Source organism: Falco rusticolus, chromosome 2, assembly GCF_015220075.1.
Source record: "Falco rusticolus isolate bFalRus1 chromosome 2, bFalRus1.pri, whole genome shotgun sequence".
In the NCBI taxonomy this organism is placed as follows: Eukaryota; Metazoa; Chordata; class Aves; order Falconiformes; family Falconidae; genus Falco; species Falco rusticolus.
This window is the reverse complement of record NC_051188.1, coordinates 106,806,571-106,950,749: the sequence shown is the minus strand read 5'-3', so window position 1 is coordinate 106,950,749 and position 144,179 is coordinate 106,806,571. Positions and strand designations below refer to the sequence as shown.

The 144,179-nt window shown below is 40.3% G+C and overlaps 1 protein-coding gene across 2 annotated transcripts; it reads left to right on the top strand.

Annotated features, from left to right (window-relative positions):
- Nucleotides 1-34,736: 34,736 nt before the first annotated feature.
- USP25 (ubiquitin specific peptidase 25) lies at nt 34,737-132,695 on the top strand. Of its 2 annotated transcripts, XM_037377837.1 has the most exons (26): nt 34,737-34,894; nt 56,469-56,546; nt 57,628-57,772; nt 67,111-67,234; nt 73,310-73,472; nt 89,215-89,301; nt 95,603-95,740; nt 96,637-96,713; nt 97,425-97,498; nt 98,957-99,105; nt 102,921-103,048; nt 103,814-103,909; nt 104,216-104,377; nt 106,167-106,375; nt 107,090-107,160; nt 110,705-110,933; nt 112,328-112,525; nt 113,965-114,104; nt 116,801-116,914; nt 118,779-118,874; nt 122,415-122,593; nt 123,407-123,485; nt 125,347-125,426; nt 129,855-129,978; nt 130,649-130,844; nt 131,293-132,695. In XM_037377837.1, exons 1-26 carry the CDS (start codon nt 34,850-34,852, stop codon nt 131,463-131,465), a joined length of 3,354 nt encoding a protein of 1,117 aa, XP_037233734.1. In that variant the 5' UTR covers nt 34,737-34,849; the 3' UTR covers nt 131,466-132,695. The 2 variants fall into 2 exon arrangements, with proteins under 2 accessions (XP_037233734.1, XP_037233735.1); XM_037377838.1 differs by lacking the exons at nt 116,801-116,914; nt 118,779-118,874.
- The last annotated feature ends 11,484 nt before the right edge of the window (nt 132,696-144,179 follow it).

Genomic DNA, 144,179 nt, shown 5'->3' with positions numbered 1-144,179 from the left:
GTCAAAGATAAAACCTTGAAGTTGCAAATACTATCGTCACATGATTTTCCTTCAGCTATATTCATAATATTTTACATTCTTTTATTTTTTTGTATTCTAGCAGATGGCATCTCTACGTGGATATGCAGAGACATGGAACTCTGGCAGTAACTTGTGCTCAGTCTCATTTGTTGTCATGAAAATTCTCATTAGGGTTAAATTCATCCAAAGAGAAAATAGAAACCTACCATAAATTACAGGAGCCTTCTCACATAAATTTTTAGTTGGCAGCAAAGTACACTACCATCCCCATGGCTGCTCACTGGGTTTTCAACTCACGAGTTTTCTGTCCCGCAAGCATTTCCAAAAAAACTCTTTCCTCCAGCAGGCCTCATCTCCCCGTTCAAAGGAGGAATAACAGCAATTCTTCATTGCCCCATCATTAGCTTAATACACTAAGCTCACACTCAGCTCAATACTTCGTAAGGAATGGAAGGTACACCTAACTTATGTGGCCAGAGAGGGGAAAAAAATCTCAAATGCTTTGAATAAATTACAGAGAATGTATCTTGAATTTTTTGAAGCCTAGTGAAGAATAATTGCGCTGTGCCTCTAAGAGACTTTGAGAGCTTTTCCCACGATTCTCTGAAGACTTGACCACTAAAAAGAAGGTAAATTAGATTACAGCATCAAGAGAAGCCTGCATTCGGTGCGTTGGGACTGCTTGTTACAGGGTGCCAAGAGGTTTCGACAGGAGCCGTGAATCCAGCATCATCACAGAAAGCATTAGAAGCACAGCAGACAGAGTCATCCAGAGACAGCAAAGCTGATTTCTGGTTTCTTTTTCAGTTTCTTAATAAGGTTTTCCCCAGTTGAAGGACGACCACTATCCCAGTGCCCCAGAAGCACAGAGGAAATCGACCCAGAAACCATTCCTTTATGCCCTGTTTTCACCCATTAGATTGCTCTCACCATCATCTCCTGGAATGACATCTTTCCTACAAACATTCCTAAGCTGAGTGTTAGGAAGGGAAAAACCAATTTTCAGCATGAAGGAGAACTGATTGTAGGACTCAGCTTCAGTGGTAGATTTGCTAATGATGACATCTGTGTTTTTCACCACTCCTATCGCAGTCCACTTTCTCCTCAAAACCAGGACAGGCTAGTGTTGCCATTCTTTACCTTAACTTTTGCAGATCCTTTGACTATTCGATCTAATATCCCAAGAGTTAACAAAACCTTATTTATCCCAATAGACCCATAAACTCAAAAAAATACATAAAGCACATAAAATTTCACACATACTAATGTAATTCTTAAAATGATGCGGTGCTTTGTATCAGAGAATTTGCAAAAATTATACAGTGATAAAAGTTAAGTAGTAACAGAATTCCTAAGTAACATGTATCACCTTTTTATTCAGATTGCCCCTTTGACCATGCTAAACAGTGCCTTTCCTTGATACTTGCAGCCTGTAATTATATCTATACACAAGTCATTTTTGGTCAGTCACATACATTTTAGTTGGTTTTAATCTTTCTTCATAAGGCAGTTCTAGGTCAGTTGCTCAGTGTAAGTGCAAAAATGGTTTGAACACATACTTCCATACTTTGTGTCGAGAGGACTTGCTTTCTGGGGTGCCCCATCCAGTAATTTATGTGCTTCTAAAGCAGAGCTGGATTACTCTAAACTACTGTAGGCAGAAGTGGGAGTAATATGGAAGATACTCACATGCCAGGTCTTACACTCTTGACTTGCAGCCCCTGCTGAGAGGACCTATAAAGGTTATTGTTACAGGAAATTTTATTTTATCTTGTAAGAGTGTCATGGTTTAACCCCAGCCAGAAGCTGAGTACCACTCCGCTGCTCGATCACTTTCCCCTGCCCCTGAGGGATGGGGAGGAGAATTGGAAAGGGATGTAAAACTCGAGGGTTGAGATACAAACAATTTAATCATTAAAATAAAATAGGAGGAAAAACCCAAAACAAAAATAATGATTAACAATAACAATAGCAATAACAACAACAATAATAATGATGATGAAAAGGAGGAAGAAGGGGAGAGGAATAAAATCCAAAGGGAAGGGAGAAAAAACAAGTGATGCACAGTACAGTTGCTTGCCACCTGCTGACTGATGCCCAGCCAGTCCCTGAGCAGTGATAGACAGGCCCTGGCCAACTGCCCCCAGTTTATATACCCAGCATGACATCCCACGGTATGGAATATCCCCTTGGCCAGTTCAGGTCACCTGTCCTGGCTGTGTCCCCTCCCAGTTCCCCGTGCCCCCCCAGCCCTGTCCCTGGCAGGGACTGAGAACCTGAGGAGTCCTTGACTCAGTATGAACATCACCCAGCACCAACCAACCCCATCCGTGTGCCATCAGCATTGCTCTCACACCACATCCAAAACACAGCCCTGCACCGGCTACTGAGAAGAAAATTAACTCTGTCCCAGCTGAAACCAGGACAAGGCAGAAGCAGCATGGGTTTTTTGCAAAGCAGACAAACAGAACTGTTTGGTCTGAACCATCAGACCACTGGTAACCATGCTGACCAGCTTCATGTTCATTTTTGGCTCTTGTTAGTCTGACTGTTCATAAACATTTATAATTTATTTTTTATATTGAGACTAGGGAAGAAAATGCTGCTTTTTTTTTTTTTTCCCCCGGTTGTTTTCATATTAAACTGCATTCCAGTCTTCATATACAACAGGTTCCTGACATAGTACAGTAGAAGTATTAACAAATAATGCAGTTTGGCCAAGACAAAGTATATACAATAAGAAAAAATTTCTTGCATCAGACTATTCTGGCAGATTATCAGATCATAATGTACATCAATCACTTGCAATATGTAAAGAAAATAAGTGCCTTATGAATGGCTTTCTGAAGATGCATCATCAATAGTTTGATTAGTCAATTATTTTGTAAAAGAAACAGGATCATAATGTTCTAAGATCATTTGCTGACAAATGAAATAAACCCAAAGTTCAGCCTCTGGCAACAAACAAGGAACTGTGGCCTCTCCCATCCCTCCATCTCCCTCCCTGCCCTGCCCCCACCCACCCCCACCCCCAGCTGGTGAAAATCAAACTTGTGCAGCAGGCAAGATAAATTTAATTGCCACCTTTTCTGCCTTCTTTTTCCCCCTTAGTTATAGGGATGCTGAAAACTTCAATGGTATGAGTCTTTGGGCAAAATAGAAATGCTTTGTCATAAAAAAAACCTTAAAGAAATGCATAGGTAAGGAATCTGGGCTTGTATAGTGTCACTGCAAAATGTCACCGGTCTTAAAGGTTATGAGATAGAAACTACAGAAGGTGAGGGGTTTACAAAGCAAATAATCTCAGATGATCCCTTATGCAGTCAGTGTACAGGGGGACTTTTAATCAGTTCAAAGGTGGCTCGGTATTTTTATATAAACAACTCATTTTCATTTCCAGCTAGCTGAGTGCTCCTGCTGCTGGCCACTGAAGGAATCTCAGCAAGGGCACAGATGCTGAGAACTGTGCTAAGGTAACTTCGAATGATTTAATGTCTGTAAGAGAAGTTAATTTATCATATAAGAATTAATTCAGAAAATAACTTCTTATTTCTGCTAATAAAATATCTTCTTGCTAGAAACCTAGTTTAGGTTTTTCATGCAGGCAGCAATTTTTATTAATCTCTACCATTTGACTGACACACATTTCAATTTTCAGATGATTTTTCTACAGTGCTGGAACAGTGTGTTAGATGAAAAATACATTCCAGAATGTGAGTGTAAAGTATGCATCCATTATACACAGCATCATGGCAGAATTAGACTGCACTTCGAGACAAGATATAATATCTGTCGCTCCTGTGAATTAGCCTTGATTAAATTAAATTCCCTACGGGGACAAAGGTTCAAAAGTTCCTGGTTTAATAAAACATATGGCGAAAATGTGGGAAATAGTCAAGTATGTGAGGCTTTAGTACTGTAAATGGATCTGTTTCCCAAGTATGCGCATTTTCTCTGCACACAGCTATTCTTTGTCAAAATACCTTTTTCTTAAATAACTCAGTGTTTGCACTGTTCACATAATATGTGTGAAATATCCCACAGTGGGTATAGGTATAGCTCTGTGTAGACTTTGAAAGAGGAACAGAAATTCCAAGAAAACATACTGCAAACTAGAAACTCTGGGTCTTTTATTAAAATTAAAATAGAAGAAAAAAACAACCACTCAACAACTATGTATTATTCATTTTGCTATTCAGTTCAAAATGCTATGACTGTACTCACATTTTCAGCCTTTAGAGAGTTCTTCTATTCTCTCTTAAATGTTTCATAGCTAATGTTTGGAAGAAAAGCTGATCAACTGGTAGCTTGGGAAGATGATGGGGGGCAGTTATCAGATTTCAGCCTATGGTTTTTGTATGAGCGTTTAATAGCATCGAACAAATAAAACCACCGTTGGTCATGGAATACATGAAAAACATGGAGGGTGACCTACTGCTCAGAGACAGTAATGGCAATTCTCATGCTGCAACAGTTGGATGCATACAGTGAAGGAGATGACAGAGGTCTGGGTTTTCCACCATCTTACCTGAAACTGTGGCCAATTGTAGTGCAGGTTGTTGCACCTTTCCTGATATTCCCATGCTGAAGATTCAAATTATTTGAAAATGCTTCATGGAAAAAAGTAATCTTTATACAATTATTTTGATAAAAGTGCTGCAAGCTATGCACCATTCTCATGGACTGCTATTTTGAACATGTTCATACGTCCGAATTGAAAGTAAAGTGGTTCAAGCAAAAAAAAAAAAAAAAAAGACCATTTATTTCTCATTCTTGCCAAGAGACAAAAATAAAACCCAGACAAAACAACAACAACGACAACAACAACAACAAAGAAACAAGATCCTTCCACAGGTTTGCATCAAGACGGAACACCACCACACACAAGAACTGAGTGGGTGATTTTATACACTTTTTTAGAGTACATTTTCACAATTCTTTTTCCTTTCCATGAGTATTACTGCAGCTTCAAAGGAAAAGATGAAAACAGCAGATGCATCTTCCACAGAAGAGTATAACTGATCACCATGTCCACCGTAAATACTGTCAGGATGCTGTCAGCACTAATAGGTCTTAATTGTCCTGATGAGCCTCACAGGGGACACCCACCCTGACTTCCCTTGCCCCGATTCTCTGACAGAGCTTCCCAGATGGACCTCAGGTTCTTGTCATCGTCTTGTTTCCAATTGCATCTTCAGCCTCATCCGTCCCATCCTCTGCTGTCCCTGGATGGACCTGGCCCTGGTTCATCCCCTCTTGTGTCTGGGGCTGCTGACAGACGCTGTTACCATCCCTTGGCTCTGCTGGCCCTGCTTACATGCTATGTGCTGCTGAGGCTGCACCTTGGTTGGTGAGGGCATTGCCTGTGCTGGAGTCACCCTTGGCTCCTGGCTCATCCTCCCCTGGCGAGCCACCCCACTGTCACTGTTCCCTGACCAACAGGACAAAAGTTTATTGAAATTGCAGCAAGATAAACCTGATAAGAATTAAGAAAACTTCCCAGCTGTAACCTGTTCTTAAGGTCCCTTTCCAGTCTTAATTTCCATGGACCTGTGAGATGCCTGCACAACCAACAATTGAAGTTAAATTCACTGGTTATAAAGGTAGGTTATTTTTTTTTTCTTCTGCATGGCTCCAGGGTGTATTTGCATGGTTCTTCACAATTACAGCTGACACCTCCTTTTCAAAACTCAGTACAATCACTGTTCTGTGACAGACTTGTGACTGATCTTATAATAAAATTTCAGTTAGGTGTCAACCTTGGCACCAGTGGTGGTTCCACTAACCCAGCAGCTTCCCTTTAGCTTTTTTTCATGCAGAAGGACAACTGGATCTGCAATCTGCTTTTGATGCAAGTAAATGCATCTTGAGATTTTTCTATCTGCCACTAAGGTATATTCTAACCATCTTCAGAAAAAGTAGACTAGACAAGCCCATATGGGATTCTTAAAATATCTGTAACATTCCAGAGTAACAGATTTTGCTATTTTGCAAAATACCACTGTAAGCTTTCCTGTACAATACATTTTGTATGAGACATGAATAAATTCTCTTGATTCTGAGATGCCCAGCTGGGGTGTCTCAGGCCACAGCTTGTGTGACACAGCACCGTGGCATCAACATGACGGCTGCCTCCGGACAAACATGTTAAATTAAAATAATTACGAGTGCAAACTGGAAAATAAATGAGTTAGCTTTGTATTTGCAATGGAAATCAACCAGGGTACAGGAGAGCTTTCACTTTGATGTTCTAACATATTTATGTAATAGCTGTTTTGATGTTTGCCTGAGACGTGCCTCCAGATTCTTCCAGTCATGTATTAGGAAGGTGAATGCAAAGTGTAACAGCTGCCTCTTTCTTCCTCCTCCCTCACTTGACTGTTAAGTCTTTCATCACGTATTAACACAAGGAACGTGACCCAAAAGATATATTACTTCAATTAAAGAAGTCAGGTACCGGCAATATGATGGAGTAGGAGATAAAGACTACAGGTACGGTCAGAGAAACTATTCTGGTTACAGTCAAGATGAATCAACATTTTATTGCCATGCCGTGTGCGCACACACCCACACCCACACCCCCAACATAGAGCTGCTTGTTCTCACCTTTATCAGCTGCCTCTGCCAGAGATCCCTGCCACTGGGTCTGGGTTTCATTCGTTTGTTTCATTTTGAATAGGTTAAGTTATGTAGGCTCTAAATCAGTTCTGAGAAACGAGCCAACTGGAAAACCCTCTTTATAAGAAAAAGGTTGCTTCAAGCTGGCTCAATCCAGAGGTTAGATATCAACCAGGCAAACAATTAAAGGAATAGTACTGAGAGGTGAAATCTCTACTGGGCTTGTGGTGTCGGTGGAGGAAGAGGACAGGGAGATAAAACATTGCCTGGATCTGCTGCCTGCAACTCAGCTCATGTCACCGTTCCATATGGTAAAATGCATTAGCTAAAACACAGAAATGAGAAGCAGATTACATTTATGGTACTCGTATTAGGTGTCTTACACTCAAATGACTGAAAAGACTGATTAAAACCATTTTAGGGCACTGTAAAAAAATGTGAGCTCTTCTATCAGTGTGGGGTTTATTTTCCCAGCCAGGAAGCTGAACCAGATTGTTGTTAAATGAAGATTTTAATGAAGTTGTTTTAGATGATGTTTATTCTCAGGAATTTGGTAGCTCCTGGTTTAGCCTCTCCACTGGATAGTGACGTGCTTTTACACTTGCCAAGAAAAGCCTTCTCATTTAAAAAAAACTGAAGAACTAATCCATCTGTAATTATTAGAGTTCTATGCTCTTCATCCTACTGCCTTCCACGTCTTGTCTGATCATTTTTTTTCTGTAGCATTCATAAATAATTGAAAATGTTGATGCTTTTCCTTAATGTATGACAAGTATCAAAAGGCTTAAGAGAATGGCAAAGAAGAAATAGCATAGTGCAATTTCTTATCCAGAGGAAAAATAAAAAATCTCAGTTCCTAAAGATGCAGCATGCCCCCTAGGGCAGATTTTTCATTATTACTCTCTTCTTCTTTGTCTGCCTCCCATTCTGTGTTTTTTGGTTCTTTGTAAACAGTACTCAGGCTAGATCATTCCTTCTTATTAGCAAGGCAACACTTGAATTCTCCAGCTCATTTTGTATTTTGGCATTTGCAGAAAGATAAAGTGCTGGAAGGGCTTCTTGCCAAATTTTTGCCACTAGACTGAAAGGAAGAAAGAGGTGAACTCCTAGTCTATTTTCCTGTCAAAGCAGAAAACTCACCCTGGTAAGGTATGACTTTGCACTTCACAAAAATGGGTGTGATCTTCGTAAGCTTCCCAAGAAGGACACTTCTTACTGTTGGCCTGCTACATACACATGTGTAAGCACAGATCTATGGGCTCACTTTCTGTTTCATCATGTGAATACCCTGCTATCGTCCATTAGTTTGGGTAATCTATTTTTTCCCCCCTCTGAAACAATACGTAAACATTTCTAGCTTGGCCTTTGAAGACAGTCTATCTACTAACTACTAAATGCTGTTGCTTCTTTACTTAGTTATGATCATACTGAACTAGATCCTTTCTTGTGACTGACTGTATGACTAAGGAGGAGTGAATCTGCATTAGTCCCAACAAGAGTTACCCTGTCTGGTAAGTTTTATCACACAATTCCAGGCACCATGCACTAAGAGGACAAGAGTTATGAGATTCGTACGCTCACCAAGCTCGCTGTAGTCTTAGATTAGCTGTGAAAATGTAATCTGGTCAGCCAAACTCTATGTATCTTTTTGAGAAGATCACACGCCTGGTTGGAAAAAGAAATGCTCACGAACGGGTCTTTTGCAAGGTGCTAATCCCAGGCCTACACTATGGTTTACCTTTCAGAAAAATAGCACTGTCAGAATGAGCATAGCCTCTAGCAGTTGCTACCATCTCAGGGAAGAAAAGGGTTCAGAAGCTATTGCAGAAGATTGGGCATACCTGCAAGCTGCCTGCAATACTGTAAAGTAGGGATGAAAACCTGAAGTCAGGTGGAGAGCAGTATATGTAGGTCAACTCGAGAAAAGGGACCTGGACTTTCTTTGCCAAGACTAAGAGTAAGGTTTTTAGAAGAAAGGGCCCTCTTCTAGGAACTAAACAGGCCTAGCATTATGAAAAGCATTTTTTCTTCTGGTCAGAAAGCTGAAAATTGACAGACAGTATAATTGTCCTGTGAGTAGACTGGCAACCTCACTCCACTGTCCTAAGAGAGAGATATTACTCTGGAGGCAATGGGGGGGGGGCGGGGGGTTGTTTGTTTGTTTTGTTTTCCCTGAACCAGCTGTGAGATCACTGTTGAATGCCATGTCCAATTCTCACATCAGTGCTTCAGAAAAGATGCTGAAAAATTTGGAAAGCGCCCTGAGAATGACTGTTGATCTGGAAAGGTCCAAGAACAAAAGAAAAATTGTATCAGTGGGCATATGCTGAGTTTGCACACAGAAAACTTCTACTGAATACAGATAAACGAAATCAAAGGTTTGTTTTGTTTGTCTTTACAGGAAGAAAAGCAGCTTACTCAGGTTTTCCCATACCAAGGAAAAATTCAGTTTTTTTCAGTATCTAACGTTACCTCAAATGGAAACTGCAGTTTTGTGAAAAAATAACTGGGGTCCAAAGACACAGAGCTGCGCTGCAGCGTGCGTGGCTTGGGGCAGCTCATGCCACTCACTGACCAGGTACAGCAGGACACCCAGCACTTGCCTCTGTGGCTGCAGCGCCACTGAAGCAGGACTCCTGCTCCTAACACGGTGCCAGCGTCACACCTGGGCACGAGTGCAGTGGGCGACCCTAGACTGCTCCAACCACAGCAAAACGGTTTCAGCTCTGTCTTTATTGCCCTCTTCCTCACCCTTCCTTGCCCAGCTTCGGGCTGTGCCTGCCCTGAGCTGCTGAGCTGGCACTGAGTGGCAGCACGGCAGAAGGGCCGGTGGCAGCGGCAGCCCCGTGCCAGGGTGGGAGGGCACGGACTGAACTGTCGCTCTTGTCTTGCCTTCGGGTTCTGGACACCGTCACCTGAAACAAACTGATTAATAGTCACGTTCGCCCTTACGATCTGTAAGGCTGGCTGTAAGTCTGTGAATCTTATTCGACTTATGAAAGCCTTAAATCTGTAGTAGGAAAGTGTTTCCTTCACCTCTGGAAGGGGTGAATTATCTTAATGGAATTAACTACAAACATGTTTGACATTTAAGTGGGTGACAGGTAGGTGGACGCTTCCCACATGCTTGGTGGAACGGGCAGTGACTCCTCTCTGTGTGCGAGCCTTCAGTTGTGCTGACCTGACTGGAAGCGTAAAGGTACCAACGCAACCAGCCGCTTAACGAAGCTACCTCCCCACCCCGCGCCAACCGGCGACACTTGGCAGCCCCGGATTCCCTCAGCGTTGCTTTCCTAAAAACGGCCTTTTCCTGGAGCGGCACCCGTGAGCAGCAGCGCCGGGCCCTGCCCCTGGCCGGCTCGGGGTGGCTGCGGCCGGGCGGGGCGCCGGGTCCCGCGGCAGTGCAGGCTCCCTCGGGAGGAAGGAGCAGCGGGAGAGCGGAGGGGACGCCCCTTCCCGCAGCCAAGCGTGGCGGGGCCGTTACCGCCCAGCGGCGACGAGCGGCAGCGCGGCGGCAGGGCGGCGGCCCGGCACCCAGCGGCGAACCGGCACCCCGCGGCGGCCCGCACAGCGCAGCGGCCCGTCGGGAACCAGCAGCCGCCGCCGCCCCGGCCCCGCCTCAGCTCGGCCGGCGGGGCCCGCAGCGCGCCCAGCAGGTGGCGCCGCCGCCGCGTGGGCTGTGGCCGGGCCGGGCGGGCGTGACGGGGGCGGGCGGGGCAGCGTTCGCGGCGGTACGTGACAGGAGCCGGCGCCGCCCGGCCCGCCCGCCCTCCCTGCCGGCTGTGCGGCGGGGTTGACGTGGCCGCCGTTCCGCTCCCGCGGCCGCCGGGAGGGCTGTGGTGGGCGGCGGGGTGGCGGCGGGCGGCGGCAGCCCCTCGGGCGGGTGCAGGGGTGCCGGCGTGCCCTGTCCTGCGGCCGTGCCCGCCGTGGGTTCAGGGCCGCGGCGTGGGAGGTGAAACCGGTCACGTCGCGATGTGCCCCTTGTGGGGAGGTACCGAGTGGGAAGCGAACGCCCCCTGCTCTGCCGCGTCTGCAGGGTGTAATTAAAAAAAGTGATGAAGTATAATTACCTACTTCAGAGCCTGTGTGTGACCATGGGGAGACCACACTGATTTTTGAAGGCTGCAGAGCTCAGCAAGAGTAGGCAGAGGAGAAATGGGCAATTCAGAATTCTTGCCAGCCCCAGCAACAAAAACAACTGCCCGCAGAGTAAAAGTGACAACAAAATAAATAGGCAAAAAACCCCGAAAGCCCCAGATTTAGCTGGTTTGCAGTTCCAGCAAAGGCCGAGGTTTGACCTGAACAAAAATGGCGGCAAACCTGGGCAGAAGGTGGCCTGAGGTGGGGACACAGCCCGGACAGTGTCCACGGTGCCAGGTGGCCGCAGCAGGAGCCAGGGCGGGCGGTGAGGGCAGTGGCTCGGCTGTCCCCGGCCTCTTCTGCAGGAGCCGTGCGGTTTGATCCCTGCGGTTTGATCCCTGCGGTTTGATCCCTGCTTTGCCTCCGGTGGGATCAACGCTGCCGGGGGTAAGGCATCCCTCCGGGTGGGCACCGCTGCAGCCCCACCTGGGAGAAACAGGGTTAGCTCCTTGGTACCGCTGTGGAAAGGATGAGGTCGAGGATGCTTTGATGGAAAAAATAAGCAGAGTTTTGAACTGCTGGTGAAGGAATTGGAATGAAAACTTGACCATAAGAAATAACAAGGAAAATGGACTTTCTGGCATCAGGGTGGTCAGCAGAGATGATGGAGCACTGTTCAGGCCAGATTATAATCTATTATCTATTGGATATCTAAACTATAGGAATTAAATTCACAAAAATAGAGATGGAGATTGTTGTGAGTTAAGCTTTAGTCAGCTGGTTATTGACCTATAATTATCTATTGTTTAATAATTATACAAAAGATTGACTTTTGAGGCAGTACTCTAGTAACGCCGTATACTCTTATGCTATGGTGCCATTGGAATACTGCCTCGGGGAGTTGCAAATCTAGATCTAGATCTAGAGATCTAGCTTGTGTAAATTCTTCACGTTAGCGTATTTAGCTGGATTACTTCCTTTCAACAAATCTCCTGAGGCTCAGATTTTAAATTGAGATACTGAGCAGTCCTGCTGAAGTTGAGGAATTTGAAAATTTGGTAAGGAGGTTAACTATTGAACCAGCATAAATGTGCAGCCTTTTTGGAGCATTTGCTCTTTTGAATGTGGGTGGAAAACACGTATACCTATTTTACCTTCTTTGGGTTTTCCCAGTGTATTCATAACTGCAGCATGACTGCTCAGCCTGCCAAAATGCATGAAGAAAATAGTAAAGCTGTTACTGTGAGACACGGTTCTCCTTCAACTTGAACTTGGGCATCTGTTGGGTTTAGCAGAGTCCTGCTCAATACAACTGAAGGTCTGAAAGGGACAAATACTAATAATTTATTATAAGTCCGTTATAGATTGTGAGAAAAGCAAGGTCTAAAAATGAAGGCAAGCCATGGTGCTTCTCTCAAGGATTTTATCACTCAGGCTGAGATAACAACAAAGCATTTTGAGTGTTAATTATGGACCATGTGATGACAGCAACAGGTGAGATGCGGTAATCGTGTAATCGCCATAGATGCTTAAATTTTCTAAGGTGTGTATTTGAAAGGTGAAGGGACATCCTGCAAAACCTATAAAGTGGTGAGAGAAAAAGCATGAAGAGGAACTCACCTGATGAGCAGTTAGAAGTGACTCCTGAGGCAGTGAAATACTGTTCTGCTTGTCTAGCATGGGCCATTTCATTTTAGCATCTAAAACGATTCAGGTGTCAGAACCAGTTTATGAAATCCTGATTAAACTACTAAACCAAAGCATTCACACTTTCTGTTGTTAGGAAGAATGTATGCCCATTTTTAGTGACAGGTAAAAATTATGATATTATTTTAATGGCTTATATACAATTCTGGCCCCTTACTGCTAACCCCAAATGTGAATTCAGAAGATAATTTTAAAGTTGGTTTTCCTATGATGAGGGAAGTCTTCTTAGATGTTAGAGGAAGCCTGACTAATTACAAAAGTGCTTTCAGGCTCTACTAGAAGATCAGAGATTATTCTTGATTTACATCTTAGTAAGAAATCCTTGATGGTGCAAAGAGTTCCTTTGATTATTAACATGACACAAATATTGAAACCTTTTACAGGTAAGGACATGTTGATGTGCAAGTGGCACAGAGATGGAAAAAATCATTACGCTTTTTTCTTTTTTTAGTGTTTCCATTTCATAGCGTCTCAGCAAATCAAATTGAGGGACTCCAGCATTCTTATTAAATTCACTGGCTGGGGCTGAGAAATATTGTTAAGTGCTTGCATTTGCTGCTTGAAATATGGCGAGAAACAAAGATGTGTAAGACACCAGTGAAGAGCAATTTTTGGCCTGGTACTTTCAAGCTCACTTTTTGTATACTATTACATGTCATTCCTAGTCCCTCTTCATGTTCTTATTCCCACTTGCAGAAGAGAGAGGTACATACAGTACAGGCACAGTGGAATGAGTAATGAAAGGAATGAAACTGAAATGTAAGGGGAGAATAATAATGACATTTTACTTAATGCTCTTCCTCTTGAGTGCTTCTTAACGCTGAAGTTCACAGTAATTGTAAGCTAGCTGCTGTTTCCTTCACTAGCTTAGAAATCACTAAACTGTAGCACTATTAGTTGTCAGCCAGAGGATGGAAAAAAAAAAAAAATCTGTTGCTGAGGCCCTGTGTATATGTTACGCACTGCGGGTGATGTTAGTAAGAGGTTAGTCACACCATACTCTCACATGATGTAATTAATACAGAGTAAATGGCTCTGAAATTTAACACCAGCCAGAGTGTAGTAATTGTGGAATTGTCCCAAATCTCAAAGAATGTGTGAGTGGATGGTGTTAATAGTCTGATGTAGTAGCAAGGTTTTAAACATAGATTATGAGGCATATGATTTGATTCCTCAGGAGGCAACTAATTTGACAGCAAGCACCTTGTAGTAGAAGCTGACTTTTGGGTAGAGCTGTGGAACTGTCCGGGTTTGGTTTCAGGGAGCATATGAAACATGTTGGATGCTGCAAGTATTCACATCTGACCTGTAGTACTCCGAGAGCATTTCCAGGCATCCTGATTCACCAGGATGTCTCTACTCCAGCTCTTACTTTAAAATTTTGGGGTTTAGTGTTTCAGGAACAAGTTCTACCTTGTTTATACCACTACCATGTCTACAACCTATAGCAAGATTTGTGTTCAGATGTCACAGACTCACTGTTTAGAAATCCCACATATCAAAAGTTTATGTTTCAGAGAAATGGCAGGTACTCAGCACTTGCGAAAATCATATCCAAAAACTTAATTGATCTTATGCAAGATATGTTAAAAGGCCTGTATTAGAGCAGAACAGTGAGTGGTAGTTGTGTGCTCAGTTGTATGCACAAGAAAAACTGCCATCATTCTGTTATACAGAATGAATCCCAGAAGATTCTTGAAAAGTTTTATGTTTCTTTTCCCGTTATTGATGATGTCTGATTTGGAAGGTTATCATTTTTTATAATATAATTTGTGTTCAGTAGCAGTGCCTCAATTCTCACCTTAGATTCTTAAGAGTACAGTTGTGCTTAATGCTATAGAAACACAACAGTGTGACAATTATTCTGTCAGAGGAAGTTCAGATTTAGTTGGGCTGGACAGCTGGGAAAAAAAATGTAAATATTCCACGACTTGCAAATGGTTCTGAGTTCTCTTAGAGTTTAAAAAAAAGTACCATCTGGTAGCTACACAATAAACTATTCTAACACTAGGAACAAATCGGAAATAATACGAAAAGATAAGAAGGCTGTATATATGCAAATACCATATGAGAAATTTCATAGCAATCCCTCTAAGAACTGTAATTCACAACTTGAAAGACTGAATATCTGATTTCCTTATAAGTGTATTTCAGATGCTTCTTAATTTGCAGCAATTGATACCTCCTAATTTGAGGGATGTTTTCAAGTCTGGACTAATACCCATTTTCTTTTTAAAATGAGAGAGAATGTGTAGGACCTGTCGCTGTGAAAATGCTTTACCATCTCAAAAACAGTTGTTAAAAATTATTTGGAAATAGTAAACTGGAGTTATCAGTACTTGAGCTATCTTTAATTTAGCCATTGAGGTATCAGAAGCGCCAATATGAGAGTTTGATGTGCAGTAATTGATTCTCAGCAGGTAAGCTGGTTAACACTCTGTTCCTTGCTTCCATGGATAGCCTTCTAATACAGACTTGTAATAGTTGACCAGCCAGCTTAAAATTAACTCGGCTATCTCTTTACAGTGCTGTACTAGCTACATTGTCTTTGTGTGATACCTGCTGGCCTAAAATAGTCTCTGAATCCTCTTTTTTTATTTCTCCCTCTTTCCAAAGTAATAGTAGTACATGCTCATTCATATAGCAAGACGTATTTTTCTTTTCGGAGGGTAGAATTTAATTTCTGTAATCCAAGTCCTGGTTGATTAAAACTTCAGTTCCCAAAAGTTAGACCCCTGCCTTCCTTTCAGCTGACTGGAAGAGACATTCAGATGTTTCATCCTTGAAATCACCATCTTGAGCCTCAACATTGAAGATATCTAAAAACAGCAGATGGATTTCTTACTGTACCATATGAAGTAGAATGAGTTAAGTATGGTGCCAAGGTAGATAACCTGTTTTAAGACATTTCTTTTATATCAAATAATCCTTAACATTATACTCAAGTAATAGTCATTCCTCAATTATCACTATCAAGGGTGTTACCATCTGCAGTATGTAGTGGTTCCTATTCCGTATGCTTAGAAAATAGGTCCAAAGACAGACATTCACAGGAAAAATATCCAGATTTTTATTGCTGTGCTGTCTGTGATGAATAATTCTGTAAGTTCTGGTTTACATTAACAGTATTGTGAAAACTGATGTCAAAGAGAGAGTAAATCATAACAGCTTCATTCAAAGGTTATTCCTGCAGTAGCTGAAAACTATAGCTTTATCAGATAAGATGTATTTAAACATCTACCTTAAGGAAAGTTAACATTTAGAGCAATGGTGTGTATGGAGGAGCAGGCTGCAGATCTGCGTAAGAAGTGAATGTACTACTTAGCTGTACTATTCAGGTAATATGATACCTCTTAGTGCTTGTCTCTGCTGTTTTTAAATCCTTCATACATAATTTTCCTTCTTTCTGTAGGAGTGATGAAAAAACTGCACATATGTATATTGTGTGTGTATCTAGAACAGCTTAGTAGAAAACTTAATCAAGAACTGAGATTTTAAGGAGTTTTCTGCTGTTGTTTGAATGTGATGAGATTTATAGTCATCCACTCTTGCAGAAGAGTCTTCCGAAGTATGAATGCAATTCTTGAAAAAGTCCTGTTTCCTGTCATGATTATCCCTGTAGGAAGGATGCCGTAATATATTTGTAGGTTTCTCTGAATTCAGAAAACACTTTACAGATACAGAATTGCAGTTATTTATAAAGACCTAGAATAATTTTATATGGGTCTGGGAGGGGAAGGCTAGATCTTAAATAGTTTTGTATATACAATGATCACTTTTCATTTCAGCAAAGTGGAAATAAGGAATTGTGTAAGCCTTCATTATACCTATTAACTGTATTTCTCAAGTAACAAAATTGAATTGCTGCCTAAGAAATTCTTGTGGCAATTTGAAATGTCCGTTGTACTCTGCAGTATTTTTTCTATAGATGCATTACTGTAGTGGAGAAATTACTTTTAAAAAATCATATTTACTGGGAAATTTGTATTTTATTCCTTCAGCAGGTTTGTTGAAGTACATAGGTCTGTATTCTGTTTGTGGAGGATGTTGGTTTAAACCTCTGAGCCGCTCCCCAGTCTTTGACCTGGCAGGTGTTGCCTGCGCTAACTATAACCCTGCAGTTGTGATCCTGGCGAGCAGCGTCCATCACCACAAGTCCTCGGAAATATGCTGCTAAGTCTCTTCCTAGAGCTGCGTGCCAGGTGGGCTCTGACAGGAGCCACACTTGGTGTTACCCGCGAGTACAGGACATGTGGGTGCTTGTGGGATCAGCACTGTGTAGCCAAGGGCAGTACGTAGCCTGGCGCAGGGAGAAGAGGTTCTCATGGAGAGGCTACCTTATGTTGTTTAACAACCCGGGTAGTAACCTTGCTTGCTTGTGGGTCTTTTGCACTCAGGGTGGGTCTTTGGTTTTCTAGGTTGTTAATGATAATGCTAATTATATAAGAAGATACTTAGCAGTTAGAATGCCAGGTTTCAGGTTTTTCAGTGGGTTGGTTTTTTGGGGGGGGGTTTGTTTGTTGTTTCCACCCCACCCCCCGCACCCCCCCACCCAGAAATACTGAATGGCTATGGTGTTATGTTGCTGAAAAAAACTCAGAGCACTTGGGCCAGAAATTATTAGTCGATTTCGCTGCTTTAAAGATGAAATTGAACAATCTGGGGATGAATTGCCCAGACTGAATTGTGTGAAGCCAGAATCTGCTATATTGCTTTTGTCCTGAAGGCAAATACTAGTGCCAGACAGTTCTAGGCGCCTGGTTTCAGTGTTGCAAACTAGACAGCTAATTTCTCACAGTTCCTACTGAAGAGCTCGGTGCTCTGGATTAAAAAAGACTACTGTTCCTGCAGAAGTCTCTCCCTTGTCACTCTGTAGCAGTATCTAGCTGGCTAGATAACATTTCTGGAGCATGGGTGATGTACACACTCTTCCTAAGAAACCTTGACATAACCCCACAATTTAAAAAACAAGGGGAATGCATTTATAAAAAAATTCAGAACTTTTGCATTTGATATATTATTCTACACTAAGCCATATGTTCAAACAGAAAGTTTACAATGTTAAATACTGTCTTTCTCAATTTTAACACCATGGTTACAGAGGAACCTGTCAACTGGTGTTCTCTGCCCTCTCCCTTTCTAATTTTGCAAATGCATTCATTTTGGGAGAGAGAGGGAACAGATGAGAAAATGGTGAAAGGGAGAAGATGCATCTGCAGTGTCTGACTGCTGGGAAATATATATAGCCCATTGATTTCTCTATATGCTGTATTTCAGCAACAAAATCATGTTTTTCAAGTGACTACTTTTTTGCTGTGTAAGTGTTACTTTTAAAAGTTGTTACATAGGCAGTGAAGTCCCAGCCTTACCGTTGCCCTTCAGTCACAGTTTGTACAGATGGCAGGATCAGATGTGGCTGATCTCAAATCTTGTCCTGCAGTGACTCTGAGTCGTAACAACACCACCAGCTTCAGAGGACAATGTATACGACTAGTAAGTGTCATTGGCTGACTTTGCCCATGAGACAGCTGAAGACATTATCAGCATGTCCTGTTCCATTCTTCCTTCTTTCATCTGTGTGGCCTTTCTCCACAGTGTTCAGTTATAACCTTGAATTTTGCCATAGTGTTTCAGAAAGCTGTAACATATGCTTTATGTTTCATATGTCTAGCTTCTTCTAATTGCTGTAGCTCCTTGTTACGCTGCCAAGAAAATAACATCATCAGCTGCTGGGATTATACAGAGTATTACAGCATAAAGACAACAGAAATACACTGTTATTTTCCCTTCCTTATATCCTGCCTTGTGACAGGAATCCCTCCCCCTTGTAAGTTCATTGGTTAGCAATAAACAAAGTGGCTTTCAACAACTCACTATAGCCTCTGTGGGGCATAATACAGTAGAGCCATGACAGTATTAAAAATTGGCTTACCATGATAGTTTGGATATTTTAGTAAACTTTATTTGACTTACAACCTCTCCTAAACAGAGATGATACCCTTTACTTGCATCCACATAGAACTGGGCATCTACAATCCAAATAGTAAAGAACAGGGTAAATAATTTTCCTTAAGTGTTTTGTTAAGATCAGCAGAGAAAAATGTTCACTGGAAGAGGTACAGTGTCACCGCACAAAAACTCCAGAAGTGACCAGAGGTTGTAGTTTACTCCACCTGGGGATTCTGGGTTGCTTGTATCTTTCATTCCTATTTACAGAAGTTTTTGTCACACAGTGTTTTTGGAAATAATGTTAAGGTATTTGGGGCTGAATTTCCAACACTGATATATCAGAAAACATTTTTTAAAACCTTAAAAATTTGTCTACTTTGCCCAAGGGAAATGCCTTGAGGAAAGGATAAGGACTTCACCTTTCCTATCTTCAGGTGACTAATTCTGGTAAACAAAATTAAGATTTAATTTCCAAGGACTCTCTCTGTAGTCAACAGAAAGAAAGGAGCTTGCAGGGGATTCCTGACGAGGAGTCTGGCTCAGATATTCTGCACTGACCTTCATAGGAGGCTTGTGAGGGAGACGAGAAAACTGCCTTGGATACCCTTGGCAGTATATGAGGGGGGGAATTGCATTGATGGTCCCAGTTTTTCAGTGCTGGAGGCTGGCTGCCAGGTCGAGGGCTCTCCTGACAGGGTGCCATGCACAGACGCAGAGGGAGGTACTAGTTTTCACCTGCTGCCATGCCCTGTCTCCTCCAGAACTGCTGCAGAAAATGTGGTCAGTTAGGACCATCTTGTGTGCCCAATAGCTGACTTGGGGGCCACCAGTTCAGTCACCTGTTCTTAGGGATATAAGTCCATCTGTTCTCTTCTTTTACAGGTTCTCTGTCACACCTGACTTTTGTTTTCCAAGAAGATTGTAGATGATGTAGCTGACATTCCGGGGCAAGCTCTCCCTGCTCATGCTTACACCAGACAAATTATATGACATTGTTTTGACTAATGCTTTGCTCCACTTCTGGTTCTCAGCTGTGGGTGATAACATTTGTATTCAGAAAGTACCAACTGTGCCTTTGCACTTGAAGAGTGATCTCGGGAACACGTGCAAGTACCGCAGGCCCTCTGACCTGCCACGTGCTGTCCTCACAGCTGTCTTGCAGGCTGACCATGAAGGAGCCTGGTCAGTTGTATCTACGAGATTGGAGTTGCTCAGGTGTTTGAACTTGTGGGTGCACCTTCACCCATATCTGGGATTGTCTTTCCAACTTCACAGTTTTGTGTGCACCTCAAATTGGACTTCAGAGAGGTCACCAACAGACTTCAAAGATAATGCAGGCACTGACTGATTTACTTTTAGCCACAGTCCTCTAGGTGGGTACTGACCTCCTGCATCTTTGTGCTGGACAGTCTGTGTTAAGTCCTGTAACTTGCTGTCCTCTCTTGCACTGCACTGCTATATCCTCTTATTTAGTTAGTATTAAATTTTACTCAAACAGAATGCTTTAAGTATCTGAATCTTGAAATTCATTGCCAGAGTCTTTAGTATTCATCCTTCTCATCCGACAAAATTGCTCAGCTCTCCTACAGCAATTAAGATACAAAAAACTTCCCTGAATCTTTGAATCTTGATGGATACAAAAGTCTGAAGGCTACTGGCTCTTCTGAGTATAATGGCTATGCTATTTTGTTTGCTGTTATCCGTGTTTCATTTCATTAACAGATACTATGTGGGGTTTTTATCATTTAGCCTGGCAGCCTAATATTTAAAGTAGGTAAGAATCCCATTTTACTCACAGAACATTTAATTTATTTGAGGCTATTTGAAATGGCTTGTTTAATGACTCTATCACAGCTTAGCTGATGACCTCATCCTCTTTCTGTGTAATTACAGTTCCATGTAACAAGGAGAGGGCCATATGTATCCAGGGGAAACTGAATCACTTAAGCAGAAAATAAAGTCTGTCAAAACGCTACATAAATGTTGTACATGCACCTTTTTTTAACCGAGCCTGGTAAGTTGAGTGATTTCCAGTGTATTCTGAAAGTTTAGTCCCTGGACCAAGTCAAAAAATGATCTGCCACTCCTCAAGGTAAAATACAGGTCAGAAGTCAAACTAGTCCTTTTGAGGAGCAGTGAATATGTTTAAATCAGTGATTGCTTTAGAGCTCCTTGGTTTGACTCATCTCATGAATTTACTTTATCAATTCAGAAATTTGCTGCATCAAGAACTTCACTGCCACCCTCTTCACAGAGATGGAACCTTATGCACTAAAGTACAGGCTGACATAAAAAAGGTTTGAAGTTTCAAGTCTGAAGTGCGAATCAGAGGTGTGCCTGTATCCAAGAGCAGCTCTTACAGTACATTTGGCTTAGCACATGCAAAAGACCTTCAGTATTTCTATTTTGTAATGACAGCTTTAAAAACCTCCTTTCATAGGGAAAAGATTTGAAGAAAGGGGAAGAAGTTTCTTCGCTTAGTGATTCCATTCAGTGTTCACTGCTCTGTGGCTCTCTAAACTGCTATGGATTTTAACATTTACTCGAGCATAGCTGGGCAGTTTTTTTCCCTGGCATTTTTCATTCAGATATAAATAACTACTAGAGCAATATTACCAAGAATATTTTTTAAAGAAATAGCCATTGAAGCCATAAAAGAAGTCTTGAACTAAGGCCTTCCAGAATGACTGTCATCATTTGTACGCTGCTATTCTGAGTGCACATGAGGCTGTCTAGGAACTGTAAACTTAGGGAAAGAAATAGGTATATGATGGATACAGGAGGCGGGATCATTAGCATAGCTTGTTCAGAGATTCTTTTTCTTCATGCTGCATTATTCCTGTCAAAATTTAAATGCTTTGAAAAATATGCTGTTGATGAAAATCTGTTCAAAGGAGAACTGATAAAGTATTAAAACAAAAGGTCCAAGAATGAATGTTTTGACCATTTTTAGGAAAAAAAAAAGTTAATTGTTTTATTTAAGTCAATTGAAAGAAATCTGAACTCTGTATGAAATGTATTGTAACTACAGAACAATAGAATTTATCAGATTGAAATGGGGGAAAAAATGGCAGCATGAAGTTTCCTGTGAAATGGAAAATCTGGTTTCTGGCCAGGTCTGTTTAGTGACCATTTCCTAAATCTGTAAACACTTTTCATTTGTAGAATCATGAATCATGTTTCTGTAAACACTTTTGATTGATGGTTTTAAAGAGAGAGAAAATTCTTGAATGTCAACTCAGAAATGCAAGTAGATTAAAATCTCCTGTGCCACCTGCTTGCTTTAGTGGGGATAGCTTGAACATTGCATGGAAGCCCTGTTCCACATGTTCCTCAGAAAGGTGCCTCACTACTGAAGCTAGTCGTGCCCTTTTCTGAAAGCTGATTGGAGATACTTTCCCAAGCTGTAAGTATTAATGATCTCAGACTAATTATGCTTTTGCAAAGCGTAAGACTTTTAATTACCAGGAGTGTAGGTTGCTGTTCATTTGCTGGCTGCTGACAACTTGTGAGCTCAAGTTGACCTCAGTATATTTTAAATTGGGTATTACCTTTGAAAGAAAAATAACATGTTGGAAGAACTGTTACCACATCTCATATGTCACCATGGAGTGACATGTCATAGGTCTCACTGGGACCTGGCCAGTGATGGTGGGAAGAAAGCTGGGAAATCGTATTATTATTAAAGAACACCTTCGTAAGTGGAAAAAGTGGTTGCAGAGGCAGATGCTATTAGTGTGAAAGAAGCAGAGCCCATTCGTTAGCTCTTCCTTCCATGTGGGAAATTAAAACGTGAAATAGGAAGGATTAGTTGCACTGTGCAACTAGTTGCTGTGCAATGAGCATTGCACTGTGCTTCGAATATGACAGCCACTGAACAGAACAACCACCTAATGGCCACATTTCTTTTTCCTCTGGGAATTTTGATCTGTTTGCTGTAGAAACAGGGTTTTTTTGTCCATGCATTTCCCATCACTTTGTAAACTGAAGAAGAAATCCAGTCTGCCAAATTGATTAGTTAGAATTCTCCTACATAGGAGACCGTGTGGGAGTGTGTAGACCTTAGAGTAGTGTTTGTCACCAAATGAACGTGTCTGTGCTAGTTCAAAATGCTCTCCAAGCTATGTCTGAAGTACTTCTCTGTTCAAATGAGTTACTCCTTCTTGTGGGTGGAATGAAGAATCTGGTCCTTCATCTTAATTTGTGTACAGTAGGTTCATGACAGAGTAACTTAGTCATATGAAGGAATGCAGATATCACCTCCATTCTACACCATGCAAAGCTGTTGTGAGCCAAGGAGTTGTAGAGCTAACAGACTAGTAAAACCAGGCCTGTGATGACTACCAAAACAATCGGGTTACAAATGCTGCACAGTCAAGTTAAAAATCTAATTTAGCTATTTGTATGGGTTCTTAATCATACATGCACAAGTTCACATCAAAGTTAGAATTAATTACATATCTTAACTCATCCTTCTAAATGAACAATGCTTTGCTGAATGTGGCTTTGGTTTTTTATAAATATGCTCCCCATTATATAGCAACTGAATATTCCTATCTTACCTTGGCTTTTGTGCATGGGAGAGGCACTCTGAAAGCTAAATATATCCAGTATTAATTAAACTGTGTATCTAGGAAGGACAGCAGGACAATTCTTTATGGTTTTATAACGAGATTTGTCCATACATGAAGAAACCTCAGCCATTCAACACTTTTGCTTCAATTTTATATCTAACTTTACATCTGTGAGACTGAGCAACGATTGCCTCCTATATTTTAAAACCTGGTATGTATGAAAAATGAGCTTTTGTGAAACTGAGTTTTACAAATACTCAGAAAATGGGTAGAAACAATGCACAGGGGGAAAGGAAATGGGGAACAAAACAGAGAAAATTATAAGGATTTTTGGCATCTAATGAAAAGGGGGAGAGTAATGCCTACGAGATATGAACACAAAAGTCTTACTGAAGCCTAAAAATTATGTGCAGTATGTTAGATGACAATTTTCCTTCTCTGTCACATCTCTTGCCCTGTTAATCCCCCTACATGTACCATTTTTGATGTGTTCTCTTTCTGTTTATCTTCCTTCCTAATACCTCATATGAGCTAGCAAACTTACCATCGCTTCCCTTGAAGCCCACAAAGCCGGGGTACCCATGTTTCCTGCCATAAGCAGTTCACAGAGAGTTACCATCAGTCTAGCTGCAGCAGTGTGGTACAGCCCTCTCTTGGCACGCACACTAGCTAGCAGCGTATCAGCACCGTGCTGTCCTAAGGCTGTGATGCTGCCGGCAGATCCTGGGCCTCTCTGTGCTGTGCAAACATGCCCAGGGTCTTTAATGATCTCAGCTGGTGGCTCTGGTGCAGAACCACAAAGCTCAGGGGCCTTCTTTTGCTCTTGGCTGTCTGCAGTAGGCATGGAAAGGTTTCATCACTACCTTGGATACAGCAGAAGGCCACCAAACGTGACGGTGTTGTAGACTGAATGTTCTGAACTCAATGAACCAGAATTTTCTCACTGAATTATTCTGCTTGGAAATGGGAGAAGTCACAGGTTTACTTCATCCATCACACAGGTACCCCGTTACGCGTAACATTTGTGTTTATTCCTTGAACAAAGCAGTATACCCACTCTTTCAGTCCAGGGACAAGGACAGAGACAGCCTGGCACATTGCACTGAGGTTGTTCAAGGCAGAACCTCTCCAGCTGTCCCGTCTGTCCTGTCCCTGCCGCAGCTGGCCTGGCAGGGTGGAGCACCTGCATATGTCTCAGTGCAAAGTTTGCAGTCTTTGCACGAAACAGCTTCCGTCAGCACTTTAATGAAAATTGCTGGACTTTGCATCTGAGGCATGTACACACAGCCCCAGCCAGCTGCTTTTGTGTGGGGATGTTTTCCCCTGGCAAACAAGCGGTGATGAATTGTGGAGGGCCTAGATGCAGAAGAAAGAAATAGTACATGAGTATCCAAAGACCTCAGACTTTTTTCTATGGCATTGCAGAAATAAATCCTTAGTCCCATTTAAATAACTACAACAGAACACTGTTACATTCTCCACCAAATGAAAGAATATGTGGTATGCAAGCATCAAAGATCACAAACAAATACTTTGCAAAACTGCCTGTAATTATGCAAAGTAAATTTTACGCAAGAAGTGGCGCCACCTAAATGGCAACATAACATATGCATACGCTCAGAAAAGAAAAGACAGTCTTTTCAAACAAACTGTTGCCACCATCCTGGAATACCTTGAGTCTTCAATGACAAGTTAATCTATCCTAATAAAATGAATTATTTACTGACTGTTGGGAGTGGTTCTCTTGTTTTTCACTAGTAACTGTATTCTTTCTACTCTTGTATGTTGAAACAGTAAAGCAACATTATAGGAGAAGGTAGAATTACCTCCTGTATGAATATCGTATGTAGCAACATGATGGTAGTTTTGCTGCAGCTTTCCTCATGGCAAGGTAAGAAATCCGAAGTTAGATGAGATGGGTGTTATCAAAGCTGGTTTATGGGTAGTGTTTGTAAATTTCTCACTTTAAACTCAGACCCAAGCAGTAAGTTTTGTACTAGCAACAACCCTGATACTTACGGTTTCCTTCCAATCACCCTTTTTTCTGTGTTTCCTGGCAAGTAGAACTGGTCTCGTGGCACTGGGCCGCTCCAGCTGTGGCAGCTACTATCTGTTGTCTGCTCCTGTGCCACAGTGCATGTTTTTCACACAGCCTCTCTGGGGAGCTGGACTGAAGTTACAGCACTGTCGTTGAGAGTGCAACAGCCTTGAAGAAGAGGAGGAGGACACAAGTTTATATGGGTAGCAGACCTTACCTAGTTGGTGCAATAAGCCAGCTTCTAACTGCCTGCATTTTGAAAGCTTCCAGAAAGTCCAGGAAAGGGGTATCTGATGTGTTGACGCTGCTGCAATAATAGCTGTGTCAGAACCAGAAGGTGTTGCAACTTCCTAAACAGTAATAATAGATGGGTTGATACCATCTACTTCCTTAGATTGTCTTTTCCTGCTTTGTCATAAGGGTGTCTGTCTGGCAGGGCTAGAAAAGGGAAGACACGTAAGTTTTGAAAGATTTGCAATTGTAAGCAGCTGAGAAGGAAATCAGTGCTAACTCTTGTCAGAGGCAGACTACTACCCTGCAGGCTCTGCTGTGCAGTGGAGCAGGCTGAGTGACGGGCTGTGGGTCCAAGTCCACTACAAGGAAGGGGGACTACTGAGTTTGAAAGATAAGAGTCACAGTTGGCCTTCAGTAATTCTCCTGGTCATCTGTGAAAGACCACATTGTGAAAGATGTGCCATGGGATGTGCCTGTCAACAGAGCCGCATCATTCATGCATCTAAGTTTAGGTGACTCTGCAAAGTGTTCTTCCTTGAAGAAGAAAATTTGAATGGACCAGAAGCAGCAGCATTGGTTCTGAGAAAACACGTGCCTTCATCTAGGACCTTTCCAGATGAGTCCTGAAATCCATGACGGCTCGTGCCAAAGTTGACTCTATGGTCCATACTACCTGGTATTTAAGTATGAACCCTAGAACCAAAGCTTTCCTTCCACTGAATTCCCCTAGTGAAGATCCAAACTCTTGTAATTGTGTGAATGGTTACACCCTTTGAATCACAGAACCTCACACAAATATGTTTGTGTATTACATTTATCCATGCATCTTTCCTGTGGAAACCGGAGTCCCCGGAATAGCAAACAGTTTGAATTCTCTTTTGTCATGTATCTGAAAGAAAACAAATGAACAAAGAACAGCAAAAAACCCCACACCGTAGAAGATGTGATTACCTGAACTTCTCACCTTATTACAGATACACATTTGGTGGGATGGGGAATTTTGTGTCTCTTGCCCTGTTTTTCTTCCTCCGTCACCATGTGCATGGAACTTGTATTTCCAGTACTGCATTGTGGCTTCTCTTTGACAGGCCATAAGGATGTATGTTTGCAAAGGCTCAGAGAGTGTTGCAGACACAGTGAAGTGTCCATCTCCCAGGCTGCGTGCTGCAGAACTTCCACGCCAGTCACCTACGCTGGTGTGGAGTATTGGTTGCCCTCACACTGTAGGTTTTTTGCCCCACAGTCCCTCCTTGCTGAGTATGACTTTCCAGAGTTAACATTTTGAGATTCCTTAGTACTGTTTGGCTGTACCATCTCCCAACCTTGGTTAACAAAAACAGAGCGAGCCCTCAGAATTAATAGCTTTGCCCCCGTTTTCTAGATGGACCACTAAACTAAATGTATGAGATTCACCCACCTGCAGTGCTGACCAGCTACTGTTAAAAAACCTTCTTGTCTGTCTCTGCCTTCATGCTTAGTTGTAATAGGTCTCCCATCCTGTTCATGTGATGAATTATTTAATTGTCTTCATTTTGTCCATTTTTATAACAAATACTTCCCTTAAGTTTTCGCCTTTGGTGTTTTACTTGCTTCATGGGTTCTCTGGAATATTATGTTGAGCTTGTTTTAAGTTGGAAAGCATACGCATGTGTAGCGTGCCTCGGTGAAACACACATGAACTGTTGCTCTGAGCGGCTCTCATTGTCAATCGGTACACAATGTTTCTGATGAGGCTGCTGCACCCAAGTTCCCAAGAGTGTTCTCCGATGTCACCACCTCAGTCTGCCTCCATTTTAAGTCATGGACTCTCCCTCCCCAAAATTAACTCTTGCTTTAACTGCGCAGCACGCAGTCCTAGCTAGTGTAGCGCTCCCCCCTTTCTGCATGTTGAGTTTCATGCCAGCAAAGCTTGCCCTGAGGATGGTTTTCCTTGGTAATATGTATGAAATGTGCAATAGTGCAACAAGTTGAATAAAATTTTACCACTGCAATACTAAAGATCATCAATTAAAGTCCCCACCGAGAAGAAAGTGCCACTGGAGATCATTTCTCAAACAGTATGACTAATGCAATTTATGACCCTATCTCATCTCATTGGGCTCCCGTTTATCTAATGTGTCACCCTTTAAGTCTTATGTTTCACCCCAGCTGTCCATGTTTTAACATTTAAAGGCTTTGCGTCTGCTGTGCCTGATACTGTAGTAGTGAAGGTCACAAAGCTGGCTTTACTATTAGGTGGGTTTCATTTTTATATACCAAACGTGATGAGGAAGAGTCATAGTGAAGTCTGTTGACAAGATCAGCTATAAATGTTGCACATATTAAATGACTGCTTTCAGTCGGTCATCTCAGCACAAGCAGGACTGGAAATCTCATTAGAATATATAAAATGACAGGTTTTGTGGTGCCAGCTGTACTCTTGGAGCCCAATATTGTACTTCATGTGAATACATACAAATTATAGTCACACATTTATTTGGAGGTTGTCCTACCGCCGTGACCAGAGTGCACAGACAGCAGCCACACACTACCCTCAGTGCTTCTCTGAGTGACTTAACAGCGATAAGGAGGTCTTAAAGTGCCATTCTGTATTGATTAAAAACTCTTTTTCTGATAGGTAACCTCCCCAGTATTAATTATTAAAATGTTAACTTTTTAATCACCCAAATGAACACTGTGCTCAGATAAAACAAGTAAAAAATGGCAGGTGAAATGGTTTGCAACTGTCAGTGTTCTTCTGTAAAATTTAGGTGAAGCAGGCTTGTTGGTTAAACCCATGACATGAAAAGAAAACAAATATTTTTTTGTTTCCTCAGATGCCTTCTGACTTACAGAACTGCTATTGTTGCAGTCAGTAAATGTGGTCAAACACCACGGGTCATTGAGATAATATGAAGAATACATTATTTTCTGCCAAAAAATATTTCAGAAAGAATTATTTTCTACATACAGGTAAAAAATACAAGATGGCATGAGCCTGACCATGCACATGTGTCAGTTATGTTTCACATCTACTTAAACTTTTACATATAATATCTTACAGCCAGTAATAAGATACAATACAAACTGGCACTTATTCAAGAAAATGAAGAACACGTGGTCCTGTAACTGGATATGAGAGACAGAATACCTCTCAGACAATATAAAATAAGCAGACATGCAGTTCATTTTGATGAAATTACTACACCTGCTATTCAGTAGTTTTGTGTGATCCAGACTGAGAATTATTAAGTTTAAGAAGCTTCTGGGCTGTGGGCATGAAGACTTCATGCTGTAAAAATCCTATAGGATCCTACTAAAATCCTAAAGGTTTGGTTTTTACTCTCAAAACAAAACAAAACAAAACAAAACAAAAGAAGGTGTAATCAAATTCTGCCGTGCAGGCCACGGTCATTTGTGAGGGACTGTCTGATCTTTCAGGCTGAATACAATAAACCTTGTGCTAATGCCCACCATGTTCTATGTGAATGAATGCTACCTGTCTACAGCTGGGTTGACTGAAAATGCAGATCTAAAAGCAAAAAAAGAATTAATGCAAACTCCCCCCTCCCCCCCCAATTTTTAGACAAACAAATTTTCATTGGTAGAGTTCCCTACATGCTGGGGAAGCTGTCTTTCTGTGTGTGTGCTTCCAGCCTGCAAGGCTGAGTGCCTGGAAATGTTCCCTAAAAGGGAAGCAGTGGTATTCCCCAGTTCATCTTCCCTGAAACCACTTGATAGCTATGCTTTGAGCATGCTGATGGGAATGAATCAACATGACACACAGCAGCCTTGGGTGCTTAAGTTTAAAAATACAGCCAGTGAGGGAGGCGGTAATGATGTTTGTTCCTTATTTAATCTCCTCGAGTTTAAAGTACTCGCCCAGGAGATGGAAGACTTGGTGCTGTGTCCTCCTACAACATCAAGGGTTTGGTGTTGACATTTCCCTCATTCCAGAGGAGCAGCAGATAATGAGGCTATAGACTATGATGGGAGAAGGAAGTGGTTAGACCTGAGCAAGAATCATTAAGCTTCAGTTGTGAAACATGAATCCTTATCTAAAGCAGTTTCCAACCTCTTTAAAAGTAGCTTTCCAAATCATGGTAGGGGTGGTATATTAGGCATGTGCCTCTCAGCAATCCAGCAAGTTGTAGATTGCTGGATGTTGCAGATCCCAGCTTGCAGCATCCCAGTCCCTTCCATACTTAGGCCAGGGAGTTTAAGTAACTAGCTGAGGGGTTTGGATACCACCTTAAAAATTGAGTACCTGAAACCTATGTGAAATAATGCACTTCAGTGGTCTGTGTCCTTTCATTTCCCTGTCTTCGAGGAGAAGATTATGGGTGACTTGACAGTCACAGAAAAATGACAAATAAAAATGTGAACATTGTACTAGTCCCATCAGCTTTGCCTTCTAGTTTTTTCTGTGGATTACAGGATCCTGATGGAGAGCGGCCTTGTTTACCCACATAGACCATCAGATATAAGTTCATTGGTTAACAAAGCAATTGTCTGTCATCGTTTAATTAAGGAAGAGCACTTGCATGTACATGATTGCACGTATGGGAAACTCACCCAGGAGGTATGATAGGCTGTCATCACGGTCAATGAGCATTTGCTTGAACAGAGAGCAAGAAATGACTGAGAAGATGAATGGAAGACAAGAACGTGAGTTTTCACTCTGCAGGAAGTTCTGCCATTTGAAAAAATATATTCGAAGTAAAAATGAAAAAAAAAAAAAAAATTATGCAGAACTGGTTTAATTACTTTGTAATCCAGAATAAATTGCTTAGTCCTTGAATGTCTGAGTCTTACACACTTGTGATGCTAAAAATTATAAATGCTTGAGCTGTTTATTCAAAATAAACACTGGAAATATTCACTAGGTGAAGTCTAAAACAGGGGGAGTGTCAATTATTGTTTTACTTGAAAAGAAATTCAGTGGAGATGGTGATTTGTTGTGAAACATGCACCTTCAAATTAGTTACATTTTCAATGACAGCAGTATTTTTGGGAAAAGTTCTGAAACTTTCTACTGCTTGGTAAATGGTGGGTAATGCCTATTGGAAGGACTAGTATTCATTGCTGTGCTCTAAATTACCTTCAGCCACATAAAAAACCCCAACCCTTATTGCCTCTCAGGTAAACATGTGTGAAATATATGATCAATGCACAAGTGTGGTCAAGAAAGTAAATAAAATGTGAAGACGGCTAAAGGTTAAATGTAAGGCGCTTGAACCAGGTTCTTGAAGGATCCATAATTTCTATAGAATTCAGCTGCAGTTACGTGGACTCAGTACTCTAAATCTCAAAATTTTTATTTTGAATGTAGCATCTGACTTTTAGAAGGTATATGAATAGATATCTACTGTCAGGAAGCAACGGGAAGGTGAAGGACCTTCAATTTAAGGTACATAAATGATGGAACATGAAATTGTATTTTGTACAGCAACAAAAAATACATTCACATCATTTTCGTTTTACTTTTAGATTTTCTGAAGGCTTTCAGGAAACAATTTCTCTCTTTCCTGAGCTACAACTTTGCTTAGTTTTTGTTTTGCTTCCCTTGGGGAATAACCAACATAAGATTTTGCAAGTGCAGGAGCAATGTTTGAAGGGTTACCGGTGACATAGAGAGTAATTGTCAAATTATGATTTAAAAGGTGTTGTGCTTAAAAGCTTCTTGAGAGGCAGTGGTGATTTTGTTTCAGGTGGCTGAACTACTTACTGCAAAGCAAAAAGGCCTAAGTGATAGAGCTCCAAAAGAGGTTTTATAAATGTGAATCCAGGGAAACTCTTCTCTAGGGTTAATTACAGAAGCTGTGCGTTTGTAGCATTTACAGCACTTTTTAAAGCATTGCTTTCTCATGGCCAATACAGCAGGTTACACATTTGCGAAAAGAAAACCAAGAAGTCCTGACTTGTAGTTCCTCAGCTGTAACAAATGCAGCCACAGTGTAATTAAAGCCCTAAATAAATGATGCACTTAATTAAAGACAAAAACAAGCCTATTGAAAACCAAGGGAAATAATGAGCTATTTCTTGTTGTACATGATCTTTGTATACAATAAAACATGTGCTGAAGTGTTTTGTGGTTGGCAGGCATTTGGTTTGCTCTTTACAAAAAGTGGGAAGACAAAGAAGCCTAGTGAGCAGGGGCATGGTTTGCATCCAACAGGCAGTCTTCCAATCAGAAAAGTGTGATCATTTTCTGATTTAAGAAACAGGTGAAATGAAGCTCACTGGGTACCATCACTGAGCTTGTGTCACTCTTTGGGCCTGCACAGCTGTTCATACAACCAGTCAGTGAACCATTTTGGGGAACTGATCTAGCAGAAGAAAACAACTGGTTTAGGGGGGAGGGGAGGCTGTGGTTGTATTTCAGGTGGATCTCTTCTCCAGCCCTGCTGTTGAGGAGACCATGCAAACAGGAGTAGCCTTACCAAGGGGAACAAGCAGCTGGAGGCAGAGGTTGTGCAACACATTTTCAAATGTTTAACAACCAAACCCTGTAATACTGTTAAAAGGTGAGAAGCAGCTAAGGGGAAATATGACAAACATCCGGAAAAAATATGTATAGCTACGCCTTATAATATTTAAGATACTAACGATACATTAAGGTACATTGCCCGACTTGTAACCAGCAACAGAAACAACAGGAAGGGATAAAAAAAGAGAAATACATTTCAGCTCTTGAGACTCAAGCAAATGTCACCATGCAGCCTCTGATCACTTCTCTTTCTGTGCACTAGTACCATCGATGAGACTAGCAAGAAAATGGTTGCAGCTCCGAAAGTGTGACAGCTAAATGATCATTGCACATCAGCAACAGCTCAGAAATTAAAGGACTGTGGGCTCTTTGTTAGGTAGCATGTCTCAGAAACGATATTTTATAGGTACTGCTCTGTAGATTACATGATATTATGTAAGTGGTTCTTTCTGTACTGTACCAGTGCAGGTGTGACAACTTTTGGACCTGGAGTTATCATACCGATTCCTCTGCTAGGTTTGCACAAATTCATCTGTCAATGGGATCTGAAAGCAGAAAAGGAAGGAAGGGTAAAACCAAGCAATCCGCTTTAACTTCTTCTGAAGTGATAGTTCCTTGACATATTAATGACACTAAAGAATACTAATATCATCAAGTCAAGATCTCTTTCTAAATCGTGGCCCCGATAAAACTGTTAGTATTTTCTGATGAGGTATGAATTCCAGTCTTGTGCTCAATGTACTTCATATAGAACTTGTGCTGCAAACTTAACATGAAACTCCGTTCTGTCTGGTTTCCAGCAACACCATATGTACGACAGAATCCTAATTTGCATGGCTATGGTTCAGATTATGTCAGTATTTCAATGATAAATCCCTGTCTCAGGAGTGGATTGCTCAGCCTTTTTTTATTTGAAGGAAAGTGAGGAAGGGAAGGAGCCCTCAAAAGTGACAATTGCGTTGGTAGGGGGGTTTAACAGAAGATAATACTTTGTCATCCCATCCTGATTTGAAGTAAGTTGGACAAAAAGTAAAATTTCTTTCCAGTGCTTTACTTTTGGCCACATTCTATCCATCAGGGAAGCTCTTCCACCGAGTCAACTGAAACAGGGAAAAGACTTGAAAAAATTATTGCAAGAGAAATGTATTTTTTTTTTCCAAAAAAATGCTACATTGAGGCAAATATTTTCAAATAATATAAACATTGAATAGCTTTGATGAAAATTATCTGAACACAAATAGTGCAGCCTATGTCAAAGACACAGTGTAGGAGCTGCAAAATTGCATGAGAAAAAGCATGGCTAGATATTGGAAGAGAAGGACACAGGGATTAGTCTGGCGCTTTGGTACAGCAGCACTACAGGAAACTTCTCTTGGAAAACCCCAAACTCCTGCTATCTTTCTACATGCAGTCATCAGTCTGAACAGAGATCATTTCTGCTCTTCTCCCTAGAAAAGTAATTCGCAAGCCGTTTCTGCTCTCATTGCATTACCTGCATAGTTCCTTGTCTTTTGCACCAGAAAATCTTTGGGAGCATTAATTTTAAAAATCGCCTTGTATATTGCAGCCTGAAATGCTGTTTCACGTTTGAACTGATACAATCTATTAGCAACAAAGCTGAGAAGAGCAAATACTGATCGAATCGCAACACCTCCCGCACAGAAGCGCCAGTGGAAGGGCAGCGTTTTGCGGGCTGCGCTCGCGTTTGACTCAAGTCCAAGCTGCAGGCGGCGGCGTCACGGCCTGAGAGCCTCCGCTGTAACCACTCAGCCCGTGCGGCGGGGCCGGGGGTACGGAATTACGAGCCGCCAGCGCTCCGGCGGGTGAGGCAGCCGAGCGGGCCGGGGCTCCCTGCGCTGCTGCCCGCTCCCGCGCCGGGTGCCCGGGGCGCCGCGAGCGGCCCCGCCCGCCTCAGCCCGCCCCCGGGCCCCGCCCCGCCCGCTGCCACCGCCGGCCGCGCTGCCGCCGCCCCGGGGCCCCGCCGCTCCCGCGCTTCTGCCCAAGCGCCTGCGGGACGGCCCGGCACCCCCGGGGCTCGCCCACGCTGGCCTTCCCCGCCCGGAGCACAGGCCGAAGCTGAGCCCTTCCCCTCCCTCTCCTGGCCTCCGCTCCGCGGCGCCCGGGCACGGTGCCCTTCCCCATACCGCGCACCCCGCGGTGCCACGCTTCAGTGCCGGCTGCCGGGACCCGAGACGTCCCCGCACTTTAATCAGCAGCGAAACAGTTAAAGGACGTTCCCGTTTAATGTGAACGCTGCACACCGTACCACCGCCTCCGAGCTCACCCCGCTAAAGCGAAGTAGGGAGGGAAGATGTGACACTTGAGGTGCCGTTTGGCGCTCAGCTTTGTCGCCGCTACGAGCGCCCCGCGCTGCAGCTGTCTGAGATTTCCTGCAAACCTCCCGCAGAGCGCCGGGTCCTTGAAGGCGAACGGCGCCGGTGCCGGCCGGGCCGGGCCGACCGCAGGGCGGGCCTCGCCGCCGAACGGCCCCTGCGGCCCCGGGGCCGCTCGCCTTCGTCAGGCCGCGGCTGCGGAACGGGGGCAACTCCGCCGTCCCTCGGGGCGCAGCGCTGTGGGGCTGCCCCGGCGAGGGGCGGAGTGAAGCCCGCAGCCGGCGGGAGGACGCGGGGCCCTTTCCCGGCGGAGCGGCCCGGGCTGCTCCCCCTGGGCACGAAGCCAGGCCGGTGCTGTCCCGCGGGGTGGGGAGCGCCGCCGCCAAGATGGAGGCGGCCGGTGTAAATACCGCGGAGAAGGGGCAGGGTGGCGGCCCCGCCGGCGGCGGGCGAGGGGGGCAGCCGCGGCGGCGGGGGACTCCGCCCGGGGCAGGTGCTCGGGGCGGCGCTGCCGGGCGGCGGTGGCGCGGGCCGAGGCGAGGGCGGGGCCGGCGGCGCGCTCGGCTCTCCGGGCTCGCTGGGCGGCGGCGGGGGCGGCCGCGCTGGGAGTGACAGCGGGGCCTGAGCGGATCCGCGCTGCCCCATGCCGGCCGCCCGCCTCGGCGGCCCGCCCGCCTGGCGGTGACTCGGGCTCCCCCTCCCGCCCCTCCTCCTCCGCCGCCTCCTGCTCCGCTCGCCCAGCCCGGGCCCGGCCCAGCTGCTGCCGCACGGCGCCGCCGCCGCCGCCCGCCGAGCCCGGGGCGCAGCCGGGAGTCGCGCGGGGGCCATGACGGTGGAGCAGAACGTGCTGCAGCCCGGCGGCGCCGCCAAGGTGAGACACCGGCCCGGGCCGCGCACTGCGCCGCGCCGCGGGGGCCCGCCCGCTGCGCCAGGGCCCGGCCTGGCAGCCGGCTGCGCGCCCCTCGCCGAGTCCCTGCCCGCCGGCCTCGCCCGGGCCTGGCCCCCACCCCCTCCCGGAGCCGCTCCTCTCCAGCGCGGCTCCGGCGGCCGCCCAAGCCCCCGCCCCGCCGGCAACTTCTCTCCCCCCCTGCGCGGGGGTCGCAGCCTCCCCGCTCCCTGCGGCCGCACGGGCCCGCGGGAAGCGTCCCCCGGCCGAGCGGGGGCCCCGGCCTTCCCTGTGCCGCGGCCTCCCCCAGCCCCTGCCGCTTCAGCGCCGGGCTGCGGCGGGGCGACCGCGGAGGCGCCGGGGAGCGCGGCCGGGCAGCGGGGGGCCGCCGTCAGCCCGGCCCCGCGTCAGCCCCCCTCCGGGCCGGCTCCCGGGGCCGGCGAGCGGGCGGCCGCGGGCTGGGAGGGCGGCGGGGCCGCGGGCGGGCCTGTTGCACTTGCGGAGCGGCAGGACGGGGGGCGGCGGCCGGTGAGGGGCTGCCGAGCCCCGGCGGGGCTTGACGGGCTGGGAGGGGGGATGCTGCACATGCACGGCGTGACCCTGCATCGCGCCTGCTAAAGGTGAACGCTATTTCCAGCGTGTGACACAGGCGCGCCGTGACGCTCTTGCTGGAGTAAGAAGGTGCTGGGTTTGGGGACTGCTGTTAACGTGCCTCGGGAATGGGGTTAAACGAGTGGCAGTGCTTGGGGATCTTCTGCTGTGCACTAGGAGCTGCTGGAAAATGTTTCCTTATAAAAAAAAAAAAAAAAAAGCCTTCTAAAGCTCTTCTTTCCACTGAACTGGCCAGTGAAAAAGAAAACTAAAATTTAAATTTCAGTGCTTTTTAAATTACTTTTAAAAAAGTAACTGTTGCTCTTTAATGCAGCTGTTCTGGTTAGTGATGTGACTCCCAGGCTCCCCTGTGTGTGATGTGCCTTCCCTGATTATTATTATTATTTTTTTTAATGGCATGTGATGCTTTTATAAGAGAATAAAGGTATATGTGGTTTGGCATAGGCATTGTGGAAGTTAAATGGCTCCAGTCATAAGGGTGGACAGTGGGAATGCAATGATAGTGTAATTGGTTAAAGTGGTACAACTTACTTCAGGGAGCTCATTTGGAGGGAGAGGCGTGTCTCGCCAAAGGCTGCTATCATAGTTGGAAGTACTTAGCACTGATTTTGGCCGCTTAAGCAGGAAGGCAAGGGCTGGACAGACTGATTTTGTTTCTTCGTTCCTCAGTTGGTAGTGTTGTCAGTTGGAGCATGCTAGCAGGCTAACGTAGCAGAATTTTGCTGCCAAGTCCCGTGCTACGTGTGTCTTCTGCGCTTGACAACTTCATTTGTTGCTGCTGTGAACCTGACAAATTTTGTGAGCAAGGTTAACTTTTACAAAACCTGTTGTTGATGGTTTAATTAAATAATCCCTTAATTGTCGCATCAGATAATTTATTATGTAATACCTGTTACACACTGGTCGGAGCTGCTGGTTTGCGCTTTCTGTCAGTAACCCTGAAGGTTACAGTTTTCAGCTAAACTACTGCTTGCAGGTCAGTAGTTCAGGACTACTTTAGTTGCAAATCAAGGATAAGCTTTAAGGGTGGCTGGAGACTGTGGTATATCACCTGGTAATCTGCGCTGCAGTAAAAAATGAAAGTACCAGTAATTCTGAAGTTGTAATCAGCATCTGTGGATGATGGTTCCTTGTGTAAGTATCTAGAGAAACTCTAAAATAGCAAGCTTTTTTCATGGCAGGGATTTTCATTTTTACTTCTGTTGAATCATCTGATTAGTACATTATTTGAAACTCCTTGTTACCTATCTTATCCCTAGCCACATGCTGGGGTGGGTGGAGAAAGGGCAATCTTGAAAATATTTTGCAAAAAAATACTATTTGACTCCAAAGTGAGTATCTAATTTTAGTGACACTAATGAATAGCTAATTGGATGGCGAACTTTAACATCGTTCAGTTTGTTTGCGTGTAAGAAGAAAAATTGTGAAGGTATAGTGCGCTGATTAATGGTTGAAAGGTGGAGAGGTTACCATACCACTAACTCACTGTCTTCCCTCAAAAGAAGAAAATCCCATGCTCCACAAATAAGGAGAGTTTGTTCTGGAGACCTCAAAGTTTGTCATGATTGTTTTTTGTTAGTGTGAAGAAACCACATACAAGCAGAAATATATTGGGTTTCCAAGAGATGCCTGAGTCATCAGCATACCTTATTCAGAGCTGTGGTTCCCAACATTGTTCATCAGATGTTTTCTTACAGTCATACAGGAAGTATGTGTCAAACTTCAGCAGTACTTGAAGATGTAAGTTTGTATTAATAAATGCTCTTGGCTACAAACAGTTCATTTCCCACTGAAGCTATCTTTAGTTTATTGTGTAGTTAAATCGTCTGGATCGGGTCGAAAGAAATTTTTTCTTTCATGTTTACTGGCCATCTTGACTCCTAGTTAAAGCTTATATTTCCTGGAGCAAATAATCACGTCACAGCTCTCTTGTGCTTCTCTAATGTTGTTAGGTGTCTGTGGGTTATCTGTAATGTTCGTATTTATAGATGACAGCATGTGAATAAAGGTAAATGGCCAGGCAAGTTAAAAAAAAAAGTAGCTTTTCATTTTGTCTTGTCTGTGTTTCTGTCCAGTAGAAGCCTTTTTGGCTGGCTTCTTGCTGCTGAAGAGCTAAGGCATGTGTGTTGCAGTATCCCCTGTACTCCAAGCAGTCCTGCACCACTGCCACGGGGGCAGCTTGTGTTGGTGCACATGAATCTTCCTCCCAGAGGAAGATGGTCCCAGGCTGCCCCTGGTGCTGTGCAGACCCTTCCCTCGGCCACTGTCCTTTACACAGCGGGTTCAGCAACAGGGGCTGGGGTGAATGGTGGTTTTTCTAGTAATTGGAAGAAATAATCTGGAGAGGTCATACGTGTTTCAGTGGTGTCTCATCTGTAAGTGGTAGTTACTGTGTGGTCATCTCAAAACAGCAGCATGAAGAAGCTGTTTTAAAGGGTGATGCTTAGCTGGCCTCTCAGCAATGTGTATTATCAAGTTCTGCTGCTTCTGGAGAGAGACTGAGTGTTGGTTGATACATGATGGACTTAAAGTGTTTTATCTGTCCTTTGGTTTCCCACACCCACTGTTATTTCAGACCTGTGATTCAGATTCAGGAGCATATTGGCAGTCTAATCAGAGGAGTAGTAGAATAAAGTTAGGTGTGTCAGTACAGTTAGTACTTTGTGTTTGGGTTTTTTTGTTTGTTTGGGTTTTTTTTGTTTAAGAAGCACAAACATTTAAGGATATTTACCACTTGAAACAATGCATGGCTTAAAGCAAGGTCTAATACTTCTTACTTCCTTTACCTTGCTCTTGTTTGGGGTAGTAAGGAGGACATTGTGCTAGCTTGTGCGTGCTTCTGCTCTGATCATCCCATGTGTTTGATGTACTTACTGAAAAATCTAGATAATATGGTACTGACTGCTTATCTTTCCTGAAAGCAACGGCCACTGATTTCTTAGTACTGTGGTACTTCTTCATATGGAAGATGGCAGTCATACGTCTCCAACAATTGAAATAGGGATGTTGATGCAGCCCTGAATGGCAGGAGGTGATCACAAAGAGCATCTACCGAGGAACTGGTGTGCAAGAAAGGTATTGTGGGAGTTGTGCTTATTTTTTATTTTTATTTTTTCTTCATCTCGGTAGGTGGCAACCTTCTGAGGATACAGCCTTTAAAATCTTTGTGTTCTAATCAGTTGAGTTCAGGGTTGCCTGCCTGCCTGACTCTCCAGTGGATCTGAGAGGCTCTGGCTCCTGCTCTCATCATGTGACCAGAGCTGCTCTGGCCTGTGACCAACACGCAGGTGTCCTCTCCTGAGAAATGCACCCCAGGTCATGTAATGAGGATGGGTTACATATCTGCCCGTGAACGGGCTGGGCTGCCTGTGTTTGGACTGTGTAGCAGGCAGGCCCCTTGAATATGCTTGAATATGGGGGGTTATGCCTGCTACTACTGCTGGTCTTGAAGGCTTTATTACCTCTTTTGGCCAATAACCAGACTGATTTACTGGATACGTTTGCACCATCTACTAAGTAATTTGCAGAAATTATTTGAAGTGCTATGGAGTTATGCTTTTAGATATACACACACCTCGTTATGTATTAAAAAAAAAGTTCTTATTACTTGTAGTTACACCTTCTACATAGATTCCTGTTTCGGGTTTTCTGAAAGCTAAAGCAAGGTGTGAAAAGGTCAGTGTTTCAAAGTAATTTGGAAAGCCCTTGTCAGACTGGTATGCTGAATGCTTTCTGGTTTTGTGGATGTTCTGATGGATTTTGGTGGGAGGATGTGTGGGTGTGGTTAGGTTTGGTTGGGTATTTTTGTGGTAGCTATGCAATCCTGCTGAATCTTGGAATTTTTTTCTTGGTATAGTGTAATATCAATCTGTACCTTTCTGTAAACCTTCAATAGCATTTTTGCTTGTTGCATTGTAGAAAACCTTTCACAAAAGTTCAGTAATAATTTTGATTGTTGTAGCAGGAGCTTACAACTATAGTACTATTGTTAGCCTCTGTCTGAAATAATCGCTTTAAATATCTTCTGGTTTATACCTTGAAAGAAAAATACTGTTTCAGAATATGATAATGTAAGATGTATACATTTCCTGTTAACCTTTTATACTATTATTTTAAAATATCTTTATTGCTCCCTAAATATATATATATATTTTTAGGATAACCCTGTATCTACAGCTACTAGGAGCAGCAGCTACAAAAGATGATGGAACTCATCAGCTTCTATGAAAAGGTCAAAAAGCTGATTACCCATGTCTCAAAACAGAAAAATATTTCACATTTTTAAGTGTTTTGTAAAGATAAGTGGGAGGATAATTGAACAGTTGCTTTTCTTGCACTTTTACGCCTGAAAGAAAGGATATGTTAAAGCAGGAAGTTGCATCTCTTTAATCCTGTGAATTCTGTTGGTGTTCATGGCCTTCTTTAACTGAAGAGAAATAAAAGATGTATTTTCTGTTCTGGTTTTGGCTACATCTTCTCTTCTTCCTGGCTGAAGAACCCACCCAAGTGTTGACAGTGATTATTCAATCTGCGAGAAGCTGGCACTGTAACTTCAGTGACGTGCATGCTTGGGTTGAGGGATGTCCTGGGATGCTGGGGACTGGTGCAGTGGCAGGGTTGTTAAATCTACCCATGCGCCAGCTGAGTTGGGGGCTGCCTTTTCAGGCTGGTCTGAGATCTTTGCAGAACTGGCTGGGAGGTGTCTAACCTTCGCACGTCACCTGTGCCAGGAATTATTTGGGGTGCTGCATCAGTCACCCCGTTACAGCCATTGCTGCTGGTGCCAGTGGAGGAGGCGGTTATTGAGGCACCCAGGGGTGCTTCTAGGGTTCCTGTATGTTTTATTGCTCTTAGCTTTCTGTAATCAAGATGCTGATTTGGAATTCCCAGCTGGTCGTATGGCAAAAGTTAAGAGTCAAATGTGACAGTCCTGATACTCCTTAGCTTAAAATGTAAACAAAAAGATTAAGAGCTGTGTCTTCACTTATATATTTTCCTTTAGGAATAAATTCCTTTAAAAGCCCAACTTTTGGTTTTGTTAAAATCCTTGAAGTGAATTTAAAGAGAATATTAAAACCTTTTAAAATTTGGAGGGGTGTGTGTTGCCAGGACCTGGACCTAGACAGGAAAGTCTTTTCTACTTTCATTGAGTTGAAAAGCCGCATGTCTGGGAGCAGCTTCTCTGGGAAACAAAAGTATTGTGAGCACTTTTGCTTTCCAGTTCTTTTGTGATAACCAGTCTGATTATGTAAAGGCAGGGAAGGTTGCACCAAGTCATAGTGAAGGTTTGTGTGTGTGTTGGGTTTTTTTTGTGTTTGGATTTTTGTTTGGTTTTAGATAGATGTGTTAAAACTTTCCCATCAAAACCCAGTGACTGAATTACTGATGTGTTGATCTTTGGTCAGTGGGTAATTTGAGAGAATTCAGCTTCTCACCAGGGGGCTGTTGACTCCTGCTTGGGGTATCAGTGTAGCATCACAATGCAAATAGCGAGCCAGAGATTAGGTTAAGTAATGCGGGAGAAGCTGTTGTGACAACATATTCCAAAATTATTTTCTGAATTCAAGGTAGATGTCGGTCTTTTTTTTGGTTCGTTTGTTTTTTCCCTGTTAGTAAAAGACCGTCTCTGTTAGCTGATGATTACACCTCATCAGTTGAGGTGCTGTTAAGAAGCCAACCTACCAACCATAGGAGATACTTAACTGTAGTGAATAGTAGTTCAGTTTCACTAATTCAGTGAAACTAACATAACTCGCATGTGACTTCTGCCAGAGAGCTAAGTGTACAATAGGTGGGGTGGTAACTCCTTCCATTCACTTTGGAACTGTGGTGCGCATAAAGTTCTAGTTAACGGGTGCTCAAGTATAATTAACAGGGAAAAGCTAGTACTGTAAATATCAAGTTAGTTGTATGTAAAGTGTGTAAAATTGAAACTTTTCTGATAAATTCGTTTTCTCCCCCTTTTTCTTTCTTTCAAATAATAAATATAGTGATAAAGTAATCTAAAGTTGTGAGACTGAGGTAAAGATGAGGCGGTGAGATGCTTTACTGCTGAGCAGGATACAGGGACATGCTTTGTATGATGCTACAGGCTTTGGGCCAAGTAAAACGAAATACTTTTTCCTGTTTCCTGCATCACATTGGCAAATGGCATCTCTTGCTGTTTTTTTGCAAACGCTTGTAACTCTTAATTTGGCAATAAAGTGTTCTGAACAGCACATGTCTTATTTTTTAATGTTACCTTACATTAATGCTGTGCTGAATATAAATGTTGTCATAAATTGTGTTGTACCAACACACCTCAAGTAAACTTTTAGGTAGAATGGAGAGCAACTGTACTGTGTGCCATAGTTGAGGACAATCACTATTTAAAATGTTGCTTTTTTTCAACATTAAACTTTGCGTGCTTTCATTGTATTGCAGGCTTTAGATCTCTTTATCATTAGATTTCTTTAGGACTTCAGAACTTTCAAAAGACTAACTAAGGGCTCTATAGACCACTAATAGAAAACTTTCATGAAACTTCTTTTTGAGTGATCCTGTTCATACCACCTTTCTGCTCTATGATACCCTCCCAGTTTTCAGAAGTGAGTAAAGGGAATTTGAGTCTGTCTCTTTGCTGCATGGGTTACAGCTCCCTGCCTGGATATTTGGGGTGAATACACTGGTCTGTGATCTGGAGCGGCTGTGGTGTTGTGCTCCCTTCTGCTGATAGCTGCAGGGCTGTATCTTCTGGCAGAAGGGTGGTTTTAACCTACTGGACAACGTAGTAGTTTTCCTGGTGAACATGGTGCAAAATGTGTGGTTTTAGGCTTTAACATGAATAAGATGTTAAGCAACCTTTTGAGTCAATGTTGAGACTCCTGTGATGTTGAAGAAAGAATTGGGTCCTGAGATGGTATAAAGGACGGATTGGCACACTGTCATGAGTGGGGGACGCTGACAACTTCAGTCATGTGTGGCAGGCTTTGTGAGTTCTTGTCCACTTACTTATGGACTTGTTTTCCATGTATTTAGTAACATTAATGATAATCATTTGAAAATCAATGAAAGTATTCAATCTATATAGATGTAGACTCTTGCAGCTTAAGGCAGCACTGGTTTTTTTACAGTTAGGTTTTTGTAGTTTTCATTCTTTTTAATATGTTGTTGGCTACGTACTTTTGCTTATCTTCGCCATAATGGATGAAGTTCAGGAGCACGTTGAAAGCCATCAGCATGAAAGTTTTCCTGAAACCTGATGTTACCTGATGATGGGACTTTAACAGAAATAGCACTGTTGTGAGAGGTGGCAACACTAAGTGTCCACACTTTTAATGTAGCTCTCTGGAGTAAGGATGTTAGAGAGGTGGAATCCAAATAACATGTGATGTGGAACAGCTTGAAGGGTGGAGTGCAACTAGGTTAGCTTTGGAAACATTGCCTGACACAGATTTGTGTATGTAAAACATATACATATATATATATATTTTTAAAGCGCAACAGAAATATTGATATTTCTAAACTCTAATAATTTCTAAACTCTAATAGTTTTTATTCTGATATGCACAGCTGTGACTTGATGCTTTTGTTTATAGTAGGTCTCTGAATTATTTTAACTGGTCGATTCTTGCTGAAAAAAACAATGCCCTGCACAGCACTTCCTCTAAAATGATTCTATTATCAACTACCTGGCAACTGTCAAGCTTATCAAAGTTTAGGCATTGAGTAAATGCAGACACTGCTTAAATATCCTTGACTAAAGCTTTTTTAGCCATCAGGTGAAAACATATTTTTAAGCTTTACAATAAGCACACGTAGACAGAATAATGTATTTGATAGAAGCTTTTCAGAGGGGCATTAGCGTTTTGAAGGCATGATCCATAGCTGTTTAAATTTTATTGACCCTGGTATCTTATCGTGGTCTAGGCAGAATTTATGGAAATTAATGCACGTGATATAGTGACATTATATACACCTCTGTGGCTCCTTCCTACAAACTGACAATTCATTGTTTCCCTCATGTTGTACCCCATAATCCAGAGGGCTCCCTTTAATTAGAACAAGGTGTTCACCTGACATTAGGGTCTGAGATGTAAAAATTTTGGTTTGTGAATTGTGTAGCTGTATTTAATGCTATCTGTTACTTTTGATGAACAGTAAATACTGGGCTTGAGTTTGTGCGTGGTTTCTGTGATAGCTGTTCTTCTCACAGCTGTACGACTTCAAGAAAAGTCAGGTACCTGTGCTGAAAATTTCTGTTCTTATTCTCAAACCACAAATTTGTTTTTCTGAATTTCAATAAAATTCAATTAAAAATCCCCACATTTTGACAAGTTGAGTTCAGCTGTGTTTTTACTAGGATTAAGCCGGACAAAAAGAAGTGTTACGTGGAAGTTGAAAATAGTATTCATTTACATTCAGGTGTATGCTTTGAGTGCTTTAAAGTAAGCATCTGGAAAAGGCTGGGTATGCACAGGCACGTGGCGTTCTTCATCATCTCTGGAAGAGGAGGAGGTGGTGAGAATAGACTCCTACTCCACTTCCCTTTTCTGTTTGGTTTCATTTCATTCCTCTGAAAATGTGCTGCTTTGAAGAAGGAATTTCTCCTCTACTCTCTTTTTTAACGCTTTCAAAAGTGCATAGGTGTAACTGGCCTGGTTAAAGGACCGAATATTGTATATTTCATTGTATCCCCAAAATCTTGTGTTATGACTGAGAAAGCATTTTATATTTTTGCAGATTTTAACCTTTGCTTTGTTTTGGTACAAAATCATAGGAAAATACATAAGAGAAAGTTGGTGGTTTTTTTTTAAGCTTGTAAATATGATTTTTTTTAATTTTTTTTAAGCTAAGTAGCTTTTGGACAGCCTACAATTTTTCCTGTTCTTGGTATTACCTACTTTCCCGTTTGTCAGCTTCTTTTCTTGAAATTTTGCATGTGTGTCTCATGTAACTTCTCACCTGTTTGATGACCGTGCTCTTTGAATTTAGACTTGCCCACTACTGTTTTCTTTTCTTACATTAGAACCTTTTAATTATTGGTGGTAGTAATTGGCAAGCTTTTTTAATTCAGGCATCTAAGCTTATAACTTTTTTTTTTTTAATAGGGTACTAGAATTAAGTCTTCTCTTTCTCTCTGTATTCCATTACTTGTTGGGAAATTAAACAATAACCAACATCTTACTGGCAACTTCTAAAAGTTCCTTCTAGTCTTGCATGTTTTTTGTGGGACTTAGTGCTAAAAGCCACAGAGCATTTCTTGTGACAGCCCTGGCTGGACTGTAATTGTCCCTTCACTTGAAGCAGACTTGGCTGCTTTTTTGGGTACAGTCAGCTGGTCTGTTGGGTAGCCTCTGGATTTATAGACAGATTGCCCCATCATCGTCAGTTCCAGCTCTTGGTAACTTGGCGTGTTACCTTGAAGCTTTTTCTGGGCCTGATTTAAAGGCAACTGGTAAATGTGCCACCTGCTGCCTAGTGCTGAGAGGGGATGTGTGTGGTGTACAGGCTCTGCTGTGCTGTTGTGGACCAGGGAAGGAGTTTGCATCAGCCTGCTATCCCCAGCAAAAATGCTGAAGACTGTTGCTTCATGACCTTACTGAGTAGAAAAGGGGTGAAGATTTTGTTGCTGGGAGTTTATTACCTCTGTTGTTGTTTGGGGAATGTGTTGGCATAACACTGTGGCTAGGAAGGCAGCGCAGAATTCAAAATTTTTATGTTTCACATCATTTTTCAGAAATGTGAACTCCTCAGAGGAGTGTTTCATACCACTTTTATGCAAGTCAGCATGTGAAGTTTCAGCTAGGTATGCAGTGATGAAGGATGGCAGAAAGTCACTACGGTATGATAGTGCCACGCTGCTGCCAAGAGTAGGGGAGACTGACAGGGCTAAGTTACAACAAACAGCAGTTGCAAACCAAAGTTGTAAGATTTTGAGACCATGTTGTCATATATTAGAATATAACATGTTCAGCTTTCTGTGGGGGCTGAGGCAAATGTGCGTTTCAATAGAAGATAATTCAAAGTTCATTAAAAAACAAAACCAAAACAAATATTCTCAAGATTAGCTTTTTTTCTTTCTCCTTGAAAGAATACATTGCTAAATTTGCTATTTCTTTGATTTTGAGGTAGTAAAATTACATGCTGATCCTCAGTGCAAATCTCAACACATCTTTAAATACTACAGTGTCTCCATTGTGTTTGAAGTTCATCTTGATTCTAATGTCATCTGCATCCATTGAGGTTACTACCTAATGAAAAGGAAAGCTGCTTGCTGACCTTCACAGGCTGACAGTCTGTGGTGTTGCAGTGGCCTTTCTGCAGGGATGCAGCACGTGCCCGTGCCTTCCTGGCGCTTGACCCAGGGAAGGCTGTCTCACCTCACCGGAGAAGCTGGAACTGCTGTCAGAAACCCATCACCTTGCGGGCAGCCTGTTAAATACTGTCCTGGATTTTAGGTGACTTAGTTATCTGTAGTCTAGTTGTTCTGTGGAGTTTATTTGTTTTATTGCCCCCCCCCCCCCCCCCCCAAGCTAACAATGTGTGTCTCTTCACAGGAGTTTGGTTTTTTTTTTTTTTTTCTTTTTTAAATTATTAGTGGCAGGCAGGATAAGCTATTAAATATTTTTACTGAGTGCTGCAAATAAGGGTGCATGACTTTTCTGATGGAATTTAATTTTGTAATGCACCTCAGGTTAGAATTTGGGGTGATCAGTTGAGGCTGCAGGATGAGCTCACTCCTGGAAGACATCCCTGCAGTAGAGTGGAGGTACTCTCATCCACTCTTCTTCTCCAGCTCCCTGTGTTGTCTCTCCTAACTTCTTCTGGCCCTGGGAGGGGGGCAGCAGCAGGCAGCATGATCGGGAGCTGCACACTGCCTGCTCAAGCTGCTAGGGAGCCTGGGGCTGCTGCTGAGGGTGGTGGGGAGCCCTGGGGTTGGGCCCAGCTGCTGAAGGTGGCCAGGGAGGGCGGGTGTCTCTGGGTCTGAGCACACTCTGTGATCACAAAGCCCACTTTTTAGGAATTCAGGTTAGTAATTTTTTTTTTAATTGGACTAGGGGGAAAAGTCTTTATTGAAAGGCGTTCTGTTAATTTTTTTTCTTCCTATTCAAAATAGACAGCTGAGCTCTCTGCCCAAATGCGTCCTTGCTATTGAATAATAACATGGAATCTTCATAATACAGATTTATCTTAAAAATTGCAGTTTGACTTTTGTTTAGGATTTCTGGGCTATAGTAGTCTGAATTTTGTGTGGAAAAATTGTTTGTGAAACCTCCCCTGGTATTGCTTACCTAGGACACGTAGTGGAGTTGTTTGAGGTGAGGTGGGATCTTTGATACTTGTGCCATTAACAGTTGCAGTAAATTCAATCTTTCTAGGTGTGAACACCCAAACCAGGGAGCTGAGTGCAGCACACAGGGCTTCAGCCCATGCAGGAGTAGCCCTGAGCATGTGTGTTCCTTTGCAGGACTGCTGAGACATACCAGGAGCATCAGATCCCTGTTGTATGAATTTTCTATCGATTTCTTTTTGGAGTAAGTTTTCTGCAGTAGTGCCCAAGTAGGAGAAGGATTGCGAGAGTCTTCCCCCCCGGCCCCGTTTATCTCGCTAGATAAAAACAGGGTTAAAATAAAGGCAGAGAAACAACTCATTCTCATAAGGCTGCTGCTCCACAACAGTTTAATCTGGTGGAAATAGGCACAGCCTTGGTCTTGCCCTCTCCCCCCTGTGGCTCTCACAAAGTCAGCAGGAAATTAATTAAAAGCGAAGAGTGGCTTTATGATAGTTTATTGAGAGCCTGGGCTGGCTTGCTGGAGATTCAGGCAAGAGGTGGTGCTGGCTCAAAGGCAGGAGTGGCTCGTGGCCAGAGCGGGTGGCATCTGGCAACACCAGCCTAGGCTGGCCCATACTGGCAGGAGCTACTGCCTGGGAAGGGCAGCTGACTTGTCAGGAGCAGCTTGTGGTCTGACAGCCCCTTCAAATGTTATTGTTCGCAAGTATTTGCAGGGACTGGGATCCCACAGATCTGAGGACTCTTGCAGCTTTCTTGCAGCTTCCAGAGTTGGTTCTATTTTTTCCTGGAGTGTTCCTCATTATCCAGCAGGGTGAGGAAGGCGAAGGGGCTAGCTTGATGTTGTTTTCTTGGGAACTCTTACATACTGTGCAGAGCAGGGTGAGACTGGCATGATGGCTATTTGGGGGGAAAAAAAAAAACAATATCAAAAGAGCTAAACACTTGAATGGGCTGGTAGGACTGCCCTCTCAAGTTGAGATGTAGGTTTTAGCCTTTCAGTGACAGATAATAAATGGGTGATGAAAGGACTGTTGAAGAGCCTGAAAAGTGAGCTGGAATAGCTTGTGTTTGGCATGATGGATTAAACAGTGATTGGGATGTAAAGGAAAATATCTCAAAGTGGGAAGTTAAAATGTGGATCTTCACAGCGTTGTTTTAGACGTTGGAAAGACAAGATTTTTATGAATTATTTGACAGACATTCAAAAAGACATTTTTAATAGCTGCTACAGTAAAATTATGATGGCCTGGGCAATAGTCTTTCCTGCGAGGAGAAAGCTTGTGTCTTGGTGATACTGCCAGGGCAGACACTGTAAAGTGTAATGTTTAGGCATGTCTATGAACAGAAGAAAAAAATTAAGAAGGGAGCTTTTACAACAGAAAGTAGCCAGGAGTGATTGCGAAGTGTGTATGTGTATATATATGTGTGTGTATGTATGCATATGTTTATATACACAGCGAGTTAGCTGTATATCTGTTGTCCTCCAGCTGCCGCCTCCTTTCTGTCTGTGTAGTGTCACCTGTCATTGAGCCCACTGGTTTTAATGTGCTGTGGCTTGTACATGCTGTTCGCAGCTTTCTTGGTGCTGGAGTCTGAACATGTTGAGGTGGGACTGGGATGTGAACTGAGGCTGCAGCATGCCGCTGGTACGTGGTGCTGCCCAGCTGTTTTCCACGGGTGGGTTCTTGGAGGAATCCTTCAGAATTTGTACATAGTTTACAGGGAAGCTGTACTGGTGCTTTGAAAGACCCCCCTACTGCTACCAATAACGCTAATCGCCCATCAGGTTTGGATTGGAGCAGAGATATTTTTGTTAATTATTGTCACAGTTAATGGAGTGTGTAAGAATCAAAAGCGATTTTTGTAAAGCAAGTTTTCCTGTGGCCATTCCAGTGAATACAACCTGAAGTTGCAGCTAGTTAAATGAAACTAAAAATCTCATTGATTTGTATGGTAGTTAATTTTTAGAGCTGCTGTCATTAATATTGGGAAGCTCACTATTGTGCTGAGCATGGTGGTGGTTTAAAACATACAGATGTCAAAACTCAGTAACTTTACGTTTCTGACACCTTTTGTGTTTTCAGTAAGTAGTAAGGCTGTTATCGTCTCTTGATTATCAACCTTTCAGTGAAGCATGTTTAGGAGTAATCAGAGCTAGAAGTGTGAAGCTTAGCAATTCTTCACTTGAGCAACAGTGTTCATAAATCAGCTCATAACCTAATTTTAAGATAGAACTTCAATCATGTTTTTGTTGGTTGTTCGTTCTTTGGTTTGGAGGACTGATTTTCAACAATGTTACTTTGATGGAAATGACAAAAGTTTTTGAGCCAGTTAATACTACTGTTGTCATAGATCACACCATTTATTATTGTGGTCTTGTAAGTTACTTTAAACGGCTTTGCTGTCCTCCTAGTGCTTGCTCTTGCTTTGTCTTTATAGTGGCTGCTCCTGTTGCCTTCAGCCACTGTTTTCTTCGTTGTTGTTATTTTATTTTGGTTTGGGTTTTTTCAGTCGAGAAAAATGGAATGTCTTCATAATATAACCGGAACATGTTTAGTTGTAATCCAGGCAATAGACCTGCAGCGCAATTGAGTTGGAGTCCAGGGCTGAGTTTCAGTACTTCTGTGGCCTGAGGGGAAATGAGACAAAATCCACTAAATGCGTGCAAGGAAGTGTGTTTCTGTTGCTTTCAGAATGCTCTCCATGTTACTGTATCTACGTACTCGGTGGTGCCTCTTCCAGCTGCATTATTACTCGAATTCTTTAGCACCCCAGAATTTGCCTAGGAAGTTCCATATATAATGAAGTGATGCTTCCCTCTTGCTTTACTCTTCTCCCTCCTGAGCTGTGTAAGAAATCTGGTTTTAGGTTCTCATTCCTTCCCTGTGCTGTCCGTGTAAATGTGGAAGAAAGGGTGTGAGGCCACATTTCCTGCCTGTGAGTGGAAGGGTTTGGAAAGTTCCTGACTTTCTCCCTGTGAACTGACAGGGTTTACTGCTCATTGCAAGAGTATTCCCCACGTAGGTGATGATTTGGATCACATTTAACTTCTGTGATTTTGCAAGTGTGTGTAACTATCTGAGGTGGGTTTGCCTTATATTTACTGTCAGTAAATACAAACCAAACTCCTCAAGCCTCTCTAAAATCTCATTTGGAAAAGATTAAATATTTGCTTGAATTAAAATAAATTTGTGTTAGATGTTAAGAGTAAATGAGAGTTCATTTTTTTTTTGGGGGGGGCAGGCGGGGGGCTGCATATGTAAGGCTCGGAATAGCGACTGTTTACATGAATGCATGCTCTTGTGTTGTGTAGAAACCTTAATATCAAATCTTGACGTTCCTTGAAAAGTCACTTGTTAAAGCATTTTCAGTTGAAGCAGTACAGCTTTGTTACTGCCCATGGAAGCCATAGAAATATGGTGAAAGTGTTCTGAGTGTTGTCTTATAAAGAATAGAGGTTATATAGCACAATGACTAAGACGAATCCTTCCTTTACTTTTTCGGGGGGGACGGGGACGACACGACGGGACGGGGACTGTATGCATATAAGTAATGCACTCAAGCCTCTTCCCCATTAAACTTTTGTTTGGTCCAGGCTGTTGCTGGCTGAAAGTTACTGCCCTACAGTGTGCCCTTTTGCCTCCTTGAAGTAAGTGTGCTTTCAGTCCAGTTGCAGGTGGGTAATTACCTACCTTGCACAAGCTGCTGCTGTAATTGGCAGGTGTTGGCAGGCTGTGCAGAGCAGTCCCAGACTGAGAGTCTGCGGTCTCTGTGCATGTCCTTTGCTCCCCACAGGTGATTTTGTCCAAGCCAAAGCTGAGATACATTTTCCATTTAGGTGCGTATAAAAATATATATTTACCTACTTTCTTAGAGGGTACAGTGTCATGTAAGAGGTTTTTCTTTTTGTGACCAAATGAAAGGAAACCAACCCAGTTAGTAGATACCAGGCAAGGGAACTGAATTAATTGTGCTTTAGGAGGTACTGTAACAATGAATGCCTTCAACCAGTGCAGAGATTTAACTTGGTCTTTGCATTAGCAAAATACTGCTTCTATATACATATGCCTACTTTTAAATTTACCTATTTAGATATGTATGTTCATTTTGCACACACGCACACAGAAAAACCTTGAGGACAGAGGTGGTGAGAGCAAAGACATGCAGCGAAGCCTTCTGGAGCTGACTGTGTGTTTCCTCTGTTTCAGCTTAGCATCTTCATGGAAGGAGTCAATATTTATTTGCCTATTTGGAACTTGACCAACAGTTTATTTAGAAGGTGGTTAATGTATCTGCATTGCTGGAAGCCATAATACTTAGCAGTGTATGTGGGCCTTTTAACTGTTCCTGGGAGATATGATTAATGTGGCAGAAAATGACATTCACAGTAGTAATTGAGGGTCTTTAGTATGCTTGTCTTTTGTATGTTAACTATTCTTCATTTGTTTGTTTGTAGCAGAAACTTAAATCCTTTTTATAGAGGATTACATTCTTCTAATCTCTGTGTTCTCATTACAGCAACATCATATGAGGAAACTAGCTTATTAGTTGTCTGCAGACAGTCTGCAGCTCAGGTTACAGTAGACTTGTCTTTAATATAAAATATTTTGTACAGTGTCATTTGGGTTTTCCTCCAACAAATAGCTCTTCTAAATCGGTGTTCCACTGGAAAGCAAAGTAAGCATTTTTTGTGTGAAGGGACTGAGTCAGGATGCTGTTCTTGGCGTTTGCATTTTTCCCTTTCTTTTTGTCTCTAGTACAAGTGTTCAACCCTTGAGAAGGAAGGGATTTCTGTAGTTAGTTTTCATTATGTCCTATTTAAATGAACTGTGTAGTGAGGCAGTAGGCCCTGATTTCTTCTGGTAGTGGTTGGACCATCTTGTTTATTACTAAACATGAGACTTTTTCTGTGCTTGGAAACTGAAGAGGGTTGTTCTGTCTTCTAAGTTTGAAAATGCTTGTGTTACAAATAAAAATATTTGGATGTTTGCATGAATAAAGCCAAAGCTTACATATAATTCTTCAGAAGCTGCAGAGATGAGAAAATAAACAGATCAAAAGGTGGCTAACTTTTTTTCCCAAATTTATCTGCAGTATGATTCAGAATTAGTCAAATTGAGATTTACCTTTTTTCTGTAATTTAGCTTTTTGCTGTGATTTTTGATAAGTTGTCAGAGTTTACAGTACTGTTGTGGAACTAATTTGCGTGCAGTATCTCCCTAAGCAGATAATAGTACAGATCCTTTTCTGCTTCACTAGCTGGCACAGCTACTGAATATGCTATTGTGTGAGGTTATAAACCAGATAATCTTAATTGGGCATTTCCTGAGAGGAGGGGAGGAATGGCTGAAAAAGGAAAGAATTGGAAATAAGGGCATGTATTCCTAATACACAAATTTGGCATCCATCCAGGAAAATGGGAGAATTTCCTGTTAGTTAACATCTTCCAAGAGCTAAAAGCCTGGAGATACATATTGCATACCTCGGAGAGCCAGAGGGAAGGGGGAAGGCTGGGAATAGGTCATGCATGAAAGCCCCAGGGAACTGATTACTGCTTGGTGTGGTGGGACTGAGGGGTGTGAGCAGCTGGATCTCAGGGCGGCTATAGCATCAGTGAGCCATCCCCTTTGTCAGGCCAGGGATTTGGGTTACCCTCTAGCACTTGCACCGGCAGGGTCTGGTGTCATAGGCAGAGTCCTGGAGCTGGTTTAGAACTGAGTCAAATGCAGATCAAGCTACGTGGAGTGTGTGTGTGTGTATGTCGTGTATATGTGTGCACATATATTGTAACGCATTTGGTGCTGCACTGTAGATATATGTGGAGTCCTGACTACTAAACTGGAGAATCTGTGCTATAGATAAACTATGGAATCACTCGTAAGTTTGAGGAAAGGATGGCGAACAGAAGTGGGTATAAGCGAATAGGATCCAAAAGAATTTCAGTAGTTGCACCTGGTTCTGTTGGAATGATCTTTTTGGATCTGCGTTTGAAGAGGGAGGTTGCTTATTAAATTGAATTAATGGACAGTGAGTTATAATTCAGAATTTGAGCCTCTCCTAATGCAAGGTTGGAAAAAGAGGGAATCGGGGAAGAGTTGTATTGAAAAAAGATGGCAACTTTTTTCTGTAGTTGTGTTCTGAATCTTCCCTCACTGACCTGACACATTAGTATAGATGCTTCAGACAATTGTAAATACTTGTATGCCACCACCTTTGGGTTTTGGATTTGCTTTAGTGTAGGGTGAGCTCTTTCGGGTATTTTTGTATTTTTGGTAAGCCTTTGAGTGAATCAAGATCATAATTGTTGAGAGTATCTACATTAGTGTTTGGGGATACTTGAGGTTCTATATGCTACAGTCACTTCAGCTCAAGTTAGCATGAGCTCTGGGAAAAGTAAAGCTTCTAGGGTAGATGTAATCAGAAGGAGCATTAATAGGAGTAAGGAGAGTGGCTCACTTTGTATGTAGAAGTCCTAAGTATTATATTAAATATTAGTTACAGTACAGAAGGGACTTAACTATTTAACAGTTGCATTAGAAATTGATGTCTGAACTTCGGTCATGGGTAACAGTGAAATATTTTTTTTTAAATCATCTATTGTACTAGAGGAGTGTAATTCAAAACAAATAAACTTTACCCATTTTGACTTCTGCAGTCTAGTACAGATGCACTAAATTAGTTACATCAAGAACTAAGTAGTATTAGCTCTCTGAATTTAGGTATGATTGTATTTCACAAACTTTGTAAGTGAAAAGAAAAACAGAAAAGAAAATTGGATCTCACACCCTTGATTAATGAATGAAGTTTGATAGTAGTTGCCTGCACTGTCATTTGTAATGAAAAGAAATATAATTACCTGTGTTAATACAGTTTCATGGGTGGTAACATATCAATATAACAGTAAAGGAGAATAATGGCAAAGTTAAACATGCAGTTGCAGGAAAGGTCTGTGTGCAGTAGAGATTGTCAGCTATATTAGATTTGAGAGGATGAGGGGAACATGGTGAATGTGTGGAAGAGAAGGCCACCAGTCAAATGGTGCCTTAAGAAGTTTTTAGCCGCCTTACGCAGTTTTATAATTGTTTCTGAAGTCCTGTTAGTCTGTTGGCAGGTATTAAGAGAACATATCGATCAGGTGGAAACAACTTAAATTACACTGGTTTTGTTGCTTTGTTTTTATGTTTTGTCCTTCCCCTTCTAGGAAGGAAATTTTATCGTCATTCTTTAACTTATGTGTGATTTGAAGCTCAGTTAGAGTTTAATGGCAGCTTGTCCATGTTTACCTGAAGAGCCAGTAATGTCTAAGCCAAGTGTTTGTGACCCCAGAGCAGTTCAGGTCCCCTTAAAGGTATTTGGGACAACTGCTAATTTTCCTCTTAATTTTTGTCAGTTGTAACTAGGATGCTTATATAGTCTCTGTGTTGTTCAATTAACTACCAGTTAGAAATTTTGGAGCTGAGTGCCTTAAATCTACTTTTTTTTTTTAAGGCCAAGAGTTTAGGTACGTAAATTGTTGCTTGATGAGAAAGCAGCATCCCTGGGCCTGGTTCTGATCTGCTAAATGTCTATGTCCTTGGGAAGGGGACCTCAAACCACAGCTTTGCACTGCAATACTGAAATCTGTGTATAAACTACAGATGGCTAGGTTTATAAGTCACAGCTGTGCTCATAAGTTAACAGCCAATATTTTGAACTGCGAAGAGATTCTTTGTTGGTAAACTGTGTCTCTTCTGTCTTTTCCAAATCTCTGTGAACAATGAATATCCTCCAGTCAGCCTTTCCAAGTGTTGTATATATTGTGGAAGATACATAAAACCATTATAACTTGTTGTTATAATAATTGATAGTGAAACTATTTTCTGCTTTATAAACTGTCGCATTAGTAGCAAATACAAAAAGAAATCCCTTTTGCTGCCATGCACTGCCCTTGAATTGCTCCTGCTGATTTTAATGCTGTTGTAATTACTTTTCCCAAATATTCTGTTTCTATTCTTTGCTTCTTGCCAGACCCAGGGGCAGAAAAGCAACTTTACAGGGGAAACAAGTCCTGCCTTTGTACAGTGCTATGAAATGCACAGAGTAAACAAATGAGGGGGTGAGGGATGGGGATAGAGTGGGAGTTTGTCCTCCTGCTTCACTTCACTTTTCTTGTGCCAATAGCAGGGTTTTTAAAAAGAAAAGGAAGAAAAAAAAAAGGCAAATTGGATTGTTAGAAGCGTCCCTTAGGATCATAAATGAAGAAAAGATTGTGTATGTAATTCATAAACATCCTGAACTATACGCCTTCTATTTCAACTTATTAGGGCATGAAGTAGTGCCTGCCAGGTTAATTTCACACTGGGGAATTCAGCATTCATGCAGTTCTTAATTTCCTCCTCTATACAAAGCTGTGATAAGGAGAGAATAAGGGTATTGGAATATTTGATTCCAAATAATTAATTTTAAAAAGAAGTGTTTTAGAAGTAGCTGCAAGACAATTGTAGTTATTTATTCTTTTTAATTGAATTTGGAGCATAACAGGAGAATATTTATTTGTCACTGATAGGAAATACGCTTTTTGTCTAACAAACAAAATGCTGTACTTTACAAAATACTCTTTTATAGATGAAATTATTGTTTTGAGTTCAGGATGTGGTGGGCAGACAATAAAAAAGAAACCACTTGCAAATACCGCCAAGCTTTTCTCCTTTTCCCATCTGCCAAAAGAAAAGTGATATTTGTTAGTATGGAACAATGGTCAGCCCTCTGTTTTCATTGTCTTAATGGTTAAGATGATTTAATGTTTAACTGGAGTTCAAGGATTGTTCTAGCCTAGTGCCTGCTTTTTGCTTCTGTGATGTGCTGTCTGAGCATGAGCGGAGGGAATGTTGGATCTAAACAGGAGTGGGACCAGGCTTTTGTTAAAAAAAAAAAAAAAAAAAAAGCCTCAAAAATCTTATGAAGTGATTTAAGAGACCTAGAACCTTTTATTCTCCTTTAACTCCATCTGTTACTTTAAACTCAGTCATGGGTGCTGACTGGTGGTGTGATTTGGGACAGTTGGATTCAACTGGTGTTGGAAGGCAGTTAAGGTGGATTCCTAAGGTTTTGGTTTATTCTTGAGAAACTGTATTTCATGTGGACATTTTTATAAGACTTCTCTTAAAATACTGAAATGATCAGTAGAGATGAATTTATTTGGTTTTGGGTTGGTATGGCTGGGAATTATGTATGTTAGGGAAATAATGGGGTGAGAATAATTGAGAGCTGAAGACATTGGTTTTGGTGGGAGTTCAGTCAGCTATTCCCCCTACTGCCTTTGAAGACCAAGCTATGGAATTTTATTTGTTCAGGAGGGTCAATTGGAGCTTCATATAGGTTGCTTAAACCCATCTTGCATAAGCTCACCCATTGTCAATTTTTTTCTTTTTTTTTTTTTTAAAAAAAAAAAAAAAAAAAAAACACAAACCAAAAAAACCCCAAACCACCAGACTGTTACATTTGGGAATTAAAAGTGCCCAAGTTGCAGAAACTAAGAGAAGCTTGAATAATGAAGGTTCTACCCCTTTGTGGTGCATAAAGCTTATATATGGGGATACTTTTAATGTTTGCAGAAAAGCATATTCTTGTAAGTAATTGGTTTTGCTGTTATTTGGCTCCTACCTTATTTTGATGATCTGTTTTTGTTTTTAGCACCAGCAAACATTTTTAAATCAGCTGAGGGAGATCACTGGTATCAATGACATCCAGGTACTACAACAAGCACTGAAGGTAAGATGGATGTCTGACTTATAGCAGAACATATATATCTTAACTGCCTCTGAAAGCCATAAACCCCACCCCTTCTTACTCTTGTTTTCCCTTCCTTCCCAGCTTGAATACTTTTTAGATTTATTTCAGGGGAAAAAAGGTAATAATGATGGCTTGTTCACTTTAGAACGAATCTTGATCGCTTCTGCTACAGACATAAAAATTAATCTGCTGTTCAAAAATGAAAAGATAGGAATGGTTTGACTTGCCTTTAACCTTTGGCTAAAGTGTTTTGAAATACCGTGGTGCTACTGCAACTGGTCAACTCCTGATGGGTTAAGTATTGTTTCTTGTCAAGATGTAGTTGAGTTTTCTATTATGCACAGGTCCTGTTCAGTATGTAGAATGAAGAACTTGAATTTGCCACTCTTTGCTAATTTGCTATTGCTTCACTGTATTTTCAACCATTGTAAATTCTTTCATAGCACAGAAGAGTTCTTTGATGCAAGTAAAGAATGGCAGGTCTCGCTGTGTTCTGTTTCCACAAATACATATATATGCGCATATATATATATATAAAAATTAAAAAAAAGAAGAAGCCTTGTTTCCCTCAGGCAGAGCTTTTTAGCCATTTATACATAGTAAATGAGGATTTAGTGAATTTAAATCATATATACATATAGCTGTTTCTTCAGATTCAGCATAAATCACAACTGCCCCTCAAAAGCCAGTATTTCTTGCTTTAAAAATGAAATGGTAGATTTTCAGAAGAATTTAGCTTCTGTTAAGTCTGTGAGTGTGTGTTGGTTATGCTTGTTGAGGGATTGACTTGCACTACAAGACCTTTAATTTTTTTTCTGAAATAAATGGATTTCTACCAAAGTAAATTTTTACAATATATTTTATCTTTCTGTTGGTTAAAAATGGTGAAGTATACAGAATATGTAAAATTTGGAAACTTTCTTTTCTAATCATATTTCACCTGAAAATACAATGTGTCATTGATCTTGTAAGTTGCTTGTAACGTTGACCTTTGTTGTTAGGAAAAATTATAAAAGGGTGAGGGGACTTTCTCACTTTTTTGTTTTGTTGACGCTTAAAGGACAGCAATGGTAATCTGGAGTTGGCTGTGGCCTTCCTCACCGCAAAGAATGCCAAGGTTCCCCAGGTAGAGGAGGCAACTTACTATCAAACAGCCCTTCCTGGAAATGACAGATACATCAGCGTGGGCAGCCAGGCAGACACCAGTAGGTATTTTTTCTTTTTTTAAGTTTAATTTCAAGGCAAGGAAGCTAAAAACTTGCCTGTGAGATGACTGTTAATCTGCTGATGATTCTTACTTAACAATTTTTAGATAGATATGTATTCTTTCTTTCCTTATTTCAGTATAATTTTTATTTGAGATACCCTTAAGTATTACCTTTACATGTGTGTATGGTATTGATCAGAGGATGAGTAACTGGGTTTTCAGTCTTTGGTGTTCGGTTGTGTGTGGTTTTTTTTGGGTTTTTTTTTCTGTTTCCCTCCCCCATTATAGGATTTATTTTGGGGCCATGCAGTAAATAATTAAAGACAAAAGCTGGGTACGCTTCTGTCAAAATAATTGGAGAACAATCTGTGAATGTCTCTTAACACACTAAAGCTTAATATGCTTAGAAGTAGCTTCTCCCTGAAAGGGATGACTTTCCTAAACGGAGAAATGAGAGGTTAGGTGTGCATTTTATAGCAAAAGATAGGTTTATTGTATGTGAAATTAATATTAAAATTTAATTAATTTTAATCAGTTTTATTTAGTTGATACCAGAGGTCTCTCAACGTTGCAGGTTTTATTCCTTTACTTAAGTGCATAGTTATTTTTAGGGGGGGGGGGGAAGTGTGTTAAATGTGTTAAACATGTTAAATGTCTTCTGCAAATGAGTATGGGAAATAACATGAAAGAAAAAGTCAAAGGAAGTTTTGTGGTGGGATTTCTGTAAAATCTGAAGTTTCTTGATACTGTATTTACATTTCAACATTCTAAATATAGATGTGGAATATTTTAATATTCACTGATCCTTTGACTACATATGTAGTACATATATGTAGCTTTTGTTAAATGAGTAGAATTAGCTTCACCCACAGCAGGATTTTCTTTTTCCCCTTCATTTCACTGATCCTAGGGTGGCTATGGTGGCACCATTATAAAGCAGTTTAGTTACATCTCCTTGTGAGTTGTACAATTGTCTGTCTCTGGCACCTTGACATAAACATCTCTTTTAACCTTTTTTTTTTTTTATAAATTAAAGATGAGTTTATTCTCAATATCTCACATTCTGAAAACTGCATTTTAATCCTTGGTATTACTAGCAACTCCATATAAAGTGCCCTGAGTGTATTATAAGTAGTTGCATTATCCTCTGAATAAGGTGTAGGAGTGGTTTGGGTTTTTTTTATTGTGTTTTTTTTTGGTTTTTTTCTTCTTTTCCCTCCTTTGAAAAGAAAACACGCACAAAACTCCACATGTATTTAGTTTTCGAAGTCAGAAAATTGACATTGTTGAAATTAGTCTGTTTCCTCAAACTTACCACTGTTGTTGTAGCCTCCAGTACTGAATATCTACTATGACAGTGGAATAGTAAGCTGGATTCTCTTGCAGTCTGTGTTTAATTAGATTTATTAGCAATCCCATTAATAGAAGTGTTTAGTTTTGGTGTCACTTACTCTGCTATGCAACCTTATTGAAGATAGGAGGTGGCAACGGATATGAGAAGGAAGAGTCAAGCCTGCAGAGTCTACATTACCTGTGGCTGATGGTCAGACTGAAAAGAGTGAGTCTTGGTTGCCTGTTTCCAAGCTGAAATTCAGGATTCTCTTCTCTTTTCTGGAAGGCTGAAGACAGACCCAGATTCTTTACAGTTATATAGTACTACAAGTCAGTAATCGAGAAGTGCCAGCTGCTGTGCAGAAAGCAGATGCTTTTTTTTTGTTGTTACGTCTTTAAAGTCTGGTCCGATCCTCATTGGTGACAAAGATGAGAGGCCTTTGCTCTTTTAGTTGTACTGAAAACATGTCATGAGATAAAGGCATCCTGGCCAACTTTTCTTCACATTGGAGGACTTAAGGGGCGAGAACTAAACACCTAAAGCAGAAAAGTCTAAACCAGTCTGATCATAGAGGCTGCCCCGCTCTGCCCCTGAGAGGTAGTGAAAGCTTCTTGCATAAACCTACAGTTCTTTCTGTTGTGATCTGCTTGCCTGTAATAATTTTGGTTATGAATTTAAAAAACGCAGTACACCTAAAATGCACAAGTTTCAGGGCCCAGTGTTAGTACATACTGCCATGTAAGGGAGAATCGTGAAAGACAGTGGGTGGGTTGAGAGAAGAGAATGCAAGGGTGGACATAGACGGAAAACATTCAGCAATGATAGCTCCAACCATCAACGCTCCCTTCTGCAAAGAACACTACTAGTGGTTCTCAGTAAATGTACTGTGTTGCTGACAGTATCTTGCCTTTCAAATTTGACTGCCTTTTGCTATCTCATCTAGGTATAATTACATGAAGATAATTATAAGTCACCCTTTACTGTTCCTTACTGCTTAACTACCTCTGTGCATTTGGAATTTACGTTGTTGTAAGTCACTGAGCTTCATGGTCCCACCAAGTTAAGTCATCCAGACTGGGAGTGAGAGACAGAGATAAATACCAGAACTGTCTTTTATGCCAGAGAAAACCTCCAGCCACTTAGAAAGGCTTTTGAATGTATGCCTTCCACAAAGGCATTCTGCAAGCTTGACTGATTAAGTTTCTTTGAAACAGTTACTTAGTTAAGAGGTAAAAATGTATATGTGTAACTTAACAGTCTGTGATTAGCCTGGATTGTGCAGTGGCTCTTCCAAATGACAGTGGTCATTCAGCTGTTTAAGAGTTGCATCCTGTATGTTAGGAGTGATTATTCTCTTATTAGCAAATGCAGCATTTCAGCAGCTTCAAAATATTGATAAGTTTGCATAAAATTTACTCCATCTTTAAAAGCAAAGGTTGACTTGCACAATCAGTGTTATTCATGATGTTTGCCTTTTTTGCCTTCAAAATGGCATGTGCGAGCACCTGCAAGCATAACTTTTTCACATCAAGTGATGCATGCTTTATCTGATCCCTTTGCAGAGGTGGTGTTACTCTTAGGACTATGGGTTTTTGGGTTGTGATGGTTTTTTTTTTCCTTCCTGCAATCTGTTAGTGGGCAAAAAGTACTTAAGGATTAGGGTTGCAATGTACAAATGAACACATTTTAATCGAAGATCACTGCATATGTTCTGCTTAGTAGCATAAGTCCTAGGCAGTGCACTTAAAGCAAAATGATAGTTCAGCAATGCTTTTCAATATTTTAACTTTCTTGATTTCACTAGAAACCTTCTCTCTTTTTTTTTTTTTTTTTTTCCTTCTCTTTTGAAGTAATTCAGTGTGTGTTCTTCTGTGGTTGCACAACAGAACTGTTTCATTGATAAGCATATATCCATTTCCATCTTATTATTTATGAAACTTGCAGAACCGGGTTAAAGGAAGCAGCAGCATGAAGATTTATTTTAGAACTTGTATTGTCTTCAAGTGAAATAGCTGTCAAGACAAGTTCTCCCCTTCCTTTCTTTTGAAAACTCAAAACTCTTTTCACAAATACTGAAGTATTAGTCTTCAGAATTGCACATTCCAAAGCCGAAACAAAAGATTTCAAGCCCTTTCATAAGGACATGGTACAATGTAACTAGAAAATGCCACATACACCAGCTTGAAGGTTGTAGACTTCATTGTTTCTGGGGACCTGCCTTTTTATATATTCCTGTCCCCAGAGTTTGAGCCTTTGCATAAGTTTCAGAACTCATTCAGTCAACTCTTCCCAATAGGGTAGACTTAACCACACCTAAATCCTCCCGAAGTGATGTTTATATAACATTTCTTAAAAACCATTCTTTTCTAGAGACTGAAAAGTTTATAGAGTGATTTATTATGGTGCTTCACTGTCCTTACTTTTAAACTCCTAATGTCTTGCCTAAATCCCTCATGCTTCAGGTTAAGTCCTTTATTCTTTGGGCTGTCCCCTGTGGAGATGGTAGTACACTTCATTCCTTTTATCTCAGATGTAAGTGTTGTATGTTCAAAGACAGTGTATCATAATGGCCCCTCAGACTTTTATCAGATCTAAACTCAACGGCTGAAATTCTTTCCAAGTCTTTGGATGTACATCCTGTACCTATTGTCAGTGTTTTTCTCTTCTGAACCTTCTCTAGTAGTTCTGCCTTTTTTGTAAACTGTGGCACTGAAAACAATAAGCAAGACTTCAGCTGAGTTCTTAAGAAAAAATGGGTGAATCTCTATAAATGTCCCTGTAGTACTTTGGCAGTATACCTTAGTGTAACACTTCAAATTTTCTTCAGTGCTGTGGTGATGTGAATTGCAGGTTGAATGTGAATTAGCTGTAGCTCCTAAACCCTTCTTTCCACAAGTCCTAGTCAGTCCTCATTCTATGCATTTTATTGTTTCTGTGAGTAAAACTTGACACTAGTTTCTTCTGTCACCTTACCTAACTCAGGTATCACTATGTGTCTTCATGACATTTCCTTCTATTTCAGGGATTATTTGTGTCATCTCCATCCAGGTTCCTGGGAGTGTCTCCAGCTTGGTGTGGTGGAGTCCCTGCTTCAAAATGTCAGGACTTTTGTACCTTGAGGTCCTCCTTTCGTGTTACATATTCACTTGTTTATTTGTTCCATGACTATGTCTCTCCTTGCCATCCCTGTCAGTGTGAGAATCATTAATTTAAGGTATTACCATCCTAGAACAGTGTAAATGCAGCTGAGATGAAGAAGTTCCTGTAAGATCGTGGTGGCCAACGTTTGCTAGCTCTTTCATCAGTAGAGCTGTTTGGGTTGGCTAACTAGTTGCTGAGTAGCTGTGTATTCTTTCCTCATCCAGTTACAATGAAATTTGGCATATACAGCCATGTAAATTCCCTTAAATCTTCATGTGGGATTCTCAGGCAATCATGATGTTTAACATCACAGAATAGATGGTAGAATACATGATTTTGCATAGCTCTGATTGTAATAAACAAAGCTAATGTAGTCTCAATTTTTTGTTTTTTTTTCTTTTCTTTTTATATTGTTGGTGTGTTGAAATTGGAGCCTTGCTGCTGGATTTCCATACTTGGTACCTGTCCATTGAACCCATCAGACCTGCCCTTTCGTTTTCCTCTCCCTGTGCCAGCAGTTGCATTATTGTGGTTGTTCATTGCCTGTCCCTGGGTTCAATTGCTACTTCAGATCTGTCCCTTATGCTGAGTTTCCCCAGTTGCTTAAATTTGAAGTTCCTATTCTTTGTCTCCTCCTGGTATAAGTAACAAGTTAATAATACAGTAATTGTTTTAATGACCCAGGCCATTACCAAGTAAGAACCGTTTATTTCAATGATGATAGAAACTTCCTAAGTAAACAGATTCATAAGGTTTTTTTACAAAAGACAGAAGGTACGCGGGGATAGATAGACATAGTGTGTGCATTTACTATATATACACTAGTATATTTGTCACAAATTTCAATATACAGCTTAAAATTGATTTGTAGTATTATAAATGGTGTCAGACTCTCTGGATCTTAGGTTCCAGAAGCACACATTATTATATAATAATGTTGTAAACAGAAACTAAATTTCTTAGGAAAACAGTTGATTAGTTCTGGATGTTAATTTTACTTGAATAAACATCATGAATACAGTAAGCCAGACTGTTTTGATGAGCAGTTTCTTCATTCATAAAGAATTTTTTCAGAAGCAAACTTTTTTATTTAGTAGTCATGTCTTAATTAAGAACGTTTGCATTTTCTAAGGCTATGGGATATACAGTAAGAAGTACTTTTGTGAGTATGAGCCAGTGAGAACTAAAGTGTTCTGTGGCCTAAATCAGAGGATTATTACAAAATCGACATGTGTAAATGTAAGTTGGGTAACTATAAATTTGGAGAAGTAGCATTATTCTTACTAACTTTTATCAAATACGTCCTTCAGCCTATCACATGAAACTCGTGTGTGTCTGATAAATACTTCGAATGAAAGTCAGCTTTTTTCTTTTTGCTTCAAACTCAGACCTCGAAATCGGTTGATCAGATAGGAAACTTCAGTAGATGAGTTTCTTGAATGAATTCCACCACTAATTGCTGTAAAATAAAATCATAGGTTTGCATTTAACACTATAACATTGAAGTGAAATATGTATTTTAAAACTAGGTTAATGTTGAATTTATTATGATTGTGCGAGAAGACAAAGTGATCATACATGTGCTTGAAAATTGGATATCTTTTCACTAAAAAAAAAATAAATCCCCATGTAAGAATTCACAAAAGATGAAGCTATTTTAAAGTAAAATAAAAAAAAAACCTGCATGAATTTCATGTAGTATATGTAAATTTGTGTAATCTGTAACCAACTGACAGGAGTGGAAACTATGGAGGCAAGCTGTTTTTTTGTTTTTAAAGAGGAGGTTAGACTCAGACTGTTCCCCTTCTGTTATGACTTCTATTAAGATCTCTTCATAATGCTGTGATTCAGGATTCAAGTCATAGGTGAACTGTTGCAACTTAATGAGTTACGTATCAGCTGATTTGCTGAAAAAGACCTTGGACCTGCTCCAAGTACAGCAAACATGAGATGGAATAAATTAGCTTAAACCTCCGGAATATTTTTGTTTTGTTTGCTACAAACTAAAAGCTTGCATGGAGTAGGCTACCATGGATTAGGTGATATTTAGAAACTTATTTTTCTGACATAAGTTATGCTAGGTAAACCCTCTGTGACATAATTTGATTGCACCACTCTCATGTGGTGGTAGTATCTGGCAGCAGGTCTTCACTGTATTGTCTTTTTTTCATGCAAATTAGGAAAAACATATATGCAAAAACATTTCAAAAGAGAATCCTTTATTGTCTGCTCCAAAACTCTTGCATGCCAAAGGAAACTGTTGTGTTGCTCTGCTTTCCGAGAGAAGTGGAACCAAAAATTTGGGGTTTTAATATTAAAGTGGTGTAATGACTGGTAATGTGGATGGTAATAAACATCTGAACACATAGTGTGGTGGTATAGATGAATAAAGAACAAGGGGCTAGGGAGGTGCAATGAAGTTGAATAATTTAATGAAAGTGTGAGTTGGAGTTGACCTTGATAGATTTATTTTTTTATTATTTTTTTTTTATTAACAGTAGGAGCTTTTGTTGACCACATAATATTCACCTAAGTTATGAGTTATTTTCTGAAGAACGGTTCCCGTATAAAGGAGCTTACCTCTTAATCTAACATTCTTCATTGCTGTATAAGAATTTCATCACTCTGACCTGGCTAGAGACTGGCTAAAGGAACAGTCTCCTTTTTGAGTGATCAGAGTAATCCCATACTTCTCCATCAGCCTGCGTGGCTGCTGGTTTGAGGCTTACTCCATCTTCAGTTGTGACCACTACGACTACTTACTGAAAAAACAGCTTGTCTCCAGTGGAGATGAGTTGTTTGTGTGTGACTACCTGCAGATGGGTGGAAAATACAACCTAAGCACTGCATTTTGGAGTGGAGTAAGTAGCGTGTGTGGTCATGGGATTTTCTCATTGCTGTTGACCTTTCTAGCTTTTTTTCCTGCTCTTGGGCTGTTGAACAGAGCCATGTTTGCCTGCGACCCAGGTTGTAATTTTAGCCCGAATTACATTGTTCTCAATACGGCAGCTCACATATCAAAACTCTTCTGGGTGAGGCATTTACTGGTGGTTGTTGTAATTGCTTTAGTACTTCTGAAGAAGAATTTCAGGCATCTGAGTTAAAGTATCCTTCTGATACGCTGGAAGGCCTGAGTTGACTATAAAAGACATAAGAATAAAATTCTGAAGTACTGGTTTTGTGGACATAGCATTTTTCTACACTTGCAGATCATGACAGATCGCCTAGTTTACTTTGCAGGTAATAGTGCTTCCTTTAAGGGCTCACTAAATAAAACAGAAATTCAGCCATCTTTATTTGGGGGAATAGGGCTAAGTTTAAAACTAGTTTTTTGAAGATACTGGTGTTAACAGAAAAGTTTCTTCTACAACTTCTTTTCAGTTTGAGCTGTCTCTTAGGACAAGTCACCTCATTGTCACTGTTGTAAGTTCAGGGTTTTTTATTTTGATCCGATGAGAAACGCACAGACAAATAAGCCCAGGGAAAGAAGGCAAGCTATCTCTACGGTGAGTCAGCTCATCTAGGAGAAACGTCAAAAGCTAGATGAAACTCTTTGGGTATGAGTATTGGGCTGGCCTGTGGAAGGAGAAATACAGACAACCTGCTCATCTGTCTGTGTGAGCAGTCATCAGTTTTGAATCTGTACCCCTTTCTCCCAGGTCTTTTAGCTTCTAATGTCCAAACCCAGGCTGCAGAGTAGTTCTTTTCGTAGCATGTTGATAAACTTTGGCCTTGGAGGAGGGAGCCTGAAACCAGCCAAGGCTCTGTGTGCCTGTCTGTCTAACATTGCACATAAAAGTCTCTTTTGCAGTTTCCCCTCTCTGTCTGGCTGACTTGCAAAATTAGACTTTTGGCCCTTGAAATAATGATAACCAACGACCTTGGCTTTTTGGAAGGTCTTGTGCAGTTGATGGACATTCTTGTTGGCCCTGGCTACTCAAAGCATGGCTGTGCCTGACAGGGGGATGATTTGTACTGTGGTGTGATGTGGGATAGTGAAATCTGTCCATACTCAGGAGGGGGAGTGCTGTCACTACCTGCAGGAAACAAGGAGGTTGATGGGGAGTGTTAGTATCTGATTCCTTAGATAATGGGAGCTGGAGAAGGAGGTAGGAGTAGGGTGGTTTCATTTTCATTACCCAGTCAGTAGCCCATCCAGCATTCCCCACATGTCCAAGTGTGGATCCTCATTTTGACTTCAATATTTATTTCTTAGTTCTCCTATTGAGATGAGCTACTTCAAGTAGACAGAATTTAGATTTAAATACGTTCAGAAAAGGAATACACAGACAGAGTAGGAAAGAATTAGGTGAAGTAAAGAATTTCCCCACTTCTTATGAAACTATGTGAAAGTATTTGGCTCACCAGTGCACAGAAAAATACTTGCAGAATTTGCAGCTGCATTGGGAAAACTCTGCACGTGCTCCTCCATGAGAAGGGCAAAACAACTATGCTCGGTTGAGGTATCCTTTTTTAAAAGAGAAGGTTGTCTTTGTCACACGTTCCCTGGAAGCAACAGATAACTAGCTGAAGTAATACATTTAAGTGTATTGCTTTAAGAGGGCTTTTGGAAACCATGGATTCCTAAATTTGTCCCGTAGCTCTGTGAAACTTAAAACGTTAAGAGGAAGAAAGACTACTGCCTGCCATATCTTAGCAAGAGCAAGCTGCTGAGGTTTTTATCTGGCTTGGAAGCAGAAGGGAGCCATTAGCAGGGTTAGTGGTTGGAAGAGTGCAGGGCACAGGAGGGATGGACTGGAATGATGCTCAGCAATCCGTGTGGGCTCGCTCTCCTCTACAGTAAGACTTGCCTTTCATTCTGTTTCACTTTTAATTTTGAGAAAGATAGTTTTGCTTTTCAGATGTGATTGATCTCACTGGAGATGATAAAGATGATCTTCAGAGGGCAATTGCCTTGAGTTTGGAGGAGTCAAACAGGGCATTCAGGGAGACTGGAATAACAGATGAGGAACAAGCCATTAGCAGGTAAACAAACAACTTATATAAAGCAGAAATTAAATTAAAGAGTTGGAGATTGGCCTGTATTGCTTTTTCTTTAACTTTTAATTTAACAGAGAATAACTTGTTTACTTTCACTTGTGCTGCTGATATGCCTGGCTTCAGGATGTTGCTTTAATGTATTGTATGTTCTACACTGGAAAATAGTCTATTATATGTGGGCTAGGATTTAATAGTATGTTTCATGTTGATTTATGTGTTTAAATATTGAGGAAGTGGATGGAGATAGAGGATATATGATCCTATTTAAATAGGACCTAAAACTAAAAGTTTTTTGTGTATCAGGTAAAAAGCAATGAAAACAAAATATAATTAAGAAGCTAATAAACTTTGTCCTGTTTTTTGCAGTGTTCGCATTACAGTAACATTTTCTTATCTCTGTGCTAATGCTGAGATTGAGGGAGGGGGTAGTAATGCTATGACTAACTATACTAAGAGCAGCTGCTGTACTTTAGCTGATAAAGTATGTTATTAACCTGTTTAACAAATAGGATTTATAAGCTTTGGGTGAAGTTAACTTCTTGGTTTAAAGTTGTATTAACTTATCTTTTTCAACTTGGGCGTGATAAGAGCCTGTAAATCAACTTTTGATCAGATTTTACAGTAACTTTTTTTACAGTGTATATTTATATGTAAATATAGATATAATTATGAAATATTTGGGATGTGATATAAGCCTGGGTGTAGAGCTGTGTGGGAGGGATGTTGTTGGTTGTTTTTTTTTCATCTGTGGTTGACCTTGGTCTAAGGGAGAAGGCCAGTGAATAGATCCTTGTGTTAGAAGGTTGAGTACTGCCTCCTTGAAAAATACTAATTTTAATAAAAAATATTTAGATGGGAGAGATTCAACACAATAATTATTTCCCTTGATTCACTGTATTTGACAGACTAAATGGTTTATCAGAAAAGTCCAGCTCTGAGAATATAGAGTGTTACTTTTGTCCACAGTCATTTCCTTTTTCCTTTAGAAAAACAGCTGTACTAATTGCAAGAGTAAACATACCCCTCCCTCCCCCCATTTGTGATGAAAGCAGTGTTGTTATACCAACATATATTCATGACATATTTTAGGAGAGAAATATGGGATGAGAGGGATTTATATTCTCTATTAATAATTAGAAGATTTTTAAGGGATTGGCTTTTTTCTAAGACCTCGCTGTATGCATATATACAGGATTATGGTGGAAGTTCTGTCCAGCTCTGATTCAGAAGTTCAGCTCTTGCATGCTTCTTTTTGAAGGACAGAATTGGCATTCTGTCAGAGTTGTGATTTAGGTAGGCTGTCAGCCTATTTGTGGATTTGGAAATATTTCTCCCTTTTTTTCCCCTGTTCCCCAAGTTTTGACTGCTGCTGTGCTCACTTCTTGGGAGCCTGGAAGCTTTAGATTTTTTTTATTATTATTTATTTTTTTTTTCCCTGTAGGCTTTGCTTTTTCACTTCTCAAACTAAAAAGCCCTTTTTGGTCTTGTCTGCTTAGCCCATAAGTATTATAAATACAGTCTATTTAAATTAAGGTGGGGTTTTTTTTGGTTGCAAAGAATAACAAAGTATGCCATATTTTTTTCTGTATGTACAAAGTACATACATTTTGTATGTGTATAGTACTTTGTATGTAGATAATTTGTTTAGTTATATACAGAGAAAGTGTTGTTTTCTTGATGAAACAGAGATATATATTTGATGGCAAACTGAGGCACAATAGCATGTACCATATTAAGAGCTTGTTACTACCGAGGGGAATATGGCCTGCACACCATACAACATTTTCTATACTTGCAGTAGTATTCTTTGGAGCATTTGTTGCATGAATTCATTTTGCAAAGCCATACAAAACTAGCCACTGAAAGATCCAGAGTGTATCATGGCATAAGAAAGCGAACGGGGCTTTGCTTGTGAATGAAAGCAGAGAAGAGTGAGAATCTTGGGGATTTTGGCAACATTGAGGTATTAAATCAACTCCGTTACATACCAAGATACACCCCGAGTTGATGGCAAGTTATGTCAGAGTTGTACAAATACACGAAGTTCAGAATTCTTGAATTCTTCATCTGAACTGTTCAATCAGTTTTCTTAAGGACAGGGCTTCAGACTGTTTAAAAAAAAAAAAATATTAAAAAAAAAAAATCACTTTGTAGTTAACACCCCACAGAAGAATGCTGGCATTCTAATAGAAAGCACAGTATGTGTGCGGGACTTCTCAAAACAAAAGAGCAAATGTGGTTGTAAACAAGTCAAGCTGCAGCCATTTACTTATGCTTTTCTGGGTTAAGTAAGAAGCAGAAATCAAATAGGAAGTCAATAAGAAGCAAATTAAACTATGGAAATATTTATTTTTTAATGATGTAGGATGTGTGCATATTTAAATAGTCTTTGCTGTGGAGGATATTTTTCTTTAAAGGTATTCATAGTGGTTTGGAACATAATTTGCACTGATTTTGTTAAGGTTTCCAAGGGAGCATTAATGGAATTTCTTGACTTGTGTAATTAATGTTGTAATGCACGTAGAATTTGTCTTCCTGAATGTAATTGCCTTGTGCTGCTTAATGAGGACAGATCTGATTACTATGTAGGTGTTGGGAAGAGTGCAACTGAAATGTCCAAGTGTCCAAGCTGAACATCTTGTACATGGAACATTTAAATTTTTTTTTTTTACTATTCTTTCTTTAAATCTCCTAGGGAAATGCATGTGATCAGTGTATTTCCTAATACGAAGAAGTTTCTCCTGTTTATCTTACTTTTCATGGATTGAAGGAGAGTGAGGCTGGCCAGGTAGGGCTTCGCTGGGGAAGCTAGTACGGTACGACTGAAAGGAGAAATTAGCTGGCCTGTGTTGTGCCTAGGGTAGTAGCCATACTAAAGTGAGAGCCCATGCTATAGGTGCATAAGGATGTACACAGCCCCTAAGCATTTTTATTTTTATTTTTTTTTTTTTTTTAACACTGTCATGGGAAGTGCTGGGGACTCTGCACTGTGGTTAAGCATTGTGTCCGTAGGTGAAACTGGGAAGGGATGTAGGGTTGGGTATATTCCTGGATGTCCAGTTTTAAGACGGTCACGGTGTAAAGAGCTTTGTTTGCTCTTGTAGCAGAGTAGCCTGCCGGAGTGGGCTTTTCTGCAGCACGTTTAGTGAGCTTCCTCAAAATGGTTTGGCTGAACTTTTGTGCTGTGGATTTACTTTGCCCAAGGCTTATTGCATTGTCTGCCTAGCCCCATGCAAGCAGCTCTGCAAAGCCGCTTGGCTATGCTCAGCTTGTTGCAGAGAGAGAAATAAACCACTGCTTTGAAGTCCCGAGCCAAGCCTGCCATTAACAAACCCTCACTCCAGAGTTTCCCGCCGAACCAGATTCTAGCACTTGGAGGTGGGGAAGCCTTTGGTCCTGTGAGGCTAGAGAAGTGCCATACCCTTTACATAGATATGGCTCTGCTGCTGGTGACTGCTGCTGTGGTCTCAAGGGTCTCGAAGAGGGTGTTTCTGCTGCGTAATCAGAATTGCTAAACCCTTGTACTAAGTTTCTGGAAGGATGCTAATTTTGTTGAGAACAATGACTGGGTAAGGGTTTTTTTTTTTGTCAAGGTAGTCCCCCAAATCAGGACTGTATGAATATAATGTAGTGGACATTATACTATAAAGAGGTTTATTTGCTATGCTTGTAAATACATTCATTTATGTAGCTTTTGAGCAGATCATTAAATTCCTATTTACTGTCCTCACTTTTATTTCAGTTTGCATCACAGCTGTCACTGTGACTGAAAGTGAATTTGGCAGGTGGGGTGTGCAGCTATTGCATGTGCTCTCTGAGGACAGATAATGTTAAGTAAAATTGAGGAAAAATATGAAGCTTTGAGAATCAAATACTTTATTAAGACATGGAAACAGATTTGAGATCGAGCTAGAGATGAGGAAATCCCCCACCTGGTAAACAAATGCAAGGAAGAAATTTTGGTAGGTTGATGAATGGTAATACCCTTGGGGTCAGGGGACTGCTTCTGTTTGAGAATATCTATTTTTCTGAACTTGAATCTCAAAATATTTTGAAATATTCTTGAGCTTGGCTGGGGGGGTAGGTGGGCAGGGAAGTTTTGATTGTTTCGCTGAAAGGAAAATGATACGGAAGTAGGTATTATAGTCCTGTTACAGCATCAGTGTGAATTTATTCCAGTCTGTCAGAGTCTTCATGTCAATTTTAAAGATCCCTTCAACTTAGTTTAGACAAGTTTGTTTTTTTTAAAGTAATTCCACCTGGATGAGAAATTATTTGAAATGTGTTTGAGATATGTTTTGCAATCACTTTTAATGCCCCCATCAAATAACTTTTTCTCTCAAAGGAGAGATACACTGGTCATATAACACTTTGGAAGGATTGTATCAGTGAGGAGGGAAATTAATTTGTTTGTTTGTTTACATTTTGGAATTTGCTTAGGAGATAACATTATTGTAAAAAGATACTTGCAACTAGCAACTATTGAAGAGTCAGGTTCCATCCCTGTGCATTGTTTGAAGGGATGTCAGAGCAGAAAGTTGAGAGGATTGTATGCCTGTCCTTTCAGTGCTGTTTACAATGTTATCTGTCAAAAAAAGTCAGAAATTGATTAATTCTTAGGAAATAACAGTTTTAGGTTCTTCCTGAGATATATTGATAGAAAAGTGGTATTTATACCAAGTGGTGTCTTGCTTTCTGAATGCTTCTGTTTTTTTTTTTATTTCCAAAATAAGTAGCAATAACAAATTAGTATGTCCCCCAAAGCAGTTATCTACAGTAAATTCATATAATGCTTCATAGTTCTTGTATATCTTGTAAGATACCTTTTCTTGCTTTAACAAGAGCATAGCTTGAAACAAAAGGTTACAGTTAGGAAAGGGAGGGATTACATTGTGTGTGGTCCCAGTTCCTGTCCCCGTGCCCTGCTCCCTGCCCTGTTCCTTTGCTTTTTCTGAGGTGTTGAAACTTTGTCCTTCAGGAACTCCATTTACAGACCAGCCTAAACCTGCTTTTATTGGATGTTAGTGCATCTAGAAGTGAAGGGGGCAATCCTTCATGCTGCTCAGACTGCTTAGATGCTTGTCATGCAGCTCCTGAATTCCTGCGCTCAGCCTTTTGTATGATAGTCTGAGCAGGTAGTTGAGGTGGTGACTACTGTGTCAGTGGTGCGTATGCCAGGCAGCTTGGCTTATGAGGTAGAGCCATTGTTGTATGACCTGAATATATCCATCTCCATCTTTTATTTAGAAATGCGGCTACCACAGATAACCTGTAAGGTGTTCTTTGTTGCCTGTCTAAGAATATGTGCTGATATAGAAATAACCGTGTTGAGTGAAGCTTGAGTTTGGGAGCATAACACACATCAGATCTTACTGTCATGTGAAATGTCAACGTTCAGCATAAATCACCTAGGAATAGTTTTCTGCAAAAAGAGTGATCATTGAAGCGTACAATTAACCTGTTGGCTAATTTGGGTGGCATTTGAAAAATTGTGGGAACATGTCTTTCCATGGCTCATAAAGTAATTACTTGCTATGTAAAGTGATTAATACAGTTGCATAAGTTGCGAAAATGGAAACTAAAAAAGGATCTTTCATTTTTGCAAGTTTGCCTAGCTAGCTTTGATTTCCTGTCAGTAAAATAAATATTGATGCCTTTGTGCTGTGCGTACCGATAAAAGCATTTGTAGATGAAAGCACTCCACTAACAGTGCTGCCTAAGATTTCTTGTTGTCCATCGTGTTTGAATCTGTTCTTAAATAATTGATGACTGACAGACATGGCTCTTGTATCTAGAGCTCTTACAGGAAATTCACTCACTCACTGATACTATTTTCCAAAAGGTAAGGGAATTGCTGTAACATACCTAAAAGTAAAATAACGTCTTCCTTTTGAAGACATATTATTGCATATATATTTAAAACCAAACTCAGCAACTTTAAGTTAGCGGATGATGTAATTGTCTGTAGTAGTAAATGAGGGTGTTTTACTATGTCATGGTTTTTTGTTTTTTTTTTTTTTTTCTTTTTCTCACATTTTTTCCCTCCATTCTGTTCCGAAGAGTTCTAGAAGCCAGTATTGCAGAAAATAAAGCAAGTTTAAAGAGGACACATCCAGAGGTATGGAGTGACTCTCCAAACCCTTATGATCGAAAGCGGCAAGACAACTGTCCAGTAGGATTAAAGAATGTTGGCAACACGTGCTGGTTTAGTGCTGTCATTCAGGTAAGCACCCTCTTTGGTTAGCAGTGTATAGTCTTCATTGTATTTATTGTGAGCTGAGTTATTTTCAGTGGATACCTTAAGATACCAGTTTTCCTGGGAAGTTTATGCCACTGCATGAGATGGTTTTGAGCATTACTTATTTATTGCATCTCTTAACGTGTTCATCCGTAAGTCTGATTGAAGTCTAGAAAGTACTGTAGCATAACCAAGCGAGGCTTCAAAATGTTTCTTACTAAAAAGTTGTTGAAGACAATGAGTTGAGTCCCTGAAGATCCTGGATGTCTGCAGCTCACGCTGACATCAATAACAATTGTGGATGCCTAAAACCATGTGAAAACTGGATTACGGATGAGGAACAGGCTTTTTTATATTAAAAAGAATGCATGCAAATGACTGAAAGGGGGTGGCTGATAATGGGGGTATGCAGAGGAAGTGAAACACTCTCAATCATGGACTACTTACAGAATAGCTACAAGGAAATAGCTGAGTAGGGTTAAGGAAGGAATAACAGAGAAGAAAACTTGGAGGAGGAAAGTAAAGGTCTGATACAGATGCAGGTGTGTCTGTTTTGGGTTGTTTTACCTAATGCAGCCAATATATGTGGTTTTAGTCTGTTCTAGTGTATATGTAGCTTAGTTAAAAACTACCTTTTTTTTTTTTTAAGATAGTCTCAGTAGGGAAATGAGTACAGTTACTGCAACTTTTCTAGTGAAATCTAATGTTGGGTTTGCGTGGCAAGATTTTGGTAGCAGCAGGGCTACAGGGATGGCTTCTGTGAGAAGCTGCTAAAAGCTTCCCCCATATGTGGTGCCAATGCCAGCCGGCTCCAAGAGAGACCCGCCACTGGCCAATGCTGAGCCCATCAGCAATGGTAGTAGCATCTCTGTGATAACATATTTAAAAAGAGGGAAAAAACCACACCCTGCACAACAAATTGCAGCCAAGGAGAGGAATGAGAATATGTGAGAGAAACAACTCTGCAGACGCCAAGGTCATTGAAGAAGGAAGGAGAGGAGATGTTCCAGGTGCCAGAGCAGAGATTCCCCTTGAAGCCCACGGTGAGGCAGGCTGTTCCTCTGCAGCCCATGGAGGTTAATGGTGGAGCAGATGCCCACCTCCAGCCTGTGGAGGACCCCATGCCAGATAAGCTGTGACCCCGTGGGAAGCCTGTGCTGGAGCAGGCTCCTGGAAGGACCTGTGGAGGGAGGAGCCCATGCTGGAGTGGCCTTGCTGGTAGGACTTGTGGGGAGCCCGTGCTGTAGCAGCCTGTTCCTGAAGGATGGCATCCCATGGAAGGGACCCTCACTGGAACAGTTCATGAAGAACTGCAGCCCATGGGGAGGGCTCACTTTGGAAAAGTTAATGGAGGACTGTTTCCCATGGGAGGGACCCCATGTGGAGCAGGGGAAGAGTGTGAGGAGTTCTCCCCCTGAGGAGGAAGGAGTGACAGAGACAACATGTGATGGACTGACTGCAACCCCCATTCCCTGTCCCTCTGCGCTACTGCTGGGGCAGGAGTTAGAGAAAATCAGGAGTGAAGTTGAGCCCAGGAAGAAGTGAGGGGTGGGGGAAGGTATTTCTAAGTTTTGGTTTCATTTCTCATTATCCTACTCTGATTTGAATGGTAATAAATGAAACTAACTTTTCCAAGTTGAGTCTGTTTGGCCTGTGATGGTAATTGGTGAGTGTGTCCCTGTCCTTATCTTGACCCACAAGCTTTTTGTTATGTTTTCTTTCTCCTGTCTAGCTGAGGAGGGGAGTGATAGAGCAGCTCTAGTAGGCATCCAGCCAAGGTCAACCCACCATAGTTCTAGTATCAATAATTCATTGTACATAAACTTTATGAATCCATCTTTAAAGAGATTTTTTTTTTTAAAGAAGTAATTGCTAAACCTGTATATGCTTCTGTAAATAATCTGTAGAGATACTCAAAAGTGACCAGAAAACTGTGGGTGAAACTGGACTACAATAGGGGGAAATTTATTTTTACTATACAAGAAGCAAATTCAGCATATTGTAACTTCTCATAGTCTGATGTTTTAAGGGGAAGCAAATAAAATATCTAATATTTTTAACAAATTACTGTCAGGCTGAACCACTTCAGAAACCAATGCTGTTACTTTCATACTGATGGCTGTTGTACTTCAGGCTGAGTCCATTCAGATCTGTGTTCTGCCTAGCAATTTCAGCAAATGGATGTTTACAGAGGAGTACAAACACTATGCGTGATACTGCTCTGTTAAAACACTCCCAAGCCTCCAACTGCTTGTATCTTGGGGGAGTCTCTTAATCCTTTTAGTTTTAGTCGGTAATCCCCAGAGGACCTCTCTTTTATGTACTTGTCTCCCTTGAACCCTGAAAACTTCTTGTACCCATAGAGCCCTTTGGGTAGGAATTATATAGTTGTGCTCCCTATTGCATGAAAACTGCCTTGGTTTTTTTGTTTGTTTTTTTGAACCTGGCTCCCACTAGCTTTATATTGTTGCCTCCATGTCTCCTGGTGGACAAGTCAGTTAAAAGTTGATTGCCGTTACAGTTCTGTGGACTGCTGTCATACTCGCTTTCAACAGGTTGGTGGTCTTTTCCCAAGCTGACTGCTGAGTTATCTATCTTGTTGCTGTTCTACACGTCTTTTGTAGCTCCAGTAGCATTTTGGTTGGGGGACCAGGAAACCTGTCAAGGTGTAAGCTATGAACTTATGAGGTGGTATGATGGACAGAGATACAGACTTTTCAGGAAAGACAACTAGGGATGACAAGGAAAGGTGTTGCCTTCCTTGTGAAGGAGCAGCTAAAATGTATGCGATGCTTTTGTGGGACAATATGAGTTTTAAGATGAGAGTTTGTGGGTCAGGATCAGAGGAGAGATTGTTAGAGGTATCACTGATTAGTCTGTTAGAGACCACCCTCCTGAGGATGCGGATGCGGACCAAAATTTCTTTAAAGAGGCAGGGAAGTCTCTGGATCACGGTCTGTGGTTCCCATGGGGAACTTTAATAAACATCTTCACACCTGCTGGAAGTCCAGCATAGCAGGACACAAGCAAACCAGATTTCTGGAGGGTAGCAGGGAACACTTCTTGATATGACTACCGATGGGACAACTAGGGGTGATGTGCAGCTGGACCTGCTGTTCCCTAAAATGGAAGAACTAGTTGAAGAGGTAATAATGTGGGTACTTTTGACTGCAGTGACCATGAAATAGTGGAGTTCAAGATGCTGATGGGAGTGAGGAAAGAATAACAGGGTACAGACCCTAGAGTTCAGGAGAGCAGATTTTGGCTTCTTGAGCAAGTTGATGTCTGGGTTCTCATAGGAGGTAGCTCAGGAGTGCAGAGGAGCTCAGGAAAGCTGGCAGCATCCTCTAACAGCCAGAAGGGGCCATTCTGCTGCTGAGGGCTGAGGTCCAATGCAAGCAGGCAGTGTGCAGGAGATGGAAGCAAAGATGGTCTACTGAGGAGGGGTTTGGAAATGTTGCCCAGGCACGAAGGGATGGTGTTAGGGAAGTGAAAGCTAACCTAGAGGTGATGTCTCAAGGCATGTCTAGAGTAACAAGAAGAGATTTTGATGCTCATAAAAGGCTGATCAAGGAGAACATGGTTCTGTTGCTAAATAGAGCAGGCGATTTAGTGACAGCAGGCTTAAATAAGGCTGAGGTGCTCAGTGCCTTGCTTTGCCTCAGTCTTCATCTGTGCTTGGTCAGGGGAGAGGAACTCTGAGCAGTGGTTAAGGACCGAGTCAGAGATTACTTGAGAACTTCACCATGTAAGTCCACAGGACCCACTGAGCTGCATCCAGTGGTGCTGAAGAGAATGGTGGGAAGTCTTAGCAGGGCCACTCTTTATCATCTTTGAAAGGTCACGGAGAGTCAAGGAGGTTTCTGGTTTATCTGGGGACAGGCCAAAAAGTCAGCTTGCGAAGCTATGGGATGGTCTGCATTAGATGACCATTGAGAAGATGGAGTCAGGCTTTTCACAGCAGTGCGTGTTGGGAGGATGAGGGGCAATGGGAGTAAGTTGAGTAAGAGAGGTTCAGCTTGGAGATAAGAAGCATTATTTCCCGTGAGGACAGGCAGCAGTGGAGATTGCCTAGAGAGGCTGTACAGGCTCTGTTGAACCGTGAAGGCTTTTAGGATGTGCTTGGAAAAAGCCCCGAGCAGCCTGTTCTGATCTCACGGGTGACCTTCTGCTCAAAGCAGGAAGTTCAGCAAGAGACTTCACCAGTCCTTTCAGAACTGAACTGCCCTATGATTCTATAGGAATGTTTTCCATTTCATTCTGTCTTCCTTTCTGAATTATTTTATTCTGTTTTTAACTACTTCATATGTTGAACTGATACTTCCATGGGCCTATCTGCCATAAATTCAGAGTTTTGAATAATACTGCTTAGCTTGGTGCCTGTCATTTCCTATAGGATTGCTTCCCACCAGGTACCTCCCTGTACACTTACCTGTGCTGAATTCAGCTTTATTACAGTCTGTCAGTCCCATATGATCCTTCTGTCACTTCATCCTTGCCAGCTCTTGTTTTTGCTACATTGCCTATCTCCATACTAAGCAAGCTTGGTCATCTTGCCACTTGCTCCTTTTTCTAGATCACTTCTAAATTTTGCTTACCATCACAGACTCTGTGAATTTCCGGTAGCATCGCTTTGGGATGGAACAGGTGGTTTGCTCTTGCCCTCTTTTTCTTTTTGATTGCCTATTTGTCTGTGTCTGGACCTTCCATCTTACCTCGACACTGCTTAGTTAAAAGTTTTTGTTGATTGACTTCTTTAGAAATTACTCTGAAATCCCAGTAGACTACATAAATTGGATTGCTGTTATCCATGTTCTTTTTGACTACTTGATGTTGCATGGATGTTTTTTGTTTGTGGTGAGTTTGTTTTGGTTTTGGTCTTTTTTTTTTATGGGTGGGATTTAATTACCTGCAGATAATTGCACTGTAGGTAAAGAAATGGAAAGAGTTCTTTATTTGTTCTACCACCTCCCTTCCCACCAAAGTTTTTATGTTCTTGACCCCTTTCAGCATCTAGTAATCTATCACGTGTTTGACTTTTCTGTTTTCCTGAGATCTTTTATGTTTCCCTTGTTCATCTCTCCTCCTTCCCTTATTCCTTCACATGCATAGCAATTTTTTCAATAGCAGAAACATTGTCCTGGTGCTAATATAGAGAAACACTTTATTTCCATGAAGTTCTTTGTGGGGCTAATATGACTTGGCATTTTACTTCGTTTTGTAATTAGATTTTACATTCCATAGTAGTCCCAAATCTCAAGATGACTGATTTTATGTGTATGTGCGTTTCTGTAAAAGAAATATTTATACAAGGTAGACTGCAAATGTTTAAATATATGTTTTCAGGGAAACTTGAATTGTAATTCATTAACTACAGAGATAAGAACAGAGGCTAGAGAATGTAAAAACCTATGCTAGACCTATGAGCTCATGTTGTTTATACCCGATGTGCAACTTTATACCTTGAAAACAGATTATAAAGAGGGCTGACTAGTTGTTATGGTCACTACCCATATTATGTGAAAATCTGTGGCATTTGGAATTATAATGGTTTGATCCTAAAACATAGCTAAACTTCTGTATTTAGGTCTATAGAATGTAATTCAAGTAAACCACTGAAAGATTTGTAACTTCGGTTGGTTGAAAACTTAGGTTATTAAATTGTCTGCCAGCCAGGAAGACTTAGGTTTCAAACAACCATCCCAGGAAATTTAATGCATGTTAATTTAGAGCATTAGCTAATACCGTATTTATTTATCCACAGGGCAGACTGACTCCTTGGGTTGCATTGACTATGCAGAAACATTTTGAGGCTTTCTTTAGGAGTCTTTTGAAACCTGACACATCGCATAGGTCAATAATATCTAAGTGTTAACTACTGTCAGTCACAATGATATACTGTGTAATATAATCTGAAACTAAAATGCAAAGGAAGAAAACTTTTTTTCTTTCTATTTAAGGGGTGCTTGTTAAGGAAAAAAAAGTGCTTTTGTCACTTTGACAGTTTCCTTATGCAATGCATCTTTCTTTATAGCCACCAATTAGCTGACTTTGTCAAATGTAGTCATCAATGGTTTGTTGTATTTGCACTAAGGGCATGAAATTCTTTTAAGATATGTTTGCAATGAGTGACAGCAAACCCGAACAAGATTCAAACATTGCTAGAAATACTGTCTTTTAATCTGTATTTATTTGTGCGTTAGAGAAATACGCACATGTGAAAGTCATCCTCTTCTGTGGGGAAAAAGAGGAGTCTCTCTTCAGTTAGCTCCAAAACAAAGTTCTGCTCTCAAGAGTTACATTCAGCATCATTAAAATGAACAGTAATTTCTTCCACACTAACTTCTAAAAATCTGTCCTGCTGTTGAAGACTTTTGACTTGATAACAGCTTGAATTTAAAACTGAAAACATGTCAAAGTGAAACTGTACTAAAGCATGTCCCCTTCTTCCTTACCAAGAAACAAATCAGGTCCCTCAACAATTTTCCCGCCTCCTCTTGAATTCGTAATAAACCTACATTTTTGGCGTGAGTTCACCAATACATACTTTTGCTACTGTTTAGCTAGATTAACTTTTATAGAAGGATCTCAAAATCTTGAGGCTTTAGAATATTTCCAGAAGGTGGTTTGTGTGGGTTTATTTTTCTCATTATTGTAACAGTGTGTATCTGTTCTTGAAATAGAACTTAGATATTAAGTTCTTTAAAGAAACGAATAATGAATATACCACTACATGTTTCTACTTCCTTTTTTTCAGTAAATCTCAGTGGCTCCATTGTAAAAAGGTAATTTCACAATCGTCCTTGGTTTTAAGAGTTTATAGTCTGAAAATGGCTTATAAATAATACATTTATTGAGCCTGTGAAGCGGCTCCTTTGTTTCATGCTGAGCACAAGTTAAGTGTTTACAGGATGTAGGATGCCGAAGGTGGGTAATGCACAGGACACGCATGCGCTATTGATACTGTGTCTGTAGGCTTGCTGCCCGTGCAAGTTTTCTCCCAGGTGTTTTGCTTTAGGACATTGCACAAGACTAATTTTTATCTTTTGGAGCTCCAAACAGGGTTTCAGTCATGTGTGGGAAGCAATGCACTGGCAGTACTTGCCCTTTGAAATCATGGGAGGTACCAAGTAGTAGTGAATGTTGTCCACTCGCTGCGCTAAGACACATTTCGGATGGAAGGAAGAAAGTATGTGGGGAGTCACATGAAAGTTTTTCTGTAAATGCTGCTCTGTTTCCCCTCCCCCCAGTCCCATACCTGAAGTACTAGGTGTAGTGTTTTCCCACGTCTCTTGACTTCCCACAGGCCTGTCTGGATTGTAGCTCTTCCCTTTGCCAAATTAGTTATCCCTACAGGACAGCTGGGGTTTGTCATCTCCACAGTCTTTTCTCTGGGATTCTGTCAAAGTCTGGTTAGCCATTCAAAAATGAGGCTTCCCCCCCTCCCCCCTGCAAAGTACATAGCCTGCAGAACGAAGAATTAGCAAGCTACTGTCTTACAAGCACAGATCTCCATGGATGCTCTTTAACTTTTAATTTCAGGGTCCCTAACACCACTTCTGGTGTTTCACTCTGTTGTGTCATGTTTAGGAGCAGCCTTCTTGCTTTCTTGATGTCAATATATTGGGGTTTAGGATCTCATTTGATCCTAAACTTCTACTTCTGGGAAGAAGCAAGCCAGCTTGATAAGTGAGAATCAAGCAAGTATTTTCTTCCCAGTTGGTGTCTCAGCTGTTGTTCTTACCATCTTTAAAGCAGCCTACCACAAGTATCTAACTTGGCATTGTTTTGTTTTTCCCATTTGTCATGTTGAATGAGAAGGATTGTGATGGATGATGTGGTAGTGCGTTAATACCAAAAAGCCTAGTATATAATAAGAGTTGAATGGATGTACATTGTACGTGACTCCCTTGCTTCCCTGGACATGCAATGGAAGGTTGCGTGCTGAAGAGCGTTTAGTGCCAAATCTCCATTTGAGTTAAAATGGTCATTGATGGAATATTTTCTTTCTGCTGTTTTCTCTGTGGAACAGCCTGTAGCAGGGGTGTGGGGAGGAATAATGATTTAAATTGTTCTGTAGAGTTTCATGGACAGAGGAATAACGATGTTGAAAATCTAGTTTCTTGCATTTCCTCCCTCTGTCACTCCTTCTGTTCCTCTGAAGTAAAGACTGACCTGTCACAGGTTCAGTCCTGTGATATTTGCTGACAGGATATTCCTTTTCTGCTTTCTGTTCTTCCCTGTGGTCTCCAGTTCCCTCTGGTTGCTTATGTGATTTTTTCAGACTCTTACCTTTATATTTAGTGGCATGTAATATTGCAAAACTTATGTTGTGAAGGATTGGAAAGCTTTAGGAAATGATGGCTTTAGCTTTGGTTCATAAATAGTTGTTTATTTAATTAAAATAAAGGATAAAGAATAAGTGTTGGGTTGTGATCCTGTGTGCAGTTCCTAGGTTCGGAAGGGCATAAAGCCATTGCATTCTTTAGGTGTGTTCTTTAAAGTTGTACCACAAACTTATTTCATGTTGTTGTGCGTTTAGGCAAGAAGTTGAAAACCATAACCATATAAAGAGATGCTGGCTGTTACTTTATGTTCTAATAGAATTTTTTCTTGCTTCGAACGTGTAATAGAGGAGTGGTTGAATGGCATTTTTTAGTATGTGCCAAGACACGAGTATAAAGTGAATTCTTCTGGACACATATCATACTTATCCGTCTTCTGAATTGCAGTAATGTTCTGAGTTTGTTGCTATAAACAAGTAAATGTTCTCTCAGTGCCAGCTGGTAATAGCATGGTGAGCTGTTTGTTCAAAATGTTAACCCAAGTCTGCTAGAGGTCTTAAGTTAGTTTAGAATAGAATCATAGAAAGATTTAGGTTGGAAAAGATCTTTGAGATCATAAAGTCCAGCCATTAACCCTAGACTGCCAAGTCTGTCACTAAGCACCGCATCTATGTGTCTTTAAAATTATGCTCCGGGGTTTGGTGATTCCACCACCTCCCTGGGCAGCCTGCTCCAATGCTTGACCACCTTTCAGTGAAGACATTTTTCCTAACACCCAATCTAAACCTCCTCTGGTGCAACTTGAGGCCATTTTCTCTTGTCCTGTTGCTAGTTAATTGGGAGAAGAGACCGACCCCCCCCTGCCTACAGCCTCCTTTCAGGTAGTGGTAGGGAGATCCCCTGAGCATCCTCCTCTCCAGACTAAACCACCCCAGTTCCCCCAGCTGCTCCTCATAGGACTTGTGCTCCAGACCCTTCACCAGCTTCGTTGCCCTTCTCTGGACACGCTCCAGCACCTCCGTGCCCCTCTTGTAGTGAGGGACCCAAAACTGAACACGGGATTTGAGGTGCAGCCTCACCAGAGCTGAGTACGGGGGGACGATCACTGCACTTGTCCGGCTGGCCACGCTCTTTCTGATACAAGCCAGTTGTTTGACTTTTCAGTATCAAACAATATGAAAGCTGTTTCCCATCTTCTTCCATGTTACACCTCAGCCTTTTGGAAAAGCAAAACATGACAGCTTAAAACTGTGTTTCATACCCTGTTTTTCAGTGTTTTGGAATGCTGATTCGTTAACTGTTCATAAATAAAAACATCTTTTTTGAGATACTTTCCAAAGCTTTTAAGACCTGGGATTGAATGTCTTTGTGACTTTGAAAATGCTAAGTATTTCCCTGACTGCTGCGACTGTACATGTGGAGTTATTCTGCAGAAGTTCAGCCATAAGACAGTGTCATATCTGTCTGTAGGAGTTTTGTTTCAGAGAGGGAGAGTGGAAGAAAACCCTCCTCTTCCTATACTTTCACAATGAGGTTTGAACAGAAATCTGCTCAAGTCCCAGCTTGGAAGCTGTTTTCCTCTCTTCCCTTCCCTCTTCCTTACATGCAATTTTCTAAAGAATGTGGGGATTTTCAGGAAGGCTTTTGACTGTGCCAAATTCTCAATGCATGGAGAAAAGCAGATTCAGGAATGTATTTTGGGTGACTTCCTCATTTTCTTAAGGCTTGGTTGTTTTTTCTCTAAAAGGTAAAAGACAAAACACGGGGCTATTATATGCTGAAGAGAACATATATTTAAAATTCTCAATAGTCTTGTTACAGTAACTTTCTACATTGCAAGTAAAATGTGTTTAAACTCATTTGAATATCCACATAGCGGTTTCCTTTTAGTTTAAGCACTGCAGGTAGAATTCTTGTTGTATCCGTGCTTGCTGAGTTTTACTGCTGTGCAGTGCATGCGTAGGCTCAAACATAGGCCTGATGACTACATTTAATGCCCATCATTAGTCTATTCTGACAACAGGACTTAGCACTTACACGAGTAAAATGTCCAAGAGCGGAGCAGGAGGCAGCCCAAGTGTGAGTTGTAAGGACGTGCTGGGTGGAAAGGACCATAATGCAGGAGCAGAGAGCGGCCAGCGCAGAGGCAACAAACAGCTACTTCATGGGCTTTGTTGTGAGAAAAGTACGTTTAAAAATACGAACCAAAAGAGAAAACAGTAACATAGATCAATAAATAGAAAAGTTGGGAAGGCCTTAAAGAGGAGGGAGAAGTGATTCTCCCAATTTAGTGGTATAGATTCCAAAAGACTTGAACGTTGGAGAGAAGTGGGCTTGGTTGCCAGTGAAGTTGGTTATGTTTTTGCAGCATGGAGCTTCGGACACTAATATTCAATCTGAGGCATGCAGGGAGGTTAAGTCACTAATAAGCCTAAGTGCAGTGTTTAGGATTACTTTTATTTGGAACCCCCATAGTACTTTAAATGTAATAGTTTTCGGTATTTGAAGTTCTTAATGTTATTGGAAGGAACATATGCTAATGCATGCAGGTGGGAACATAACATTCCATAAAGTTCTGTGTTTTCTTTGATTTAGATTAATGGCATGAATAAAAAATTATTCCTAATAATGGCTAATCTACCCCACTAAAACTAGCTCTCTATACAGTACATCACCAAAATTGTTTATAAAGTGAAAATGTAAGTCTAATTTGTTATGTTGGCAAACTATTCCAAATAATATACTTAATGACACAGGTAGAGCTCTATTTTTGCTTTTTATTTTTAGTGCAATAATAATGTATTCGTTCTTTGAGATTCCTCTGTGCTTGTTCCTCAGAATGAAGGTAGATGGTCTCTGCTTCGTGGCTTTAAAATCTGAATAAATGTAAAATTGTAAATGCGTAAAATGCCCCAGATGACTAAATGAGGCAAATAGGTGTTGTGATGTGTTAATGCATATATAAGCTTTCAACTTACACAAGATCATGTTTTAGCTAAATGCCAGTACCTGAAGCAATTCCTTTAGGAACTCTGTAGGAACGCGTACTCTTCTGCCAAAGAGTTGCTCTTCAAGCTGTGCTAATAAGATACATTTAGGTTTTGGGTACTAGCCAAATTAAGTCCTTCCTAAATTTTCTATGCCAAAATTCAAGTTAGTCTTTGTATTTTTTTCCAGTTAAAACTCAAGCCTTGGCACTAATTTGGACAAATTCCTAGCCAGTATTGGCTGTTGACACATAGGTATCCTTATGTACACCTACGCCAGTCATTGCATCCTTGCCTTGATGGTAAAAGGTAAAAGCCTTCCCTTTAGCAAGACAGAGCCTACAAACAGGGAGTCTGTGGCCTCCCACAAGAATGGAAATTGCACAACTTTTTCTTGGGGCTGCTCTAAGAGAAACTGGAATGATGATCACATTTCACAATACACTAGTGGTGTTCCAGCTGTGTACCAGTAGATCTGTCCTATTTGGTTTGCTAAGCATCGTTAGTAACTGGTTGGGTTTTGCTTTTGTTTCTCTTATCACCTTAGAAACTCAGGTCTTCTGCAGCCGTTAACAGCCCTGGTCAAATGTATCCATTCTACTTAAAATATCCTAGATGATTTTCAGCCAAATGAGAATGTTTTTGTCATCTTGCTGACTCGTTTAGAATTAGTAGTCTGAAACAACTTGAAAGTCCTCCTTTCCAAGCTTAACCTTTGTGAATTGAATGGGGAGGTGGCTGTGTTCCTGGTATTGCGAAATTAGGGTTTTCATGTAAACTTGTGTAAAGTTGATCCATATTAAGAATTCCCCAGTTCTTGTGCAGAATTTCTTGCTTTTTTGTTCTCAATGGTGGGAACAAATACAAAATTGCTAGTCAAAGAAAGTGAAGGGTTTTCTTACATTTGTTAGTGAAACGGCTGGTTTTAGTGCTCTGTGCTCACAGAACTTGCAAGAATCCATCAGAAAGCCTGTCTAAAGCTTTGTGCGGGAGCTTGGTAAGTCATCTGTTACCTAGATGCAGAAGTACTGTTTTCCTACTCTCCAAGTATTGTTGATAGCAGTAACTTTGCTATTTTAGGACTCTGCTGGTGGCTCTTCATGAGCTGTGTTGCATGCCAAGCTTTTATAGATTTAGTATGATGACTAATTTATATTCTTGTTGTATTAATGCAATGTTACAGTTCTTGAATGTTAAGAATTAATTCTTTACTCAAGCAACCTAAATTCTGCCAGGGTCCTTATGTTTGATAATCCTAGACATTAAGCGGGGAAAGGGATAAGCAGGGTGTTTTAGGTAAAGCCAAGGCAGGTTATACTCTGAAATTGCATTTGGACTCTATATAGTGTGGGTAGACATTATTCAGAATAGCTAATGTTTTCAGTGTCTTAAAGTCTTGAAGCTTCAACTCTACCAAGCTCTGGCACAACAGAAATTACATATACATCATCAGCACCTACAGCAGGAGAAAGCCACAGTGTGTCTGTTGTCATTCAGCATGGTTAGCTTCAATGGCCTAAACTGACACTGGATTTTTGGTGGTGTTTTTATTCTAATTTTTGTTCACTATCTTGTTTAGCCCCCAAACTGACATGATAGGAGGGAGGTGTTCTAAAAATCTGTTTGTTTTCATGATAATTTGAATTGATGTAACTTATCTTAGCCTTAGCTTGGTCAAGTTTCCAGGTGACAGCTTTTAAATAGGTTTAAATACATAGGGGGGAAGGGGGGAACACCCCACCTTTTGGAGAATTGTTCTTGTATGAGTAATTTTTGCATGCTTTACACTGGTAAATTTAAAACATACTTGATCAAGACCAGTAGAAATGAAGTATCCAGCTTTTGAAGTATCCAGCTTTTAGATCCAGACTGTTTTCTTGCAGTGGGACTCCGGACACCTTTCTGTAGCTGAAGCCAAGTGGGTGAGAGGTGAAGTGCTGCCCCATGCAATGTGTTTGGAAGGCCAGTGCTTTGGCCTGGGGCCAGTGGGTGGCACTTAGGCCAGGGACAGTCTCTGCTGTGTCTCTCCTGGTGGCTGCAGAAGAACAGCTTCTGCTCCATGGCATTACTTACCCTGGGTGTAGGAAGCCTGGGCAATGGAGGGCTCAGCACATTAGGAATTGTATTGCCTAACCCCTTTCTGAAGCACTGGGGTGGGGGGGTCTCAGCTGTGCTGAGGGCTTAGGTGAGCTTGTTTAGATCTCCTTACCTCAGGAAGAACTGTAGGTTCCTCCTTGAGGTACACTGGGCACAAAAATTAGTTCGTCTCAGGCATGCTTAGTATATACTTGTTTGCACTTGCACTGGGAAATTATCTTTTCTTTTGTGAAGGTAGAAGTTTCCTGAATTTAATTTAACTCAATATAGAAGAGCTACAGCATGATACTGTCCTGTTAGCATTTATGTTGTTGGCAGTAGGTTAACTGTGAGTGTTCTGCTGCATCTTAGTATGACCACGCACAGCATAAGCTGTTCTAGAGAAAAGTTTAACAACTGAATATCCTGCATAGGAAATTCTGAGTAAAGCAAAGCTGAAGAAGAAGAAATGAGCACACCGGACAATCCTTTCACTTCTGTAAGCTGCTGAGAATAATTAAGTTCATTCATCTTAGTAAAACACGGGGTTACGTGTTCACAGTTCAGAGTTCTAGACTGAAGAAATAGAATTTTTGTGAGAAACTTGTGGATTGAATGCCAGGCAAAAATTCTAAACTTTAGTACAGTTTTCTGTACTCATTTCATAATGCACATAAACAAATTTGGCTAGCTCAGCTTCTTGGCCCTTTGATGGTACTTGGATTAGTAATGGAGAGAAGTCAATCTTTGGACATTATATTTCAGCAGCTGGTTTGTTTTGTGCATAAGACCGTGCTATGTTTTGCTTGATGAAGAGCCCACCGGTGGAATGCTGTTACATCATGAGACATAAGTTCAATTAGTATGAACTTCTAGAATGACACTTGAATTAAATATTAACATTTTCCATGCTTTGAGTAAGTAAACAAAGGACTCTGGGTTTTGATCTCCCTTCTTTGCAAGGGTGGATAAAAGGGGAACCTGTGTTTTGAACAGCAAAACAGAAAAAGAAAAAAAAAGCCTGACTACTCCATTGTTTGTTGATTTAGCAAGGTCAGAAAGGTCTGTTTTGTTTGGTGTTTGTGAATATTTTTTCTATTACTTACTCTTAAATCTAAAAATGTTAGGAAAGACAACTTTAGCCTTTTCATCTTGCTGGAGATGCTGTAAACTGTGGGGTATGGGAAGAAGTTAAAACTGGTACAGGCTCTTCCACCGAGAGGTGAAAATGTTTCTGAAAAGCATCAACTCAGCTTTTTTTCCTTGCAACATATTCTAAATTATTAGAATAAATACAGTGCCTCTTCACAATTTGTTTTTGCACTGTGGTGTTGAAATCCTGTTAAATTAGCTGTGGTCTGTGACTGAAATCTTTACCTGGACAAGTTGTGGGATCAAAGTCTATTGCTGGGGTAGGCAAACTCTGCCTTTCCACAATCAATAACTAATATGTGATTGGGGGCTTTGGGGGCGGGGGAGGGGGGAGTTTATTATAGATTATAAACCCAAAGGATATGAATAGGAGGGCAGATCTTTCCTGTGCTTCTCTGAGGAGCGTGTTTAAAATGCTTTAGAACTTTTCTGCTACGCTTTCTTCATCAGAACGCTAGCCTGTGGTAATGCAGTGAACTTTAGTTGAAGTGCTGTCTGCCTGTTCAGAAAAGCAGTGATGCAGTTACACAAGTGCTGAGGACTTCAGTTCTCAGCCACTGCTTTTGACTTTATTTTGCCAACAAAATCTTGTTCTTCTACTCTCTAGGCTGAAGCGTGTGTGTTACACTGTGGGGTTCTTTGTGGGTGTGCTTGTGGACACCCGATTTCATTTGTTTCTTATTGTTTGTGAAATGAGAATGTTATCGGTTCGTTACGTGCAATGTTGTATAACCCAGTTTCCTTACTGTAATGTACATCATTCAGATCCTAGAATAATGGGAGGAGTGGACAGAATGCAGAAAGTAGAGATCCATTGCATGGTTTTAAGTCACATAGATGAAGGTGTACTCTCTGCATGGAGGAGGCAGATGATAGAGGGGCTACAAGATGAATTTTACATGGCTAAAAGGCTTTAATTTCATTTTGAAAACTGAGGTTTACAACTAATGAAATTCTTGTTACAAAAAATAATTTACCTATATTTAAAATTATTGTTCCATTGGTGTGATTAAGTGTAAAGAAGTTCTTTTATTATGCTGTTTTCGTGGCAAAAAATAATAATTGTCTTCTCATGAAAAAAGCGAAGTTAAGTGAAATCTAGCTTGTGCAATGCTAAGGTTTCATTTCAGATCTTAAACATCTCATTTATTTCACTAAGGCATGATTTGAAAGAATTCAGTATTGTTTGTAGAAGTCCTTAAATGTTTTTAATTTTTTTCTTTTCAGTCATTGTTTAACCTGCTGGAGTTTCGAAGACTAGTTTTGAATTTCAATCCTCCTGCAAATGCTCAAGACTTGCCCCGAAACCAAAAGGTAAAATTAGAAGCTAACTTCCCCTGGTGGCTGGAAAGGGCATTTCTCTCTTGTAATTGAATTTTACACTGTTCTCTAGCTCAAATTAGCATGAGTTTTATAGGTGCTAATTAACATTTCTCCGAGATTCCTATTACTGATCTTACATAAAGTACATTAGCCTCACGAGAGTGTGGGGCAGGGTGCTGAAGGAGCCAGAGTTTGCTCAGTGTACTGCTGCTTAGACCAGGGTCAGTGGAAGGATTTTGCTGGTAAGAGTTGTAGCAGCACTGCTGCCAGTGGGTGAGCATTTCTGATGTGAATGTAGCTTGTATTAGCAAACATATTTTATTCTAGTTCCCTCACACTGCAGCTAAGGCATGCTTTTTTGGTTACCTGCATGCTTTTGATCTGTATAGCTTTGCCAGCAATGTTAGTGTTGGCCTGGCCACTTCATTGGTTTTTTTGGGATATTAATCAGTTGTAACTCACAATCCAAGCTGAGATTAAGCTTTTGGTTATTACCTTGTCTCTTCTGCCCTTTTCATGAGGTGAATGTAAGCATCAATTTTCCCATGTTTATTCTTGTACTTATTTGGGACTGGGGAGGGGACACCTCGGTTTAGGCTTCTTGTGACCTCAGACTAGCAAGCAGGGGAAGCTCATGGACTGAGGGACAAAAGAGACTGGTTTTTCTTCCTTTATGGATGCCCTCTGAGGAGAGATACATATAGGCACCTTGGCTTCTATGTTATGAAATATAAAGGAAGAAATGGGAAGAGGAAGTGGCTGTATGAAGTGTGAAGGCACTTGATGCCCTGATTTTTAGCAGGGGTTTACAGAGCAGTGAATTCTTACATATCCAGAAATTAGACTATTGCCTCTTGCTCCTTCCTTTTGGATTTTAAAAAGGGAGCATGTTGTTAGCCTGTTCTAATTTGTTTGGCACTTCAGGCTTGACTGGAATGTTCACTAGCAAAAGTAAGTGCTGCAAAACAAAACAGACATAGAGAAGATAGTGTCCATTTGCTAAACCTCTCGGTATGTGCCATAAAAGGGAAGCTGAATGTTCGGTCAGAACTGTGTGATTTCTCCCCTGCCTGCCCGCCCTCCTCCATTCAAAGAGCAAGTTGTCACTTGGTTTGTGTTTTGGTTTGTGGGTTGGTTTGTTTGTTTGTTTGTTTTGTTTTTTAGGAAAATGTGTTTGCATTGGTTCATGAGAGTGTGCAAATACAGCAAGGGTAGTATTGGGAGCATGTTACAAGAGGGTGACAGGACAATGTATTTTAGTGAGAAAGACAGGATAAATCTTGCTTTACCGAAGAGTTGTACTGAATTATTTATTTTCTTCATTTTTAGATTGACTTTCTGCCTGGTATTTCATTATTCATCTTATAACTCGTGTTACTAATATCCTCCAGTACTCAGAATTCTTTACCTTCTTTTTTTTCAGGGTGTAAAAAACAGTTGGTATCTAAGAGGTGATATAAAATAGATAATGACAAGCTGCTCTTGTCTTTGAAAAAAAGCCTTGCCCAAACATTGACACTAGCAGCCCAGAGCCTTTAGCAATTCCAATGTACTATTTCTTAGAAAGAAATTCTGACCATGACAGACAATGTTAAGGCTGTGTGAAACGGTGTGACTCCAGGCAGGTATATGGATATGTGCAGAAACCCTGCTTTCTGCAAGCCTGCTAGTAAGAATCTCTGGCAGTAGTTTGTGTACTCTCCTTCATTAACTTAAATTCCCCAGATGAATTAACATTATTAACTGATATACTCACCTGTCTTCTCTACAGCTGAAAAAAGATTGTCTTAGTGGTGAAATATGTTTGGAGGAGAATTTAGGAAAAGAGATCACTTCACTAGTTAGAATTTAGAAAAATAGAAGAAATAAGCATGCATGCCCTCAAATATGGTGCTTTTATTTCTTTATAAGGTGAAGGCAAATTGATTTTAAATTGTAATATAAGCTGCCGGTTGACACCCCCCCCCAAAAAAAAAAAAAGCTCTGAAATTTACTTCCGTCTGCTTACTTGCTTTAAAACTCTCTCAGCTTAATTTTGTGTGTTTTTTTTTTTTTTTATTTTTAACCTAGTATTAAGCACTGTATGTGACTGACATTCCTTAGGATCAAATTTCCTTGCTAATAAAGACCAAGTTTTAATAATCCCAGATTTTCAGGACTTTGGTTTACATCCTATTGTTGTTCCAGTTGGTGAAAAGTGGAGTTTAATGGCAGGGTCATTGCAACCTCTTGATTGAGAATTAAAGCATGTGGTTGTACTTCAGGGACTATTGCATAGTGGGATGTTTGTGTTCTTTCCTATCAATATATCGAATCCAAATACCGTTAACAATTTGGCATGTAAAATTTTAAATTCAGAAGTCATTGCTATAAATTTTGTCTTTAAACCCAAAGCAAAAAGAAACCCCACCCTCTTTACCTCAGCTAATTGGACTTTTTTCTGGATTTTAAATTTGGGCATACTTAAAATCTCCGATCTCTTTTTGTTGTTTTTCTTTTGAAATTAGTTCTTCCTCCTTGAGGTGTTCCTCAGCATCCTTCTGTAGAACAGATACGGTTTTCGGTACTTACTGTAGCTTGCTTTCCCAGTTCTCTTGCTGTCTATGAACAGATCTTTTGTGTCGTACACTGTGAGACCAGCTAAATATTTGGCCTCAATGATATGGAAGGAAGCATTCATTATCAGAGGAAGCGGGTAACTGTGCTACAGGTTAGCACATCCTTTCCCCCTGTTTCCACATTATCATTTTGTTGGTGTCCTGGCATATTGATTGACAGTAATGAATGCTTGCTATGTATTAAACATGTGGATTGCTTTAGAACAGTTTCTTAATCATAAATTTTTCCAACATCAGTGTATGAAAAAATTATTTATGAAGGCAGGATAGGTGATACAATAGAATTTTTAGAATATGAACTTTCCATATAGTGTTTATATCAAAATTGAATTTAATCTATTTTGTGTTGGTACATCTACAGTATGCTTTAAAATTGAGAGCTGTATGCTGTGCTGTGATCACTTAGTTCTTTTGTTTGAATATGCAAGTCCTTTGTGTAGCCAGTCCTCAAGACAAGGTATCATGTGCTTTTGAAGATTCTAGGCTTTGTTTAGTCTGAATTGCTGTTGTGGTAATGCCCACATAATCTGGTCAAGGATCATGCCTGATATAATTGAGCTTTCTTAAAAAACAGCAAGGATTTTTCTAGTTTTAGAGAAGTTTTTATAAGCTTTACTGAGATAATTGTTCCGAGTAATTCTGCTGATGTCAGTAACCATTTGTTCAATTTAAAGCTGCAAGTATTTTTAAAACTAGCCAAATGAGTAGTGTAAACTTGAGTAAGTAATACAATAATACTCACTGCCTATGTACTTCAGAATTAACAAAAGGAAGGTGAGATCTAAAATATTCTGTGGTCAATCACCTATATTACTGTCATAGTTTAAACCCGGCCGGTGGCTAAGCCCATGCAGCCTCTTGCTCACTCTCCCCACAGTGAGATGGGAGAGAGGATCTGAAGAGTAAAAGTGAGAAAACCCGTGGGTTGAGATAAAGACAGTTTAACAGGCAAAGCAAAAGCCACGCATGCAGGCAAAGCAAAACAAGGAATTCATTCACCATTTCTCATGGGCAGGCAGGTGTTCAGCCATCCCCAAGAGAGCAGGGCTGCATCACACGTAAGGGTTACTAGGGAAGACAAATGACATAACACTGGATGTCCCTCCCTTTTTCTTTTTTCCCCCCGTTTATATACCCAGCATGACATCCCATGGTATGGAATATCCCCTTGGCCAGTTCAGGTCAGCTGTCCTGGCAGTGTCCCCTCCCAGTTCCCCATGCCCCCCCCCAACCCTGTCCCTGGCAGGGCCTGAGAAACTGCGAAGTCCTTGACTCAGTATGAACATCACCCAGCAACAACCAAAACCATCAGCATGCTATCAATATTGTTCTTGCAGCAAATCCAAAACACAGCCCTGCAGCAGCTACTGAGAAGAAAATTAACTCTATCCCAGCTGAAACCAGGACAATGTCCACTCCTTATTCCAGACCATTTACGTCATGCCACACTTTCTGATACAACCTCATTAACCACCACCCTCCTTCCCATCCTTTGATACAATACACAAGTATCATTCCCCTAGCCTGTGGACTACCCCTGCAAGCATGTCTACGAAATGTCCACAGAATGTCTCTTCAGTTCATTTAGTCCATGACTTTGGGCTCCATCTGTTATGGTGGTCACTGGAGGCGTTGTGTGTTGTATGGGGTTCTTGGGCACCAAAGCGAGCTCGGGTCGGGTCACTCCTGCGCTTGCACTGCTTCTTGTAAGGCTTTGCCTCCACTGGTTCAGGTGGTTCCTGCTATGGCAATTCCTGTAACATGCAACTCAAATCCCAGGTTACAACAGTTTGAAGGTATTTCCATTACAATCTCCACCCCTGGACCCTTGGGCCAGGTTATAGGGCTTAACATTGCAATGAACTCTGCCCCTTGCCCCTGCTCCGTCTTGGACTTACCCACAGACTGCAGTCTCTTAGGGACGTACCTGTTCCAAGTGGAGCCTTACCCATGAGCCACAGTCTCTCCAGGGGCGTACCTGCTGTGGCACACACTTACCCGCAGCCACAGCCGCTTTGAGGTGCGCCTGGTCCAGCGTGGCCTTGCCCGTGAGCTGCTGTGCCTGCAGAGACAGACCTGCTGCAGCGTGGCCTTACCCACAGCCACAGTCCCTTCAGAAGCAAACCCACCCAGCACGGCCTGACCCCTGCCTGCAGTCCCTCCAGGGGCGTGCCTGCTCTGTCGGGGCTGATCCATGGCCACACGCTTTGAGGTGCTCCAGCATGACCCCATGCATGGCTGCTGGTGCTTCGAGTTGTATGTGCTGCAGCTGTATGGACTTACCCGCAGCTACAGATGCTTCGAGGTGTACCTTCTCCAGTGTGGAGCTGGCCTTGGGACACAATTCCTTTGGAGGTATACCTGCTCTGGCACAGACATAACCATGACCACAGACACTTGGAGATGATAATGCATATGTATTACCATATTGAAGCATCTTGATAAAATATATTTGTGTCTAAAACTTGATATTCTATTCATTTTTAATAGGTCACTTTAGTAAGAAAAAACACTTTCACAGTTTGGTTCCCTGTTTCGTTGTTATAAAGTACTTCAAATATGTAAATAGTAGACTGATTTTATTACTAAATTATGATAATTTAATGCTGAATTAGGGTGGCATTTGATGAAGTCTTCAGCCTTTTCTATGAACATTGTTTATAATTGATAGGTGTTTTACAAGGTGGACTAGAAGAACAAGTAGAACTTGGGAATTCATGTGAAAAAGTATTTTTTGGTTATTATGTGGAACGCATTCCAATGCACCCCACAGTTTTTAAAGCTGAAATAAAACATACTTTATGTACAGAAAGCTTTATGCATACTGGATCGACATAGGAATGGCTAAAGAAGCCTGCTGTTTGATGAGCATGTGAAGTAGTTGTCATCAAGTAATTCCAGTTTGACCAGCATCTGGCATCTGCGCTGCCTTTGAATGAAAATTTGTTCTAAATGGAAGTGGATATTGCATAGGTTTTAATTCCACAAGTATTTGTCAGCCGTCTGCTCAGGAGTGTGAGTGACACCCAATCTCCACAGCACTTCTAATCTGTGGTTTAATCTATGGCATGACAGATTTGTGTTTCAGTTTAGTTGCTTTTCATTATACAGGCAGGCAGAAAATATTTCTTCTGCTTCTTTCCAGGAAACCAGAAAAAGAACTCCAAATTCCCCATGAACTATATATTTTAAAAAAAGGTAGAGAGTAGGCTATTTCTCATAATTCTGTCAAGAGAAACAATAATGATTTAGTCTTCAGTAAAAAATAAGCTTAAACATGTATTAGGTAGCGCGTAGGCTCACAGGAGAATCTGCTGGAGTTAGAGGAATACCGATTGTAGTAAAATCAATGCATATTGTTGCAGTGTAAGTCTCAGGAGAAACAGTTCTGTCTTAAACGCAACTCGGCTTGTCCACTTGTCCATCCAGCCCCATGTCGAGTCCAACAGCCACATCTAGTTGTGGTTTCAGGGAGCCTTCAGTTTCTGAAATATGATTTCTTCCCAGAGAACTACATTATTTTGTAAAACTGACAAGTAAAAGGCATGTAACGCCACCTTGGTAGTACTACAAGTAATCTATTAGTACGACAGTTGGCTGGATATATGCTCAGTTCATAAAATAGATTTTTATTACCACTTTGTTAAATATTTTTTATTCTTCTTCAAATACAGGAACACAGGAATCTGCCTTTTATGCGTGAATTGAGGTACCTATTTGCACTTCTAGTTGGTTCAAAGAGAAAATATGTTGACCCATCAAGAGCAGTTGAAATCCTTAAAGATGCTTTTAAATCAAATGATTCCCAACAGGTAATTTCTGTGTATTTTCATTCAAGTTTATGCATGTTTTCATATGGTCATCAGAAAATCTGAAATACTGAAAACGGACAACAAAAATTCAAAATGTTCACAGAAGAGAAATTTTTAACTATCGCAGTCTTTGAAGCTTTTCCTCTAATATTATGCGATCTCTAGTTACTTCTATTAAAGGAAAACAAAAACCCAAAACCTAAAACCCAAACATTCTGCACAGTGTGGCTGTTTTCAGTACACTTTCTTTCTATTATTTTAGGAACTAACTAATAGTTCCACACCCTTGCTTTTAGGGCTTAGTTTACTTCTAAGTCTGTGATTTTTGAAAGAGCTTTATTCTTCTGGTCTCACAGTCCATCCAGGGCTGGTACAGTGCTCGTATGCTATTTGTCTGTGTAGATACTAGTTTGGAGAGTTTGAACATTCATATTCAGGATTCCTTCCTAAATCCTGATGGGTGCATTTTGCTTTTATGAGAAACATGTTGTTTCTTCAGATGCTTTATTTTTCCTACATGAAATTGTGTGGCTAAGGTGGTTAATCAGAACAGCAGGCTGAGTTTAGTGCTTGATGAAAGTAATACTAGCCACTACTTCTTAGATACCAAAGGTTTTGAAGAATGGGATTCATAAGATACCTTTGGACTAGCATGGTATGAAAGCTGAGCCCAAGTAATAGGGATCACAGGACAGTGTAATGGCTGAGGAACACTAGAGCCTTAGTGTGCTCTAAGCACCACTCAGAAAAAACACAATCGTGACATAGTCTTAGACCCACTGTGATTTTGGAGGTCTTGTGGTGGGGAGTACTCACACTCATCTTGTAAGGTGGCACTATGTTAGTGTTCTGTTATGCATCTGAGTATATACTGATCACTTTATATTTTTCAACAGCAAGATGTTAGTGAATTTACACACAAACTATTAGATTGGCTAGAAGATGCCTTCCAAATTAAAGCTGAAGAAGAGAGGTAAGATTCCTCCCCTCCCCCCGAGCTCTGTATATTGGACATTTTGATGAGAGGAAGCAAACCAAACAACCGTAACTCTAGTTCTCACTGTATGGCTGAACAAGATCCAACTCTTTAGCTCGTTTTAGTTTTAAGTGTTTTTTCCATACATGCTGATACCTTTGATTTTCCATGAATTGTCTGTTTTCACCTTCTTATTTCATGTTAGAAATCTGGCTCAATGAAGCCCAAAGTATATAAAGTAGAGATGTGTTTTGTGCGTAATCAATTAGGATTTTTTTCATTTGACTGTAGTTCTGCTTTTCAGCCGTGTAATTTAAATACTCCAAAACGTTGGTCCAGTTAAATACTCATCGTTTGTATAAGTGAACATGTGTAAACTGTCTTTTGAATACATAGTTGTTTCTAAAGTGTTGCAGGAAATAGTTTTTACAAGGGTTTTATACAATTCAGCCACTCACGGATTGAATCTGGTTTACATAAATTCTCCTAAATTAAGTATATTCTGAAACTTAATTTTCAGAAGTGCTCATCATTGCAAATATGTGAATCATTGTTATTGTAATTAGAGGAAAGTACAAAACTAATGAACAGTAACTGCATAAAATAGACAGCATTTCCATAATGAAATCAGAATATTCTGCTCGTAGTTTTACAAAAGTTTGTAGCTTTTGTGTTTGATTTCTGCACTAACACGCTTTCTGTTTTCAGGGATGGAGAGAAACCAAAGAACCCAATGGTGGAGTTGTTCTATGGGCGATTTCTAGCCGTAGGTGTACTTGAAGGTATGCATCTGAATTTACTTGGACTTCTGTGCTTCTGTCTGTTCACTGCTTGTCAAAGTATGCAGGTAAATGATGCAGTTGTAGTATTTTAGATACTTCTGCAGAAGTATGCTTGGAGAATACACATGCAGCCTGTGACAAAAGGTTTGTCCTGAGAATGTGAGACTGAAGGTAAATATAGTGAGCTGCACTGGTCCAGAAAGACTGTTGGTAACTTTCAGGGACTGAGTGTACGTACTTAAGTGCAGTAGAAGTTAGAGCGAGACGCTGAGCAAAAATGCTCGCAAGAATTTATTATCAGTGCACTTTTGCCACTCACTAATGGTATATAGAAGACAAGTTACTGTGTTTCAGTGAGCTAGCTTCATCTAATGCAATTTAAAATTTCAATTATTGCATTTTTTTCCTGCACAATTTCTGGTATGGGTAACTCACCCTTTTAAAGATACATTTTATTCAAAACAAGTCAGTGGAAACCTGCTGAAGGGCAGTGTGGGAGAGAGTACTAAGACTGTACAACAAGCTTCCCTTTGTCTTATCTGCACGTAATTAGGAGATCTGCATGATTGCAGTGTTCTTTATTTCCAGGAGGCCAGCAACTGTGGAAGTATTTTTAATTTTGGTGATTCTGTCCGCCCTTGCAGGAGTGAATGAGACTCATTTGAATGAAACAGCTATGATCTTTAAAGTGGCTTCCAGGTTGTTTTTCAGCCTGGAACGATGTATCTAATGATCTGTTGTCAGATTTCAAAACCATTCTGCAGATTTCTTATTACTAGCTAGCATACTTGCTCTTTTGCCTTGGCTACTTTCGTCCTTACATTCTCATCTCAGCTGACCAGTATGTAAAAAAACAATGAAATAAAAAGAAACTGGCAGGTGTAAGAAGACTTTAGGATGAAATGAATAGAAATTGTAGATTGAAATCAATTGCTATCCATTTCTTCTCATGTTTGAGCTTGTGTCTTTATATGCTGTTACCAAATTATGATCTTGTTTTCAGGGCAGAAGTCATGAATGTTCTCTTCCGTGGTTTATTTTTGCAAAATATATTTATACAAAGGGCTGTTTCATACCAGCAGTTCCACTAACTTTGCTGATACAATGTAGGGTTGTATTACCAAGCTGCTATTTGCAGGATGAGCACTTTGATATATATGTGTAAAACTTACCATACGTCTGTGGTGCCAAGTCATTTTGAGTTTTGCTTATTACCAACAAATGCAAAACTAATATAAAAATGGGCCAAAGAGGAGAACACAGTAATTTTCAATACTATGTTTAAGCGACTTTGAGTTACTTGTTTTCATACAGATAATTGAATTGTTCAGTAAGTAAATGTGGGTATTGTTCCATAGAGTAGGTCAGGTGACCTAGGTTTTTTGGTGTTTGTTTGTTTTTGGTTTTTTTTAAGGTAAGTGTTCCTAAAACCTTAACTGTTTTATTTCTTATGTGAAGGTAAAAAATTTGAAAACACAGAAATGTTTGGCCAGTATCCACTTCAAGTTAATGGCTTCAAAGATTTGCATGAGTGCCTAGAAGCTGCAATGATTGAAGGGGAAATTGAATCTCTCCATTCAGAAAACTCTGCAAAGTCTGGTCAGGAGGTAAGTGCTCCTGTGGGCTTCTCTCAGAGTGGTGTTGTAGTGCTCTTTATTTTTCAGTGGGGGTCATGGTTGTATTTTATTTGACCTGCCGTTGTTCAGGTTCTGATGTCTGGCGTAATTGGGTAGTTAGTTTGGGGGGGTTGTATCTCTCCTGGAGTATCGTATTTTTGTATCTTTCATAAGATAGGAAGTTCATGCTTATTAAAAGCTGGCCCAATTAAGTGCTTACAGTGGTGATTTGGCACAGGCTGGTTTCCACCTGTTGCTGATAGTTGATCTCCAGAGAGGCCATGGGTGTAACGCCCTGTGGTAGATAACCACTGCTCTGACTCGCTGCCCTGCGCCACGCTGTAAACAGCAGCTGAGCTGTGTGTTTGGCCATTGCTTCAGAGCATTGTTGTTGTTCCTCTGTGCCTCTATCTTGTAATTCCTCAGCACCCTAGACTTCTTCCCCTCTCCCCTTTTCACTGACATTTCCCAGCATATCCCCCTCTTTGCCCCCTGCAGTGGGCAATTCTCCTCCTCTTTGCTTGCGGTGGTGGGCAGACAATACTTGCTCTGTGGGCTGCTGTTCCTTCCAGGGGAGCTCTTGCTCAGAGCAGGAGGCTGCCAAATGTCAGAGTGTGCTGGAAGCATGGGTGGAAGGATTCAGATGGAGCCCCCCTAAGAAGTGGGGTATGCAGCGTTTGGGGCTGGGATGAGGTGATGGATGAGGTTCCTTGGACAGAAGTCACAGGTTAGGGAGAAGAGGTAGTTGTACCGATGGTGGTTTTAGAACCAAGAGGGCGTGCTCTGAAATGTCCCCTCTTAATGCTGGCATGTATGTATATGCCCGGAGTTTTTCTCTGGCTCTCTCTAATAACCTGTGGGTTGTTGATGTGGAAGTATGGGAATCCCTGTTACCTGTAAAGGCTGAGCTACTTTCTCTTTACACGGTTGTTATGTTTCATTACAGTTATTTTAAATTTGTGAAATCTGAGAAGATTTCTTCTTAAGCAAAAAAATCAGGTGTAGTTCCTTCCTTCCTGTTAATCTTTTGCAGTAACAAAGTTTTGCTGCCTTTATTCATGTCAGCATAAACACAGCCTTTAATTACTAAACCTAGTAATGCATACTGAAAGAATTCTCCAGTCTGCAGTTCTGTTTCCAATTTTGTGTTATCAACAAAAGTTTTACAGCATCCCTTTTTGCAGTCTCCTTTTCTGGTCAGCTATTATTGATCAAATATTGACCAACCAAATCAGGTGTTCATAAGCATTTTCAAATGTATTCGCACATCTTCCTGGATATGTTCTTCTTTCACAGGATGTTTCAAGTTGTTTTTTTTTTTTATTCCAGCATTTGCAGAAATGTATTTCAGGAAACATGCTCATTGTAATAAGACAACTAGAAGAAAAAAATCTTACAAATATCTTGGTACAATCCAAAATTCAGTTTCTTTATGCAAGGTGAAATCTTGTACGTATTTAGTACAAGAGCACAATTGTTCATGATACGGATTGAAGTTTGTCTTGCAGTGAAAACCTGTGTGCATTCATGCATAAAATGTCAGTTTAGTTATAAGTGCTTGACTAGAAATGTCAAACTTGGGGTGGGTTGGGTTTTTTTTGGTTTGGTTTTGATGTTTTCTTCTTTTAACCTCTAATGTCAAGAAACCGTAGGGAACAGAAGAATAGTCATGTACAGGTAGGTGTAGAGTGTTAAGGTTTGAGTTCTGTGAAACGTGAGTTTTAAACAGCTTGGCTTCTGAGCATGTGGACATGGGAGCGAAATAGTCATATGACAGGCTGACAACAGTGGCAAAATAAGAAAGGTAATGTTCTAAAGATAAAGTTCTAATCTAGAAAAACATTACTGCATTATTACCAGGGCCAAGTAAATTGCTTCAGGGAAACGTAACAAATTTATAGTGATTGCTGCTGTTAGTAGTTATGTTTAAACAAAATGCTTCAAAGATTTTACAGTGCATTAGAAGGTTTGGTGGTGCTGAAGGAAGCTGAATTTTTTGTAGTTTTAATGAAGTCTGTCTCTGCTGAAAAAAAGACTTCAAGTGGCATTCATCCAAGCTGGTAGATATCAAAGCTTAAAGAGAATATTCGTGTGGTAGTTGCATGTGTTAAAAGATCCTGAAAGTAATATCCTGTTTTTTAACCCCCTCCTTGTTCCCACCATTGCCTTTAATGGGGTATTTAGCTTGTTGTTCATTATTATTACAAATATTATCACAATGCCTAAAAGCCTCAGCCACGGAGTAGGGTGTCAGCAAGCAAGCTAATGTACAAACAGAGAAAAAGAAACATTCTGTGTCCCAAGTAACTTAAAATTCAAATTCAAGAGAAGATGGAGGTCAGTGTACTTCTGACTTTGAGTTAGAAGTGTGAGGAAAATGAGATCATGTTCGTCAGCATCATGGTTGATGAACTTCAGCCCATCAGCAGCTTGGTCACCATTAAGTGGTTTTAAGGCCTTGGAATGAAAGGGTTTCAGGAGGAAGGGCTGTGGTGTTGCTTTGCTGACTTCAGCATTGAGATTTATTGCTGTGTGAGGTTGCTGCAAGAGAGAGGTCATGATATCTCCTTTGAAACTGAAAAAGTGGTTAGTGGAGGCTGAAACAGGCAAGAAAAGGGAAGGCAGCTCACTTTGCATGTAAACAGGTGAGAGGAATGATGCTGAAGGCAGTGAACTGGGAAAATTCAGCAACATGCTGGAAACTTACGTGACAAGACTACGTGCACCAAGGCCAGGCAAGGGGAGAAGAGAGGAAACATTGCAGACATGTGGAGTGATGAGAACCTAGACCTGAATTTTAGCCATGAGCACAGGAATAAAGAGCTGTCTCAGAGGTATTGTATGAAAAGGCTATTCAAGACATGTGGCTGGATAGGAGAACTTGAAGTGAGTCCTGTCAAATGCCACATCTGGGCTACGGGCATTGGTGTCAGAAATATGTGGCAGCGGTGTCCGCAGTGATCAGGGAAGCTTGAGCTGATGGTTAGACATCCAAAATGTATTAAATGGATAGGTCATGGTTTTTATGTTGTAGAGTGGGGAGAAAAAACTAACTCTAATGCTCAATTTGGAGCTGAATTTGTCTTGTAGTTGAGAAACAAAGTGTGTAAGGAATGAAATGAGGACTAAGAATAAACCTGTACTGAATACTCGGAGAGAACTGGGATAAGGTCATGACGGTGTAGGCAGGTTGTGGACAGACTAGCAGTGATTTTTTCAGAGACATGTGCAGAAACTTCAGGAGAGGTTGTTAGTAGGGAGGGGATTTCAAGTAAAAGTATCAGTTTTACAGTGCTGAGAGAGCTTGTCTGACCCAGCCCAGGGTACTGGCTGATCTTGCTTCAGAGGTGGTCATTAGAAACTTTGATATCAGGTGAAAGAAAGGGTCAGAAACTTGAGTCAGAGGGAACCAGGGGGAAGAGCACTTGATACAGTGTAAACAACCCTTTCAGTGGCATTGGAGACTTAAAAGAGAACAGGACAAGTTGGCAAGGCAAGTAGGTTCAAGCGTAGGCCGCTTTTAATATGAGTGAGATAAATGTGAAAGGAAGAAGCCTTCCTGCCTGCTCTGCTTTAATGCAGATAGTGATGGATGAGTTGAAAAGCTCTGATGCAGCATGGGTGACAAATGGTCTTTGTTTACAGTGAAGGGGAAAGATGGGAACTTTGGAAAGCTTATGCCAATCCACCCTCTAAAACCTATTTCTCCCATAGCTTTGTCAGTCTGCAGGTATTGTACCATTATTACTGAAGTTCTGCTATTGGAAGGCGTTCATTGTGGGGTTTTCTGTTTTTCTTTTGTTCAGCATTGGTTCACTGAGCTGCCTCCTGTCTTAACTTTTGAGCTATCAAGATTTGAGTTTAATCAGGCTTTGGGGAGACCAGAGAAGATACACAACAAATTAGAATTTCCTCCAATTTTATATCTGGACAGGTACAGTACAATATTATCAACAGAGTCCTAGTATGAATATAAATTCAATCTCATGAGTTTTGTAAAGTTGCTGATATATCTTATACTTGCTCACATCACAGTAAATTACTGTTCTAATGAAAAAGTTAATTTTCATGGGTTTCTTCTGTTTCAGAAAATACACATAGATAACAATTAAAGACATGCTGCTACTTTGTGCCAAAACCCGCTTACATTTCAGTCTTTAATTTATTGCTAGGTAGTTGTGTACACGGGTAAAATGCCTTGAAAAATCACACTCTTTATGAGTCCATTTGGGGGAGAGAGTGAGAAGTCAGGTATTTTGTGGTGTTCCAGATAGACTGCATGGTTTGAAAAGGATTCTCAGCATCACTGTATGCTGTTAATGTGTGGAGATGAAATACCATGATGACTTTCAGTTAGATGCTGAATGTTATTTGTGAGCCTAAATAATGAAACAGAAGTATTGGTATGTGGTTGCTACTTAAACAACTTAATTTAGGAGCTTTCTAATACATCTTTGTCATTTGTGGTAAGAGCAGAGCTTTTGACACGGGAAGAAGCATCTTCTGAAAGTTGTGGGAGGGAAGGCTTAATGGGTTTACCATTTTCTTCTCAGTTCTGTTTTGCTGCTTAATATGTTGTATATTCTAGAGAGTGAGAGTTTTTATTAGCACCAAACAGTATGGCGGACAGGTACAGACCTCGGTTGCAGTGCTGGGATGCTATGGGCTGACACCTCTTTCTAAATTTCTTGTTTTACAGGTATATGCACAAAAACAGAGAAATAACAAGAATTAAACGGGATGAAATCAAGAGACTTAAAGAGTACCTCACGGTTTTACAACAGAGATTAGAACGGTACTATAGATAACTGTGTAAATGCAAATAATATTATGGGCTACGTAGAATAACTCCTTTCCGCTGTACATTTTGTGTGTAGTTATTTGCTCTAGATTTCCCTTCTCTATCTCTTTTCTTTCATCATTTTCCTTGGAAACAGTGTATAAGTGCAGTAATTCTGATGTGTGAAACATGCTAGGAAAGGCTTGCTTTATTTAATTGCAGTCAACCAGAAAAAAAAATCCTTTTTTTTTCTTTCTTTTTTTTTTTTTTTTTTTTTTTGTATATGTGAGTCATGGCATTAATATGTTTTATGGTTAACAGATATTTAAGCTATGGTTCTGGTCCTAAACGATTCCCCTTGGTAGATGTCCTGCAGTATGCCTTGGAGTTCGCCTCCAGCAAGCCGGTGTGCACATCTCCTGTTGATGACCTGGGTGCTAGTGCCCCTGCCAGCAGCACGCTGCCCGCCCAGACCTCACCCAGGTAAGGGCTGCCTCCTGCTCTCCCAAGGTGAGAGGCTGATCATCCCTTCGGTGCAAACTCAGCCGCTGAGAGACAGAGGGGAGGGCATTTTACTGCTTCGTTCACCAGATCAATACAACTAGGGTTGTATCTCCTAAGGGGTATAGCATAAAGTTTCTGCTTTTGGCCTAGAAGTATTTTTCAGCACAACAGACTTAAATAAACCAAAATGTTTTTAATCTGGGTTTGTTTCATTTGCTTATAAAAATGTCTTTAGGTGTAAAATTGCCATGTGCACAATTCCATCTGCTGTTCCAAATAGACACAGTAGCCGGTGAGGTCACTGCTTGCCAAATGTATTGCTTAAGAATCTGGATGTGGGTAGCATGTATGTGCTGCAGAACCTCAAGGTTGCTGGGATACGGTTTGTCTGTTAATTTTTGCCTGGGAGTTAAGCTCCTTTTCTGCTTTGCAGCTTACACTTCTTGCTGAGTTTCTCAGGAACTTTGTGACATTTTAAATACAGAGTAGCTAAAGTATCAGGGAGGTAAAGGTTCAGTAATGTTGGTTTTCTCATTACTGAAGCTAGTAACTATTAGTAACTGTTATTAGGATAGGACTTGGCTAGGTGGATGCTAACAGTTTATAACACAGCTTTTTATATTGCATTTGGAAATTAGGGTTCTAGGTTCTGGTCCAGGCAAGATGGTTAACTTTGTAGTTCAGAGAAGTGAATTAATTTAAAAAAACATTTAAAAAATTTCAAATGTCCCACTGATACAATGCCAAGTAAAAATCGTGATGATTCATAAGAGAAGGCAAACTTTTAAAAGCTACAATTTCTTGCGTGAAATACAGCATCAGAAGTAATACACTTGCTCAAACTCCTATATAGGAAGTTTGTTCTGTAAATATGTATTATGTTTTGGTTTTTTTGTCAATCCATAGAAACACAACAGCATGTTATGTGAAGTGACATTGTCTGCTCTTAGTGTTCTCAGAACTTTATACTATCCATGTTCCTTAGGCTGTATGGTGATGCTGTATACAAAGTAAAAAGTCAGTAGCTTGCTAGAGTGATCCTCACATTCCTATTGTGCTTATAATTACATGCAGGTCATCTTGTTGATGGAAAGAAGAAAAATATCTGCAACAAGTTCTCATTTTTAATATTCTGCTGCTCTTGTAGAATTCTTCTGCTTTGCTGTTTGAGTTAGAAGACTTGTTTGGAACAAGTTTGGATATTTTGGTGCTAAATTTCCAGTGTGCTGTAAATATTAGTGGTCCCTTCATTATTGCTGTTCAGCTAACATAAGTTGTAGGTAGGCAGCTGGAAAAAGACCATTTTCTGGGCATAAGACATGTAAATAAGTTATTAAACAGAGAACTTGTATTTCATTTGATTTTATGATCAATGGGCCATAAGACAAGCCGCTGTGATTTTTCTTTTTCCAGTGTGGCCATAAATGTTTCAAACCACAGTGGTTACTTGTGTAACATTATTTGAAGGTGTTGAGTAGCATTTCAAGTACAGCAACCTGTGGCTTGACTGATCCAATTCTGATTCCTGCATATTTGGTAGTGGCAGCTAGAGTTGTTGTTGTGCTAACGTAGTGCACCACAAAGTTTTTCAGAATTGACATGCTAATTCCATATTGATGCTATAGGTACCTTTCCTGTATCACACTGTAGGAAACCACTATCTTTTAAAATTTCTGGTTTCAGATGAAAAGCTTATTTTTATGGTGTAACTTTTAGTTTGTATACATGATTGTTCAATTTTTGTATTTCATGTTTTGAATGAATGCAGCACAACAGAGCAGCAGGGGCCTTCATCTTCAGATGTTCCAAGCACGTCTCCTGTACAAAGATCAGTAATACATAAACCATTCACACAATCACGAATTCCTCCTGATCTGCCAATGCATCCGGCACCAAGGCACATCACTGAGGAAGAGCTGTCTGTCCTAGAAGGCTGTTTACATCGCTGGAGGACCGAAGTAGAGAATGACACTAGAGGTAGTGTCACAAGCTGGGGAATGCATTTGCTGTTGGAATAGATTTGTGGAAGCAGGGGAAATCGCCTCAATGTCCATGTGTATTGAGCTGCTTGTTTCATACCCCTAAACTTCTCTCTCAGACATAGGAAGGGAAGTCAGAGATTGTAGTAGACCGCAGGTACATAAACTGAACCCGCACACTGCTTTGAGTGAGGTGTACACAGGTTTTTCAGTGCAGGTTTCTGTGTGCATGGTGTTGTGGGGAGTAGGGTGAAACAGAAATGGGATCCACGGCACAGAACATCTCAGCAGATGTCTGAGCTGTCAGTGTTAATAGTGGCTGGGCCTGTGCTGTGACGTGGTGCTCTGCAGGCAAGTTTAGGGTAGAGCGACCCCTTCCATAAGGGAAAATACAGCAAATTTCGAAGCAAAGTTTATTTTGGAGTGGGTAGAGCTTAGTCTGTTCTGTTTCTCTGAGGGAAACAAGGGAAGCAGTTACTCCAGCAGGAGTGGGCTTGGCTGAGGTCTAGGAAACAAGCAATAGCATGTTATGGATCACTCTCTCTGCTTTATCGTGCAAGAAGGTTTAGTGTTTGACATGTAGGTATATAAACAGATGCACCAAATGTGAAATGTACCCTTGTTTGTCTTTTAATGAGATAAAATAAAGATGTAGGCATGTGCAATTATGCAGCCTCATGGAAGAGAGCTTCTTTTTTAATTTTTCTTTTAGATTTACAAGAAAGTATATCTAGAATACATCGGACAATTGAATTGATGTACTCTGACAAAACAATGGTCCAAGTAAGTACAATTTCTGCATGAGATAATTCAAAATAGATCCTTTTTGTCACTTTCAATTAGAAGTTCTTAGATGCTTGAAAATAGAGCGAGTATACAACAATTATGTATGATGGTTTGAGAAATTTCACTGGAAAGTCATATTGAGTTTTGTAAACCTTTTACTTACGCACAGTAAGATGAAAGGCCATGTTGCAATATTTTACAGGTGACTTCCTTAAGTTTAAGCAGCCTTGTGATGAAAAGCCCAAATATGTTCTAGCTGTGATCCACTTTTTTAGCTTGAATGCAGAACTTTGGTTTTTGTATAACACAATAAAATTTTCTCACCGTGATTTGACCATATTGCTAGGTAATCTTCTGGCTTTAAGGTGGCAAAGCTTTAGACACAAAGTGTTTATCTTTTTACTTTGATGCTTATTGCCGTTGTGTATTGCAACTTGCATACTAATACTTGGGAACTTAGGGCTCCTGTTTTTAATTTGTAGTTATTAATGCCTGTGGGTTTGTTTTTGTTGGTTTTTTTTTTTAAACTTGTGTCTAGATTTAGTATCAGTCACAACCCTGACTATTAGTCTGAGCTGCCTTTTTAGGGAGATCTTCATGCTGTGTAATCTGAACAGCATTTTTAGAATGCCTTACTAGAGTTTTGGCTCTTCTGGTATTATATTCACATACTCATATTTGCTTACTTTGACAGGTTTTAAGGTTAAGGATTACTTCCTCTGTTACTTTCTGTTAGTAGAAAGAACTATTTTCCTTCCAAGTAAGATCTGTTTAGCTTACAGTTTTCCTTTGAGATACACTTCCGTTTTTTACGTGGCTTGTAATAGTTCCTGGCAGCTGAACTCTGATGTTAAGGGGTTTGGGCACACTTGCCTAGATGGCTTTCTTGAAGCTTGCTACTGGCAGGCTTTTTTTTTTTACCCCCTTAATGCTTGTGTTATGACGTGTAGCCTTTAGCCTTCCTGTTACCTAATAGTATAATGAAGTAATTTAGTGGTCTCGCATCCAAATAGTCTACCTGGGTTGGCTTAGGTGTTACAGGAGGAAATGCCTCTGGATGGTAAAGATATTAGTCAGCAATCATTGCAATGGAAAAGGGAGATCAGTTAATAACAGACTTTGTCCTAGTGCAGATTTTTATAATGTAAACTAGATTTTTTGTTTTTTCTTGTTTTAAAACAGAATTCCAGAAATGGAGGAGGATGAAGATGATGATAGATTTGTAGAGGGGCATTCTGTGCCTTGCCTGAAAGCAGTGGTGTGTGTTAAGTGGTTGTTAGGGAACAAGTAGGTACTGAACCCATCTGAAATCACAGGCTGGAGGTGAAGGCTGCCTTTATTCAGCTCAGGTGGTTTTCTCCTTGTGGGTGTGTTGGCACAACAGGAAGGAGCCTCACGCTTGTGAGTCAATAAGGTCTGGACACAGAAAACTAGATTTCCTAAGGAAAACATTATATTTACAGGATGCTTCCTAGTGTTTATGTGAAGTATTTAAAAAGTTCTTTAACTTCTCCTTGTGTCCCCTTTGATTCTAAGGAAACTACAGTTGTCCATAAAACCCTTGTCAAACTGTTACCTGAAACACATTCCCAAAATTCTTATTTTTGTCTCGCTCTCCTGAATGCGTAGATTTAATCAGCTGCTTATTTGATTATTTCCCTCCTTCTGTGAACTTGCTGTGGGGAAATGTCACACCTGTTTTTCCTGTGAGACTTCATCTTTGACGTATCATCTTTGATATATCTATTCTGTAGCTACATGTGACACGGTTGGTGAAGCTCCATTTCTGTTTCATGACTAGTAAGTGTAAGCTAAGAAGTTTAACACCTACTTGTTTTGCCCTGTACTGTTAACTACTGTTGATATAACGGCTTATTGCAAGAGACACCTGTTGGCACTGAACTTGCCTATCCCCCAGTGACAGACCTTTGTGGGGAACCTTTCTGGAAGCTGAGCATGGATGACTGTCAGCTGGTTCTCCAGAGGTGGAGGAAAGGGTAGGGCCTCTCAGGCTGACCCAGTTAGCATGGTTTTAAGTAAAAGGATTTAAATTCACCTGGGATTTTAATGTCCTATTTTAGCGTGAGGAAACTTTATTGTTGACGTCTAAAGAGACTTCACCCTTTTTTAAATGAAGATCTGCATATATTTATGTGTGTATGTATGGGATTGCAATCATCTTAAGAAGGCTTTCACACTGGTTTGATAACAGATGTTAAAAAACCCAGAGCATTCGGATTTAAGGACTTGCTAGGATTTCCTCTGTGTATACTTCTTGTGTTTCGGGGATTTACAGTGTTGTTTTGTTTCTGGGATGACAGAGTGTTTGATTCCAGCTGCTGTGCAGTCAGTCAGCTTTACAGTTTAAGGTGTGTGTGGAGGGGTGTTTGCGAAAACTCCAGCACTTGCATATAGCCTGGAAAAGAATGGTCAAGTTAAAAATTACTTCACGGAGTTTCTCAAGTCATAGTTACATATGTATTTATGGTTACTGATTATTATGGTGCTCAAGTGGTATTTGCAACAAATATTTAGTACATCTTGTGTTAAACAGAAGATTTATCTACAGTCCAGACTGTAACACCAGTAAAAGATGGTTTCAGGTTTTTCATCCTAGGTGAGCTGTTGTCATTCTGGCATACTGTGCATAGCAGGGAAGGTCAGTTTTCCCTGTTATGTTGCATGTGCTGTTTCAGCAGGTTGAAAGGAGAGCCGATCGCTAAGATGCTTTTTAAAGACTTCTAAGGAAGCACCCGCTCATTCTGCTCCCCCTGTTCCCCCTATTTCCAGCTGCTTAAGTAGAAACTAGGTTTCCCGTTCTCCTTACTTGTCAGTGGACACATGTAACCCGGGATACTTTTTACATTGCTCCTAGAAACTGGTATGTTCCTTCCCTGCCTCAGCAGGAGCAGAGGACTCATTTATGTGTTCCAGTCTCCTTTTGGCAATGCTTTTACTGATACATTTTAAATACTGGAAAACAGTTGTATTCCTATTCTACTGTAAAAATTTTATTTTTGGTTAATGGAAGTATTCAACTCCCAGATGTTCCTTTAAACACATGCTGTTAGTAGCAAATAGAAAACACAGAGTTTTATTACCTTGAATTTGCATGTGCCTTTCCAGACTTCCAGACAAGGATACCAAGTTGGAACTGGAGGAAATCATAGAGGCCCAAGGCTGATGTATTTGAGGGCTTTTTTTGTAGATAGAAGGAGGGTAGGAATATTCAAGAATTAAGACGAGAGGATGCCTGGCAGTAAAGACAGCAAAGTAGATATTTCTGCTATAGACTAACTAATGTTTTTAAGATCTCTTGTAACTAGTAATGGTAAGTAAAATAGCTTAAAATCCTTTTGCTATGTGGGTTGTAGTTTTACCTTTTTTGTTTTTCCTCTGTCATGTTTTGAACCTGTTTGACTTAATTTTTGTTACTTTTATTTAGCATAGCTACTCTTGCTGGCAGGTAGTACGAACTAAATGCTGACAAGGAGAGTTTGACATTTTGTTGTTCTTTTTTTGTTTGGTGTTTTTGTTTAAGGTTCCTTATAGGTTGCATGCTGTACTAGTTCATGAAGGTCAAGCTAATGCAGGACACTACTGGGCATATATTTACGACCACCACCAGAACAGATGGATGAAATACAATGATATTTCTGTGACAAAGTCAACTTGGGAAGAGTTGGAACGGGACTCTTTTGGTGGTTACAGGAATGCCAGTGCATATTGTTTAATGTATATCAATGATAAGGAACAATACTTGATACAAGGTAATGTTATAGGTATGTTTTCTGGATGATATAGAGTAGCTGATTATATTGATGAAGAGAGCATCTTTCAGATGGATTTCTAGATTTTTGAAATTATTTTAATAGTTATTGAAAGTTCTATTTCTCCTCATAACTGCTAGCCAGATTGTTTTTCTGGGTGGAACAATTGCTTTTCAACTTTTAGCTTAATAAAATATAAAGATAGCGCCAGTGTTTCAGCATTATTAAGAGAGCAAAATAAACTAAGTTTGCTAATTTGTAAACATTTTAGCCATGTGATCACATGTAGAGAAATTTGGAAAGGTTATCTAACCAAGTATTAGAACAGAAATGTAGAAATAAAGAAATGAGCCTCTCAACATTAAAATCATTGTGTAGCTTTTTTTTTTTTTCTTCTCCATAAGCTTCAGAGCTCTGAACTTCACTGGAGTGTGAAAACTTGAGGCTTTATGCAGTATATTGAACTGTGAATAACTCAGCCCTACCAACCACACATTAAACCAAACTAATACATGAACTGGGAAATTCTTTTTCAAGTCAGGTAGTAGTATGTAATTATAAGGTCTGTACAGAAGTGTTTGGAGAGAGGGCGAAGATCCCTGAGCATGAGTTTTGTGGGGCCTGGTAATGGCAGCTGGGGAGCTGACTGTGAAAATGGCCAGAGATTCAATAACAGGCCCTGGAAAATTCTCATGCTGCTGCCTTTTCATAGGGCAGAAAGCTAGAGTGCTCATTTGTTCAGTTTTTAAATGAGAACCGATATTAACCTTGACATTTCTAGATTGCAGTTAGTAGTGGACTTGCAACCGTAGGGTTTATGGGACCTGTAGGGTGGCTGTGACACTTTAATTAAATCTGGGGCCTGCTTGCTGGGGGATAATTGCAGCCGTGTGATCCCCTAGGATCTAGAATACTCTTTCAGAGACCATTCTCAAAGCAAAAAGGAAGGTTACTTAGTACAGCTGGTGTTCTTATCTGTTGACTTTACAAATCCCTGTAGGCCCACTCTCTTTCCCCTTTTCTGCTGGGGATTTGAGTTGTGTCCAGCTCCATGTGGCAGTAATGCAATCAAGCTGTGGTGGTTTTTTTGTGACTTTTTGCTGAACGTTCACAATCATTAGGTGCTCATGACCCAAAAGGCTCATCTTTCAAAATGGCAATGACCTGATGGTGCCCAAGAACACCAGTAAGTCCAAAGACTGCAAGAGCAGTAGCCATACCTCTCAGTAGCAGAGGAATGCCCAACAGATAATAAAACCAGTTAAAATAATATAGTTTGGGGGGTTTGGTGCTGTACTGTATGTTTCCAGTAACTCACTTGATGAAAAGTGTCGAACATGCTTCCTTTTCTCCTATTTTTCTTCTTCTGAAATTTGTATGTTATGTTACTGCAGAGGAGTTCAACAAAGAAACAGGACAGATCCTTGTTGGAATGGATACGCTACCTTCTGATCTAAGGGATTACGTCAAGGAAGACAATAAACGTTTTGAAAAAGAACTCGAAGAATGGGATGCAGAACTTGCTCAGAAAGCACAGCAGGAGAAGTTGTTATCTCAGATACCCAGGGCACCAGCACCGTCACCTGCTCCAGGTTAGCTTCTCCTACCTGTTTGTAAAAGCTTAAGAAATGTATAAAAAGTTAATATGTGTAATCTCGAATTATAACTATTTACTTGGCCAAGGTAACTGTACTTGAAGTTTAGTCTGTTGGAGTTTTAGGCTTTTTGCAATTTTTATTTAAAGGAGAAAAATTACTGGTTCTTCTGTCTTTTCCCTGTCAGTTGTGCTTAGCTTTTGCTAAATCAGTTTATTTTTTTCCATAGAAACTTTGGCCTTCTAAGATAATTATTAACAGGTTTCACCAGTGTGTTCTGAGAATTTGTTAGTCCATAAGTAGTGCATATTCTTCAACTCAGAGTGAGTAAAGACCTACCTTTGCATTTTAAATTAGGACAAAATTTAGATCTGAAGAGAGTAATTATTTATTAGGTGTGATGTAGTAAATAGAGTTAGAAGTAGTAGAAGAGATTACTATGTAAAAATGAGGATGCTAAAACTGTGGAGAAGACCCTGAACAGCAACAGTGAGGCCAATGCTGTTAAGAACCTAGCTAATAAAGACCGCTGGCAATCTGATTATAAAACATATGCATGGTTTGACACAGAAAAACCTGTCAAGCTTTAGGTTACATTCACCTCTTGCTCCATTGCATAAGGCTATACATATGTTATGTGAAAGATGACATGATGGATTTGTGTAGTGAGACTGCTGTCCAGATGTTCTCATTGTTGTATTTCAGTCATTAAGGCTGAGCATGTATTTCTCATAACTACGTATGACTACAAACTGAATGTAAAAAGTGCAGTGATTTAATGACGCTTCTCTTTTTTGCAAACTCTACAGAGAGTGACTTCATCTTTTATATCTCTTGACTTCACAAACACTTTGAGACTGATATTAGTTCTTTTGTTAATAATGGAAAGTACTAAATGAATGTTTTAATTGTCTGCCAAAATTTGCTTTCATCATGTAAGGAGTATAAGACACTACTTGTGCTAATCAATTTTATTGTCTTCAAGTGGGGGAGACTTTGAGATTTCCCTGAAGTCAGAAGAACATAATGTGTTGATTATTTTGTGAAGTACAAATACATCTGGCACTCAAAAGACTCAAGACTTCCTTGGACCTGTATCCCACAGGAAGTCCAAGTAGAAGCTCATCTTTGCTCTCAGTCGTCCCCTGTATGGTTGATTGAACGTCCCTCACTTGAGAACCTTTATGGGTCTCTAGACAGGACAGGTCTGTTGTTCCTAATACAACATCATGGGTCCATTTATATGAGTGTTCAGAATGACCTGAGACACAGGCTGGTGTAAAGTTGTATTTGTGAATGCTGTGACCTACCCTGCATTTTCTGTTTGGGTGACGTTATCTGTATTTAGAAGACAGTGATCCAAATGAAACTAATCAATTGAAAAAAGTCATGCTTATGTTAACACACAAAATTGTTATCTTATTTCTGTCACTAAGTTCAAGCAGGAGAACCAGAATATTTAGAGCAGCCATCAAGAACTGATATTTCAAAGCACTTAAAAGAAGATTCTGTACAAGCAATCAATAAAGCATTAGCTGAACAAGAAGACAGAGCTCCAGAAGCTATAATGGATACGGTGAGGATAATTTGAAGCTTGAAATGCTTCTTTTTGCTTTTCTTTTGTAAGTGGAAATGATGTAATAGTTTATATAAGGGTGTGTGTGGAAACTTTGCACTATAAATTGCTGTTTTTTCAGGGACTGTCCGACACTAAAGTCCACCCAGAAAGTGCGCAGTACAGTAATGGGTGTAGAACTAAAATATTAAGATAATATCCTCTGTGTAGATTAGAGTACTTGTCAAGACTACAGCTTATTTTTTAAATGGCAATAATGTGCTTGTGCCCACCATTTTTTCAAAATGTTAGACAGTTACATTTATTTTTGAGGGGTAAACACTGACGTTCCTTGTAAAAGACCTGAAAAATACTGTTTTAAAAATTCAGGCTTTTATCTGAGAAATACAAGATTATAATTGAATTCCTTTGAAAGACCTATGGAAGTTAAAGTAGCTTTGAAAAATAAGGAGTTTTTCAACAGTATTCTGTAGCTTTAATGCAAATTCACAAGTTGATGAAAATTATTTCTTTGTGATTCATCAGATGCATATATTAACTTAAAATAGTTATAAGAATCAGTGTTGGGAGATTAGGTTTTACTTCATACAGTATATCCTAAGAGAAGTTGGACATTAACTACTCACGAGTTATTAATGAAACTAATATTTAACAGGGTTTTTTCTTTCAACACATGCTTGTTTTGTCCTATAAGTATACGGATTACTGAGTAATATATTTTCCAGAAAAGCAAGTGCCTTGAGAGCAATACCTGCATCTGTCTTGGAACCATATCCATAAGGATAAAACATATGAAATGTACAGTATAACTTCCTTACACACCCCTAGTAACCACTAGAGATATGAACAGTTTAGATCTGTGCAAAACCTGAAGCATGCTTCCTAATTTCGGGTATGAAACGAGCTGTCTAGCCCCAGATATCCTTGGGGCGAACAGGAAAGTCCTCTAACACCTTTGAAAATGGTGTGACAACTTGTTGACTCTTGCACCTGACGTGTTTTCCATCTCTCCTGTGCTGACAGGAGAGCAGAGAAGCACGCTTTCTCTGTTTAACTGAAATGGAAGCCAACAGGGAAACTGATCTTAACCCTGGATGAAAAGGTGCTCTAATATTTTAGGCTACTGTGTATCTGACTTTGAGTTCTGGGAACACAGAACAGCTTAGGGGGAGCCTGTTTAAGTTAAGTTACCTCCAGCTAAGAGATAGCTATGAAGATACCAAACACATGATACAATGTCTTGCATGATGCTGTCCGCTTTCTAGAGTCTGTGAACATCCATTCCAGTGGGATGTTGAAGGATCTTACAGACTGGATTCTGTGGATCAAGTTTTTAGTTTAGGCTAATAACATTTTGTGCAGTTGATCAGCCTTAGGACTTGACAAGACTGTGATTGAGGAACCACATGGGGACCATCATGATAGGCATAATGAGACAGGTGCAGGTTGTTTTATTCCGATATTTTCACTGCTTTGTTCTGCAACAAGTGGTTTGCTCTCATATTGCAAAAACACAAACCCCCAAACCATGCCAAGTCTTTTATTTAGAAACAAACATATTTCAGCTGTTGGAATCTAAAGCCAATTTCTAGATATGCTGAAGGTATTCTATTAATGTTTAAAAGGTGCTGTCTATATACCAAAATTTGACTTAGCCAGAATTATTCTTGGTTCTCAGTATATCAGCATGCTTTTACATTATTCTGCTTCCATATGCATTCTGACATTGAGGCATATATTCTTTTGCTCCACTTTTTTTATTTGTCCTTTTGAAAGCAAGGAAAGCCAACATCAGAACATGTAATAAACAGCATTGTGGGTTAGTCACCACATGATCATTTGTGTCCATTTTCCACCCTTTTGTCCTTTTTTCTGCCCTCTGCACAGTCTTCCTTTTGTATTTATGTAGTGCTGGGTGTAAACAGATACTGTGTGTGTTTCTGGAATCTTTGTTAAGAAGTGAGACTATTGTAATAGCTGCAGAGCAAGTAGCATGACACTTCGTGATAGCTTAGAATAGAGTCAAAGTTTAAGTTCTGTAAATGTTGTAAAATGGCTATCATACAATCGTAGGCCATGGGAGCTGAGATTAGTCTCTATTGTTGTTTAAAACTTTAAAATAGCAAGAATCGTCCCCTCATTTTTCTAATTACGCTGCTAAAAAGCCCTGATGAATGTAATGCACCTTTAAATAATCTTTCAAATATTTTGATTGCTAGAGGCTTTTTGTTTGGTTGGTTTGTTTGTGTTTGTTTTTTTTTCCCCCTAGAGCATCAGGAAGTTTTAAACTTTAGCTTGTTGCCATCCCTTAGCATAAATTCATCAGATACTTCAGATATATTTAGTAAATTTTTTGGTGAAATGTATGAAAAGTAGTAGTTGACAGACTCATCCTTTAACAACTGCCTAAAATTGGTAATGGATGTTAGAGTTGTAATACTGGCATCATAACCTGTAAAGAAGTAATTAGGAAATAAAAAGCAAATTAAGTCTTTTTAATAATTATGGCTTAATTTCAAAATGTACTGTGTAAAAAATAGAGAATATAAATGATAATCACAGTTTTTCTCAGAACTTAAGCAGTGCATATAGTTTTACTTGATCAGCCTGTCAGTTTGCACCTCTGTAATTTTCTCTTTTCTGATTATTACCTTTTTTTTCCCCACACACATACTGACAATGGTTTTCTTCTGCAGAGCTCTGATAATGCCCCAGCTCAACCAGCTCCTAACCAGCGAGTTGTAGAGGTGGCGATTCCTGATGTAGGGACTTTTGTGATTGAGTCAGAGGAGGGGGGTTATGACGATGAGGTACATCTGATTGCAGTTGTGTGCACCGCTCCTCCTCGGTGCTTTCTTGTGCTGCCTGATGACAATTTTTGGCATGTTTGCACATTGTGACACCTAACAGATTTCTGCAAAACTAAATGCTTAGCAATTTGTAGCCTTAACAATGTCTTAATTTGTCGTGAAGTGTGAAAGGAAGGCACTAGCTACTCTTAATTGGGCACGCTTTGCATGGTACCATTTACACGGGAGGTATATTTGTCGTCTTAGCTGTGGAAGTTGAATGTTTGTGTTAGGCCAGATAGCATTTGAAATGCTGGTGGTAGACTACTACGTTATTTAAAGTGACAGGATAGTGAGTGATGTTGTTAACGTTTGTGCTTTTTTTTTTTTGTCAGTCCAATAAAGCTAATGTTCAAGTCCAATCCCTTATTTCCCAAGGTTAAGCTTTTCAGACTTAAAGGATTAAATTACTTGTGGAAATAACCTGAAACTGGTATGTCTGGTGGAGCTGACTCTTCCAAAACTTAAGAAAAAAACCAAACAATAAAACCCGCAAAAATTATTTTTTCCCAATTCAGACCAAGGGTGATGCATGTGCCTGGAACTACTTGAGGAACAGATGAGAGGCCCATGTTATCCTGAGAGATGCTATTTTCTGCTGCCCTATTTTAGCAGCAGAAGGCAACACTGCTAGGTCATCAAGCTGTCCTGCCTTGACACTGATGACTCCATGTTTGGTTTGGTTGGGAATAGTGCTGGCGCAGCCCGTATTTGCAGGTGTCTGCTATGTGGAGCTTTTGCTTCCCTAGGCAAATGGGTATTGCAAGTCACTCTGCCATGTAATTGTGATCAGTTGTAACCGGGATTATGGAATGGGGAAAACCCCCCCGATTTAATTGACATCATCACGTGGAGTTTGGCTTCTCATAGATGAGTAGTCTCCACCTTCAAAGGCATGATGATTTAACCTTACCTAGTGACCTGGTTTTTGGGGGTGGTTTTTTTTAATTTTTCCCCACTGTTGTCCTCATGCCATTATCTTTCTAGAGGGTGATAACTTTCTTCCCTCTCTCCCTGATCCTTTTGTAAGCGTATTCAGTCTTTTTTAATGCTGTTCTTATTTGTGGGAAACTTTTCCGGAGAGTTTAGGGCTCTTCCTCTTTTGTTGCTGTGCCAGCTATACCTTGGGCAGGGAAAGAGGGAGTGCTTATCTTTTCTCACAGATAACAAAGGAGAAAGGCCTTTCTGAGTAACCTAGATACAGCAAATTGTTTGTGTACAACTGATGTGAATAGCTGTGAGATGTCTTATGTTTGGCTTTGTGTTTGTTAAATATTTTAAGTTTGATTTTTTTGTTAGAATTTGCCTGCAAATGCTTCAAGGAACCAATTGCATTTGCAGGAGTAGGTCCCTTATTTTGATCTTGACATGCATAAAATATGGGCAGTGTAGTTTACTATGTTTTTAGTATAGTAATTGGGTGATTTTTCTACTCAAAACACTTTTATTTACTTACTTTATTTTTTTTATCCTTTTGTGGCCATGGCTAGCACTGATTCAGCATGCAGTTTCTGATGGATACTAATGCTGAATGGTGCATGTTCCTTTTCTAGGAAGCTTTGACCATGTAACTTTTAAATATTATTTGACACAGTTCTATTTTTGTAATCTTCCTTTAATCATATGTTGTTACAGTAAAAATACATACATACACATGCCGTGACTGATTTGCAGAATATGCACACCAGATCTGTATTGAAACGTGCCATTTCAATGTATGCATGCATTAAGTTGTTTTTTATCTTGCATGAGACTAAAAGCATATTGAATTTGGTCATTAAAATATTAATCATTCAAAACTTTTACCTTAAATCCCTTGTGGCAGGTCATGCTGACCCCGAACATGCAAGGTATTATCATGGCTATAGGTAAAGCCAGGAATGTTTATGACAGGTGTGGGCCAGAAGCAGGGTTCTTTAAGGTACAACTAACATTTTCAACTTTTTCTCCTGACTTTTCTTGTTACGTATGCCTTCTTCTTCCACCCTTTGCATATTAAGATTGTTCCAGTGTTTATACGTTCTTTTCTATGATATCAGTCCTCTGTTTAGATATTTCTGCCTTGAAAAATAGCTAGCTATTTCCCTGTTGATTCAGCTATATCAGTATCTTACATACCTTTCTGCATTTTAAGAGTGGTGAATAATATTCTTAGAATCTTAAGAATAGTGGCAAGTAACATGAAACCTAGATGTGTAATCCATAGGAACAGGTTTTGGTTTTTTCCCCCTGCTAGTACCAAAACCCATGCCTTCACTAGACTGTTTGGGATGTCAGTTTTTTCACCCAGGAACATCAGTGTTTAGTCATTGGTTCTTTATTTCAAAGAGGTGTTCTTGTTTTGTTTTTTTAGTAAATCTAAATTGCTTTCTTTTGTGTAACTGCATGGGTGTCAGTACTCTATTTAGCAGTGTTTTACTACTGGGAATTAGACATTAAGCTTTTTGTGGTTATTACTCTTCACAGCAATATCAGATTTAAATATGTGTTAGTCTTAAATACACAAACTTCTGAGCATTTTTAGCTCACAATCTTTTGAATTTTCAGGATATTATGAGGGGAATTACTTCAATGTAAAATCCTCTCAAATGTGATTTGGAGAGGGGGAAGAAGTTTCTGGCTTGTCAAGCAGTCTGTTCTCTTCTTAATTGTTATGGTGTAGTTGCACTAGAAGAAATTGTAAAAACAAAAAGAAACCAGAAAAAAACCAAACAAACTACAGTCAAACAAAAACCAAACAAACCCACCACCAAAAAAAATCTCCAATCTCTTGGTAAGGAAATTGAACTCTCACGGGTTTGTTTTGGGGTTTTTTATAATGGATACTGAAAGAAGAATTATGACCATAATATTTGTTTGCAGGGCCATCTCTGTTAACCGTGCCTGCTCTCAGGGAATGAATACCCACCCGCTGTAGCCTCTCCTTAGTGAAGTAGCTTTTGTTAGGGGTTCACTGTTGGTTTTTTTCAGATTTATTACTTTTTAAAAGTACTAGATTAACATCTTTTCATGAAGTTGAAAAAAAAAAAATTCCTCATGTGATAAAATCAAATTCTTTTCCGGAAAGTTTAAATACACCTAATTATTTTTTTAATGTGGAGGTTATTTTGGTAATTTTAGAACAGAAATGCAGTTCAAAATAAAATTATATTTAATGCTTCAGAGATATCAAAACAGTGCTCAGGTGAAATGTGTTTTGGTCTTTAATTTTGAATACTTAAACATTTTCCCTTCACAGGGGACAGAATTTGTCTTTGAGAAAAAGTTCTGACACTAAGTTGTTGGACAGTAGAAAAGTTTTCTTACTGATTTTCTGCTGAGTCATCTTTGCAGTAACTTAGAAGAGTTGGAACATTACTTCATTTTTGAGGAATGCATTAGTATGAATGTGTGCAGATGAGGTGGTCCTACTTAGTAACAAAATTTGTATTTTGAAACTTACCAGATGAAATTTCATGTTACTGCATAAACATATTGTGAAAACTTCTATGGTATTTTTTTAATACTGTTATACTCTGGGATTCTTCATGTAGTTTGTTGGGTTTTTTTAATAAAACAACTGTTCACAGAAAATTATGGGGGCTTATCTATGATGTCTTTGTTTTAGCGGAATCCAGGTGAAACCCATTTGACATGGGTCACTTACCACCAGGGTTTCACTCATCTAGATCTAGGCTTAAGACGTGACTAATACAAACCCATGAAGTATTTCTTGATCAATGACCTCTTATAATCATCCTTCTTTAAACTTTATAGACAGCTCCTTGTAGAATATTTGCCTTAAGATCTTTATAGATGGTTCCTTGCAGAATATTTGCTTTAAGATCTTTATATAACATTCTTGGTGAGAAAATGAAAGCATGTAATACTTTTTTTTTTTTTTTTTTTTCTCCTCCTACCATCCCTTTTTCCTGTATTCTGTGTAAAGACATAGTGGTATTTTTTCATCGTACATAGGATTTCTGTATATGTAGTATACAGTTTTATTTTGTTTAAATACATACATAAAAATACAGGGTTTGTGTTGCATTTTTTTCCTACTTCTGAGTAATTCTCTGAAAAATCAAATGTCTAGTGACAGCTGCTTTTTGTTTCTGGCCTACCTCAATAAACAGGGTTTAATTGCATCGTTAGCCATGTTGGATTTCTGGTGGTATAACTTCTGATGTTAGGTAATAGAAACTCTGTCTGTGGCTTTTGATACTTGCAATCAGTTCTGTCAAACTTCCTTTTTAATGATAATGCATATAATTAGTATTTAAAAACACTGATGCAGAATGTTCTTTTTAGTTCTAAAGTTCTCCAAACGCTCTGTGTTAGAGCCTGTATGAATGGTACCTGACCCATGTGTTTAGTCCTGAAAGAAAGTGTATATTAGTAGAGGATGAGAGCCCACATTTCTGATAGTTAAATGTCAAGAAATTACTTGCTGCTGCCAGGTATTTCAACATAATGAATTTGAAATGCTGAACAGGGTAGTTTTCTGCCTGCTTTGGAGCTTTATTTTGTGCATATGTTGTATTGCAACTTTGCTAATGAGTGGAGCTACTGTGTTGTCATTTTTTTCAAGTTGACACTTAGTGTTAGCAAACAATCTGATCACCTCCCATATTTGAGAGATAAATCATGAAACATAAACATTTGTCACCATTTTGCTAATTGTTTTTCTTGTTCCTCTTGTTCATGCTGTTTGGTTTCACTGAATAAAATCAAATGAAAGGATATTGTTCATTAAATCCAATGTGCAGGCAAAGCTGGAAAAGTAAAAGCTTCTGATGACCTATAAAGTTGGTCTAAAATATCCAGTGAGGAGTCTGGCCGGCCCTGTAGGAGATGAATACTATTTGTATTGAAGTATTACTTCCTTTAGAAATCCTACAATTTGATTTTTGTTGAAGGATACTAACCCATTCTCACCTGGCGTTGCCAAAATCAGACGTGTTCATTAAACTTTCTGCAGAATTTATTTTGTTCATGTATTTGCGTTTTAACCATGTATTACAGGTACCTTTTTTGTCTTACGAGATTTTAGAAGATTCCTTTTAAGTGTCTGAAATCTTATACTGCTTTTGCACTGTAAATGCTTAAAGAAACCTCTTTAGGGATTGAATAAACCTTCCTTCATGGAGACATAGCACAGGATTTTGAAGTAAAGGTCTACCTGGGATTTCGGCTGGCTTAGTTGAGGAGAGACAGGATCAACTTTACCATTTGTCTGGCGTTTTGGGGTTTTTTTTTGTTGTTGTTTGTTTGGGTTTTTTTCTTTGGTGGTTTGGGTTTTTTTGGGGTGGGTGTGGTTTTTTTACACATAGTTCAGACTTGTTAGAAGTGCGCACTATGGAATTCATAAAAAAATATTTTGTAGTCAAGAAGCCATGTGACACAAATTATCCTGTTAGTGTCTGTGTCATTTAGTATTTAAAAGTCAGAAAGGATAACGTATGTCTTTAAAATTATTTAGGCAATTAAATTGGAATACACGCGCTTGCTAAAATTAGCCCAGGAAGATCCACCACCTGAATGTGATTACCGTTTGCGTCATGCAATAGTTTACTTCATCCAAAACCAGGCGCCAAAGAAGATAATTGAGAGAACATTACTGGAACAGTTTGGAGATCACAATCTTAGCTTTGATGAGAGGTAATAAGATCTGCATGTTTTATTTCCTGTGCTCACGCACGTTCTCTGATGTGTGGAGACACCCCGTCATATTCAGATAGTGCATGTAACAGAGGGAAGGCTAGTATGTTTGGTTGGCTTTATCTTCTAGTTAATTGCTTGCTAGTGCATTTTATTTAAAAAAAATAATTATAAAAATCTACAAAAAGTAATCAAAAAGTTTGGGTTCTATTGGTAGGAAATAAGGAGAAATACTCAGTGTTGTTCATAATTTCGCACATAGATTTCTGCACCTTCTTTCAAAACACTGTGTAAGGCTTTGTAGCTTGCTTTCAGGGCAGTGAAAAAATGCCAGCAGCAGACAGCAAAGCAAGTTAGATGGGTAGCTTACATGAAAGCAAGACAATGTCTCTTTTCCACTTGGAATTCCATACATTGACCTATTTAAAGAAATAAATTGGAAAGTAGAGAACATTAGTCTTATTTCTGTCTAGTGGATAATCATCTAATGTTACTTTTGCAAAGTAAATATCAGGGAGTTTCAAGCCCTTTGAACTTTAAATTAGAAAGAAAGACTGAGCAATGTGGCGATTTAGCAAAATAAAACAAGAAGTAATTCTTAAATAGCACAGGCCTCCCTCACATGTACTTCAAAACTATGCCCTCTCCTGCTGATTTTACTATGAATAATAAAAAGCACTTTGTCCACAGTATTTTCATACTCTTTTGCATAAGGCTGTAGCTTATACTGTTTTGAGGCTTCTGTCTTTGTATGGATAATATCCCTTGTGAATTTCCAGTAATACTCCATGATCTCTTGTTGCTTTTTGTAAGGTGCCGTAACATAATGAAGGTTGCTCAAGCTAAACTTGAAATGATAAAGCCAGATGAAGTAAACATGGAGGAATATGAGGTTAGTATTTTTAAGTTTTTAAACTAAACTGTAATGTGAAGTAGTTATCAGTTACTGGAATTTTATCTTCACAAATTTCTTCCTGTCTTAAACAGTTTTAACTTCTCAGTGTATTGAAAGACCATCTAGTTGTAGGAGGGCTGTCCTGATCAGTTGATATAAAGCTGGGTTTTTTCCACATTTGTAATTCCAATTACTTGAGCCATAAATAAATACCTGTCCTTACAGTTTGAGTCTGTCCTTACTACTTAACATGTCTTGATGTCGCTAACAGTGTTTTGTAATGTATCACCATATGAGCCGACTGGCTTTCTCTAGTCAGAAACAGCTAGCGGTGAAGGAGTGAGAGTGGTCCAAGCCCAGCCTTACACATCTTGAGAGCTGGGTCACATGCACAGTCACATCTGTGCTTTTTCTCTAGCTGTCTCTGCAGCCATTCCCATTTTCTTATGAGCACCAGATTCTTTTGTTGGCAAGACCATACATAACCAGTTTATGCGTTTATTTTTTCCTCCTGTACTATTTGGAAAAACTTGGAAAGAAAAAAAGAACAAATCTCAGACATTAAATAATCATGACTAGTACTTGCTAAAATATTTCATCCCGTACTTAAAGTTAAGTCTTTAGCTGGTTTTACAGCATCAGTTTCAACTCTGTAATACTGTTCATTAAGGCCTTTTAACAGTGGATATTTATGTCCTAGACAGATGCCAGTGCACCACTTATACCTCACTGTTGTGCTTAGTCCTCCTGAACAAGTTGTTTGAACCTATGGGAGTAATCTTTCCCTCAACAAACCAAACAAAAAATATTTACTTGTTTCTCATTACTGGCTTCAGGACCTACAGTAGAAGCTACTACATTCCAATGTGTCCTCTCTAGCCTGTGAGGAGAAGCACTTCCATAGTAGGATTTCTGTTGCATCTTCTAGGCTCTGCAAGGCTCAATATTTTACCATTATTCTGAATGGCATTGCGCAAGTAGAATAAACCATTCTGAACTTGGCTTTAAAGGGTGAGAGAGTAGGGGAGTCTTCTATTGCCTGGACATACATGCTGCTTTTTGAGCCCCTGAGGCAGATAGTTGGTCATTTCTTCAAAGAGCGTTACTGGTATTTGTCCTGTGTAGCGAGCTGGTATTTCATGGACCCTTTCTCATACTCTTCATATTGAATTTGTAAGAGGCTATGTATTACGGTATGCTATCCCCTATTTTATTTTAATGAGCAATTGAAAGTTGGCTACTAACCAACTGCAGTAAAAGCACCTTTCTCACTTAGAGCACTTACCTGTAACGTGTACCAGTATTACTTTGTATAAAAGGTGATACAGTAAGATAAACGTTCTGCTTCAATATGAACATCTCCACAGTCTGAATTGCATTTGGTTTTTTTGTCACTTCCCATGTAAAGTGTTCAGGCTTTTTCTATGTCATTCTTATATTGAAAGTTAAGCTTAATATTTAGTGTATGAAAAAGCTTTCTAAGATTTTCTGAGTAAATAACTGAGTGTAATGTAGGGAGGGGAAAAAAATAAAAAAGACTATTAGCTTCTCACCTATTTTTGAGAAGAAAAAGGGGATCTCATAATTCTGACTGTGGTTCTCCAAAGATGCTGTGTGTTCCTTTCAAATGGTAATACGTTCTTTAAAAATAATCTCATTTAGAAATATTTTAAATATTTTAGAATTTTCTTTTTATTGAGGGAGGGCAAGCTCAGGTGGACTTTTCACACATGCAAGCTTACTAGGGGTCCTTAGCACTAACTCTGTGTATTAAGCACTAAGTAAAGCATGTGTGTGTTTAAAAAAAATGTATTTCATGTTTGTGGATGAAATTTTATATAACCTTTCTTATATGCAGAGATGGCATCAAGACTATAGAAATTTCAGGGAAACAACCATGTTTCTCATGGTAGGATTGGAGTTTTTCCAAAAAAAGAGGTAAGTGGTAGTATAGAACTCAAATGTAGTAGAGTGATTTGAAGGCAAAATGTAATATTGATAAGTAAAGACATTTTTTAAATTAAGAAATTTCATGTGTTCCTCATTTTAGTTAAGCATTTCCTTGGTCCATTTATGTCTTCCATCTACCTCAAAGTTTCCCACAACTTCCTATTCTTAATCTCCATTTCTAATCTCTTATCAAGCTATGGACTCTTTTCAGAGCACCCTCCATGTGGACCAGCACTCCTTCTCTCCTACTCTTAAGTGCTCTGGGTATCCCTTAGCCGTAAAAATCTTTCCTCTCTGGCACCACATGTGCACTTAGGTTTATCTGGTTTCATCAGCAGTGACAATTAGTCAAGTTCCCGGCTTATCCATCTTTTTATTGGGTCTTCCCACAGAAGTAAACATTTGCCTTATCATTTGTCTGAGACAAAATTCCACCTGTGATGGGTTTAAAAGAGCAGGAAAAAAGAATATATTTGAGGACAACTGTCATAGTTGTAGCTGACTCTTTTTAGCTCCGTGAGGCAATGGTGATCGATTCCCTTCTCTTTGTGAACCAAGTCAGGAATTGCAGCTGTATAAAATTGGTGAATTTTTATGTACTTAATGCACTACAGCTGAAATTTATTCTCTGATCCAGCCATGCAACAAGGATAGCAATTACAGTATAAATGCCTCAAAACCTTCTGCAGAAGAGTCTTTGAAACAGAACTGTTCAGAAGTACCCATGCCCAGCCAAAGGAATGAAATGAGTAGCTGCAGAATATCCCAGTGGCTGACATCTGTGGGGTGAAAATGGGGTTATCACACGATGCAAATTTTTGATTGTGAAAACTTTCTATGGTCAATCACTGATTTTTTTTTTTTTTATTTTTTTCCATGCATAACACAGTAGGTAGGGAAATTGTAGTGGGACTAAAATTTTTTTTCTGTATGTTGTGTAGTAAACTGCTTCATATTTCTCATTCTTGTCTTGTATGCTCCACAAAAAGAAAGGCCACAAACAAATTGGAAATTCGGTTGGAAAAGACACTGCCTTGTCTTTGCAACAAGCTATGTCTTTGTATTGTGGCTAACACAATGAGCCCATAGTCTTAGTTTGTCTTCTGGTTGCTAGCATGTAATAAATACTACATTCATTAATAACCTAAACTGCAATACACTGCTTCATCAGTCTTGAACAGTTTATGTACAAGGGTTGGTCAGAAGATTGCCTGGCTTATTTGAAAAATAAACGCTCTGATACTGCTTGATCCCTTAAGGAGGCAGAAATGTCACAGGTATCGGTGTGGTATATAGGAACGCTCCTTGTTACCCCCAGACTTCATGCATGCTCTGAGCATGCAGGCAGGAATGGAACATCTACCAAGTTCCTCGGCACTGGCACTCCAGGATGGCACCTTCAACCATAAAATACCAGTGTTTTCACTAATCTGCTTCTTACCGTAATATATTCTGGTTATGCCAGGGGGAGGGAGGGAAGCACAGGTTTCTGCTCTCTGCTGTACTGAATTACTGGTATAGTTTTCCATTATTTACATTACTTTGCAGAATTCAAGTGAGACATTGGTTACCAAACATTATTGTTACTTAGCAAACAAGCCCATAATGACCAGTTTTAGACTCTAATGTTGGTCATAAATAAAAAATAGGATGATATCAGACTCATCTAACATCCAAAGAAGTGTAGCATTCATTCCCTGTCTAAGAAATGCAATTTCATAAATGCTTCAAGAGGTATCTAATACACATTAAGGGTGGATCTGGGTATCCACTGACCTGCTCTAAGGCACCTATTGCAATTACATCCCCACGTTTCAGCTACAGGTTCCCAAAGGACTGAGATACTGAGGTTCACATCTTGTACACTCTAGAGGGCAGTGCTACCATCTTTATTCTGAAAACAAGACTGAATCAATGAACTTTTCCAATTTTCTTTATTGTGGAAATCATAAAAATGTAACTTTAAAAATATTTATGAAAACATAGGCTCTCATAATTAAAATAACACCTTCATTAGCAGGACTTTTGAGGCTTTTCTCAGGAATCCATCTCCCTTGGTTGACCAACTTTTCTTACTTTTAATAACGCTAATTGGTACCTAGCAGCACTCAGTCTCTAGATGGAGCCAAAAATTGGCCTTTATCCAGGTGACTTCTGATTTCTTTAAATAATTGTACTGTGTTGAACAAACAAAATCAACACAAAAAACAGTTTGGTATATCTTTTTCATGGCTACTTCCAGTGTTCACTCATGACCCCTTATGGTGTTTGACAAGGCTGCAGGTGGAGAATCAAATGGTCTTTGAGTCATATTCTCTCTGGCTACTGTAGTGTAGGGACCTGCTATGGATGAGGTGAATGCAACCAGCTAAGGAACCTCAGCGCTTTTACCTGCAGCTCGCTCTTGTGGTAGTAACTGATAAGTGAACAAGCTGTAGACCTTAGCAGTTACCTTTCAAGTTTCTTGGAAAGCAAATACAGTTTTTCAGTTTCGCCTGAAATGCCTTTTTCCAAAGCGGTGCTAAAATTTAGCCATCCTGTGCTTTCTGCATCTTTTCCAAAAGCCTAGACCCAGTGAGCTCTGTAATTCTGTGAGCAGCTTCGGTGATTTTAGGCTTAGGCTTCACAGGCTGGAGCTTTATGAATTTCAGGTGTGAAAAAGCAAAATCTGTTCACTGCAGTCGTATGCTTCAGACTCTCAAGATATATAAGGACTTTGAGCTTGGATGTACAGTAATGATGATTTAAAATAGCTTACCTTGCTGTTAGATGGCACTACGTTTTTTTTCAGGGAAAGATCATACAGCTGCAGGAAGGAGCAGGAAGAGAGGGACTGAGAATAAGCCACTACCAGCAGCAAGTTTTTAATTTGGATCAACTGAGTTGTTGACACTGTAATTTCAACCTGCAGTTTCACAAATAACTGAACTAAGCATGGAAAGGGAGAGAAGTTCCTGCTTCTCTGGCTTTATAACCAGCAATTCCAGTTCCTTGCAATCATCTTCTCCCCTTTCCTCCTACATTGTTTTCTGCTGTCCTGGCCAGTTGTGTTGGTGATCAGTAGTGTAAAGAGTTTTCATGGGTAGGAAAAATGGACTTCAGGAGAGGGTAACAGGACTACTTCTTTTAATAAAAGCGTAGGTTTGTATTTTGAGGACAAAAGGTTGGAGAACAGTGACAGTACTTCCATTACTTAAGCAATAAATATTTAGCATTGCAAGGAACTGTGAGCGGATCTCGTGGTGGAAGAAATAACTTCACAGGAGATTCTGAAATCACAGTGTTTGGGTTCATCTTGTTCTTGTAAACAGGGATAACAGAAGATAAAGCTTTAAGGAACCATTGCTATTTCAAGTAGTCTTTTTCCTTCTTTTTTGTTGTCTCATTGGAAGGCATTACTGTAAGTCTTGAGTTTGCTTTGGAAAATTCTGACATGCTTTTTCAGGTATGCTCACACATAATTTTTAGCCATTTTTGTAGTTTGGTGGTTTGGTTTTGGTAGTTTAAGCATGATCTCCTGTTCTCACTAGGATGAGTGAGTGCACAATGTACTGTTCCTCTTACCACTCCCTTAGGAAATATCTCTTCCTAGATTTTTGTAGTTTGAATAAAAACGAGATTTCTAACTGCTTGTTTTTAGGGTAGCTGCCTGAACTGCTTTCAGCAGCTGGCTGTCTTAACTGGGTTTCTTTAAGTCAGAGAATTAACAGTTTAATGTGTTTGCTGGAAATGGTATGCAGCAGTGTGAGGGGAAATCAATGTGTGTGTGAAGGGATCTCTGCTGATTGTTAACTGTTAGGTTCTTAGGTCCTCTGTTCCTCGTCCTTTAAAAATTAGGCTTGTATTTATCTTCTGCATTTAGATTAAAGACAGACGTATCAACAGTCTAGCAGCACTTTTACTTTTGAAATGCTGTTGTGGCTTCTTTCATCACTTTACTCTTCAGTGGTTTGGAAGACCTTCCAGTTAGCGAGACTAAAAATTCACAGTTTGTTTTTTTAGGAATAAGGTGACAGCTTTAAATTTTACTTGCTAAGGTGTAGAATGCTATCAAGATACATATGGCAACCGAAGATCAAACCTAACGTGACATAAATGCACACAGGAAAAAATTAAGTTTTCATGTATACTCAAGGCTAATCCAAAGCTGTTTCTGAAATGAGTGGAATGATATCCATCAGTTCTAGTGAGCTTTGGATCAGACATAGCGTGCAAGTGATCTAGCCTGATAATAAAATAAATTGCTCTAATGTGCATAAAAGACAAAATTGTGTGGTAGAAAAGGCATTATGATGAGATTGGTGGGGAGGGGTGGACTTACAGTCAAAGAAGCAAATGAAATTAAGGGCATGGTAGTTACCTTGAAATGGGTGATACCTGGATGTTGCATCTAATGTTTTTGTTTCTTTACTTCAGCTATATGGAAGCCTTGCTTTACCTTATCTATGCTTACCAGAATAACAAAGAACTCTTGTCCAAAGGCCCATACAGAGGGCATGACGAGGAACTGATATCTCACTACAGACGAGAATGTTTGCTAGTAAGTGAAGGGTGAAGTATGTTAAAAAGTTGAACTTGCTGCATAGCTTTAACAATATTAATTAGTAGAAGAATCTTGCCATCATGTAAAACAAAACCAACCGCAATCCCCTTTCATTAACAAGTTAATACTTTGGCTTGTGTAAGGGAAAAAGCAGAAGTAAATAGGAGAATATTCCTATTTTTTTTTGAATAAGCAATGATCATCTTTGATTGTAAATAGTGTGCTCCCTGCTGTTGTGTCTGGGCTAGGTAGGAACAAAAGTTGACAGTGTTGGTGAGCAGACTCACCCTGTTGCCACAGTTTGATGGGGAGACAAATATTGGGAAAGGCATCAGCAGGAAACAAGGATTTTTTTCCATTATTATGCCACTTTTAGCAATAATGAGAAAACAAAAGCAGGTGATGTGACCTGTCTTAAAAAGTCCAGCTGCAAAGCTTGGGTTGGCCAGGTATCAAATGAAGTGGCTGGAGGAATAGCACAAGATCGAGTGGTTTGATGGAGTATATACATCATTGCTCTAAACTTCACAGTGCAACTGTGGTTAATACAAATTACTAGGTAGCTTTGTAGGAAGACTGTGCTTTAAAACAAACAGAAACTGATGCATGGTAGAATGTGAAATGCTGTATATTTAAAGGCTTTCCTTTTTTGTGGTCATTTATGAAGAAACTAAATGAACATGCTGCAGCACTGTTTGAATCAGGAGATGATCAGGAAGTCAATAATGGCCTGATCATTATGAATGAGCTTATTGTCCCGTGTTTGCCATTACTACTGGTGGATGAAATGGAAGAAAAAGATATCGTCGCTGTGGAAGATATGAGAAACCGTTGGTGTTCCTATCTTGGACAAGAAATGGAACGTAAGTCATTTATTAATTAAGGTAAAAGGCCTTTATGCATCTTTTTTTTATAAATGTGATGTTTTCATTGTCGTGAATTCTGCCTGTATCTGTTGTGCCTTGGTAGTGTATTTTGAGATACCCTGACTTTTGAATAATCCCATACACGTTTAAATAAACAGTTTTTCCATATATTGCACTGGGGTATTATACCTTAAAGAAAACATGCTTTTCGAATGGAAAAACATTTGTGGTGGTGGACCATCTGAAGGAGCATTTATATTAGCATCTTACTAGGAATTGGTGTGTCCTAGTTATTGCTGGCAGATCTGAAGAAAGTGGATTGTTCCAAGTGAAACTCCTTTTCTACCCACCCATCAATTAATAAAAAGTCAGTGTTGGGCAGAAAAAGGAGAATTCCACATGCAGATGTGAATGCTTATGTTTGTTTTCATTGTTTTATTTGCAGCTAACTTGCAAGAAAAGCTGACAGATTTCCTGCCAAAACTGCTAGATTGTTCCACAGAGATTAAAGGTTTCAATGACCCGCCAAAGTTACCCTCCTACTCCACACACGAACTGTGTGAAAGATACGCCCGAATCATGTTGTCACTCAGTCGAACTCCAGCTGATGGAAGATAAATTCTGCAGCCTTCCTAAGCACATTGTATAAACTTTTTTAGTTCTTAAACCTTGCCTTCCTGTCACAGGGTTTGCTTGTTGCTGCTATAGTTTTTAACTTTTTTATTTTAATAACTGCAAGAGAGAAATGACTGTACAAACTTTAGCCAGACTGCAAACGATTAAAGCTGAGAATCGCATGGCGCTCAGTCGTTTCAACCAGAATTGATGCAACATGCAAGTCTGATCATTATGGCAAAACTGCTTTTTTGCCACTTATCTGTTACAGTATTACTTTGCTTTTATCTTAAGATCCTTTACTTTATCAACAGCTGTCCGGATCACTTTGTGACTGCAACTACTTTTAAGTGTCCAGTGCTGTGTAAATACATGGTACTTGGTAGCTTGTAAATGAAATGAAAGAATAAAGTTTTATTTATGGCTACTTCTGTGTTTGCAAGCAGATACCTTGTATATTAGTGTAAAATACGGGTATTTTTGGAAGAGATACAGTATATTGATGGGTTACTCAATTTTATAGACAAGGTTCTTCAGGATTTATGGCCAGTTTAGTTACAGGTAGTCTGAGATTACTGTATGTGAATATATTGAAAAACTGTCGCAGTATTATACACCATGGTTTTTTTGTATATTATTTACTGATCTGTATGAAACTGCACCTGAACACTTTTGTGCGTGTGTGTGGCCATAACAAGTCTTTTCTGATAGTGGGGACTGGCTTCTGAAGCAAAACATTAATGGCACCTTCCCTTTATTCATAGAAAAAAAATAGGGAAAAAAAATAAAAGTATTTTCAGTAGAAATATATTACACAGTCTGAGTGAAATTTCTAGAAATCGATTTAAGTAGAGGAAATAAAGTTTTTTAAAAAAGTGGAATTTGTGAAGCTTAAGAATTACTCAATTTTTTTAATTGGTATTTTAGTCATGTAAGTGACCAGAAATAAAACCTTACATTAATTCCATATTTGAAATGGGTTGCTACTGTTGCAACAAAATATCTCAAATGTTTTATCTGTCCTAATTAAATTTCTATTGGAAGTGAAAGAAAAGATCTATAGGGCTTGTTTTGTAAAACTAAATTACTGTCTGGTTTTAATGAAGAAAATTAATTATTTTGTGGAAAAAGAAATTGAATGCGTCCTTAGGTAATCCTGTTACCTGACACTATTTTGATTTCTACTCTTATAGAGAACACTTTGTGTTAGAACAGTAAAATATGTGAATATTTGTTTGTATGTTTTTATTGGAGCGGCACTCAACTTCTCATTACAGACTTGCAAGTGGTGTGTATTTGAGTATCTACTAATAAAAGAACACGGAGGGAGAGGAGTAATTAAGTGCAGACCATCTAGAAATGTAGTGGGCATAAATGTGGGCATGTCGTATGCAAGAAGAGGTAGAGTGCAATCTTAATACGTATCAGTCTTGGAAGTTGTTCACTCTTGAGAGATGCTGGATCACAACATGCAGTGAACAGAGTGTGGCCTTCAATTCAGAATCTTTCTAAGGATGTTTTCCTTTTCAGTTTTCATTATTGGAGTGCTTCGTACTTGGTCAAACTGTCCATTTATTTTACTAAAAAAAAATATTTAAAAGAATATTTAACTCTTACAGGTGCAATACTACTCAGGAGCCTTTTTTTAGGTCTTGAAACTATTGCTGTGTGAAATACAACTTTTCAAGGAAAGATATGCATATTATGAAAAGAGTGAAGATCAATTTTAAGATTTCATAGTTTGCATCTGTTGCACTTTGATTTGAAACTCAAGAATGTGCTTACTTAGCACAGTATTTTTAAAAAAGGTTTTGACCAGATTGGACTTCTCATTCACCTTTGTCAGTAATCGTAAAAGCAAAAGTGAAAGAGCAATTGTTGCTAACAGGTTTTGAATTTGAATGCTTGAAAACTTTTAAGAAAAGCTCCCCTCCAACCCTGCAGGAACCAGTTACTCTCATGGTCTGTGTAATCTTCCATGACAAACACAGGGGAAAAGGTGCTCTTTCTAAGGTAAAAAGAGGAAGAAAGTATTTCATTTGGGAAGACTATCTAAGATACTTAAATTAAAGGGAAGCAGGCAAGGACAAGACTATTTGTTCTTCTTGTTTCAGGGTTTGGTTTTTTGGTTTTTTTTTCATTTTTTTAAAGTACGAAAATAATTCATTTTCGTTCATAGTACTGAAGTTAAGTGTTTGTTTGCAATGACTTGAATTTTTTAGTTGAATTGAGGTCTATCTAGTAGAACCGAAATAAATATTTATGTATTTTACTTTTCAGTTTCTTTTTAAAAATCTTTTATGAATGTAAACCTTAAGCTTAATCATCAAGGTACTATTTTGTCTTAAAAACCTTGGTTTTTTCATTGCAATAAGATAGCTTGGATTCATGATGCCTAGCACAAAACCTATACAAATAACTGGAAGGCAGTAAAGTATACAGTTCATTTGGCTACCTAATAATCTGTTACTGAATTACGTAAGGAGATACTTCTCTTCAGTATGGGAGTTAAGAGACTTTTATCAGGCTTTTTTTCAGTTTATAGAACACACAAAGGTTAAGGAAGCATAACCCAAATTCATTTACTCCATCCCCTGCACCATCAAGTGAAGGCAAAGGTGTGTGTTTTTTGGTTTTTTTTTTTTCCAGATGTTGCTTCATACCATGAAGAAGGACCCTGAAGGCACTGCAGTCTTTCAGTTATGTGCCCCTCTGCTGCCCTGGGACTGACTTGTCATATCACTGCACTTTAACTGATCCTTTGGTAGTGTCAAAAATCCTGTTGATTCTGGTTAAAGCTGCCAGAGCAGATCTGTTACTTCTGGCCTAGCAGAAAACCATGAGCAGCAGCAGAGTTAATCTGAACAAGTGAAGAGAATTGATGGGAGTCAATTTTTACTACTTAGTTGTGGTGATACTTGAAATTTTTGAGTGATTCCTTCATTTTTGAGTAAACATTGCTTTGTGGACAATCTGTACTTTAGCTGCAGTGAATTACTGATGCAGTGAACAGATTTGGTCTAGAAAACATGAAGTATGAGCATAATCAAAAGCATAGGTTTCATGTTCAAGCATTAAAAAACCCCCAACAATTAGAAAATGTCTTATAAATTATATCTCAGATTATTATTAGGCTACTCCTGTATACATGTGAAGACTGCAGCTCCAGAATGGTACCTGACATAAACAGCAGCACACAGGAAACAGTCTGATACTCTCCAACAAACATAAAGGTCCATAGAGAGAGATAGTTGAGGTTGTTTATATTCTTCATTTTGTTCCATTTCCTTGTCTCAAAATCCAGTGAAGCCAAATGTTTGTGGGAGGCCTTATATAAACACAACTTAAGAAGGGTGATGAAGAAATGTGCCACTATATATGTAAGTCATCTCATCTATGCAGCATTTTCCAACATAAATATATATATGAATTTTTTTAAAGTATATTCTGTTTTTGTGTCTAGAAGGATGCAAGAAAAGCAGGTATCAGTCATGGCATTGAGAGGAAAGTGGTTGTGCCTTTGCATTACTTGCTTCTGGAGAGGATATTAATAAAGATTAAAAAAACACCCAACACAATCTTATTCAAAGATGTCTTTTAGCAAAGTACAGTAGGTAGAATTCAAAAGAGGAGTGACTCTTTCAAGTGAAAAAAATATTTTTCATGTGATTGATATCCAGTTTTTCTTTACTTACGGTGTCCTTGAAGATCTGGGCTTGATGGATAAGCTATTAACTGAAACCAATCTTAATTCCTAAGTAGGAGCATCTTTCCTTGTGGGCAAAGTAATAGTATCGGTACTTCCCTAGTTAAGTTTCCATCAGCAGAACGTTCCTGCTTGGTTCAGCCTTTCTGTTTCAGTTTTAGTCCTTATGGGAGTGAAGCCACAAAACTTGTGCAGACACCTGTGTATCTTACAGCTCCAGCCATTGCTACTGTATGCACGTGTACTCCAGCTTTATTGTCGTGCCCTTAAAATCTTTCACTGAGCTACAAAATTTTCTTCAGCCTTAATTTCGGATCTTCACTGTAGGTGGCAGGAAGAGATTCTCACTTCTCGGAAGTGGTTGCTTGAGGCAGCACGTTGGAAGAACAGCTTGGCTTGCTTCCTGGTGGTTCGGATCAACCCAAATCCCCCTCTCACAGACTGAGAAATGTATAGCGAGAAAGGCTTATTTTCAGAATGGCATTCACTGGATGGATGCGGCGTGAGTGTTAAGGGATATGGTCATCCTTCATCTCTCCCTTCCTATCTTAATTAAAGTACCTCTCAAATAAAGGTTTGGGCTCCCCGGGTCTTTCATTCACTCTATTACCACTCCATCCCACGCTGTTCCCCGTTTTAGTCACTAGACTGTCCACTTTCCGGGCTTTCTAGCTTAGTGTTTGGTTCACTGTTAGCTGGTGCCTTCACTAACCGGTAGAGCTAGTGATTTGGAATGAGGATTCTTTTGTTTCCATCTGATTAGTGTGGGTTTTGATTTTTCATCTCTTCAGGCTCCTGAGCACTTTTCTTGGAACCGATCTGATGTGTATGCCTGTGCAGGATCTGTGGGTCAAGTAACACCGTCCACACACATGCTGTCTTGCAACTTAGCATTTGAGAGCCAAAAATAGGAACGTTATGGATAGTTAGTTCCAATTTTTTTTTCTGTATATAGTCTCTTGGCACATTAGGAAAAGCAGTAAATCATTTGTTGGAACTGACTTGACTGAACACACTGAACTGGGCACTTGGGAAGCATGAGGAGTGCCTCGTGCAGTGTATCTCAGCGCTATCTACCCAGGTTTATGAAGGCTGTAGAGGCAGTTCCTGACGTTGAATAGTTTTGGCTTTCCCTGATCCTCGTGCTTTATAGCTGCAGTCAAACATAAATTCTGACAAAAAGCAGCTATGTCTTGCAGTGCTGGTGTAACTTGGTACCTGTGCAGTCCCTACCCATGTATGTGTTCTGTACCTAGGTATTTCCTATCACTTTGTGGGACTGTATCTTTTTCATTATCTGTGTTAAAGTTCTCTGAACCCATTTGTATTTCACAGACATGCAGACAAGGAGAAGAACAATAGTTCTGTAGATTTCCTTCAAGAAACAATACTTGTATTTTGTCTGTGAGCTTAGTCTGTAACAGTGAAACTTTTAACTATGGGCTAAGGGCTTGGAAAATCTGTTGGAGTTAGGGGAGGGGTTGGTTTTTTCTTTTTTATTATTATTACAGATAATACAGAATCATAATGTAGAGGGAATTGCTGTTTAATCATAGTAAACTTCTGTATGGATTAGGAAAAAATAAAGTAAGTTTTAAGCAAAAAAAAAAAAGAAAAGTCAGCGTTAAGTAATGCAGTTTGAAGAAAAATTCAGGCTTGCTTAGGGAAGAGGTTGGCAAGTTAGGTTTCTGAGAGAAAGCTTGACGTATGGAACTGAAAATCTTGTAATAGCTTGAGGTAATACGTTATTGTATTCTGCTTATGAATATGCTTTTTTGTTTGGAAAGATTCTGGGGAAGTTTAGCATCTAATGAAGCAGATTCTTAAAAATAAATAAATAAATCATGACAAAATCAAATAACAAACCCCCCATTCCTTGAGGGAGATAATGTTCTGAGAAATACCAAGTTAAGTCTGGGTGCTCAAAAGACTTATCGCCTCGCTTCCATGCTCACAGTATTTTGAACAATACATTCTGTTCTGGATTACGTACGATTTCCCTTTGAATTTCTGAAAGAAAATTTGTTATCTCCGGTGCCTTTGAACATGAGGTGAAGACCTGTCATTATATTTGGCACAGGTGCTTGTTCCACTTTCAGCTGATGGTGGTTTTAGTTATGTGGCTGTTGCAAGGTGCTTGAACAGATGATTTCTTGCTTCAGTATCCATTGGTAGGATGGAGTCCTCGATATGCTTTGCGTACAAAGATTTATACTGCTGTGTTTTAAGAGTTGACTCCCCTTCCCCTTTTTCTTGGTACAGTTTAATCCTGTTATTTGAATGCCTTGCACTGGGCAAGTGAAATAGTACTGGGGTTTGTTTGCCATCATTCTTCTCCACTGAAGATAGTGACCATCTCTGTGTTACCTGGACTTCCTAAGAGACTTCCTAGTGCTTTGTGCTCTGTGAAATTTTTAAACTGAAACAGAAAGTGGTGAAGTTAATTACCTGCTGGATGTAGTTGATAGAGAAGAGCCATAATGATGTTTTCTAATTAGTAATAACGTAAAAGTAGGTAATTTCTCCCTTGACACAGTGCCCCACAAGACTAGGAAAGCTGGGTATCTTTTCTAAGAAAATAGAAGCCACTGGGTAAATCTGGCAAGTGTTAAAACTGGCCATAATCTCTTAGGGAGAACTCTTGTACGGCTAGCATGTTTGTTCTCCAGTCTTTGTTTCTGGAGTAGGCATAAAGCTAACAATACTGACTCAATAGTATTTATAATAGGTTTTCACCTGCTCTGTAGTAATTTTATGGGTATTTTGCTTTATATATATATTTTTTTTATAGAGGCTTGTTTTGTAAATGCTTAATGTCAACTCTTGGTGATAAGCAAGAAAGTATGATTAGTTTAGATGGCTATTTTCATCAGTTCAGTGAGGTTGTGAAAATTTGCAGTTGTCCTCTGTTATCTCTTGCCTATTACCTGGCTAGTTCCCCAGTGTCTGCAACCAAAGCACTTTTGAAACTAACTAGTGGTAAACTATCATGTTCTTTTTTTTAATCATTATTTTTAATGTGATTTTTTAAGGGAAAAAAGTCAGTTGTTTGGCAGAGAGGGTTACAAGAGGTCTAAGGGAACTACCAAATACTAATAAGCTCTGACTAAGAGAGGAAGAGAGGCTAGTAATATAGCTGGTTTTAAACTAATCTGTCTGGTGTTATTGCTGCTATTAAGATTAAATAATTTGGTTTTAAGTGGTGTTCTAGTGGTTATGAATGCTGTTTACAAGCCCTCTATAAAAGGGTACTGCACAAAGAATGTCTAAAGGGAAGTGCTGGACTATGAGTAAATGCTGAGGGCTTCTAAGTGCTGTCATCTAACACCTCTTTCCAGAGTTCAAGTATTGTGGAGTTTGATCCCAGCAGATTTAAAAAAAGAAATGAGAGGTGTTATCAACTACAGAAACACTCAGGTGTGTGAACGGACAGAGCTATTCAGTCAGGATTTCTGCAGAGCAAGAGAATGAAGGCTGTCGTGTTCTCTCATACTGCACTTGATCAACCACAGACTCTTTGCTCAGAGGAGACTCGATGCTTCTCAGCAGTGTAGGCAAAGCTGGATTTGGCCATGAGACGAGAGCAAGGCTCGCTTCTGCTGTAGAAGTGGGAAACAGGCGCATTTTGGACAGGAGCCCTAGCGTGGCAGGCATGCTCTTTCTGGAAGTGGAAAGGATAGCGACAGTTTGGGAAGCCCCCCCTTTTCGATAGGAGTCCGCACACAGCTGTTCTGCTCCTTCCCCTTGTCATCAGCAGAACTGCGACTCCAGGTCGGTGTATTGGCATAGCTGGCGCAGAGCTGACAAGTCTGTCCACTAGCTGCATGCTTTGTTGCCCAAGTGCCCATTTTGTCACTCTCCTTTTTACTGTCACACCTGCAAACTTTTTTTTGCTTCTTTTTACGTCCCTTCTGAGCCTCGCCTTTCTAGTGTACTAGCCCTGCTGGATAAGAGAAGCGATAGCTTTGCTTTCAAAATAGTGAAGTGGTGGATCCTATATTAAACATGCAGTCAACTGAATCCAGCTCACTGAGCAGTCTCAGCTGCACTGTAATTGACTGACTGACTCCTGGCAATGTGTATCCTTCCTTCAAATTTTACAGCATTTTCAGATTTCATCAGTTACTCCAGATATTTCAGCTTACTGATGAAGATGTCTTTGCAGGACCTGACCGCTTCCCCTCCCTTCACTAGTAATGCTTCCCCTGGATCGCAGTAACAAGAAACCCGTATGGCATGACACCATGAAAATATCTTTGGAAAAAACATAAACTTTTGGTCTTACAGCCATCCCTGGCACCATAAGAGCCATGAGATTGTAAGGGGACAGCTCCTCTGGTGGCCTGCAGTCTCTCGGCTGCCTGTACCACTTGGTGCAGTCAGACTTGGCACTAGACTTTTGACACCAGCACAGTGTGCTGTCACAAATAGTTCTCATGGTTCTCCAGAGTAACAGCAAATGTTCCGACAGCATGTGCAGCGGGGCTGCGTAGGAGTCTATCAGGTTGCATGTGGGAAGCTACTTCTACATGTGAAGTACCTGAGTTACAAATTTTCGCATTAGTAGTAGGCCTCCTACACCAGAGAAAATCACTCGGCTTCAAATGACATCAGGCAGACTGCAAATGAACGCAGGTATGATGAAACTGAAACTTTTGCTTTCTGAAGAATCTTATGTGGCAACAGCCTAATGATGAGGAATACAGTTAATGTACTTGAGGTTTCCCATTTTTTTTTCAGTTTTGACCAAGCTCTTACCTACTGTATTACAATATGCCAAAAGTTTTTCTTACGTTAAATGGCCCATCTTCCTAAACTAGGAATCTGGAAGTTTTCAGTGGTGTCCTCAGTGACAGTCTATAGGTAATTATTATTGATTTTTGTAATATATTTTTCCTTTTGAGTTTTTCAGCTGGCCTGCATAGGAAATGATTTAAGAGGAGTGCATTAGTTTGGACACCCTTTCTTCTTTAAGTGTATAAAATGGGTGTTATTGACAATGCTTTTATATTGCGGATTTTACGGTGCCTGTGGGTTGTGTCTGGGCAGGGTTGGGTTTGTTTTTTACGGCCGTGGTACTTTTTATGTTGTGTAGAGAGCCTAATGCTGTAAAGGATCCCTCGGGGCTGGGATGGCGTGCCGCCCGCGCAGGGCCTCTGCTGAGGCCTGGACCCTCGCGCCCTTACAGCCGCGAGCGCGCCCCTCAGCGATGGGGACAGCGGGGGTCTGGTCTCCATGGGAAAAGCATTCTGAAATGTTTCACACCTCTTCTGTCTATAGAGATTGACTGAAGGTGTGGAAGTCTGGCTTTGGGCGGTGAGAAGCTGCAGAAGCGCTGGTGGGCGCTCGGGGCGTAGTTCCGTAAGCCCTTGGGATGCTCTCTGCCCTCGGGCAAAAGGTTTCCAGGCCCAGGCAGGCGGGAGCCCACGCATCCCACACCTCGGGGGCAGTTTCCCCGTGAGCCTCGCTCTGCAGCCCCCCGCCGCAGCCCGGAGGGCACAGCGGGCGCCGGCCTTGCCCTCGCCGCCGGGGTGAGGCGGGGCGGGGCGGGCATGGCCCTGCTCGGCCTTCCCGCCCGGCCGGGGGGCGCTTCCGCGGCGCCGGGGCGCCCCCTGCCGGCCGCCGGGCGCCACTGAGCCGGCCGTGGCGCGGCTCCCCCAGCCCGCCGGCGGGCAGCGGGGGCCCGTGGCAGCCGCTCACCTTCCCCCGCTTGCGGGGGTGCGTGCGGGCAAGGCCTGAAGCGACCGGGTGTTTTGTCGGGGTAGGCAGCCTCTCAGCAGTTCGTTCTAATGGCTGTAGTCCGTGCTGCCGTTCCTACTGAACAGCTTTCGGATTTTACGCTGGCCCCTGGCTGGCAGCGCGGCGCTTTCGCCAAGGGCTCCTTCTGCTCTGAAATTCACTTTTTGGTTGGTACCAAATCCCATGGCTTTGACGGGATGTACGAGCATTCCTAGGAAACTGGCTGGGCTTTCTGAGGTGTTGGGGTGCCTGTGAACGAGAGAAGTGAGGGCAGTTTATTAGGTGTCTAAAAATTATCTGACATACTGTGAATTTAATGTTTCTACCTTGAGGCTGTGTGCTAATGACAGATTCAAAATAGCCATGTGCTGGAAGTTTTCAGGAGCGTTTTTTGGAGATTTTTTTTTTTTTTTTGGGGGTGGGGGTGGGGTTTTTTATTTGTTGGTTGGTTTGGGTTTTTTTAAGTTTCTAGGAAGAATAATAAAAATTATTTAAATATTTATTTTATAATATTTATTTTTTTATTATTATTATCATTATCATCGTCGTCATCATCATCATTATTTAGTGGCTGGTATTCGTGCCTAGCAGGGAAGAGAAGGAATAGTTTATGAAATGACGGACCAGGGTTTCAGTTGGATGCCTGCGGCCAATTACCTACTAACTGGTTAGTGGGTTACTAACTACCAAGTTTCTCACCTCTTTAGAAATGTGTACACTTGAAGAAACAATAGTGAAAACAAGGTGATGTGACTTGGCCTAAGTCACAAAGGGGAAAATTCAACGGAGATCTTTGAGTGAAGAAATAAATTTGCTCTGTGTGAATTTGGGTACCGTATTTTTAGCAGCTATTGTTCCTAGAAAATCAGATCATTTTGACCCGATGTACCATGCTAGCTGCTCCAAAAATTGCAGTTTTGTCTCTGTTCTAGCATGTATAGCGATGCCTCCTACTTGCTTGTCAGGATTGAAGTGTCAGCATCACGACAGCTCAATCATGACACTGGTACGCAAGGTCTGAGGCTTGACCTTTTCTGCTGTGTTTGAACTTACTCTGAAGAAGGCAACATCGCGGTGCCTACCTGAAAACAAAGGTGATCGGGGGGTCTCCAGCATCCTATTTGGTGCATATGAAATAATGAAGAGGAGATTAATCTTTATTGTGTTCACCTAGTTTGAGATTTAGTAGGCAGACCAAAGATTACTTCAGCTAATTAGGCTTTCTAATTGGATTTTAAAAGTTATTAACCTTTTAAATAGGTTCTCCAGAGTGGTATGTCAGCATGTACTACTGAGCTAATTTGCAGCCAGCTATTGGTTCTGCTTGCGGGGCAGGCAAGGGTCCGGTTGCTCCTTGGTGAAGGGTGGGCAGGGAAAATGTTTGGGGCCCTGCTTTGCCATGGTCAGGGGTGCAAGAGAGGAAGGTGGTGCTCTGGCAGTGAGCACAGAAGTGCAGGTTCTCTGTGTGTAGCGTAGGGCTGGGTACGTGCCCAGGTAGCTTTCTGCCTTACCTTCTGTATCACTTACCACCCACAAACCTAGCTGGGATTTTACCAGGAGGCCAAGTAAAGAAAGAAAACTCTCCCCAAAGAGAGTTTTTCTCTCCTTTGACTCTGTCTTGCCTTTGTGTTTGCTTTTTCTGTAGCACATATTACATGTCTTCATCCCACAGCCAGTAAGGAGTTCCTCCTGCACAAAACCCCAAGATGCATGTTACAGAGTACCAAAAATGACTGGCCAAAGTTGCAGTGGAGGCAAAAGCTACAAAGAGCAGCATAGTATTATTTGCTGGACATATTGGAAGGTGTGATTAGTCTTTTACAATTTTTGTATGAGGGCTGTTGGTGATTTTTTCATTCCTGATGAATTTAAGTGGTGCTCTGCGTTTTCTCTTCTGTGCCACTCAGTCCCATGCATGCAAAGCCACAATAGCACTATACAAAAATAACCTGAGATGTTTAGATATACCCATGATCAAAGTCATAAAGATGGGTGGAATTTGGGTCTGCAGTAGCATATCTACAAGAGCTTTCCTGCAAGTGTTTCTCCTTGTCCAATGTGCTTTAGGACTTCTGAAATTTTCTTTCTCCCCCTTAGCAACCTAACAGTATATGAAGTCATATGGGCAAGACGGAAGATACACATTTATTTACTTAAACTTGCCCCATTAAGTAAAGTCCAAATTTACAGCACAAAATCTCTTTGATACTCAGTTTTCATATATCAACAAGAAGTTTAAACACCCCAGTTCCCAAGACCCATTGCATTTTTCTTTTTTTTGCCATAATACTTTTCACTGCTTGTAAGTTATAGCACTCTCTGAGAGCCAAGAATGAGACCAGTGCTAGGCCATTGCTGGTGTCCACGCTAAAGAGCTGCTGTTCGATGGATTTCATTAACACAGCCGCTGCTCTGCACTCGCTGCTTTCCTTCCTGCTTTCTTGACCAGAGATGATGCTCTACCTGCTACACAGAGCTGAGGCTTAAAGTCCCGGCCATGTCATGCTGTGGATTGCTGGCAGCACATCATACGGCTGTCAGTCTGGTGACGATGGACTTCTGTCTCTTTGCAAATGGAAAGCTCGAGGGCTGACAGCAGTCCTCGGCTGCCAGCCTGCTCTAAGAAAATCCTGGCACTGAATAGAAGGAAATATGTCATGCTTCTGGTGCTGAGCTTTTTCCATAGTTCCACTTGCAAATGCTTTGCTGAAAAGTAGGAGTAACCTTCTTTAGTTGCACATCATACTCATTACAAAATATTCAGAGAGAAGGTTTGCCAACAGTCAAGGATGGAGTTAGTGCGTGCAGAAATAACACTCGGTTCTTTTTATCTGTGGATCTTTGTTCTTTTTATGCAAATTTGTTGTGTTCAGCATGGAGTGAGCAACCTGTAGCTATGGCATGCCAGACTGAGATATGAAATTTTTCTCTATTAAGTACCTGCAGCGGTGGGAGAAGTACAATAACAGCATTTTTATTTTTTTAATGAAATCCAAACAAATAGTACTTTACCTGCCCTTATGTTATTACCAGCTACATGCGTGCCTTGTTGCAGAATGAAAGCACAGTAAATTGATTTTGTCGTTATAGTCTCTGGTTTTGCTGTTGTTAAGCTCTTTCTGGACTATACTGGGAGATTTCAGAACTGATTCACTGTCCTGTGTGTGTTAAAACCAACATAGTGCAACGCTGTCCCCTCTTCATGTATCAAGGCTTGTAACTCTTCTGTGTGGTTCATTCAGTAAAGTTTATGCTGTAATGGAAACCTTCAG

Excerpts from the sequence above, each read along its gene's own strand:
- USP25 (XM_037377837.1), top strand. The coding sequence starts at position 34,850 with ATGACGGTGGAGCAGAACGTGCTGCAGCCCGGCGGCGCCGCCAAG. Across the intron at positions 99,106-102,920 it reads CTGCAAAGTCTGGTCAGGAG|CATTGGTTCACTGAGCTGCC; the intron begins GTAAGTGCTCCT and ends TCTTTTGTTCAG. Across the intron at positions 118,875-122,414 it reads CAGAAGCAGGGTTCTTTAAG|GCAATTAAATTGGAATACAC; the intron begins GTACAACTAACA and ends AAAATTATTTAG.